The sequence below is a fragment of the Prinia subflava genome, chromosome Z (assembly GCF_021018805.1).
Source record: "Prinia subflava isolate CZ2003 ecotype Zambia chromosome Z, Cam_Psub_1.2, whole genome shotgun sequence".
Lineage (NCBI taxonomy): Eukaryota > Metazoa > Chordata > Aves > Passeriformes > Cisticolidae > Prinia > Prinia subflava.
Genome location: NC_086283.1, coordinates 6,495,946 through 6,622,047, shown reverse-complemented (window position 1 = coordinate 6,622,047; position 126,102 = coordinate 6,495,946). Strand labels below are relative to the sequence as shown.

Genomic DNA, 126,102 nt, shown 5'->3' with positions numbered 1-126,102 from the left:
GCAGTCAGTCACCCGGCCATGGGATTTGAAGGAACAGCAGTGTCTAGCATGGCCAGTTTGTGTGTGACAATACTGACTTCCAGCAGGTCACCAGTAACAGCTTGTAACTACCACATCCAGCTGGGATCCAGCCACCTCCCAGTCCTCTGGGAACTATTCAGCCCAGAATATTCATTCCAGGACCCAGTTCTAAACTACAGAATTGTTGCCTGGCTCTGGCAAGATCCTGCCCCAGGAAGGAGCCTTTAGTCAATGTTCAATGCTGCAGCCTTGAGCTCTTTCAGCCTTACCTATACAGAGCGGTTACATTCAGTAACTCAGAAGCTCGAGACTGCAAGAAAAAAGTATTCCTTTTTGATATTAACCTAGTGGTGGGATTTGTTCACCTACAGACTTTAAAACCAAAACTGAAACATCTACAAATTCACTGGCAAAATGCAGTATGGTTTAGAATAGTAGAAGCCCTTTAGGTGGCCTATTTAAGACCTGACACCTCAAAGTTCCATGCTCAGGTTCTCTCCTTCACTGCCTTTCCAAAAGGCTCAGAGCACACCAGCTTCATTAAAACCTGTGTTTTCCCCCCGACCCCAAAAAACCACTTTAGAAAAGCTTCTACCATAACTGTCATGTCTTTGTCTTCCCCAGTGACACAGACCCCTTGCTTAATTGAATCAGTCTAATGCATTGCATTTTTCTTTTACTGATGAGTGCTCCTACAGCAGAGCTTTCCTGTTTCTCTACAGAATGAGGATTTTATTGTGCAGGCACCCAACTTGAACTCCAAGGTCTCCATCACAGAAGCAAAGGAATCACGGCTGATGACATCCAGCACTGGCCGTAGAAGCATGACCTCTACAACTGCCCGTGTGCAAGGCCACCCTGGGGAGAAGGGCTCCAGCTCCAGGAGAACAGCAGCCAGCTGGCACCATTCCAGCAGGGAATCTCTGCTGCAGTTTGCCTGGCTGCAGCCTGCTGGCCCCATGATGCCAAGCCTCATTGATAACAATGGCAGTATTTCCATATCTAAGATCGATACTAGAGCTTGTCAGAAAAAGCAAAGAAGTGCAAATGGTATCATTTGACCATCATGCAACTTGGGAGAAGAAAGGAAATAAGCAGAGGATGGGGAGGCTTCAAAGATAAACCAGGCATAGCAGTATCACTTAGTCCTATGCAGAAAAGAAACAAAGGCACAAAGTTCCGTGTTTGGTAGGGCAAGAGCCGCACATACTCCGAATCTGCAGTGTCCTCCTCCTCTGATCCCTGTCCTGCAGGGGCTGGGCCAGCCACAGGTGCATCGTTGGCTCCTGCTGGGTTACCAGAGCCATCCACCTGTTCCTGGTTGTTCAGTGGAACATTTCTCCTTTCTTGCCCATACCCTGCAATTTAATTTTCAGAAGTTAGATCTACTTTTCGTTCTCTCCATAGAGCTGCATTTGAAATGAGTTCTAGAAATAGTCACGAATGGTTCCTATTTTAAATGGACTCTATTCAGCTGGGTTAAAAACCATCTTAAACTACTTTCCCTAATACTAAGGCTGAACCCTTCCACACATTGTGACAATTCTGCTACAGACCAACACAAAATATTTGCTCTATTACTCTGTTAAAGCCCTGCCCTTTGCCTTTTGCTAAAGGCAGTTTCAATCCCTGCTGCTTGAGTTTCTTGAAAAATGAAAAAATCTAAAAAATAACAATTACATTTAGGACAATTCCATTAGCAACTGTAAAACATCAACTCACCTGCAGGAAGCTTCCATCATTGCACATGGGAAGGGAGAGAAAAGAAGATACAGTTAGCTTGGTTGAGCCCCCCTGTGCTGCATGCAACCCTCTGCTCAGAAAGCAGTTAAAGCAGAGCAGGTGAAGAAGTGTTGGGTATCACCCTCTCAGTTTGGTTAAGAGCATTCAAAGCAGTAGCACAAAGAGCTGCTGCCCTGGAAACAAAGAAGTGGGAGCTGCTGATTGTGCACTCACTGCTGCAACTGGGTAGAAACAGAGGCAGCTTATGAACCACCTGAACACCCTCCTGCCTCCTCCTCTTTTCCTGTCCCCTATTTGGATTTGACCTGGAGCTGTTTCTGTCTCTCTTTGTCCCCAAAAGAGCAAATTCTGCTGTCATAGTCCTCAACACTTCATGCTGGATGAACAAACCAAGATGTGCATCCTCACCTCAGAGTCCTCATCATCACTGCTAGCAGGACTAGCAGGACCTGCTGGCCATGGACTAGAGAGAACAGAACCAGAAAGAACATGCAGCCATTAATTTCACTATGAACCAAGAGTTACCAGGACACAAACTGTCAGTAATTGCAGCATCCCTTATTCTGATTTTGCAGTATCCCATCCCAACAACACAATCATTCCAAGAACATTTATGTACTGCAAGAATTTCAATTTGTATGGAACCATTCTGATCAATGGCTTTATGAACAGAGGAGAAAGGCTTCTGCTGGATTTTGCAGGTTGGTTTTTTTGTGGTGTTCTTTTTTTGTTCTGTTGTTGTTGTTGTTGTTTTGATTATTCCTTTTCCAGACAGACCACTCTATTCCAGTCCTGGAGTTCTGGCACAGAATCAAGCAGAAGACAAAAGCTTGGCAAAAACTCTTTCTGTTATGTATCAGAAATCCGAGTTTAGAGAGTCAATTTATCTGTCACATACCCATCCAAAACAATTATGAAAAAATCTTCTTCATCATCCCTTGCCAGTGGCTCGGCTGAATTCTCTGATGCACTGGAAACACGTGGCTGCTGGCTCTGCTCCCTGTTCTGTTATGTGGTAGAAATGGAGACAGATTAGGAACCACCTGAACAACCTCTTTCAGATTACTCTTCCACTCGATACAAGTGATACTCAGAGAGAGAGTTGGATGCCAGAACACAGGCCCGGAAGCTCAAGAGAAACTAATTTGACTGCAAGACTGAGAGAAGTGTGCCTGTCACTACTTACCACAGCAGACTCATCACCACTGATAATGACAGGCGCAGCAGATTCGCCTGTGAGATCAATGACATCTTCACCTGGGAGGTCTATGGCTTCATTGCCTGCAAGATCTATGAATTCTGCACCAGCTGAAAAAAGAGAATGTTAGAATCAAGATCAGAGACTGCAGAGAAATGAAATGGGCTGCCACAGTGGAACAGGCTGTGGTTGGATGCACTATGCCCTAGGTCTCTCTGTTTCAGGAATGTGTCCAACATTCCAGTCAAGCTTTGGCCTCAGCCATCCAAAGGGAGCATTGCCAGTCCTGTCGTCTGAAGGGGCAGCACATGAGGAAGAGCAGCTTAACTCCTCACAGATTCTGCTGGATGAACCAGCTTATGGGAGGTTCACATCAATAGATGATTCATCTCACATAGGGGAATGTTTAACACACTGGAGAAAAAAGACCAACCAACACTACAGGGGATCTTAATTTTATAGTACCATGCTGTACATCTTCCCCTGATGGGTGGGCCACAGCTGATGACAAATTTTGCTTCTCTTTGTCCAGTTTGGGACATCCCCAACTCAGCTTGCCACCCTTCACTGTGGCAGCTGCAGTGACTGCCAGCTTATCAGAACACACATTCAGGTGCTTGAGCAGCACTTGAGGACCTTTGCTACACACCTCACCCCCCACTAGCAGCCAGTGTATCCAGCTCAGTAACAAAGCAAAACAGTTGTCACAAGGCTTGTTGTGTAGGGATGCCATACCAGGCTCTCCCTCAAGCCCAGGCTTTCCCTTCCTCCCTGCTAAAGGGCCTGGCAAGTGGCAAGAGCACATGGCCAGCAGGTCCTCACGCCCAGAAGCAGTTTCTGTTCTTACCAGGCTCCAGAGCAGCGGTGCCACTTGGCTCAAGGTCTCTTGGCCGTGTGTGCGAAGTTGCAGCCGCGCTGGAGGGCAGCAGCCTGCTCTGCTTCTGAGCTGGTCCGGAATCAACTGCTCCTCCAGGGCGCTTTCGCTGGCGCTGAGAGAGAGCAAAGCCTTAGCATTTCCTGTGGCAGTAAGATTAACACGGCCCTTGTTCTCTGCAACACCAATGACTTCTGCTCCCCATTCCATTTTCTCATTGCCTTTGGGCCTGCAGCTGTTTCTTTCCCTCTTTCTCCCCCAAACTGGCAAATTCGCTGTGGTATCCAAAACTATTTTGTGTTACATTAACAGTTGCTAAAGAGAGAACCCCAAACCCAAACCCGTTCTTGCATTTGATGGAATTGGAGCTGGGTCATGAAGGCTCTGTTGTAAATTCTGAGGCCTTTCCTTTGCAAAGGCTCAGGAATAATGCTGTCAGGAGGTCCCCTTGATGCTACGCCTGCTGCATATTCTGCTTTGCTTGGCAGCAGTGGCATCCCAAAACTGACGGGATAAACTACACTTTGGGCTGGATGGAGAAGTATTCTTCCAAATTGCAGGGGAAATGGAAAGAAAAAACAGTGACTTTTTAAAGACTTCCTGGAGTAACAAAAATGCAACTACTTTGTACCCCAGTCAGCTGCAGTTGTGATTGGCACCTCAGTGACAGGAGTACCTTGAACTGATGTTGCAGTGAAAACACTTCTTACTGGGGAAGTCAAAGACTTCCTGTCCTCTCCCTTGCTTTTTCTTTACATCACTGAACCAACAACCTCTTTCAGATTACTCTCCACCCCTCTACAAGTGATACTCAGAGAGAGAGTTGGATGCCAGAAGACAGGTCCAGGAGCTCAAGAGAAACTAATTTGACTGCAAGACTGAGAGAAGTGTGCCCGTCACTACTTACCACAGCAGACTCATCATCACTGATAATGATGACCTCAGGCTCAGAAGATTCGCCTGGGAGATTGATGACATCTTCAGATGGGAGATCTATGAATTCTGCACCAGCTGAAAAAAAAGAATGTTAGAATCAAGATCAGAGACTGCAGAGGAATGGAATGGGCTGCCACAGTGGAACAGGCTGTGATTGGATGCACTATGTATAGGTCTCTTTTTTTCAGGAATGTGTCCAGCATTCCAGTCAAGCTTTGGCCTCAGCCATCCAAAGGGAGCATTGCCAGTCCTGTTGTCTGAAGGGGCAGCACATGAGGAAGAGCAGCTTAGCTCCTCACAGATTCTGCTGGATGAACCAGCTTATGGCAGGTTCACATCAATTGATGATTCATCTCACATAGGGGAATGTTTAACACACTGGAGAAAAAAGACCAACCAACACTACAGGGGATCTTAATTTTATAGTACCATGCTGTACATCTTCCCCTGATGGGTGGGCCACAGCTGATGACAAATTTTGCTTCTCTTTGTCCAGCTTGGGACATCCCCAACTCAGCTTGCCACCCTTCACTGTGGCAGCTGCAGTGACTGCCAGCTTATCAGAACACACATTCAGGTGCTTGAGCAGCACTTGAGGACCTTTGCTACACACCTCACCCCCCACTAGCAGCCAGTGTATCCAGCTCAGTAACAAAGCAAAACAGTTGTCACAAGGCTTGTTGTGTAGGGATGCCATACCAGGCTCTCCCTCAAGCCCAGGCTTTCCCTTCCTCCCTGCTAAAGGGCCTGGCAAGTGGCAAGAGCACATGGCCAGCAGGTCCTCACGCCCAGAAGCAGTTTCTGTTCTTACCAGGCTCCAGAGCAGCGGTGCCACTTGGCTCAAGGTCTCTTGGCCGTGTGTGCGAAGTTGCAGCCGCGCTGGAGGGCAGCAGCCTGCTCCGCTTCTGAGCTGGTCCGGAATCAACTGCTCCTCCAGGGCGCTTTCGCTGGCGCTGAGAGAGAGCAAAGCCTTAGCATTTCCTGTGGCAGTAAGATTAACACGGCCCTTGTTCTCTGCAACACCAATGACAGCACACACGCATACAGGAAACACTCCTGCACAGGCTGCAATATGCATCCAATGCTGCTACAGGCCATTCCCACCTGAGCACACGACTGCAGGGAAAAGACATCACCCCTGATCTCTGACAAGCCGCCTCACCAAGAAAGAGCCTGTCCCAGTGGCTTGAGAATCAGGACAGCAGTTCACAATTCTATCAGGTTGTGGCTCACACTGTAGGCATTTTTGGACTACTGCCAACACCCACAGAGATTCAACACCTTCCCTATTCCAGACCATCAAGTTACATGAAGTTTTCCAAGGTTTCTGCTGCTGTGCTTTTGCTATAAACTCTTGAAATCCCTCTAGAATTACGCTGGAAAACATTGCAAGAATCAGATTTGCACTGAGTAGCAAAGTACTTACTGAGCTCATGGTGTTTTGTGATCAAAAACCAGCGCCAAAGTAAGTGGGACAAGCACCAACAAAGGAATGTCAGGGATGTGATCAATCCCTTTGGTTCCTTTAGGTAGCCCACTGCAGATTTACTGGAGATACAGAAAACTGCTCTTCCAAACCTATCAGAAAAGTAGAGCGGAAATTATCTATTTGGAATGCCACTTTTCTTGAACACCCCCATGCCGTAAGGCTCCCCCTCCCAAGCCTCCAGTCCAAAGCTAGAGGGGGAGTCCACGCCTTTGGCACTTGAGCCCCCCTGCAGCCCATGCTGCAGCCCAGCCCAGCCGCTCAGCATCAGAAGCCTTTTCCAGAACAGTCTGCACTCACCTCTGCAGTCAGTCCAGAGTTTGGCTCGCAAGTGTCGCCAAATCGCTCTCTGTTCGCAAGCGGGACGGAGAAGACGGATGCTCCACGTCTGCTGCGCAGCAGAGAACCCGTCAACTGGCTCAGCAGACTCCGTGCCAACAGAACCTTGGGAGCGGGAGTGCCCCTGGCAACCGGGGCCAACATTCCATGCCCAGGGAACAGGTGTCCGCTTTGCTCACCCATGGAGTTCCAGCACGCCACGGAGGCACCTCAACCATCACCCGGTGCTGCTGCCACCCACTAGATCAGGGTGCTCAGGGCCCTGTCCAGCCTGGCCTAGAACCTTCCAGGCACGGGGCACCCACAGCTTCTCTGGGCAGCCTGTTCCAAGGTCTCCCCACCCTCACGGTGCTTCCGAACATCTGGTCCCAATCTCCCCCGTTCTGGTCCCAAGCCCTTCCCCTTCCCCCGTGCCTCTCTGCCCCCTTCAGGCATCGGGAGGCCCCAGGGAGGCCTCCTCGGGCCCTGCTCCCCTCCAGGCTGCTCAGCCCCGGCTCTGCCAGCCTGGCTGCACAGGACAGGGGCTCCAGGCCTCCGCACATCCCCACGGCCCCTCCGGCCCTGCTCCACAGGCACATCCTGCTGCTGCTGGGCACTGCCAGGCACAGCTCTGCACATGGAGCCTCACGGGGCACAGAGGGCCAGAGCTGCACCTCCCGCCGCCTTCAGCCTGAGGAGTCTGAGCGCCACTGGAGCCTTCCTGTGCCTAAAGAAACCCCACCAGAACACTCCTCCCCAAGGATAAAGGAAATTTAAACCCTTCCTTCACCCCCCCGCCCCTCCAGGATGATTTGTCTGCTGCTGTTTTAACTCATAAAAACTCTTAACTCTGTGTTTAACCCTAGTAAAAAGCAATTAAAAGAAAATTAAAGGTTGTTGGTTTTTTCCCAAACTTTTGAAAGTCTAGCAACTTGGGTCCTTATTTCAAGTCTCCAAAGTCTTGGCATTTTCAGGTGTCCAACTACTCCTCTAGCAGGAATTCCCAACACAGGGTTGAGGAGGTTTGCTCTGCTCCTGGGGACAGCACCTTCCTCCTGAGGCCCTGCTCTGCTGTGAAAGTGACACAGCAGAAAAAGCAGCATTAATATTCCCTTTTCCTTCCAGCCAGTCTGCCATGGGGCCTGTGTCCACAGGGATGGTCTGGGGATCCTGAGAGCAGCAGGGAACCTGTCTCAGCCCTGCCACATCCAGGGATGCCCCTCAGGCCCTGTTCCCGTTGGGTGCTCTGCGGTGTCGGCAGAATGGTGGAAATCGATGCGGTGCTGTGGAGAGCACAAGCACATGTTCAGCTCATGCTCTGCATGAGGAGACTCATTTCTTACAGAAATTTCTCTGTTATCACAATTCATCCTTTTGAGTAATTGACAACATATTGAGTGTTGAAGAATGTGTGGGGATTACATTTCCATTTTTTGGAAAAGACCTCAAGGAGATGTAACGCTTTGAATAAAAATACTAAGATGCTAAAGCAATTCCAAATATACATTTAATAGATGAATAATTAAGCACCTTGTATGAGTCCCAAAGCACAGATTATGAGAAATGAACAATGCAAATAAGCTGTTTCTCTGGTCTGGGCTTCGAACGCTCAACTCCAGTTCCTCTATGCCTACAGACCAATGATGGAATGAGCTGAAAATGTGTTTTCCGTCTGCTGACAACTATGCACCAAGACCAAAACCACTGCTTCAACCATTGCTACCTTTTGCTAATCAATGTTTTTCTAGATCCATACTTTTTAATTTATATATATATATATTTATATATATATATATATATACCCATTGAAAGGGTTAATTACTAACCCTAAACCAAAATTTTAAAAGAAAAATGCCACAGCTGATGGTTTTGAGCCAAACTAACTTTGGTTTAAATGTATTATCAAATCAGCTGACTGCCCTTTTGTGGCAGGTTACTGAAGATCAAACTTACCTGACCATAAATGGTTTCTTTAAATGCTCTTCTCATTATTCAGAATACCTGGCATGACATGTCACCTAGGAATACTGCTACTTAAAAAGACATTTCTGCTTAATGTCATTGCATCCACCAAGTATCTATAAGTCTAGCAACAATGAGAAACAGAAAACACTGGTTTTATATTTATGGCCATCCTTTAGTAAATCATTTTAGATGTGTCTGCTGAAGGATTATCTTGGAGTAATTTTGACAACTCAAGTAGTTTTCATTAAAAATGAGAATCAGAAGATCTCTCTATCAGGCTAATACTAATGTTTTTCATTTTATTTATTAAGACTAAGCCACATAAAAATTAGGGGGTACAATGAACCTTTTTTATTACTACCTCTGCCTAAATAGGGCAATTCTAAGACACCTTGAAATATGACTGAGGAAGCAGATAAATAACACAATAAAGAGAAAAAGGAAAAACCAAAATTAAGGATACATATCCACACAGATGGCAAACTTTTAACACACAGAGGACCTCAGCTCAGTTTGCTCATCTGAATTTTCTGTTTCATGGCACAATGAAGTTACTGTTGCATTGTATACCTGAGATCTGCCCTTGCCTCTTTATTACTTTCATAAAACAGAAGTAGTTTTCTTTCCTTTCTTACATCCAGTTATTATAATTCTGGATAATTGCATTTCTTTTCAAGGTAACTTAGGATTATAGTGCCGTAATTGAAGGCACTGGAGCTACCACACAGTTGTACTGCTAACAGCTCCAAGTCAGTAACCAACTCCATCCATTCAAAAGCCTCCAGATTGTAATTCTAATGAAACCTTACAACACTAAATGCAGCAGTTTGTTTATGTGCCAGTTATTCTCAAAGCAAAATGCTTTCTTTGGACGTGTGCACAACCTGCTCCTCTTTCCACCTTCTGAGAAATGGAATCCCGACATTTTCACCAAAGCGTCCACCAGAGTCTGGCCTGAGAAATGGAACCCCTCACACCCCAAGCAGGGCCGGTTTCTTTTTCCCCGTACAACACACGCTGGCCACAAGAACTACAAAGCTTATGGCTTTAGCACCTTTCCCCCAAATCAATGACTACAGTGTGATGAAAAGAATGAGCTGCTGACTGCTCAAACCAAGAGCCTTACTTCCACCTCTCCAACATCTCTGTCTCTCAGCAGAATCCAGCACGGAAGAGCAGACCGACTGTTTTTAAATCAACCAAAACTTTATTTAGAATTGAATTCAGCAAAAAATGAAACTCTATGCAGGAAGAACTATATACCTAAACAAACAAGTCTCTACATTGCCTATTGTCCAAGATCAGTATGAGTGTGCCTGGAGAAGCACTCATAAATAAATGGGAAAATATAGTTCTGGACTGAGTTGCACCCTGCAGGTTGGGCACATGTGAGTAGTCTCCAGGACAATAGGGAGGCATCTACTACAGAAGACATGGCCACAAATGGTTGCCACAAGCTGTCGTCCACGGTGCATAATCTGGAAGAAAGAAAACCACAACATGCATTGGGAGGAAAGAATTTGAGTTTGCTGCTCCATTGGCACCAGGCAAATGAGACTGGGATCAGAATAATGAGCGCCCCACAGCTCTGCCAGTGCCATCTCGGCAAGGGCTTCTCCCTCTACGTTCACCACCAAGAGGTGACTTGGGGAGCTTCCCAGCAAGGGCTGTGCTTCCAGCCAGCTGCCCACAGCATCCCACGTCAGCCAGCTGACTTGTGCAGCTTCCCCTTCTGGCTTCCTCCTCCTCCTCCCACAAGGCAGAAAGGATGACTACAGGTGGATCCTTACCTCTGAGTAAAAATCCCAGCAAATTTGGCACCTAATGACAACTCCTTGCTGTGCACTAGAGGGAAGAGAACCAGAAGGAATGTGCAGCTGTTAGTATCACCACACTTCAATGTTTATTGATACATAAAATCTCACATAATCATGCAACTGCACCGACTAGCCATGACAGTTTTCCTTTGAAGAACACTGCTGTCTTTAACTCTGCGGCATGTAATGAGGAGTTGGGGGGAAGAGTTGTCCTGGTTTTCACCAGAAGAAAGGTGCAGTCAGTCACCCGGCCATGGGATTTGAAGGAACAGCAGTGTCTAGCATGGCCAGTTTGTGTGTGACAATACTGACTTCCAGCAGGTCACCAGTAACAGCTTGTAACTACCACATCCAGCTGGGATCCAGCCACCTCCCAGTCCTCTGGGAACTATTCAGCCCAGAATATTCATTCCAGGACCCAGTTCTAAACTACAGAATTGTTGCCTGGCTCTGGCAAGATCCTGCCCCAGGAAGGAGCCTTTAGTCAATGTTCAATGCTGCAGCCTTGAGCTCTTTCAGCCTTACCTATACAGAGCGGTTACATTCAGTAACTCAGAAGCTCGAGACTGCAAGAAAAAAGTATTCCTTTTTGATATTAACCTAGTGGTGGGATTTGTTCACCTACAGACTTTAAAACCAAAACTGAAACATCTACAAATTCACTGGCAAAATGCAGTATGGTTTAGAATAGTAGAAGCCCTTTAGGTGGCCTATTTAAGACCTGACACCTCAAAGTTCCATGCTCAGGTTCTCTCCTTCACTGCCTTTCCAAAAGGCTCAGAGCACACCAGCTTCATTAAAACCTGTGTTTTCCCCCCGACCCCAAAAAACCACTTTAGAAAAGCTTCTACCATAACTGTCATGTCTTTGTCTTCCCCAGTGACACAGACCCCTTGCTTAATTGAATCAGTCTAATGCATTGCATTTTTCTTTTACTGATGAGTGCTCCTACAGCAGAGCTTTCCTGTTTCTCTACAGAATGAGGATTTTATTGTGCAGGCACCCAACTTGAACTCCAAGGTCTCCATCACAGAAGCAAAGGAATCACGGCTGATGACATCCAGCACTGGCCGTAGAAGCATGACCTCTACAACTGCCCGTGTGCAAGGCCACCCTGGGGAGAAGGGCTCCAGCTCCAGGAGAACAGCAGCCAGCTGGCACCATTCCAGCAGGGAATCTCTGCTGCAGTTTGCCTGGCTGCAGCCTGCTGGCCCCATGATGCCAAGCCTCATTGATAACAATGGCAGTATTTCCATATCTAAGATCGATACTAGAGCTTGTCAGAAAAAGCAAAGAAGTGCAAATGGTATCATTTGACCATCATGCAACTTGGGAGAAGAAAGGAAATAAGCAGAGGATGGGGAGGCTTCAAAGATAAACCAGGCATAGCAGTATCACTTAGTCCTATGCAGAAAAGAAACAAAGGCACAAAGTTCCGTGTTTGGTAGGGCAAGAGCCGCACATACTCCGAATCTGCAGTGTCCTCCTCCTCTGATCCCTGTCCTGCAGGGGCTGGGCCAGCCACAGGTGCATCGTTGGCTCCTGCTGGGTTACCAGAGCCATCCACCTGTTCCTGGTTGTTCAGTGGAACATTTCTCCTTTCTTGCCCATACCCTGCAATTTAATTTTCAGAAGTTAGATCTACTTTTCGTTCTCTCCATAGAGCTGCATTTGAAATGAGTTCTAGAAATAGTCACGAATGGTTCCTATTTTAAATGGACTCTATTCAGCTGGGTTAAAAACCATCTTAAACTACTTTCCCTAATACTAAGGCTGAACCCTTCCACACATTGTGACAATTCTGCTACAGACCAACACAAAATATTTGCTCTATTACTCTGTTAAAGCCCTGCCCTTTGCCTTTTGCTAAAGGCAGTTTCAATCCCTGCTGCTTGAGTTTCTTGAAAAATGAAAAAATCTAAAAAATAACAATTACATTTAGGACAATTCCATTAGCAACTGTAAAACATCAACTCACCTGCAGGAAGCTTCCATCATTGCACATGGGAAGGGAGAGAAAAGAAGATACAGTTAGCTTGGTTGAGCCCCCCTGTGCTGCATGCAACCCTCTGCTCAGAAAGCAGTTAAAGCAGAGCAGGTGAAGAAGTGTTGGGTATCACCCTCTCAGTTTGGTTAAGAGTATTCAAAGCAGTAGCACAAAGAGCTGCTGCCCTGGAAACAAAGAAGTGGGAGCTGCTGATTGTGCACTCACTGCTGCAACTGGGTAGAAACAGAGGCAGCTTATGAACCACCTGAACACCCTCCTGCCTCCTCCTCTTTTCCTGTCCCCTATTTGGATTTGACCTGGAGCTGTTTCTGTCTCTCTTTGTCCCCAAAAGAGCAAATTCTGCTGTCATAGTCCTCAACACTTCATGCTGGATGAACAAACCAAGATGTGCATCCTCACCTCAGAGTCCTCATCATCACTGCTAGCAGGACTAGCAGGACCTGCTGGCCATGGACTAGAGAGAACAGAACCAGAAAGAACATGCAGCCATTAATTTCACTATGAACCAAGAGTTACCAGGACACAAACTGTCAGTAATTGCAGCATCCCTTATTCTGATTTTGCAGTATCCCATCCCAACAACACAATCATTCCAAGAACATTTATGTACTGCAAGAATTTCAATTTGTATGGAGCCATTCTGATCAATGGCTTTATGAACAGAGGAGAAAGGCTTCTGCTGGATTTTGCAGGTTGGTTTTTTTGTGGTGTTCTTTTTTTGTTCTGTTGTTGTTGTTGTTGTTTTGATTATTCCTTTTCCAGACAGACCACTCTATTCCAGTCCTGGAGTTCTGGCACAGAATCAAGCAGAAGACAAAAGCTTGGCAAAAACTCTTTCTGTTATGTATCAGAAATCCGAGTTTAGAGAGTCAATTTATCTGTCACACACTCATTAAAATTTCTCATGTCTTCTTCATCATCCCGTGCCACTTGTTATGTCTGTTAACAGAAGTTTCCTCTGTTGTCACTCCACCTTCCCAGCCATAGGATGTTTTAAAAACTGCTATAAAGCATGCTCACGCTGATGAATTGCAGCAGCATCAGTGATATGGTCTTGGAAGAACCAATTATACAAAACCTCAAAATGCTTTAAAATTACATTTATGCAGCTCCTAGAATTGACCCTTTGCAAAGAAGCAAAACCTTTCTTTGTGGCTCTGATGTCTTGTTTGGTTGTTAAGTTAGATTTCTACACACGGAAAATTAAAACCCCATTAATTATAATGGTTCATTTGTGCAAGCAGGGCCTCAGTGAATAAGAGAAGCTTATGACCTCATTTTTGACTGCTAAAGCCCAGTCCTTGCAGCCAGCCGCCCTACGGGTGCCTTACTGTCCTCAGATTTCATTTATATGTCCCAAAATAAAGCTTTACAACAACTCCTAGCTCCCTCTGGGGTCAGTTATTCTCTGTGCAGAGCCATTACCAAGTCTTCCTTGCTTATTACATTCACCCATTAATGATTTTTTTTTAAAGTTGGTTATTTTCTTTAATGCACAAGCATATATGAGTAGTGATCAAAAAATTAATGTATTTTCAGATATCTCCAGCATGGTTGAAGGTTTGATATAGTTAATTTTAGGTGCTGAGTGAGAAATGAAAGTTCTGCTAAGGTGGTTTCTGCTGTGGAGTAACCCTAGCTGTTGATATCCAGATGTGATTTCCACTGGCTTTGTCTGTCCCTATGCAATGTGTATGTTGTTCTGCTGATTGTAAGTGATTAATTTTCTAAGACTTGTATACACTGATGCATAAGCAGCAGTAAGCATTGTGGGTAGATTCTTCTCAACATCTTACTCTTAATTTTCTTGTACTTGATAGTTTAGATTTGTGGGTTTTTTTTCCTTGCTGTAAATGCAGAATTTTGACTTGAACTGTTTTTCAACCTGTACTTACTCCTCAAATAGAATATTTTCAAATAAGATTCAAGAATGAGAAAGTATGACTTAAGAGATGAGTATTTAGAAAACTATATTTTAGCAACCAAGAGAAAAAGAAGGAGAAAGGTGTGGGACATCCTTAAAGCTGCATCAAGAGAATTGTAGGATGGCCATGGCTCCTGCAATGTCTAAGTGTTGATTGGGATTTCATGAGAACTTTCCCATGCAACTCTCTTTCAGAGCGACCATTTTTTTTCCTGACCATTTCTGCAAATTAAATTTATTATCAGTTTGGCAAAAATTTTAATCACAAGGTTTTTATACTGATGGAAAAATCCAGGAAACTATCTGAGACTTTGGACTCAGGATTCTGCAAGGCAGAGAAATTTATACAAGGGAATGCAGGTTAAATAGGTTACATTTGTGAGTTGCTTACACAGTGAGGAAACAATATGATGTTTAAACTGAGAGGAAATATCCTTCCTTGGGAAAAAACACTTGAGCAATTTGAATTTTTTGGCACACTTTTAAGTGTTTGACTCCCTGTGAGAGAGCAAAGTCTGTATTTGTATGAATTATAGCCCAGCCACAAAGAATCACAAGTTAGCACAGCATAGCTTGTTCAAGTAATCCAAATCTGACAGTGTTTCTCTTACCTTCTTTTTAATGGCTCAAATTTTCCCCTCCTACTCAGGCATGTCCAATATCAGTAGCAAAACTCCAAAACTTCCTGTATGAATAAATAAGTAACTGAGCTTTATTCATTAAGTGAATTTCTTTAACATAGCAAGTTTTCAGTAATGAATAAAGACCATGCATGGTAATTTAATATTGGAATCAATTCTTCAGGTACAGTCGCATGATATCAAAATTGTGATAGTGGTTTATTCCTTTGTCTCCACAATAAATCTCACTGGGAAGTCACAAGATACACCATTATGTTAAAAAAAAATAGACACTAACCTTAAACTTTACCACTTGCTATTGGAAATCCATATAAATTCTGCTGCCATCACTGGTCGAGGATGACCACAGGAAAAATACCAGTTGATTTCTAGAGAGTTACACTTTTTCTATAATTTGCTGTATGTGACAGAATGATTGATTATGCTTTTAATACCATTTTGCCTCATAGCTGATTGAAGATTCCTTTTGGCCTTTTTCTTCAAGTTAAGTACACTTTCTTGGTCAAATATAATCCTCTGGAATAAAACCCATCTGTTCCTGTTTAGAAAATGAACTTTTACAGCTTTATTACTGACCATACAACTTGATAATTGTGAGGTTTAGGTTTCTTAGCAAATACTTTATACAGCTCTACCTTGGAAAAAATAATTGAGGAAAACCCATTATGGGTTGCAATAAAAATCACAGCAGAGCAGGTGTCATGGGTTGGCACTGGCCAGATGTTAATGCACCCATGAATATATGTTTTTTCTCTAACAACTCCTGTGGGATGTGATCAGGAACAGAGCAGAGCAGGCTTAAATCTTGAAAACAAAAAAAAAAAAGCCCACCAAAACTTTATTAATTACATAAGAACAGGGACAGAAGTACTCTTAAACACACACAGAGACAGAAATAAAAACTTCTTAGAACATTTCTTCTCCCAGTTTCTACCTCCCCACCCATCACTTTTCACAGACCAACCTTTGGGTTTTAGATCAAACAATCACCACTCAAAAAAAACTAATCTTCAATTCAGCAAGGGAGAGAGGAGTCTCTCTGGCACCACAGACTGTTCTCCAGAACACACAGGTCTACTCCTTATGTGTTTCCATGTCACCCGTGGCACCGCCCAGAGAAGTCTGCCAGGGTGACTCTCTCTTTTTCCTATGTCCAGCGCTCTCACCGCTGTCTCATAGGCCAAAGCTACATACAGGGCTTTTTTAAGGATGCTGCATGCCGAGCTCTCCCCTTTTTACCCAGGGGCCAGGGTTCCAGGAGCGGGTCTGCCCTGAGGGCAGAGGGCACCACCTCACCCTCCCCCTCTTTTCTCTGCTCGCTCCACTCTTCAAGTGCCAGTCACTGTAGCAAAAGCAAGGGCAGCTGCATCCACCCAAAAATGCAGTTTATGTTCAAAAGAGACTTAAGTTCAGTCCATGGCTGACATTATGCAAGAGAAGTCCAGCTCAGAAGGCTACTCCTCTCATTCTTCCATCGGGTTCCTTCCAATCATGCTTTATCATCTCAGTCTCAGGCCGCTTCCCTCTCTCCGAAACCACCAGTCATGAGAATCAATGTCTAAGAAAAGTTTCTTTCTGCTACACAAGGGTTAACAGTTTTTTTTCTCGGCAGGGTGCTGCAGGCTCAGGCACTCCCAGGCTCCACAACTCCCACGTGGCTGGGCACCTTCTCCCGGAGTTTGGGGGTGGAGGGGGGTGAGCACACACGGAGGGCACTTCCACAGTTTTCCACCCCTCCATCCTGGACGGGGCAGCTCAGTTCCAGTCCTGTCCCTTCTCTTCTCCCCGCCGGGGCTCCGGCTTACCTGAGCCGACCACGTGTTTCCCCTCCCCCACCCAGCCTCGTGGCTGGGCAGGGGAAGGAGGCCTGAGACGTCTCTCTGCTGAAACCGGGATCTAAAAAGAGGCCGAACCCCCTAGACTCCTGCTTTTAACTCTTTGTGTCCTCAGAGGCGTGTCCAAACCTCTGAGTGACCAATCTAGGTGTCAGCAGAAAAGCTGATCACTGATTGGACTGCCCACATCCCCCTGGAAAAAAATTCACCTCCCTTGCAACCATGACAGCAGGCTTGAAAGGCAAGCCAGTAGCTTGCCTGATTCTCTCTGCTCCAGGACAAGAACACCTAACTTTATAAAAATATTGTATTCTATTGTCATACAGTATCTTCAATACTTCCAGTGATGGAAGCACCACACCACAGCCTTGCCTGCAGTACACACTGCAATACTCATCTCCTCTTCCCTTTACCCTACGTCTCACCTTGAGACAGTGTGAGCTATAAATCCTTCACTCAGTCTGTAGATTTTTTGAAATATTATAGATGAGCCCCAAAAGGTCAAGACACATGTTTGTTTTAGAACAAAACTTTCTGACTGACCTTCCTCAAAATGGTCGGTTTGCAAACCAGCAGCACTGAAACTGTGGGGCTTTCTGATTTATGAAGAACCAGGAGTCTGATCAAGAAACATGATTTCATTTTAGCTTATGAGTGTGAGTGGAGAAAAATATCCCCCCAAAAGCCTTTATACATGCCCTGAAATGAATAGCAAAATGGCAGCTTACATATATGTGCATGTTTATGTCTGAAAACAGGATTAGCTTCCTCCAGAGAAGGAGATGCTCAGTGGTTTGCATTTCAGAAAAAGCTCTTTGACTGATATTCCACAAAGTTTTGAAATTACGTGACAGCATGGAACAAGATCTTCTGCTGTGCCAAATCATTTTGACTGAAAGACACTGGAATATTAAAAGTTATTGCTGCCCCTGAAAATTTCTGCATATCCCCAGAACAAGTTTGCAAAGAATTAAAGGAAGTGGATCACTACGAAAAAAAAAATCAAATCTCAGCTGATACATAACTAGTTAATCATATAGAGTTAATATGTAACCGAGGAAGGGCAGCAAATCCCTGATCCCTGTTTGCTGTTTATCACACTGAGTAGTGACTGCATTTGGACAAATGGGAATAACCTTGCCAAGATTTCCTATAAGCTGTTATTGTGGTTTGGTACTCTAAGGGAAAAATTATACCACAGTGAATTAAGAGAAGAGCTCAGGCTGTGTTATGTCTTGGTGTGCTGACAAGGGGTAAAAATAAAATGTGTTGAAAGGATGCAACTGTGAGAATGGCCTACAGTCAAAGTTTTATGTAAAACCAAACAGCTTACATTTGGGCAACTAAAGGCCTGACCACCTTGCAGAAAAGCCCAACCAGCCCCACATCTCAGATGAGGCTTGCAAGTGCTGCTTCAAGGCAGGCATGAGACATCTTCAGCACCTCAAGGTTTTCTGGGCAGAGTGTGCCTAGGGCCAGAAAGTCCCTTCTGACTAAATCCCCCCAGCCTGGCACTGAGAGCAAAGACACTGGAAGAGGAAAAACTGTGAAATACATGCCCAGAATCTGGCTGAGCCAGTGCAGCCCTCCAGAGAGGTGTTGCTGTGTACTGCCTGGCTGGATTAAAATTGAAGCCCCCCCCCACTTTCTACTGCCCCAGATTACCCACCAAACTCCCACACCAGTGTGCTGCAATATCCATCTGCTGGGAGTAACAGCAGGGGAGTGGATAGGCCCAGGAGTCAAATCTTCTCCTCTTTCTCACTCTTTCTCTCTGGATTAAAAGTAAAAGGGTAACGAACCACATCTAATTTGCTGTGTTTTACACATAGGTACAGTAGTTAACGATGTGAATTCAGTTCTGGCTCTTTGATCTTTCTCCATTGACAAGATTTTTACAGTCTAAACTGCAACTGAGTGAATTGTCATAGAATAAGGATCTTTTTGTCAGTTGTTAGCATTGCCATTTAAAGCAATTTTTTGGATCAATAATATAGCACTTTTTCTTTTTTTGAGTGTAGCTGCTGAAAATCCCTGTGGTAGTCAGGCTGTTAGGAAAGATATATTTGCTTCAATATACTTTATGTCAGATTCCTGGAAAATAAGTAACTGCATCATAAGAAATAAAGAGTGGCTTCTATTCCCAAACAAGAGCCTGTCTTGTTGAAACCTCTGAGCATCTACTTTGCTTTGATTGTGCATGTTCATTCTTTCTTTGATCACCTCATTAAAGATGTAGAAATGATTGATTTGCTCTACTTTGTTCTGGCCTTAACAACTTTGCAAGATGTGTGAGACAAAGACTCCTCAGAAAGGAGAAGAAGGAAAATGAGAAGGAGAGAAAATGCTGAAAGGTCTCCTGGATTTGTGAGTCGAAGCAAAAAAAAAATTATTCTGATAGTTCTTCTTGTGGCAAAGCACAGACCTGCAGAAATTAAGTGTTTAACTTCTCAGGAGGTTGGCCTCCTGGCTGATGTATTGCCTAACAGCAATGCAAGCTATTCATGCTGATCCATGTGCTCACCACACTTGTACTGATCCTTTCTGCAGAGGGAAAGATCAAGGATCACTCTCTCAATTCAGAAAAAAATTATTTAATCCTGCTAAAATTCCTTACATCACTGCAAAACTGCTGTCTCTGCTATGGAAAGCAATGGAAACAGGGCACAGCAATTTGTGCTAATTGGTTCCCTGCTGTGAGATGAACTCAGGCTCACTTGGAGGCCAAGTTCTGGTCAGAGGCCCTGTTTGCTCCTCACACTGCTCATCCCCACATTTATTCCAGTCTCAGTGTATCTGTCTTCCTACTGGGCATGCAGGACTACAGTCCTACAGGATTAGATCACTTCTGTCTTCACCATTTCCTAAGCTTTTGGGCTGCTGACTTTCTGGATGGCTCCTTCAAGGACAAGGTTTCACAAGGCCTTATTAACAACCTTGTTAATAATGTAATATTATTATATTGTGTGTAATATTGACTGATGAAATGTTGTGTGTATAGTGTGTAATATTGATTGATGAAATATCAAGAAGTCTTTACAAAAATTTTAAGAGAGAAAATTACACTGGAGCACTTAGTCCTAGTGAGTGGAAAGAAGATTAGCTTTTTGCCTCAGTTGAATTTTCTGAGTCTCCTCAAGGGTGTGCTGCCATCTTTGCCAATTTGCATTGAGTAAGTTGTTCCCCACTACCTTCTGACTGGCCTGTATTATTTATGTGAGCACCTCCTACTCTGTCAAACATCTCCCCAAATCACATAAGCACCACATTTAGTGTAAAGAAAACCCTGGGGCTAGTTCAAGGTTTGTAGGTTTGGTAGACTAACTCAAAAGCATGAGTGACATCTGAAATGTTGTTTTGTGCTTCTGATGAAAGAAAAGAACCACTGGCTTGACCCATCGTGTCAACTGTATGTGCAATCATGCCCTGGTCTGCTTGCTTGGGCCAAAGGACAGATGGAATGAGAAGGGAGCTAGGAGGGAAGGGACAACAGGTGGCAGTGAGGATGTGCATCTAAAATGCACAGGTTTAGTAGGAGTCACTTGACTCTGACACACCTGAGAGTGTTTCACCATGCTGCCAGCTCTAAGCTGATATAGGTTACCTTGGCTTGCAGTTGTCCCTCTGGTGCTCTGAATGCTGCCAAAGAAATCAAAGAGCCATGGCTGTCTCTGGAAAATGGTTTTATCCATCCCCGTATGGGCAAGCAGGCCACACTTTTTTCCATGTCCTACTGCCCTTTTCTTTCATGGGCCAAGGATGCTGGTTGGGGCGGCACCACGGATGCTTCCCACTGCCAGAGCTCTCCAGGGTGATCCAGCTCCTCAAGGGGCATCAGCAGAGAGGAATTCCTGATACTCCCACCTGTCTGGTCCATCTTCAAAGAAAGGCAACACAGGGCTGTTGGTGTGACTGAGCAGGGTGAGAGAATGGCTGTTGGCAGGGCTTTCCCAAAGGTGTGGGAAATGCTGCTTCCACACCCTGCTCTGCTTGATTTATATCAGGATTGATAAGGGAAGGTGTCTCATCACCTGTTCATCAATCAGACAAGGTCTACTAATTGAAGAGAGAGTGAAGGGTTTTCTTCACACCTCTTGCATTCCCTTTTATATACAAAGTATTTTTATGGGGAATGTGAACTATGGCCATTTACACAGAAAAAAACAGATCCACCAGGTTACTGAGGGAGCCTCTCCATTGCAAATTCTTTCTGGTTTTCCTAGAAGCAAGCTAAATTATTCAGCAGGAAGCAGATAGTTAATGTGTGTAAAAGAATGGAAATCAGAAGTGCTTAGGGAAACTCTGGGACAAGTGGCACCAAGCCAGCCCTTACCTGGTTCTGTTCTCTGGATTTGTTATTTTCAGTGCTTGTCACCTTTTACTGTTACATGAGGATCTAGAGAGGGAAATCAGTTTAGTTAACCATTTTTTCCAGCAGAACATCTGTAAACTTGGTTAAAAGAAGTCTTCGACTGCAGGAGGAACACGACATTTTTTTAATTTGAAGGCTGTAAATTTTTATTCAAGGGACTGATGTTTTATTAGGTAGTGAAGCAGACTGATAAGCAAATTCAGGAGTTTTGCACTTGTGGGAAACAAAAACAGAGCAGCTGTCACTTTTCAGACCCACATCATTTTTAGCAGGATCTCTACATGCAGGCTGGTGTCCCACGGACCATCCAAATCACTTTTGTGCTTTCTTTTGCACTTCAGACATGTTGGACATGGCAGCAGGACTGACAGTGCTGCTATAACAGAGCAAGGCTGTGGCTGCACTGCAGCTCAGAGGGGTGCTTCCCACCTTTCTTGGGGAGTGCTTTCAGGTGGCCACCAGGCTGTGTGAGGCAGGAGCCCAGAACTGCAGTGTACATCATCCACTGGTTTTCATTTTTAATTTTCCTGGCGAAGTAAAATGAAGTTTCCTTCTCTCTTGAAATGTCCCCTGTGCTCCTCTTGAGGGCTACCTATGTGCATGATTAAAGAAAGCCCTAGAGACATTCACTTTCTTCCCATGATATATGTCTTGGCACAGATATTTGTTATTCACTCATTTGCAGTCACTTCCTAGTTCCCACCTGATCTCAGCTCTCTTGTGTAGAAAGCAGGAATTTTTGGGAATGGGAGATTTCCCCCCTTGTTAGACCGACTGAGAGGGTTGCCAAACAGGCATGTTTCCCCTAGAAGCTATGCAGCACTAAGCAGTCAGGTACCCTGTCAGTAATTTTCTCTCCCAGTTCTTGCACATACCTTGCAGCAGGCTTTGCTCATGGGTCACAGAGAGCCATGGCTGCATGGTGGACATGTGCTCAGAATTATGTCTCATCCACACCCTCACAGGACAGCTTCATCAAAACACAGGTCTAGTGGAAACTTATTTCTTTACTTTCCTTCAGATTCTATCTAGAAAACTCAGACAGGCTTACATGTCTGTAAGGGACAAAAGGAACATATGAGAGAAAACACCCCTTCTTCCCTGCTGTGTTCCCAGGGAGTATCCATATTTTCTTCCATCAGGGCTGACTTTTCACATGAATATCTTACCCTTTACCTACCTGAAAGCTTGTAAAAATGGAGACATACCACAACCCCTTTCCAGATCCTGAGGAGGTCTTCTTTCCTCCATCCTGTAACTCATTATCCTGAGACAGAATAAAATTCCATCAGGGCAGGCAAGCCAAAGCCCATTTGATGCCTACTCCAGAGGCTTTTGCATGCACTTGCTTGGTCTCCCCTTGAAGGCTGGCCTGCCTAAGCTACTCAATTTCCCTCTCTCTCTGTAAACCCTGCCTTCCTGCCCCCTCCACAGTAACTACCTCCAGAGTTTGGCTGGAGCACTTGCACCCTCTCCTGAGCTGCCATAGCAAAAGCCTAGGCACACTGTGATTCTAGGATTGGTGCTCTCTGCTTTTAGCCTGGGGTTTAGTAGCAAAATGTATTTTTAGGGAGAAAAAGTTGTCTTGGGTTATGCAACCAAAAAAAAAAGTGTATTCTATTTCATCTGTTGAAACCAGTTGTGTTGTAGTTTAAATTTTGGGGGGGGATCCTGGGGAGGGTTCCCCAGGAGCCCCCCAGGCTCTAGGGTTGTGGGTGTTCGCGTGCTGGCAGGCAAAGAGGCTCCAGATGGCTGCTGAGGTGCTGATGAGATGAGGGTTTATTCACTGAGGGAGAGGGGAAGGGAAGGGGGGGGGGGGAGGGAGAAGGGGAGAGGGATTGGGAGAGAGCAGTCTCTGGAGACCACCAGAGCAAAAGAGGAGGAGCCCTCTCCGTTTGCACCCTTAACACAGAGGTTCAAAGTGGGCGCGGTGACATTCTCCAGCCAATAGAGTTACAGATACAGGATACTGCAGGGAGGGTACAGACTTGGGATAAACCATACATTTTCCAGGGGTGAGACAGAGCAAACCATTTCCATAAAATGCAATTACACAGAGTTGAGGAGATTTTTTTTTCTTTATCTCTTGTAACTCCAGAGGAGGGAGATGCCTTCTGATAATAGGCCAGCTGTTAAAACCAGTTGGGGCAGTGTTTCTTATCTCTTTCACCACTGTCCACCCTCTGGGGAGGATATCTCCTCTTAAGGGGCCATTAAGGCTTAGCAGTGACATGACACATTGCATCATCCCACTGTGAGATGCACCACCCACCAGTGAGGGGGAAGCCAGGCATTCCTACCAAGATAAAAACTGAGGTGTAGGAACACCAAGGAGGCTGTTTTCCACTGGATTCTTGGAAGAAGACAGGCCCATCTTGCCAGCACTGAACCGTTTTTTACTACAGGATCACCTCTACTTCACAGAACAACATCTGTTACTCCAGGAGGACTCATTTAAACTGCTTCCAACCCTGACAACAGGGTGTCAGGTTGTATCTCTGACTCTGTCAGGGTTTGCTAGCACTTTTGTTTGTTTTCTTGTTTGTTTTTTTTTGTACTACTGCATTTGTATTTTTAATAATCCCAGTAAAGAACTGTTATTCCTATTCCCATATTTTAGCTTGAAAGCCCCTAATTGCAAAATTATAATAACTTGGAGGGAGAGGGTTTAAACTCTCCATTCCAAGGAGAGCTCCAGCTTTCCCTGACAGATTCCTGTCTTGCCAAACCAAGACAAAAGTACTGTCTGATAAAACCAAGGGCTGCTATTCCAGCCCACAGCCATCCTCATGGCTGTGAGGTGCCCAGCTGCTGCTGCTCCTGCTCTTCCCTACTCAGGGATTCAGTGACACAGGCCCTGCTTGCAGGCAATGGGCCAAGAAGTAAAGCTTTCCAAATGCCAAGGCATGTATTCCTGTAGACCTGCTCATCCATGTGCTGCCAACAGATGATGGAAGGCTGGCACAGAGGTTTTACCTTCATGCTGTGTGGCAAAAAGGAAGCCGAAGCTGGGAAGGGCATGGTCTTTCTCAGTTGGAAAGCAGCTCAGAAAAAAATATATATCTTGGAGGCCAACTTCTTTTACATACTTTGTGTTTGAAGTAAGTCTTTTGTCTACAGATATGTCACCCCTCTGGTTAGCTGATCATCCAGTCATGCTCTCTTTTGCAAGGAAATCCCAAGGGTTACTTGATGATTTCCTTCATGGGAATAAAGTTTGTTCCAAGCAGGAGTAGGGACTGGTTTTCCTTCAACTTTAAAGAAAGATAATTTTTTTCAAAGTTTCCTTTAAATGCTGATGCCTGAAGAAGGGGAAGAAGAGTTACTACAAGAACAAAACTAAGCTTCTCATAAAGTTCAAGCTGAGAAAGTTGAAAACCTACTAGCTTAGGATCTAAGCTTGTGATGAAAGCTGGGAAGTATTTTTCCCAATTCCAGAAATTTTCAAGGTGAAAAAAATGTTTTCCAGGTCCAGCTGGTAGAAGGAAGGTAAATAAGCCCTCATCCCTTAAAATACCATCTCTGGAGAGCAGGAACTTGTGAAGACCAGCAGTCACTGGTCAGCTAGGTGCAGTCCAAGGTAGGATCACAGGCCACTGCAGCACTCACAGTCCTCCTGGCTAAGCATGTGAGCAGGCAGATTGCAACAGACACAGTGCCTTTGACCTTCAAATCCCATCTTTGGGAGAACTAGAAGAAACAGAGAAAGGCGGGTCAGTGGAGGGTCTGTCTGATGGACGGTGCATCTGTGGTAATTTTGTACTGCAGAGCAGAGACTGGTTACATCAGCATGGCCTCTCATAAACCAGGAGAGGCTCTTCGAGGCATTTCTTGTGCACGTCTTCTGACTCCTCTCCAAATGGAGAGCTGTCAGGCTAAGTGAGGGCATTCATATCCACATGAAACATGAATAAAGTAACGAGTGCCAAGAACTTTGTTAAAAGGTGGTTCATTCCGAGAGAGTAGGTCACACAAATCCCATAAATATGTACTATCCTCTAATTATGACATCAAGATTTTCATTTTGTCTCTTTGAAATTGTTTTCAGGGCTCAAGGGTCCTGATGCTATAATTACCCAAAAGCATAGAATTTATAACAGTCCTGCGGGTGAAATATCTAATTTTAAGAAAAACACTGGCTCCCATTCTACCACTGACATCCCCAATGAGAGATTAGCTTTAGCTAAAATACAAAAATATGTTTGTCTAGATCTTTCTTTATATTTGCTTTGGAAGCTTTCCCAGTTAATTATAGCAGTATTCAGCTCAAGCTGTAAATGTGGACTTAAAGAAAGAACTGATGAGTCATTCCCCACTGAATGCTACTTTCTAAAGTTTAAGATCTATAGTTTAACTTGATTTTTTAATTCTAACTATTCCACCCTCTACAGAGCTGTAATCTCTTTAAGGTGTATATTGCTTAACAGCATAAATAGTCTTTGTGAAGAACTATTTGTATTCCTTTGCGCAATTTATGACTATTGCTATGGAATGGCTCAACCAAATAGCAAGCAGGACTGGAAGTTTCACACTTGCTGCTCTTGTAAAGCATTGTGAAAGGTGGTGGATAATATTATCTTGCTTTTTGGAACCAGTGAAAGGCATCTATTTGGAGCATGCCAAGAAAAAAGAGTAAAAAATGATGGAACAAAGAGGTATCTTGTAGATACCTGAGCAGAACTTTGAGGAAAAGTTAAATAAGTAGATTAAGCTCTGGAGACATGTAGAATGACTACTACTGCTTTACCCAGATGGTGTCTGTCTTATCTAGATAATATTAGTAAAAACCAGAAGTTTTTCCTGTCTAGTTAACACTGGTTGTGTTAACTGGGTTCAGTACACTAACAGGACCATCAATGTTGAGAACTCATCAGTAGCTGCACTTAAGCCCGGTGTTATCAGGAGGAGAAATAGAAAGAAAAGTAACACACAAATCAAATCAACAAACATATTGTGGCTAACAGCAGGCTCACAACTGACCAGCCACAAGCACTTACAGGCATCTCATCAAGCAGTCAGTCATTAAGCAATGGATATAAATAATCCTAAATGGAGAATTTGGTAAATTAACTGGTTCGGCACATCACAATCCCACAGTCACATCTCTGTAGGCTACTGTTTTTCCTTGTTGTTATTCTTTGTGCCTCCATTTCACTGGTTTGTTTGAGGATGTGCCTAACAATCACATTTTCTAACTCTTGCAGCAAAGAGTACCCAGCCAGCCTGAGCCTTTGGCAGTCTTGGCACTGATAGCAACCAAGTGACTTTGAGAATCTCCTCAGACATGTGGTAAGTTAAAGTGACTCTTTCACTATTTCACCAGGCATCATTCTGGAAAAATAGTTCATGTCCTTTCCCTCTTTTCTCCTCTTTTAGGCTTTTCTCCTCTTTTAGGTGTATTAGAGATAAACTACACAAGGAGAAAGATTTTCTCAAAGTAATGGACACAAAGTTAAAGGTACCCTGTGTGCTTCACTCCAGAAGGGGATGACGTAGGAACAGATGTGTGCAGAATTACAGCAGGTAAGAATTTACAAAAAAGATCTACAAAAATACATTACAGATCTTAAACCTAGAGTGTCTGCCATGCTGAAGGATTAAGCTTATCAGTATGAGTAAAGAACAGTTTCCTTCAAGCATTATTGCTTAATTTCAAAATTGGAACATGACAGTTGCAGAATTACCAACCTGTTGGTGTCTGATAGACACATTTCACTCTGCACTCTGCAGCTGACCAGCACTGTGGGGTTTTGACTGCTGAGAACTTTCCCACTGAAGAATGAATTCATGAAGGACTAGCAAGTTCATGCTGCATATGGAGTTATAAAAGTTGTTTTTGAAGGCAGAATCAGGGATAAAACTGTATTCTCTAAACTTACTCTATAGTTGGTTGCCATTTCACAGTACTGCCTGTAACAGTGCAAGTTCAAAGTTTGCATGAAATACTTTCATTCAAGCAGTGAGCTGTTATTCATAATGAAAGTGATGTGTTCTTTTAAATCTCCTGATTTTAAGAACACACTCAGTTGCTGCCTTTTAAGAAAATAACTCCAAGAAGTTCTATACATCAAATATTCATCTATGAGACCTTTGCAGTTAAAATATTGGTATTTTATATATATGTATGCCCACATACTTTTGATGATTTTCTTCATCTCTACAGAATTTAAGCAGCAAAGTTAGCTCCTGGTTCCTCTTACTGCCACTATCATACACAAAGGAGTTGGAGAAAACAAAAAAGAAAAGAAAGAAAATAAAAAAGATTCCACACAATTGAGAACAATTGAATTTTCTAGAGACATTTGTATATTACTGAAGCTGTACATGACTGAAGGTCACTCCTTTACATGAGTGGAAAGCTCTCCCTGCCAAGGAGCAGTGCACCTCCACCAGCCCTGGGCAGGCAGAGAGCCCAGAGAGCCTCCCTGGGACTCACGGGTGAGCAGGTGGCTCTGGCTGTGCTGATGTGCCAGAGACAGCAATGTCCTGGTTTGCCAAGCTGTGGCAGAGGCTTTTGGTCAGATGTGCAGTGTCTGCAGTTGTAAAAAAGACAGGCTTGGGAAAGTCTGGCTGGGTAATGATGACAAACAGTTTGCCCTCTTTCAAATACCAGCAACTTTTTCTTTCTGTTTTACATCTGAAGTTAATTTTTTAGAAGATAATTGCTTTTATTTTCCAACATAAGATCCTTAAGCTCATTAGCTCCCTATTGAGGGAGGTGGAATGGAAAGGACCCTTTCTGTTGCCCAATTTTTGCTGTCTCCTTCACTCAATCCTCCCTGTGGTGTTGTATGATTTTAGAAGACAGAGATGTCTTTGTTCCTGAGGCTCCCATGCACTGTTGCCTTGCCAAGCTTGCTCTCTCTGAGCCATGCCATTTTGTGTGGTGGTCTGGAGCCCACACCAGTCCCATGGGCAGCAGGCAGGACCAGCCAGTGGCATTTCTGCTGCCCTCCAGGACAGTACACAGCCTTCACACAGCAGCTACCTTCTCCCCTGCTACAAACAGATCATTTCCTGTGCTGAGAGAAAAATCCCTTGCCTCACTCACTGATGCACAGACTGAGGCCACACCATGGGGTGGCAGAGCAGGGAGTATTTTGTCAAGGCAGTGCAAGAAGTGAGCAGCCCTTGAGTGCCAGAGTGGTGCTGCACGTTGGCCACCACCTTCTACGGCACCAGGGATGGGCAGTTCAGTGAAGGAAGGTCAAAAGTGCTTACAGCTGCATGGAGGAGAACAACCCAGTGCCAAGGCTGTGTAAGTCCATGGTAGTTGTTTATTTGGGTTTCTGCGTGGTTTCCTCACACTAAGCAAGCCAGGTCTTCCCAGCCTGTGGATGCAAATCCGTACAAGCCACCCACATTATACATGCATGCAATGGTCCTGGCCAGCTGCCACGTGTCATTTCTTGTGTTCTTCTTTTGCTTGAAGGAATAGCTGCCCTGATTTAATTAAGTCTGGGATAAAGCAGGGAAAACAGCAGCTCAGAAGTGTTCTCTTGAAGAAACATGTATTGCATAGGAGCAGATATTCTGGAATTTTGTTCACTGGGTGCAGTTCATACTTAAAACTCTTCAACTCAAGCAAATTTTTCTCCTGGCCCACATGGTGTATTGCACTGGATGGTTTTGAACTGACAAGTCTGGCTGCAAAAGCAGAGTGGAAGTTCACAGAGGAACTCAGATAGGACCAAGGCCTTAAACTGGAGTCTTTGAGATTTTTCCCAATTTTCTCTTGAATGTTCCATCAGCTAAAAGCAGCACATGTTTTTCAGAAGCCAAGTTTCCTGTATGTTTTATCCTTCTGTTTTAAATTAGCCATGTGAAGTTATTAGCACTATCCTTGTATGACTTTCTGTACTACGCTCAACATTCCACGAGAATTAACAGCCACACACACTCAGACTGCATCTGCTAGCTCCAGGCACTCTGCGTGGTTGGGCCAAGGTCCTCATCTGCCAACCTAAAACCACGGCTGCCTGGGGCAAGCCAAGGGGCAGAAATCCCACCAAGAGTAGCCCACAGACCACGTCTCATGGTCAGCCCATGGTCCAAGGCTGACTAGGCCTTCTCCAAGATCCCTGGGAGCACTGGCACCCCCTCTGTGGGAGATTTGCTGCCCAGACAGGGCAGGGACCCCCCGAGATGGGTATTTCTCACAACTGCAGGATGCCAGGCCCAGCACACCAGCAGATGCACTCTCCAGCTTCTGTGTGTGGGTACAAGCCCCACGCTTGCATCATGCTGGTTGCCATGTGGGACAAAGGCGTTCATATCTGCTTGGGACTTGTAAAAGCTCCACCTGAAGCAACAGTTTCATAAGATATGCTTGAAGTGATTTAACATCCTTCCAGCCTAAAACTCTATGGACATCAATAGCCATGAATTAAATACTGAAATGGTACAGAGTTGCCATCATGAAATGCATAACCCTCTTAAGAGGTAACAGGCCTGAGCAGCTTTTATCTCCCTGGACAAAGATGCTATTACACACCAGAAAAAACATTCCCAAGCAGACAGCACACCCCCAAATCACTATGATCTTACCTGTTTTGCAGACAGATATCGTTAATGCTTGTCAGCCTCTGTGGGCTCAGTTTATCTTATATGGATAAAGCCATGTTGAAAGAAAAGCTGTAGTGGGAAAGCAGAAGAGGTGAACAGCAAAGCCTTTGTTAACTGTATTTTGCTGTCTGTCTAACAGATACTTAGGAAAAAGGTTTTAAATGCTCTTAGCAGACCTAATGTCACCATTTGTATGCAAGTGCCAGTGTTGCATTGGACAAACCTCAGATTCCTGGCATTTCTAGTGAAATTTTAAAATAAAAAGTACTGACCAAAAAAATCCTTTACATGTGACCTTTAAGGTCTTTTCAGCAAAAGTAAATTATTCTAATGTTCAAAACCCTGCTATTTTCTATTACTGTAGAATAGAAAATTCTTTTTTACTGTAACTTTACCTCCTGCCATTTCTGTGGTTAGATTTTCTTCCTCACCCACCTGTGGAGGTGCCAGCAGTGCTGGGGGCAGCAGCTGAGATGCACTGGTGATGCATGAAGAATAACTACAGTGACCACAGCAGCAGAAAGGATTGGAGCATTGAATTGCAAACTGCAGCTGCCAACAGTGGGATGGGGACTGGAGCAGGTGGACAGAAAAGTCCTCCTCTGTTACATAAAGCAATGGATTTCAGCCTGGGCTGAACAGACAGACAGTCAAAATCCTTGAAGTAGCAGGGCCTGGGGCTGTGTAAAGCAGAGAGAGAATGTGACGAGCAGTGTAGATTAGAGGCAAGGCAGAGCACTGTGCCCCAGCAGAATTCACCTGGCTTCATCTGTCTCCCCTAGATCAGTAATTTAGACAAACAGAGCCACCTCCATTGGCTGTGAAAGTCATTACAAATAACCTCTTTTTAAGCCTTCTCTGGTGAGCTTCTGACAGCAGCAGCGAGGGTTTGCTGGATGACAAGTTCTCAGGCCTCCAAAGGGCTGGAAGGTGGCAGAGCAGGCCAGAACTGACAGAACTGACAGCGTTTACGTGGGGGGTTCTGGCAGACATTTTGTGGGCACACCACTGAGGGAGCACAGAGGTCACCAAGCTACTTGGAGGAGAATAGATGAAGAATGCTTATTCAACATTCTGACATGTGGCAAAGACTCAAGAGACTTCTTGGCCAAGTCCAGCATCACTGTAGAATGTGTTTGCTTGCACGGACTTGATGTGAACTTTGTGAAGAGTTTCAGCTTTGTCTCCAAGGCTGTCGCTGTGCATGAGGGACAAAGCATGGCTGAAGGTGGGGCTGTACCCTACTCCCTGCACAAGCTGGCAGCTTGGGCTCCACAGCTCCCCTCCACTTGGCTGGACTCCTGCAGGCACTCAGCTTAGGAAAATGTTTCTTCTTGCTGGGATGGCAATACACAGAGCACTGCTAGAGCCATGTGGTGATGGACACCTGCCTGTCCACTCAGCGCTGAGGGACAAGCATGGCACAATTTCTTTAATCCTGGTATCATCTTTCTGGGTAAGCTGCAGCCCATATTTAGTGGGATGCCAGGATGACTGATTGTGCTGGAGACTTCTAAGCACAAGCTCACTGCAAGCCACAGCAGCTTGACAGAGGGAACAAGAAAGAAGAGCTGATTTTTTTACTTGGGGGCATAGATAGTGTCACAGGTACCTGTCAGAAGCGTAGAGAGCTGGAGGAAAGAAAATGTAGTTTCTGTCATAAGTCTGAAACAATCCTATATGGCCCACATCCTGGTTTTTTTCTGCCTGGTTATTGAAAAAGTTATTGAGCTGCACCTACCTGGGAAATATCGTTATAGTATTCGGGATAGCTGCAATAATGATATAAAACTCCAATTTCATGGAGGGCTTATAGCAATGTTTATAAAAAAAGCACATCCTTTATTTATACAGTGTTCTGACACAATGAAACATGATTGGTCATTCAGACCAACACCTCTTTAATAAACATCTTTGCAAGCAAACAAGTTGCAAAACAGCAGGTGCTGAGATTAGGAATTGTTTGGAATATCTTCCCACTGTTCCCCCAGAGCAAATGTCTGGGGAAGTCTATCTGACTTGCTTTCTCAGGGGCTCTGCTCCTGCCTGATGCCTAAAAATCTCCCTTTGACCCCTGTCAGCATCCACATGGAAATATCCATCTGCTTTGCTACATTACTTGCTCTTTCACTCTCCCTGTGACAATATTGAAGATGGTAGGCAGTTCTTCCCAGTCCATACCTGCAATTCCCGCTTCTGGCTGTTTCATTTTCAGACAGCTCCTTGGGCTGATTCCCAAGCCAGTCCTCACGAAGGTCACTAGGGTCTCTCACATCCCCATGTGCCCCCACTGTGGGCTTCCCACTCCACTTTACCCTCCTCCCTCTGCCTCCAGCTTCTGCTGTCTTTGCTCAGAAAGCTGTTGTGGGGCTGGAAGCCAGCAGGGGAGTGGTGAGGGTTCAGCACAGTGATGATGCAGCCCAAACATTTTTCACTTTGGATCCTGCCTCAGAATTTGGTTAGTCCTGTGATAGATGCAAGTGCCTTCATTGATTTTTGTATATAGGGCAACAAAGCTTTTTCTTTATAGCCTGCTTTAGCTTAACTCCAAAAGAGTAAGAGCAAAACAAACCGTGAACTGCTCTTGCTGTGCAGTGTGGGGACGGCTGTGTCTATTATCCAGCAGGGGTGCTTGTCTGCACAAGTTGTGCTGCAGGCAGAGAGATAACTGGGATGGTCAAAGAACAATGCACACAGGATTATCCAAAAAATGGCTGGTGCAGAGCAGTCAGTGCCATCGGTATGGCAGCACTGGTAGGGCTCAGTGGCAGATGCTGCTGTCATGGTCTCCCTGCACAGATGGTATCATGATGGACAAGGATTCTGTTTCTACACAGATGCAAAGATTAGGATTTCCAAAACATAAGCATGTACAATCAGAACATTTAAGCACCTCTATGATATGCACTCTCAATCACAGAGATGCATGTGACATACACAAAAATTAAAAAAACCCATGACACTTCTGTGTGGTGTACAAAAATATGAGCTTGGTACAGATCTGCTGGGAAGTGACACGGTAGTCATTCTGTAGTCTCCTATCTGGAGAACCACTTCTCTTTTTCAACAGATGACTTGGTGGCAGTAGAGAGAAAAAATGGATGTTACAGATTAATAAGACATAGAGACGGATTTGATTTTGAACCAAAAGTTAAAATTTATTTGGAATATCAATATAACCCAAAAATAAAAATAAAAACTTCCTTTTATGTAATGAAATAGCCATTTGAAAATGGTAAAATAAAGATATTTCTCATACTATTTTCTAGTTATTGTACACATATTAAGGTTGTTTTTCTTTTTCTGAATATAAATCTAGCTTGAGCTTTAAGGCTCCAAAAAGCCTAAAGCATGTAGTGGCCCTTTTGAGAAAGCAGATAAGTCAATCAGAGCTGCATTTTTTCCAGCCGACAGGCCTGTTTGAAGCTGTCCAGGACTGGACAGAAGGGAGATTTCTCAAGAAGGTCACTGTTTCAGGGAAGTATTATTTTATACCCATTGGGGAATACACTGTAACCCCTCTTCATGCAGCATTTTATATTTTGATGTCCTGGGGAGGGCCCTGGTTCCCTTTATCTGTCAAGTTAATGTGCAGATCCGATCTTACTTGTGTTGATGCAGTTGACTTAATTTAAGAAATCAGATCCTACTGTGTGGTGTTTGCTCTGCTAGAAATTAAGTCAGTAACAAGGCCCTGGTCCTGCCTTTACCCCTGTAAGCAAAAGCCTGTGTATGGTGCACTGGCTGCAGTGGAGTGTTCACGATAGCAGGATCAGGGACACGTCCTTTAGCTTGCTTTAAATAAAATAAATGGAATGGAAAATGTATTGAAATAAAACAGTGGAAACCCACTGACAATTCTGAGTTATAATTCATCCCTTGTAGAGGCTCATTGATGCTAGGATGGAAAATATGACTCAAGACCCACATCAGGGCTGAGTAATGCCCCAGATGGTTCATGTCACCACTAAGCAAAAAGGGAATTTAGGTCTTACATCACCGTCTGCAACTGGGCTTCAGCAGGCTGAAGCAAAGCTACCTGAAGTCATTGGACATCTCACCAACAATCTCACTTTCAGCAGGCATTGGAACAAGTCCTCAATTTATGCACTATGGTCTGAAATTGGTTTTGATTTCTTCCTTGATCAAAGCCATCTTCATTACTTTATGTCTGTGTTTATGGTTTCTATACAAAGATGTTATACTTCTGCTTCTGGTTCTGAAGTGCAGGATAGGCTACAACTACTAGAGATATTACAGCCCTACTGCATTATTTCTGGCACTGCTTACAAAGGCTGCTGTTTCATGGTCATAATAATTGGTCTCTTAAGCTCTTTGTTGTCTGAAACTACCTGAATGTTGCCTGAACCATGAGGCACCATTGTTTTCAACAAAAATGTCCCAAGTTTTTACTTTCAGGGAAAAAAAAAATACACTCAGGACTTGAACAAGTTATCAGACCATGGATGTTCCTCCAAACAAATCCATAGACCCACCATTGCACTCAGGCACTCAGGGTGTGACTGCCTAATTAACTTCTGCAGGAGGGACCCCTACATGGAAGCTTTATTCCTCCAGCCACCCCATCCTGAGCACTGGGCAGCCTACCCTCCTTCCACATTGCCTTTCCCCACCTTGGAACAGAGCAAGTGTTCAGCCTGGAAATACTTTGTGCTGGGATATGGAAAACATCTCCCTCTGTGTCTCTTCTGCAACTTGTGCCCAATATTTTATTCCTGCTAGCTTGCCTGACACTTTTGAGTGATTCCTTTTGCACACTTTGGCCCTTACCTTGCAGGTAAAACTCGTATCATTTTACTGTGAGATGCTGGTGAGAGGTCTCTTTTGGAGCCAGCTGCTCCTAGTAGGGTGTTATCGGTGAGCCCAGACACAAATCATTTGTGACTCCGAGTTACAGAAGGTCTGTAAGAACAAGGGGTTTCCTTCTCATCACAGGCACAGTTTAAAGAGGCTGCAGAATCACCCAAGCTTTTGTTCTTTTACTAACTAGTTTAAAATATATTCCCTAAAGTGTTCACTACACAGAAGTAGTGTTAAGGAAGAGCCAAATTCTGCTGGCAGCTGCCTAAGCATAAATCCATACCAACCTTTCTGGTTTTATTTCAGTACATTGGATTAATGTAACAAAACATAAAACAGAGCCTTTGACCCTGGCAGAGTGACCTCATCACCAGTGGAACCTTCCTGACTTTTAACACTGGATGCCATAACAGCATTTCTAGCATCTCTCACAGCTGTCACAGGCCCTATAATCCTTGGTAAATATATGTAAAGTTTCAGTTCCCCATGGCATGTATGAATGCAACAGAATTACAGATTTCTTTAAAATAATTAGGGAAAAAAGAGTTCTGGCACTGCACAGAAAAAATCTGAAAATATGACTCCAAGACTCAAGCCAGGGGAAATAAATAGGACCCAATTAGCTCTGTTTGTATCTTGTGGCTCAAAGGTTGGAACAGTACTGTTGAGGTGTCATTACATTAGGGTTGGCAAGCTCAGTGTTTAAGTATATGCAAGTGGATTAAATGTGATGTCTAAATATGATGCATGTATGTTTCACGGGAAGAAAAGTAAGAAAAAGTGTCAGCTGTTTTTTGTCTCTTTATCAAATTCTTTAATGCCAGTCACCCCATTTGGCTGCAGTGGAAAACCTCAGAGGAAAAGCCCAATGGTACAGTAGGGCCATAGGACCTGTGTAAATACGTGTGTGATGTTGTGATTTCCTGAAGCAAATGGCAGTGCCACAGCCAGTTCCCAGCGTGACAATAAATGTTCCCTGATTTGTCACTGTACTTTACATGTCTGACCCTGCTGCCACATCCCTACAAGCAAGCTTGTCTGCAGCCCAGTCACCCTCCAGGGTGGCCCCTGCATTTGGAGCTCAGCTTCCCCTGCACACCAGGGGAGCACCTGCACCGCCTGCTGAGGAGGTCCCTCGGGCTGGTGACTGCACTGGAGAGAGACACTTCCCAGGCAGCAGGGAAGCTGCCTGCCCCACACCCTGCCTTGCCTGGGAGGGCAGTGGGCAGGGTGAGAAGCAGGTGCTGGGAACAGTGCAGAGGTACCCATGAGGGCTTTGGGAGATGGGGAAACAGCAGCTGAATTTCTTGCTCTGCTGAAATCAGTGTTGGTATTGTCAGCATTGCAATCCAGAACTTAGAAATGTGGGGGTTTAATCCTATGCGATTAAGGAAAAGAGAGTACAAAACAGGGCAGATTGTTGTTTGCAACCCACCCTGTCTCATGCCTGTGTTAAAGCTGGGCCGCAAGTCCTTGCCATGCTGTGATGTCACTTGCCATCAATAAAGGTTCTCAGTCATGAGCCATAAGCCTCTAATTTGCAGGAGATATGCAGGATTCCTTCCCCTTTGCTCAGATAAAGGCAGTCAGGCACACTGGCTCTGTTCAAAGCACAGCAAAGCCTCCACTGACTTCACAGAGTCCAAGATTTCTGCTCCAGCTTCAGCTCCAGACAGTGGACCACTTCCAGCCCCTCTTGCTTTGTCTGAGAGACTTCAGACACACAGGACTGAGGCTCTAAATGGCACAAAAGTGGGCTTCTATTAATGCTTTATCAGCTAATTGCAGTTAACTTTAATTTTGCCTTTTCTACTCTCTATTGGTCTTAACCTGCTTTTTAGCCAGGGCAAAACTGAACATGAGAAAAAAGGCTTATTCAGCATTATAATTATCTACTCCCAAGCTGTATAACAAAATGGTTTACACATTTAATTGGTTTTGTCTAATATTTCCACGTATACAGTAGTCCTATTAATGAATATCATAGCTTCATTACTGCATATCACATTTTGCTATGTTTTGTACCATAAAATAATGTCAGCACATCAATAACTTAAATAACACAAATGTAAACTCATTTTCTGCTTGTTATAATTACGATTTGAGCCTGAAAAGGCCTTTGATTTGTAAGACCATTCACATAATATGGAATGTAACTTTATTTGTTTTTCTTTTGTATATAATGAGACACCGAAAGCCCTTGTCATCTCTTAACAGGATACTAAAGCAGCTCTGTTTCATGAATGACAGCACAATTAAAGCTAAAAATCATAATTAAAAAAACCCCTTTGTACTGTACAATCTCAAATTAAAGCAAGAAAGATAATGACAATCTTTTGCATTAGCCAGGAAATGTGATTCTCTGCCACTGGGCTGTTTTTTCTTGTTGACAAGTCACAGAATGTGTATATGGGTGTAGTTATAGGTGTGTGTATATTCTATGCAGAACAGCAGTCCCTATTTTGTTGATCTAGTTCTTCTAATTGTTTAGTTAAACTACCTAGCTGTTACAATTTAGAATACTACATTAACACATTTAACATCAAGTGTACATACTTGCGTCTTTGAAATACTAGGAACTTTTACACATTTTATTTGGCTTTGTAAGGACTGGAATATCACAGATAATGCAATCTACTTGTCTTTGAAAGAATATGGCTGTTCTCAACTAACTCTCTAAGGTTCAGAGTGAAATACATTTCTCCTTATATCTGTAGCTGACTTCAGAGAAGGAAGAGTGTCTTCTTAAGCGGTCAGTCTGATGTTACAGTACAGATTCTGCAGAGATCTATTTATTTAATGAAAGATAACTCTCTCTGGACTTTAGAGTCAAGCTGTTGCAGCAAAATTACTTCATTTAGACTAATTTTTTTCTACACAAATCTCAAGAAAAACCTATCCCAAGTATGTTTTGTAGTAGTATCTCCACATGACCAGAGGAGGGCACTTTGAACATCGTTGCACTGCCCAGGAGGCAGATGCAGAAGCACAGTGATACCCAATGTCACACAGTCCTGCCACCTCTCCCAACTCAGGCAGGCGTCTTTGTGTCTGCAAAAACACAGAATGCAGATTGTACCACAGGGCTCTGTTCTGAAAACAGCGGGCAGATAAATCACTCTCTTCTTGCTAACCATGATTTCTCCCGATTTCCCCCATTTAATTCAGAGTTGCTGCAGGCTAAATTAAGAGTAATAGATAATTTCTAAAAATCTCTTGAGGGGAGTTGTCTCCCTCTCCTTCCTGAACATCCCTCTGCTATTAGCCCCTGGTAATTTAGCAAATATTGATTGATTTAACCCTCTATGACTTATCCTGCTGCAGAAATTCCTTGCCTCTAACTGAAAAATGCACTTGGAAAATGCACTCTCTGAGATATGTATTGCAGCAGTGCATCTTTTCACATTAAACTCTTGTAAAAGCACTGCCCCTTTCTGCCTTCTGAGGGAGGTCACTCTATGTCCCAGATCTGCTCTCCTAGCAGAGCACATAGCAGAGAAATCAATCTCTTCTCTTTTCCATACATAACCACAGTGTGGAGTTCAGCCAGTTTCCACGCAGGAAACGTATTTTTGGGCTTCATTTTGGCTAAAGTTATCAACCTTCTATGGAAAAGATTTTAATTCTACAATCTTGTTATTATAAACATTTTTTTTTTGTCGCCTCTGCTTTTTTTTGTTTAATGCAGAGAAATTTTTAGAAAGGATTAAGAAACCTTTTTCCTTTTCTTAAATAGAAGTCTCTCCTCCACCTTGGGAAACACACTGCTTATTTAATGTACTTTTTACTCCCCCCCTTAACATTATTCCATTCATCTTTTCTTCCTTTTTCTTTCCTGTTTTCTTGATTTTTCTCTTCTTTTCTCCTTCTTTTCTAGAGCAGAGAGGTACAAGAAGGAAGTTTTCTTTCATCAGCAGTCCTTTGAGATAGAGTAGAATTCAGTGAGTCCTCACCATGATAGGATCATAAACTTACTGGGTTAAACCATGCTAACTTTCCCTAAGCTGCCAAGTTTTAGCTGCACCATACATATATGTGTTTCCTTGTGCCTTTTTTTTTCCTTATAATTTTGTTTTTCTTGATGACCCTGAGCTATGGCTTCTCCTTTCTACCACTAGTCAACCTTTCTTTCTTTTCTGGTTTTGCCGATATAGGCCTCAAAGAAAAAATGGCAGAAGAGCACGAAGTAGCTGAGGTACATGAGGGAGGACCAGATGATGTTCTGCACGTGGGAATGGCACTGGCCCTGCTGCATCCAGGAGAAGACCAGGTAATTGATCACGCAACCGATCAACATCTGAGTGATCTGCGACAGGGTGATGAACATGGCAAACTTGCGTGAGACCCTGAAGCCCGCGGCCCGCAAGGCATAGTACGAGTACATGACGGCGTGCACTCCGTAGTTCATGGTCATGAACCAGCCACCGCCAGCCACCATGTCCTTGTAGGAGTACCAAGAGTAAAGTAACACAGTAATGTGATGGTACCAGTGCAAGAAGATAAGCTTCTGCTTCCTAAGAATAATGAATATTGTATCACCTGCAACAAAAACGAAACACAGAAAAAGAGAAGAGAGGAGGAAATGAGAAACATCAAACAGTCCCATGATTAATGCAGTGATCTCTTCCCTTTGCTGTTGCTGGCGTGTACGCTACTTTAGAGCACAAAATCCACCTCACCTCTAGATCTGAGAGCCCATCTGAGAGCAAGTTTGGCTCCTAATCTATATGCAATCTTTAGCAAACTACATTTTCCTGTATGGATAACCCCATCTCAAAACTCCACAGGTTTACTTGGTAGCCCTTTGCTGCAAACACTACCCACAGGAGTCTGGGGTGAGGTAGGTGGATGAACTTGTGTCGTCTCTGACTGTGAGACTGCCCATCATATACTGTGACTGGAAGAGAAATGCAGCTTGACAGAGAGCAGAAAACTTAGAGGAAGCAGCACAGTGTCCTCTGATTCAAATGTCTATGTGCAAACTGAACCTAGTTAAAATCAGTAGAGCCTTTTGAGATAATACACAAAAAATGCTTTTGCATATGCAACCTATCATACTGAAAAAGGTGCTTCCAGAAAGAAATTTGTCTTATGTTGAAACACACATCCCTTTTCTGCAAATCCATCTTACTATTGCTGAAAAGTAAATATTATTTCCTCTTTCTTGCTTTTTTTCTTCTGTCTTCTTCTTATGATTGCAATGGGCATCTCAATGAGATATATGGATATATATGTATGCTACTTGTTTTACACTGTTATACATACAGTGTTTCCAACCAGCTCCCTGAGATATGAACCTGGTAACTTAGTCTGATGTATAACTATCCCAGGAAATCTAAATCATGAGTGTAAGTCATGGATGGAAGCAAAACTGCACTGTCTTCACAAGGTCTATAATAAACCATAGTGCTGCTGTTCACTTCATTAACTGCAAGATGTTGACTCATATTTTAGTAAGTAATCATGTGTTCAATTTTTTGTTGCTGTGCAGTTCTAGCCGATGTTCCCCATTTTTAACAACTAAATTTCTGTGGGTTTGCAGCAATTTAAGCAGCAGGAAACCAACGGATTCTGACACAGCAAGGCAAGTGGTGTCTGTCTCATTCTAGTTTTAATGCTGATGAATTGCTGTCCCCTAATTTGCTGAACTAAATTACCTGCTGAAAGGTAAAGTCTTATTTTTGCTGTACACCTAAACACAGTGACACCTGCAGTCTTTTTGGGGCTTAATAAGGGCATCCTCCGAAATGAAAGCTGGAGGGCTGCTCCTTTCCATTTAAACAACCTCTTCTTACACTAATAAGCCACGGATAAGAACAGATGAAGACTGACTTTCAAGTTGGCTTTCACATGTATATCGTAAGTATCCTTATCAAGAAACTGCTGGGGAGCTGTAAGTTTATAAAAATCAGGACTGAAAAAGCTAGGGATATTATGGGAAATTGGTTTCTACTTGGAGGAAGCAGACAGCCACAGCTTTCATAGTCTAGGGAGGAAGCACCGTACTCTTCATAATTGTATGCTAAGATGTGTATTGAAGAACGAAAGCTGCAGAATGGAGGCAGAACTTCTTACTGGCACAGCTGCTATAGCCTACCCTCCACTTCAGTAGCCATGGGTGTGTGACTGCCAATTATGCCACTCCTATTTGCCTACAGGTAGTTCAGAAAGCGGTACGGACCAGATTGCTTTTACTTCTTGACTTCTCTGCTGTGTATAATCACTGCAGTTTATTCCTGGGCTGGGACTGGTCTTATTCAGCTGGACATTGATCTACCTTCAGCCAAGCTGGAGTTGACCTCTAGAGACTAAAACATGTAGTTTTGGGTTGGTTATGCTTAATCAGTTTTCCTGAGACTTAAATGGGATTTTGACAGTGATGAGACCCTTCTTGTGCTTCCTGCATGGACATTTCTTCTCTAAAAATACACAAATGCATGTAAGAGAAAGAGAGAGAGGGTACTCACCTAGTTCAGGTGCTTTGCTTAGCACAAATGCATATGCCCAGAATTTGCTGACAGGTCCAATGTAAAAACTCTGGTCACACACTGACTGCTTCAGGCCTTTGGTCATCAAAATGTACAGCATATAAGCACCAGTTCGAACAGCACCGAATATACTTTAAAACAAAAAGAGAAAATTAGGAAAGGTCAGTGGGCATTCAAAATTTACATGCAATCATTCCAAATCATCATGAGGAAAAGGCCATAACTGTACTGAAATAGTAAGTTTGAGACAGTTTGAAAGCTGAAGAAACTCTGGTGAGTTACTCTAGTAACTCTAGGAAGTTACTTTGAACTCAGACCTGTAAACTGGACTGCAGCCACATCCCCATGTGAAAGTCTGGAATGGTAACATCAGTGTTTTTTGTTACCTTACCACAGGAATGATCCTTCAGTTTTCAGGAGCAAGGAAACATCTATTTCAGCTCAAAACAACATGCAGAGTTTTGATACTCATGGCTGGGCAAGAAATGAGTTGATAAAATGCTGTATTAACAACATAATCAGGACCAATTCACTCTTCTGGTTTCCTCAGAGTTTTCTCTCATCTCTCCCTGTATTTGTTACATCCACAGGAGCTTATTTAAGCACAGCCAAACTCAGGTAGGGCACACAGATTTTGATGAGGAATGGCAGTCAGAGCCAGTGTTTTGGTGCATATGCTTGACTTCATCCATTAACAGGTCATTGCTCACAGAAGAAACAGCTAGTTAAATCAAGCTGTAAACAGCAGATGCACCTTCACCTCATCAAAGTGAGATGCAAGGTAACAGTGTCCTGAAAATGAGAAACTTCAAGAGATTTGTAACAGTATTAATTAGTGCAATTACAGAGAGGATAGGTTGACATCCAGCTCTTATCAGGAACAAAGGCTTCTGTCTCACCAGCAAGGAACTCTGCAGAAGGGGTTTTGTCTCATTGTTTTATGGCAAGAACATGCCTGCCTGTTGTCTGCCACTGTAGCTTCGTGGCCCTATATAAGCTGTGATGAATTCTGGGTGAAGGAAGTAGCTTTCAAAAAGATATCAAGCAAAGACAGACACAAACTATTTTTGGGGTTGAATTTATCTTACTTTATGCCTACATCATACATCCTGATCCCTCTACCCAGCTCCATCTTATCTTCCCTCTAACTTCTTTGTGACCTTGACCTAACCTGGTTCCCCACTCTGCCCCACTGTCTTTTGTGATAATTACACAGCAGGCAAAACAAGCCACCTAAAACTGGTGTATAAACACATGTGGGTAATGCAAGCTACCATTTATGCAGTGTGTGAAAGAAGGAACAGTTCCTCTGAAGTTACAGATTCTCTGTTACTTGTCCTTGTCTTGTGAAGTCAGTACTCTCTACAAAACATATTTTAAAATCATCAAGGCAGCCCTAAAAGCTGAGTTCAATAGCAGGTTTTGTGGTACTTAGACTAGACAGTTCTAGTAAGCCTACTGCATATAAAAACTGCTACCTAACTGATATATAATATGCACAGAGTATTTAGATTTCCAAATCTGCAGCACTGATACAACCAGTCAAATCTGCCTGCTGCTAAGGAACAATGCAGCTTGCTCTCCCCTGTCCACTGCATGGAACATGCAGCCCAGAGGAGTGCCGCAGAGCCTGCTGCTCTTTGGGCTGTCAGTGGCATCACAGATGGGGCTCTACAGCCAGGTCACACCCATGGAGAAGTGCTGCATCCTGGCTCCTGCATCATCACCTTCTGATGCCTGAGGTTTCACTGCGCCATCAGGAAATTCAGACTGCGAGCACTTACGCAGCTACTATTATTATCTGCTATTTGCACAGTGGTATTTGCTCATTGGCTGTAGTGCCAGATAAGTCCTCTTGTGCTATGTGCAAGTAAAAAAAACACCCTGCTGTGGTTTTCAGGTGTGCTGAAGAAGTTTAGCTGAGTCTGTGTTTCCCATTAGCATTGCCCAAAGCAACGCACATATTCCCAGGTTTAGGTAATAGAGCCACTGCAGTCTCTCATGTTCACCCACCCCTGCATGCTGAGGAGACAGTGCAATGCTCTCAGCATCTATGCAGCTCATAGTGCATCCTCTCCATGTAGGGTCGTTTCCTCCCAGAAATGCTCTCTCAGCACACTTTTCTCATATCTTTCAGGCATCAGTCATTTTAACTCAGCAGAGAGTGCCAAAACCTGCAGGAGGAGTTTTGAAATGAGGTGCAACTCATTCTGTGTCTTCTCTTTGGTGTTTAAAACATGCTCCCTTTTTTTCTCAGGAGCTGCATTTCTCATTCCCAAGAAGACAGGAGATCCTGACAGAGATGTGATCTGATGACTTCCTGAGGCAGTGAACTCAGGCTAGCCAGGGCATGCTACTGCCTGCTCCAATGTTTTGGGTGGTTGCAAAACTGGGTGGAGGAAGATCAGGCAGAATACCTAATGATACACTAGTTCTCCCATTAGCAAGTATCTCAGTGCTGACATTAAAATCGGGGCAGAAAAGGAAACTTTAAATAATGAAATCAAATAGCTGCAAGTAATATGTCTTTATAAAGAAGCTGTAATGCTTTTCTACTGCTTCTAATTTTCTACTTTTCTAGTTGTTTGCTGTTTAAGTTTTAAAATCAAAGAGAATTCAGTGCCATGAACACAAATGGTAATGAGAAGAACACTTGTCTGAGCAACAGTCAAACAATGATATAACTGTGATTGGGGTATGGACAGCCAGGGATCTAACCTAGACTGGTAACAGGGCCACAGAGTCTGTGCCTGGTGGGGATTACAGCATGCCTTTACTGTGTTTGAGAATATACTGATGTAATTCTCCCTGTCTGTCCATTTAGCAGCTACTACAGAGCTCTCCTTAGAGCACACACACACTGATTCACACTCACACAGTTTTCTACAATTCCACAGGGCGGTGGCTTCCTCTAGTTCCATGACTCTTGAAGTGACCCCAGTTACAGCTCTACATAGTGTGACTCAGACTAATCTGCATTTTTTTTTAATCAGTAGAAACCAAGTTACATTTTCACATTAATTCACTGTGTAAGGCTTTATGCAAAAGAAGATAGCAAACTCCAAGTAACTGATTCAATTACCTAAATAGACACCATGAGCAGGTAGCTCCTTATGAGAAGGGCTGCATGCCAAAACACTACCTTGCCAACAAGTATGCACCACTTGAGACTGAAAAAGATCTAATACATGCCTGCAAATGTCTTGGAGCCAGAGAACTAAGGCTGCTTTTTGTGCCTCTGCCACTTAATCTTGTTTGTTCTGTAAGGTAAAATCAACTAAGAAATTTCTATCTTACAAAGACATGATGCGCAGCAGAGTGATGACATTGCTTACTCAGTAAATCACTTCTGCTTCATTCTGTCCTCAGCCTGCTCTCTGCTGTAGCTTTTGTAGGTATTGAAATGAACTGCTTACCAAAGCAGTCTGTCTGGTGGGAATCTGCAGGGATTTTCAAAATAAGGTAGCAGTGAATTACTGTACTATTACAGTCTTTTACAACTAGAGAGACTGATCATAAACAAACTGCACCATCTAATGCAGCTTTCTTATCTATTCAGGCTCAAACTGTCCTACATTCTCCTCCCTTCAGGCAGTGACTTCTCTAGTAAGGTGAAAAATGCCCAATTGATATTTTACTGTCCGTTGTATGATCAAAATATATCCACGAGTAAAATACAAACTAGTATTTCCCTCTCAAATTTGTTTTCAAACAGGGGTGACCCTGGCCACACGCCAGGTGCTCACTAAAGCTGCTCTATCAGTCCCCTTCACAACTGGACAGGGGACAGAAAATATATCAAAAGGCTCCTGGGCTGGCATCAAGGCACAGAGAGATCAGACAGATCACTCACCAGTTACCATAAAGGGCAAAACAGAGTCAACTTGTGGAAGTGACTTCATTACCAATCAAATTAGGGTAGCATGATGAGAAGTAAAGGCTAAATCTTAAAAACATTCCCCATCTTCTCTTCTTCCTGGGTTTAACTTTACTCCTGAACTCTCTACGTCCTCTCCCCCAGTGGCGAGGGGAGGAGGGGGATGAGGAATGGTCCTCCTGCTAACAACACCTGGCCACAGAAATCCAGTAATCAGATGCCCTCAAAACATATCCTACGCATGCGTTAGGTGCAGAATTAAGAAGGGCTGGAGAGCTGGCTGATGGGAAGACAAGGCAGGTGTTATTGTGTGAAGCCTATTGCTACTTTGTTGCTACTCTGTTGTCTCCATCCTACCTGCCAGGAGGGAGTGAAGTATTTGTCAAAAGCCCAAGTGAGTAGCAGGTACCTCAGGTCCAGCCCCAGCTGGTGTTGTAGCAGGCCCAGCTCCTTCTCACAATGGAGGTCACTGCCCATTTTTGCTAGGGCTGCTTTCTATGGAGACCCATCCCTGCACTTGGCTCTTGACACCTCTGGACACCCCATTCCAGAATCAACCCTGCCAAAAAGAGCAGGGAATGTGACTGCCAAATAAGAACAAATTTAGGAGTGCCGCACAGAATATAGCAGCATGTCCTAAAGGATAGTCACCCAGGGCAAAGTCTCTGCTCTGGTTTCAAAGAAACTTAATCAAACAAACCATGCAATCTGTATATGCAGTGCCCAGCTGGTTCAACCAGTTTCTGAGGTGTTGGACTACAGTGTGCTGTGGGTGTGCTGGGCTAGTCCAGCAGCGAGTCAGCCAGCCACCCAGACAGAGCTCCCACAGGTCCAGCTCCACTTCCCAGCCTGAGGCCCAGCTGGAAGAGAGAAAAAAATATTGATTCTGCCCCAACCTGCTTACATGGTGACTCACAGGAGTTCTGGCAGGTAAGTCTGTGCCCTGGAGGCACAAGACTATGGCAAAAAGCACAACATCCTCCTTTGTGAAAGCCACATTGAGCAGACAGTGGTCCTGGGAAAACAGCTGAGACAACCACACTGACACAGCCTGCTTGTACCATAACAGCAAGAAAAGAGGGGAAGCAGGTTCTTTAGTTGTTTGTTGACTTTTTTAGTTCTTATTTTAATTTTGTCATGTGAAATATTTACAGAGGGCACACTCTGAAATGTCTAAAGGGCATCAAGTGAAGATATGCAGCTTCCTACACCTTCCTTCATGAGAAATCAAAACATGTTCACCTTCCTGTTCGGGTCAGCAGCAGTACTTTGGCAGTCATTCCAAGCTTCCCTTCTGCTGCTGAAGAGTTATCTCATAACAATAAAATGGCCTTTCTGTGCCCTTCTGATTTAAATCCTACAGTTCTCAGGAAAGAGGAAGGAGTTGCAGTGCTCATGCTGGGTCAGCACAGGAGCGTGGGAAGTACAGCGACCCCTCAGTCTGTCAGTTCCAAAGCAGCAAGGCAGTCCTGAGAGCACACCTAGAGACAGCAGCATCTGTAAAAAGGGGCAGCAGAGTATTTCTGTGTTTAGTCAAGCAACAGAACACAGGCAAACTATGAACTGATACTGGGAAAATGCAGGGAGGAAGCATGTATAGGAAACAACTCTCAGAACTAATTTTCTTGATAAGAAATGCAGCCTCATCAAGCACTGCTGAGCTCCCCAACAGGACAGTTGTCAAAAGAGTAATGAAACTCAGGAGCTCCTGGTATTACCAAGCACCATGTGCCAAGGTGGGTGCACCTCCCTGTCAAAGAACATCACACACTATTCAGTTGTTCTTTTGCTGTGCTTTTTAACTAATTTTTAAAAATAAGTTTGTAAGAAAAGCAATTTTTCAACATGAGTGATAGGCTTGTTTTGCAGTTCTTGGGCAGTATTTAGAGTTTTTCTTCTCCACCTGGTAAAGGCGAGCTTCTTTCGAATCACTCTTTTTTTTTCTGTGGTCTGAGAGTACCAGCCCTTCAAAGATGTGCACCACAAAGATAACACAGCAGAGACAAGGCTAGGTGACAAATTTCTTATGAAGATTCTTAAGACAGATTTTGTTGCTGGAAATTAAGCTGCTTGTAGGAGATTTCTGTCTCCCTAAAGACCCTACTTTGGCTACACAAGAAAAAAAGATAGTTTTGGCTGGCTCAATAGACACTGGGGCACCTCCAGAGCATGCAGGCATTGAAGGAGGCACTTGCCAACCAGCAGAGGAAAGCTGGTTGGCAAGTATTATTTTTTCCTAGACGAGTACAGACAAAGTTGGCAGACCAGTGTTGGGAAATGTCATATTCCAGGGAGAAAGGACATGATGACAGGTCCTATCTAGCAAACAGGGCAGGAGTTCTGGCAGTATGCACTTGTGTGGTGACCACATACTAAATATATATTTACAGCTGTATTGTAGAAAGATAAACCTAAACTATTATCTGTGTAGACAGGTGAGGTAGTCAGATCACAGTGTGCTTGCTGCATTGCTATTGCTGTGGTGTTTCTACTGTCAGCCCAGTGGGAAAGAGGGAAGATTTAATGAACCATTGGCCTGCTCCTACTCTAAAATCAGTCCTTATATTTTGTGGTGGTTTCAGGTCCCCTAGGAGCAGAGTACTCTGTGAAACTGCTAACCTTAATGGCAGAAAGGGAAGATAGTCAAACAAAATTTTAGCAGTTAAATCAGAATGCTTATGGGAGTGTGCCCTCATCATCAGTAAAAAAAAAAAAAAAAACTGTGTTTTTTTTCAGTTCTTCCCAGGATGCAGCTATAGAGGTAATTTCTTTTTAAAGTTGAGCAATACCAAAAAGGAATGTCCAGGTTAAAGCATTTACCTGGGTAATGATAAATGAGGAAAGGATACACTACGATCTGGAGCTTATTCAAAGCTTATTGTTCCAAAAGTTTTTGTGGACAGATGTGCCAGACTGTTTCAAGGCTGGGAAATTAATTAAGACCACAAGAGTAGCCTCCTTAAGAGCCTGTCTGACAGAGACAGCATTCCTTCCTCCATGGAGAGGGGACGGTGAAAAACCTGGTCACACCCCAGCCTTCCAGTGTACTGAAGAAAGGGACAAGTGAGAAATAGATTTCCTGGCCAATTAGGTTTCCTTAAACTTTTGTGTTCACAGGCACATGTTTGCAGGGTATCACTGAGAAAGAATGTGGGTCCTGTGGGCCTCACTTTATGGGGGGCTGACATGTGCAGGAACATGGCAAAGGAGCAGCACAACCCACCAGAATTTGCAATTGTTTCGATCTGATTTCTGATACCCAAGCTGCTCTCCGGTGTTTGTGGATTGGTTAGATCTCATTGCAGCTGTTCCTCCACTTCTTTTTTTTTTTTTTAATGAATCACCTGTTAAGTCTTGTTGTGATGTTTTTTCCACTGATGGACATGTTCATCCACATCTGGTTGTCTCTGCAGGGGGAAGGGAGGAGCAGCACCAAGTTCACTGGGCAGTGTGTAACAATATGCTACGGTGCAGTATTAAAAAACAACAACAAAAAGTTGGATTTTCCAGATGGAACAAATCTTCTAAAAGAGAGAAGGAATCAATTATGCCTATGAAAACCTTAATATATAGTGCCACGAAAAGGTTGTCAGACCACTTAAATGTTATCTCAGATGTGACTCCTGTCTTAGTTTGTTCTTGATGGTATTCAATAAAATCTAAGTTACATAAATTCCATGAATTACCAAAAATCCTGGATCTTTCTGTATTTAAACTGATACATGGTTTCTTTAGAGTTATCTTGGACTGCAAAATCATAGTATTTGTACTGTACGGTGAAAAGCCAATCATTAAGCACAAATGAAATGTGACCAATGACTGAAAGCTATCATTTGACTGTTGTTCCACATAGTGACCTACATGGAATTAATGGCTCTTATTCTGATTTCACAGAGTTAATGAGATCTGTTGTTAAGTCACTGCAAAATAATGAGTCCTTGAAACTCACAGAAAAGTAGCCTGGAAAAGGATCTGGCACCCAACATCCTAAATGGTCAGTGTGACACAAGGGCAACCTACACGAAATAATAATTTGTATTAATAACTGACTAGAAGAACCAGCTTTGCAAGTCTGTGCCTAGTTATTAAAAATATTTTGCTAGGTTTGTGGGAGAGCATTTAACTTTCCAAATGAAATAAATCAGTTTCTTAGTGAAGGATACACAGAGATACAGTACTCACAAAAAAATCTGAAAAAGAATGGTACTGAGTATGGATCTGGTCACTCTTAACTCTAAATGTAGTATTTTTCAGGTGTTTTATAAGCATTTAAAAGACATGACTTCTGAACAGTGAGTTACCTTGAAATCCTAGAGACACTTGTTCAAATCACAACTGATGAACTCAGGCCAACTGTTATTTTGTAAGAAATGGCAAAGAAAATTAATGTAATTAGGCTATTGTTTCATTGTCTTTCAACATTTCCAAAGTGCTTTCAAGCAATGCCAAGGTTAGTGATGAAGAGGGAGCCCTGTTCTTGCAGAAAGATTTGTGTTTTAAGACATTTGTAAAGTATTTCTCTGTTTTACCTCCTAGAACTGATCCAGGTACATCCTCTGAAGGCTGTCTCCTCACTGAATTCACTTTAGATGAAAAAAACATCTCCATTCTCTCCACAGAGCAGACCTTCCTCTGCCATTTCAAAATCTTGGTCTTCTCTGCTTTCCAAAACCCAAGACCTACACCTCCAGCCAGGGCTGTTCCAGAGTTACCAACCTAAATAATATCCAGGCCAGCAACTGCTTTAGGTCAGACATTCCTGTGTGAAGAACTGCTAAGTACAATGCTGTTCATAGTAAGCTAGGGTCTATTCAGGTAACTTCTTTCTGACTTGTGTCTGTGTTGGCATCTCCAAGGTCCGCAACACTGTATGTTTCTGAATTCCTCCAGAACTTCATGGCCTTTACTCATGTGATCGCCTTGTAAGGTGGTTAAGCATAAAACCCATTTCAAAGACAGAGAGGTGAGTCAAACTGAAATTTAATTGTCCTGTCAAAAATCTGTGTCCGAGTTGCGATAAGAAATGATGTGCAACTTCATGAATCCAAGGCTGTGGGTTCAATCTCCATTATGGGTCATTTACTTAAGAGTTAGCCTTGACAATCCTTGTGGGTCCCCCCAGGTCAGTTTATTCTGTGAATCTGTGAGTTCTGGTTCAGTGCCCTTTCCATGAGATCTGTTTGATGCAAGCAGAAAGAGGTCTGAGATCATGCTGTATCATTGAAAACAGTATAGTTGAAAAAACAGTAAACACTCCAGTAGGAGAAATTTTCTTCAGAGTCCTTTGACTTACCGCAGATTTTATTTGCACTTTTTAAAGTTGTCATCTAAACCTTCAAGTTCAAAGCCCTTCATCTTAATTACCTAAGGTCCACCTATATCTTTCAAGATAAATAGTTCATAGACATAAAAGCTATTGGTTCACCTCTTAACAAAAATTCATTGCTTGTACATTTGATATTTTGGCAGCACACTTTCAAGATCTAAAAATACAGAGTGATGTGCAGAGACATACAGCGTAAATTTACAAAGCTGTGCTGTCCTAGAAACACCAACAGCTGAAAACGTTCTGACCTAGACTGAACACCAGATGTGCCTTCCACAGATGCAGTCAGACCCTTGTTTTCCCTCTCTTTTCCCTGAGGAAAATATGTTAGGCAAACACCAGGGTAGATTTGGCCTGACACAGCTGGACAGATGTCACAGAGAATGCAAACCTACAAAGTGAGTTTCAAGACCTCCATGCTTCCACCTCCTCCCCAGTCACACCTGCTGAGTCTGCACAGGACCAGACTGCAGCAACTGACCTTAACTGTAGGAGGAAATACTTGGATTTTCTCCCTAATGGAAATTTTGCAGTTGTTTTAACTACTGTAGTTGTTTTGCATCAGTGAACTCCAGAATAAAATTAGGTATGGATCAGAATCCATGAGGGGGTGCTTTGCTCCTTGTGATATCAGCAGATACAAAAGTGAGGTGGAAATTTTAATGCCAGTATTCTTAAAAATTCCTGTTCTCCTTTACTGATGCCTTCAATTGATAAAACTAAAAAAATGGAGGTTTAATCCTATTCAGCAGCAACAGAGTATGTGGGAAATCTGCTTTTAAAAGGCTTCTATCCAGCCAAGTCTATGAAGGAAAAGCCTGAAGATACAACCAATGTCAACTATGAACATAAAACAGAACCCTAAACTCTCACTGTAGAAAGAAAAAATCTGATTATTTTGAAGTCAATCTTTCAGAGGATGCAATGCTTCTTTTTGTATGTCTGGGATTCAGGATCACCACAACATTACTGAGCACCTAAGCTGAACTCCTTTCCACCCTACATGTGGGAAAAAAACCTCACACTAGCTATAATTTTCTCACAATTTCCTTTAAGAAAAGCAATTTTGGGCACAGATGTGAAAAAATGTTACCAAGTTTTCTCTGGTGCCAATGAACTATGGTAACTATTTACATGCTCATCCTATATCTAGCAATTTTAGTGTAAAACTAAAAACAAAGAAGGAAGTTTTTGCCACCATATTTTCCCCCTTGTTAACTGTGTTTAAACAACCATGTGCTCAGTTACTACAATTCAGTTGCAGAAGATAATAGAAAGCACAGGAACAACTCCCTCATGCCTGTGTCCTCCAAGGCTTAGCCTACAGATAAAATTATTCGGGACTATTATATATTCTCTTACAACAGCCTGGAAAAAGAAACAGAACAGGCTGTGGAACAAGCACCTTGGCTCCATGATACACTTTTTTCTTACGGTAACCGAACAACTTTAAAAGCACTTTTTCAAAAATTAACATAACAGTCATTTAAGAGCACTTATGTTAATCTAATTCTTTAAAAAGAAGACAGAACACATCCTTTTCAGCCCATATGTCTGAAAGGCTGCAAGGTATCTACAAAATGACTAAACCATTGTAATTAAGAGCTCAATTTTCACAAATGTTTCAGACTAGGAAATGTCTGACTTCCTAAACTGCCTGAAAGCTTGTGATGACTAATGCCTTTATTCTCATTTGCAATTTTATCTCTCCAGCTGAGAGAGGGAATGTACTATTAGAAATGTTAGTTTTCTTTCGAGAGGTCAGTGTGATTATTAGCAATGGACATTCTCTGTGGCTCTTCTCTGCTCTAAGCTCCTGTATCCATGCATCCCACAGTGAACTCCAGTCCTCTCCTGGTACAGCTATCCCACCCCTCCACCCGCAATGCCTCCAAGTGCCTTGCTGCCCACCCCTCTGTGCTGCTCTGGCTGGCTCCATGGCTGTGCCATTTACCTGGACTGGTGAATGATGCAGCTAAAATAGTCTCTCCTTCACTTATGACATGATTTCATTGCTCTCATTCATAGTGGGGAAAACGAAGACCAGGAAAGGCAGGAGCCTTTCCAGCCAGCCTTGGCACTAGAGAGTTCCAAACGTGCCGCTGTGCTCTGAGCAGCTACTCTGCTCTAGGAAGCCACCGAAAAGGAATTTAGGACAGTGGTTGGCATCTCTGCTGGGTCTTGTTCCAAATACACTCCTTTACATGGTAGAAGAAAATCCCAGGACTGACTCAAAAGCTCAGAAATACACAGTTAAGAATGCAGCAGGAACTGACCAATGCTGTATTAGGTACATTATGTTTATTACAAACCTATAATCCACAGCTCTTAATAACAGAAAAGGGTCCCTCCAGAACAGGCACAATTGCAAGGGCATGAGAACATCAAGAATTTAACAAGCCCAAACAGTAAAATCTTCCTTCTGATGTTTTGCTGCCCAGCTGCTCCTCAGCCTCTCCTCCTGACCATTTTCTGACTGGGAAGGAGAACACATCGATCCTGCAGTTCACCCACACACTTCTTTACTGGACTTGAAGGTGAAGGAGACTCATTCAGGGTGAAGTCCAAGCCATAGCAATGTTTAAAAAAAAGAGGTAGGGATAGGGGAAAATGAGAAATAACTTTTTTTCAGTATAGTGCTTGCTTATCCTAAAACCTGCTGGTTAGCAGTACTAGAAGTTTTTATAATGAGATTCTCTGGCTCTCAGGACCACGTGTGTGAGGACAGCTTGTGCTGATCTTTGCAGTTATTATCAATCTTTTTGGCAGAATACTTCTTGTTGTATAAACTCACACCTACTTTGAGGTTTGAGCTCAGTCCTATCAAAATCCCAAAGCAAATTTGAAAGAATTCCCCTTCCATTTCTAAAAAAGACCGCTACCACTGTACCAAGCACATAAGCTTTGCTTTTCAGACCTGTCTACTGCGCTGATCCAGATGCCTTTCTAAAAAGCTCTTCAATGCAAATCATTTGAGTTTTCACTTGAGACCAAAACCTGAAGCCAGGCCAGCTCAGACTGATTTAGAAATTGTGCAAATATTTTACATGGCTCCAAGAAATAATACATCATTTGTGCAGCTTTATAGACCCATAACCATATGCACGCATGCCTGAGTGGTGTTAGGATCCCATGTGATAAATTTTGGGGAAGGTAATGAGGTCTATTAAAGTGATGGCTCGCTCTGTGGTTTCCAAGAGAGAGCAGATACTGTGCATCTTGCATCAGCCTTTTTTTTTTTCTTCTTGGCAGTAAATCCCTCAGTGTGGGGCCACTCCCTTCAGCCCTTCCCTCTTGTTGGCAGATTTCTTAGTCACAAATCACCTGGCTCTCCAAGCCACTTCTTTGTCCTTTCTCTTGACAAAACCGTAAGGAAGACCAGACCTAACTTACTTCTTTCCCTCCTTAGGGACCTCATTATGCATACCCAAACAGTGATATCTCTGCAGGGCTCCCGATCAATGGACACTGTCATCTGGAGATTTTAATCACATTAACACCACAGCAGAGGAAAATCCATCTGACTCTCCCTTACTTAAGTGGCAAACTTAACAATTCTGCAAGTTGCTGCATCCACAACTTGTAAGGCTTATTTATTGTATATGTGGATAAAAATCAATCTACCACAAGTACTGCCTTCCACAGAGAAGGAAGTGACTTCCGCTACTACCTCTCCTCACAGAGCCTGAATAAATACAGTTTGATTCTCCAGATCTGCCTTCCTTATGACTGGGAAAAGCTATATTCAGACAATCCTGAGAGCAGAGCACAAAAAGAAATAATAAGTGAAGCTTTGTGTGTTGGTGGAAGAATTTCTGCTGCTTAAAAAGCACAGTAGGAAAAAAATAATGCTGGATCTAAATCCCTACCAGTAGTCTGTGCAACAGAGGGGAAGATAACTGGTGAAAGTGAAAAGAGTTATGCTTGCATGGAGAGCCTTACTCAGGGCACTCAGTAGCTATGAGAGGCCCGCTGGGTTTTGGCAGAGATAAGCAAGGAGCAATGGTCAGGCTGAAGGGCAGCTGCACTAATCATCACCCGAGGAACACCAGAGGGACACTCTTGTACTCACACACTGCTGAAAATCATGTAACTGTTTTCTTACAGAGAATGAAAAATAATTTTCCAGCTCTACCCACACATCCCTGTATCGCCTCTGATTTCCAGAGAGTGAGTTACAAGCTAATCAATAATAAATACTTATCACCTGGTTTTACCCTCTTCAGTGTGCTGCTACCTGACATTGCTTCCTGGTGATTTGGCACATGGAGGGCCAAAACTTGCAGGAACAATATTTCTTGATGGAAGCTGTTACTTCTCCAGCAATACCATCACTAAATAATAACTGGACTTTTTGAGGCAGCTGAAATTCCCTGGCAACCTGTGATGGCTGCAAAACATCAATGAGATGGTTTTTCTTTCAAGAAGTATTTCCTAGTTTTTGGATATTTATTTCAACAAGTTTGGACTGTGGCTCAACTACTAAAAAGAAAACGAAATCAATTTTCAACTTAAGCCTTGTGCTTGGTGCAAAATCTCATAGGAATTAAGGAATCCATCTGAGGATTTCTAAAGTAGCCCACGAGGATTCATAAGCACAGTGTGCCTCTTCAGCAATCCTTAATGAATGCGTCAGGAGCATTTGCACTTGTTCCTGTGTTGTTACTGAAATTATTCTCAGCATCCAACATCATCTCAAGGCAATCTTAGAGTAAGTATAGAATTGCAATGATTTAAATGACAATCCAAAAAAGTGGCATTATCTAGTTCTGCAGGATAAATTAAAGATACTTACAGGATCAAAAGTATCAAGTTGGCAGAGTAACTGTCATGTATAGCACTGAATTGTATGTATTCAGGAGTTTGAAATGATCCTATGCAAATAAAGCCAAACAGTAATAAAGTAAAAGATTTAGCAAAGAATCAAGCCAACGAATGAACCCAGCCACGAGTAAAGCTGTAAAAATGGGAGATAACAAAGTAAGAAAAATCTAAGTTACAGGGAAACACTAGCATTTGACAGAATAAAGGAGGCTTAAAGAAGATGGAACTTATAATACAACTGTAATGAGCTACTCAGATCCATAAATTAAATACCAATTGCTGGCCTGGAGCCACTGATCTTCTTTTCCATTCTGTCCTCAGTGGAGTGATATTCCTGCAAGCACCTAGAGAAGGTCACATCTCAGGGATTTGCCTACAATTGGCAAATAATTTATTTTTCTTTTTTAATTCAGCAACCTAGGGGGAGGATGCTGAATGACACGGGCAGAAGGAGACACGTTTGTTTAGAAACGGTGACTCTGCTAAACCACGGGCCGACACCCGCTCGCAGCCAAGCCCTGCGTGCAAGCACTGCTGGGTCTGGCCGTGCTTATTAACAGCTCGTCTGCAAACCAAGTGTTGGATTTGATAGGTCATACAAGTTAACACCTCCAGTGTTGTATTCCTGCTGTCTCCAACAAGCACAAGCTGTCGGGGACTTACTCAGAAAAAAACACATGGAGACACCAGCTCCCCAGGGAATTTCTGCATGGGCAGGCCCTTTTACCATGCTCACGAACCAAGTATTGAGGCTGAGTAAAATACAGAAGTGCCACACGGGCAGAGAAGAGAGGTTTGATGGATTCCTTATTAATTAATTGTATAGGTTCTCTCTAGTACAGTTCCCTGCTAAAGCCACAGACAGATGTTCTTTATTCTTCAAATGCACACTGGTCCCTGTATAAAATTGAGTTTTCCTCTCAGGGGCTTTGCTTTGGGTATTATTCATGCTGGGTGGTGGGTGACCTGTGAGGGCTCCTCTGGGCTGGGACAGGGTGAGCTCATGAGAAAGGTGTAATTCAATGAGTGTCAACACACTCATTGACTGTAAAAGAGAGGGGAAGGAACAGGGGCAAAATGAGCACAACAACACCTTCCAAATGATGCACTGAATTCACTTTGCTAAGACATTCATTTTCCAGCAATAAAGACAAGCACGCTAAGTCAGAGAAAAAGAAAAGGTTTTAGAGAAAGGAGACCCAGCTTAGCACTGAGAAAAGAGATTTTTACAATAATTTTTAGACAGTCCTATCCATATCTCCTGTAAAGTAGAATCAGCCAGGTATCACAGTGACTCCTTGGTTTACTTTTAGCTAGGCCAGAGTAGGTAAAAACAGTAAAATCACATTACATTCAAAATTACTTTGATGGGCACAGGACTCCCTCCACAGGAGTAACAGCAGAGTGAACAAAGGAGTGAGATTTTAGAAGATGAGTACAGCATTTTGCCACATGGCATCAGTTACAAGTCTGGGAATAAGGATAGTTAGAATAAATAAGGTAGATATTGAAGATACAGCTTCTTAGTCTGTGTATTTTTATCACCTCTACACAATTTTTTAATGCCAGCTAGCATTTGTTTTGCGCTGCATGAATTCACTCTACACGTTACTGTTTGTATTTTCCTACTGGTACTACAATAACTTACAGAAAAGAAACTTTTCTTCTTAAACTGTTAAATCTTATCCAGTGAATTTTTGTCTTCTCTCTAATCATTCTGAATTTCTGCTGTTCACCCAACATTCAACTTTGTTTCCAAAACAGTAATTAAAAAGATGTTTCTTTATCTGTTACGTAAGAAAACCAGGTAAATATGTGAAGATGAACAAGGTCCTATAGAAATAAATTGTTAAGTAGGTGTATATTAAGACTTTTACTGAGAAACATCCTGAGAATATGCATTAATGCTTTACAAATATAGGGAATGCTTCACTTTGAAATAATTTCCTTTTAAATTTATAAGTGAGAAGATTATTAATTCACCTTAAATGCTGCTCATTAATTTTAACGTTATTTGGCAAACATTCCTCTTTTCAGTAATTATTTTTCTCTTTGAATGTACTGTCAGGACCTCATAAAATTTCAGAGTATTCCAAGATTTTGATGGGTTGCCCAGCAACATATGAAATTAAGTTGTGTTTAAATCTCCATGGCAAGTATTAGTGAATAGCAGTTCTTACGATGGGACATAAATCTCAATCATCTTCCACCAATTTTCCTACTTACATGCATGATAACTAGAATGTATTTCAGAGTCACAAATCCAAGCAACTGAAATCTTATCTTTAAAGGTATGTTTTGTATCTTCTGTTTAATTCAGCTAAGAGCTGAGCTCTTCACATGAAGGCATGTCTCGGACTACCTTGTCAGGAGCCCTCTGTGGCTGCAAACCCCTCTACACGTGCTGCTGTGCCTCCCAGTAGCAAATCAGTCAACACCAGTTCTGTAAAGGCAAAGTGAGTCACCTTCCTTTAGTGGGTTTGTCCCTCAAATATAAGACCTGTTGTTGTGGGAATTACTTTGCTGTTGAAGCTCTGGTTAGCTTGGTGGCAAGCAGCTAGGAACCTTTTAGCTACATTTGGTACTATGTCTACTGCTTAGAGAAAGTCCTTAGCAATAAGAAAGGCATTTGGAAACCCTGTACTGGCATCTACTAAGTTCCACCACTGCTACAAAGCATAACTGGGTTTGGATTAGAATCTAAACGATCTCAGGAAATGGTAAGAGCATGGCAGTGGTGTGGCTTGGCTAGATGAAGAGATATTCCTCCTCTCACTGCACCCACCAGCCACAGTCAAGCTTAGCCTCTGTCTACAAATGACTGCATCACATTAGATGTTTTAGCTTCTTTGCCTCCTGCATTGATGTGACAGCGCTCCCTAGGAAAGACAACCTTTTACTATTATTAGTGAGAGCCTTGACCCTGAAACTCCTCTTGTCAGCCCCTTAAGGACGCACAGGAAAATGGTGCCATGCTGCTGTCCTCTGTGAAGACAAGGCAATCGAACATGTTTAAGCTCCTTGAAAGAAAACCTACCCATACACAGATGCCGTGGCCTATAAAAAGAACTACAAAAATCCATCTGAGATATAATGAAAACATGAATTAGTGACTTGGTATCCTTCTGTGAATCCTGGCCTCAGCTTTGCTGCTTTCTAAGGATGCCAGCATGACACCTTCGATAGACTCTAAAAATTCAATGAATGACCCCACTTTATATTTAAAGTGTCACAAATATAAAACTGGCAATTCAGGTTTGATGGGTTTTGTAGACTTTTAACCCAAATAAATATTCAGAAATACAGGACTGACTGTCACTTTGATTGTGTAAGTGAAACAGCAATGCTTTCCTTGGGCTCTTATGGGACTGAAGAAGGACCTTCTGTGTAGCTTCCTAACAGCAGGTTCCTGTTACCACAGAGCAATGTGGGACTGCTCTCCCACGATCTCAGTACATAACCAGTCTGGGTAAACACACTTAATTAAAGTGTAGAAAACAAAACAAAACAAATCTTCAATGACTGAAACAAGTCAACAAACCTGCTAGGGACCAAAAAACCACACCAGCCCAGCAACCCCAGTATCTCAAACTGATTTCTCAGCAAAAGATTTCAGGAGATGACGTTTTCACAGTGGTTTCCAAGTGAAAAGGAAGATTTACTGTCATTGCTCCTACTGAAGTTTTCAGTGACAAAATGTTCAAAACTAGTCAATGCTTTCAGAGGGAAATAAAGCTGCTTTTTTCCTCATAAATCCTGCTGGCTGCCAGAGTTGACACAAAACTCACTCTTGACTGGGCTCCAGAATGCTCAGCAATCTCAGCAGGGTGGTGTAATTGTTTTGTTTACTTATAAGCGTAGCAAGTTTCCTACCATAGCAGCTACCACAATTAAATGATCTTGGCAAATGCCAGGGCATACAGGATACATTCTGAAGAAGGACCATGTGATTGCCTGGCAGGCAATTTCCTTTTCTTTTAAAGCCCAAAACACATCTTTTCAGCCTCTGCTAAGTGTTACTATTTCTGAGGGTATTTGAAGCAGGTAAAATGGTAGGACTGCTAAAAGGGAGATAAACAAGGACTTTAGAAAAGAGCCTCACACTGACCTTGAGGCAGAATACTGAGGGCTCTCCAGGCAGATTTTTCCTCCTCAGTACAACCACTCATGGCAGACAAATATATTACTTATAATTTCTGTACGGTACTGTAGAAGTCAGAGCATTTTAGCATCCCAGAAAGCCAAAGAGGAAGTATTTTGAAATGTAGGAAGCATTTTCCTGGATCCATAGTAAGTCTACAGTCCTCTAAATGTACCTGAATTGACCTTTGAAGAAAGGTGGAATGCCTTTCAGACCAAGCGTATATAAATGCAACACCTAGTTATGATAGGAGCCAGAAAAAAAACCCCCACCCAAATCCAAGTTACTTGAAAAGTTTACAGCATTTCAAGTAGTGCTTGCTGAGACAGTCAGTAAGGCTGTGACCAGTGGCCCCAAAAAGGACATTGGTGCTGAAGCACCAGGTAATGGATGTTCCAATGAACACTTCTGTAAGCCTTTGTCTGACATTTTAATAAATTCTTTGTCACTCCTCCTGCTTTCAAGGAAGTCAAGGGGTTTTGTATGGGATTGCATGTTGCTCTGAAAGCTACAAAGGTTTCATGCTGTGTCTCACTGCAAACATTTAGGGCTGCTTTTCCTCCTTCCCTATTTCACTCTTCTGCACACTACTCAGCACCTCAGGAGAGCAAAGCAAAGTCATATAATTTTCATAATCAACTGATGCCCACGGCAAATCCAGCAGGTTAGATGCACAGTGTTTCTGTGCAGGCCAAACATCTCACACACCCCCTCCACTCTGCTGTCTCTTTCCCTAACACACGGAGGGAGAGCTCTGCAGTGCTTGGGGAACCCTTGTCCCTGAATGGTGCTATTTGAGTTGATGGAGAAAAGCAGATGGAGGAGTTGTGAATCCCTCTCTTAACTGTACCCTTCTGGCCAATGCTTCTCATCTGCACAAGCAGAGCTCTCCTCGAGTGCCTGCCCTGAGGTGGTCTCTGAGGCAGATTCCTCCTGGCAGCCTGTAGCTTCAAAACATTGAGTCCACATTTTTGTATCACCCAGCATCACTCAGCAGCTCATGCTGGCCATGAGTTAGCTATTTCGTATGATTATGATGGGAAACTCCAACCAGCAAGTAAAGAATCTGTTGATTTCAAAGTCCATCTAGGCAGTGTAGTCTAAATCCATGCTATTCATTGATCAGTGCATTGATCACTTGTGAGTTTGGAAGATTAGCTAGTGAAATTGCTTTAAAACCCCACACTGTGAATGTCAGCCACATCTCAAAATAATTTGAGTTTTAAATTCAACCTAGACATCTCATGTAAAGGAGAGCTCCAAAATCATGCTTCCCCACCTCAGACTGAGAATTAAACTAGAAGTGCTTTGTGTAAGCCAGCTGGTTCCTAGTGTCCTAGGAACATTGAATAAGAAAGCACAATCAGAATTGGGATCCCGCTGGCTACAAACAATTTTAGAAACCGATCCAAAAACAAAATGCCATCTAGGAACCAATTCAACAGCTGCTGAGAGTCAGCCATTTCTGGAACAAAGAATGACAATTGCTTACAGAACCTTAAAGCAAAATATGTTGGACACACAGCCAGAAATACAGCACCAAGTGCAATCAAATGAAAATTACAAATTTCCACAGTATTAGAACTTGCTCTCAAAGTTATCCAGACCACTAAAAGTTTTGTCTACTTTGAGATATTCTTTGATGTATTAATGATTAAAACCAAGCCAAATTAAAATTCTTTTGTTAAAATGTCCTAGCTATTAGAAATACAATTTATTTTCCCCTGCCAGAGTTTTGGAACATTTCAAGGTGATACAAATTTGGAGAACAAAAGGAAAAGCCATGAAAAAAGCCAAACTTCTCTATTCCTGCTTTATTTCACTCTCTAGAGTCTCGGCAAAAACTATTTCCATTGTGTGAAAAGTAATGAACCATTCACACTGCTCAGTAGGCAGATATGTTTTATGTAGTTGTGAAGTAATATAATCAGTAATTATTATATTGATATTAGAAGATACAAGTGTATCTTGTATAAAGAGCAGTGTTTGATAACAGTTTGTGGGTAGTCTATATGTTGTTCAGTGAGCTCTAACTTACAGTCCCAGCAGTCCCTGATATGAAGGATAGTCCTCAGGTCACCTGGGTACTATTACTACTAATTTGTTTCAGAAGTCATGTGTTTGTAATGGCTATTTTTATAAGCATTTTTTAATTAATTAGTTTATCTTCAGCCTCATTAAAAATTAACATATTAAGCATATAAAGTGGAGTTCAGGTTGGTCAATTTTACTTCTGATTTCAACAACTACCAACAATCTGAACATGACATTCCCCATACTAAATATGGAGTCAACACAGGACTGAGAGATGTGCATCACTGAAAAACAGCCTTTCCCTGTGGAGCCACCTTTTTGCTACAGTCACAAGCAATTTGTGGCGGAATACTCAGAAGTCAGCTCCTGATATCAGTTACAGTGGTCTAATTTACCTGTCATCAAAACAGTGACTTTTTTTTTTACCTCACTATAATAGAGATCAGAGTCCTGACTAAATATTCCATATATACACACCACATACACATAATACTACTAGTACATGAGAACAAGACTAACATCTTAATGTGTTTATTTCCATTTGTAGCTTGCATGGTGAATGCGTTGCAATGATAAGCACTTTTTGTCATGTCCTCCTTTATTTTCACCTTTGTTGTTCAAGAGGTATATTGACTTCTCCCCTCTTCAAATGCTCTATGACCTGGTAAGTCAAAGGGGATCATTCCAATGTTAAGGAGTGGATCAGGACACAGCCCTGAATAGCAGAAGTAAAGAAATGCCCCTTCTGTGTGAGCCTGTTGTTGCACCAGCAGTGCTGGTGTATGTGAAGAACCCCAAATCTCTTCAGGGCCTGACGTCAAAGGCAGGTGGTGTGAAGAAGTGCCTACCTGAAGACGGCGAGGCTCAAGGACCAGAGCACTAGAGGCTTCCTCAGTTCAAATTTTGCTCGTTTGTTCATTAGGTGCCGACCACCAAATATAAAGGCAGCATACAGAGCTGAAAACAGGAATGATTTCTTCCTGCAAAACAAAACAAAAAAAACACCTGTCAAATGTTTAATTAGTATTAGATACAGAGCAGAGTCATACATGGACATCACTGCTAAGGGTTTGTGTGCTTCCTTGAAAGGAAACTTTTGGAGACGTTTCTGCATCCCAGCTGAGCTTATCATTTCTGTATGAAACTACATGCCTGCACACACTCACGGCTGGGTGCAGGCAAAACTGACCCCGGGGAAGTTCTGGAAAACTTCCAAATGTGGCTCCCATTCTTTGCCAGTTTCATAATATTGAACTTCTGTGAGGAATAGAATAGATATTGCAGAGCCCAGACACACTTCTACAGGCAAAATATGGCTGGTGCTTGAACCAGCTGATCACATTTTGTGCCTCATTCATCTTTTTCATCCAAATTTTTGTTTCCTGCAGGAAACGTGGCAATTTTGTTTCCCATTGTTTACCCTAAAAAGGCAAAGATCATGAGCACTGCAACACACCATGATGAGCCTCACAAGAAGCAGAGAGTCAGCAGGAGAGGTCAATAGCCCCATTACGCAGCAGGACCATGCTAGTTGGCATTGCCCTGTGGCATTGCCCTGCCCGTGAGTGCTGGTTCAGGAAATCCAGTGCATTTGCTGAAAAGTCAAGCAGGGCTCTCTTACAGAACTTCAATTATACTCTCCAAATTGCAAATTTTATTTTTAAAACTGCCTGATAGTAGTCCAGCTCAGCAATAATCACCAAATATTTGAACTCTGCTACTATAACTCATTGTAAATCAGCCATTAGAGGTCAAAAATAGACTCAACCTGAGATTCCTTCCCACACAGCACAGTATTACACTGAACTAAGGCTTAATGATGTACACCATTAATGTTGGCCTAACTGGAAGGGTTTCTATTCAAGAATAGAATTTTCTTTACATAATTTATCATTACATTCACAAATACAGGGTGGACCATGGTTTTGAACCAGGAGGTTCTGGTTCCTATTGTATGCCAAGAAAGAATGGCAAATATGCTCAAGAAAGATAACTACTTCATTAACGTGACAGAAAAGACAGCGGCAGGCTACGAGACCTTTATTTCCTTCTGACACCAGAATCCTGAGGGCCGCAGTGTCAGACAGCCTATGATCAGGGCATGGCACAGTGCCCAGGCTTCCCAGTGGGAAAGAGGCTCACCCATACTGAAGCGTTCGGACTTTTCACAGGATTTTCAGCTGGATGTTTAAATGACAGTATGTTGCTTCACCTCAAGACAAAGACAAGTATGCACTGTGGTGTCACTACTGGTACCAAGCAGATGCCACCTCTGGGCTCTTCCATTGTGACTGGCCAGCTGAGGTTACCCTGTGGCAAGGAATCTGCCCAGCACAGCACAGTCCTGAGGGCCAAGCAGTGTGGCACAGCACAGCACCTGCCTGCTCTCCTCAAGGCCGCTGGTAACGAATGGATCATGAGACCCTTGATGGCCAAGGGTCTTCCTGGAAGGTTCAGAAAAACTAAGAAAAACTGCAGCACATCAGACTGGAAATACAAGGAAAGCACATGCAACCTTCAATCAGGATAAATTAACTGAATTTTATGTAAGTTTGAAAGCTAAGTAGAAACTATCTCCAGAGAGACAGATGCGTATCAGGATGCATTCTGCAGCATGCCATTTTCTGCCCACTGAGAAACTCTGTTTCTACTGATGTAGTTATAGCTCTGTGTTGTAAAATGCAGGTAATTGCATGAAAACACACTTAATACTCTGAGAACTGAGGACCCATTCCCTGTAATCCACCAGGTGAGCTTTAGTATCCATGCTAGCAAAAGCCCCAGGAAGACCAGGATGGCCATAGAGCCAGAACCCTCTCACCTGCATTGACATGGTGTAATTGCCATGGCAATGGTTATCATGACCAGGTTTTGAAAAACACGAAGCCTTGGCCCTTATTCATATAATACAGAAAAAGGCATTTATTTTTACTTCACTGGTCACAGAAGGGACAGACTCACCAATCTGAAAACATGACTGCACTTTAACTTGGCTGGAGATCAGTAAATATTTGTTAACCAGTTTGGGTAATGATGAACCACCTCAAGCTTGCTCATACTGAAACACCTAACTGTTTATACAAGATTTATGGATTAAAAGATAGAAGCAGTCTCTTAGTGTGAGTCTGGACTGCATTCCCATCTCCTCCCTCTGCAGCCTTTTCAGCAGCAGTGTGAAGTGCAGCCCACTGCCACCCTGGGCATGGGTGAGGTCTGTCCTGCACTGATGAATGCATGGATCTCCACAGCAACTGAGAGCAGTGCAGGATGACATCCCAAGTAGTGCATGGGAAAGGTCTGCAACGCCAGCCTGCAATATCCAGCACAGGCTATGCAGGCTGGCACAGGAGGACATCAGGATTCAAGAGCAGTAGCTTGAGATGCTTTGCAGGAAGGCAAGCTAGAAACAGTTCATTTCCAGATCAAATACAGCCAAGATTTCAAAGTAATGGTTCAACTTCAGTTCCAGTTCAAGACAAAAAAAGCAGTCTGAATGAGTTAGCAGTTCAGGTATATGTTCTGTCTGTCTCCACTTCTTGAGCCAGCCAATCTATATATTTACATCAAATAACATTTCATTTTGCATGCTATTACTGAAACTATCTTTTGTGAGTTCGATCAATTTGTTGAGGTCAATAGTTACAGTAATTAGAACAGATAAATTTTAGGTCATTTTAGAGCTTTGAAATGAGTATAGCATTATTTACAATGATGGTAAATGGTACTCCCAGAGTATGCAGCTTTGTATCAGCAGTGGCAGACATGGCAAGGTTTGATTAGACACATGATGTAAACTGCAGAGAACAGCTGTAAGCAGTTTCAGACAAGAAGGGACTCAGTAGTATTATCTCCCATCAGTGGTAAGCATAATACTGAACAATGATTAGGCTGATCTTGAAATCATCCACTGTTTTGATACCTACTACGATTTGCATTCAAAGGACTTGGAATTTGCCCCATTCTTTCAGCCTAACAATGGTTAAAAGAACTGGGCAGGCCAGGTGATAGAGTTACAGGGGAGTTGCAGAGGTATGTACTCTTAAGATAATCTGATAAACTCCATTACACTGGTATTAACCAGTTTTGTTATGATGGATTTTCCCAAAGGTTCATACTACTGTCAGGTCCTGGGCTAATGACACAAAGCAATGGCAATCTGACAGAATTCCATTAGGTCTGGTATGATTTTAGCCAAAGAAGAGTAGTATTGAACAAGCATTCTGAAAGACAGAGGTTTGGAGATGTTCTGGAGCAATGTAACTTTGCAATACTATTACACGAAGAGAAACTAAATAGAGCAGAATGATGACAAAAAAAATTAACCTTGAAACTAAAAAAAAAAAAATAATAAAAAATAATAATAATAAAAAAAATCCCTCAAAGTAATTCCATAACAGACTTGCATCCAATAACTTAAATGTTAGCACACTCATATGTTTGTCTTCAATTTTGTTCTGCATGGTAACACAGTAGACATAAAGACAGGGCTGCCAAATCCTCCACATTTTTTCTGGCATTTCTGTTTCTCACAGTTGTCTCCCACCTTCCTACATTTTCAGATTTCAGGGACTAAGTACTATCTCTACTGAATACAACTCCATGTTCCTATGACAAAAGTTGCCAGCTCTTTCCCCCTTTATACATTTCTACAGAATCTATCAAAAACTACATTTGGGCTTATTACAAGAGAGGGAGGCAAGAAGGACTATGAAGATGTGAGACAGATCTTCCAGGAGATGGCTCTGTCATGAGGCAAAGGGAGAGGAAGAAGATGGGAGACAAGATGGGAGAAAGAGAAGTGAAAGGACGAACAGTAAGCGTGGCAGCAAATGATGGGAGCTGGCAGCCATGAGGTGGACATAGAGGTAGGACAGCATGGAAAGCAAGGAGGCTTGAAGTCCTTTCTGTGCTGGAACCCCTGGAAGGAAGCTTCCTGCATCCATGGACACACCTGTGCAGGTGGAGGAACAGAGGAACAGAGGGCAGGAAAGAAGAAAAGTATGAGAAGAGGGAGGCAGAAACTGAGGATGATAAAGGAAGACAGGAACAAAGCTTCTCCTCATTTCCAGGCAGGGAATCCCATGCAGGAAAGCCCACTCAGACACCATGGAGTGACAAGAAGTCAGCCACCCAAGCCTCAGACAAGAAAACACACAACACTGGGAAGGGGCAGCAAATAATCCAAAGAGGAAAGCAAACATAAACAAATGGCTAAGGATTAAGGAATCCTGACTTCCTCAGATGCACTTATTTATAAAATACTGAAAATATAAGAATTGCTCCAGTATTCTAAAATTAGGGGCCAAAGCCTGAGGGTAAGCCTCATGTGCAGCAGTGTGCAGCAGACACTCCCCCTGTCTCTGATGCAAAGTGAAACAGCCCTGAATATTGCAGTACTGCTGAAGGAGGTGCTTTCGAGCCCAGATGCACTGTTGCCATTTTTCCCCCTGAAAACAGCAGACTGAGTCATTATTGTAGAGTTCTCTGATGTTAATGAGTAAACTGAAACAGCTATATATATGTGTGTGTTACAAAATTGACTATTTCCATAGAAATGCCCAAAGGACAACCTTATCCCAGATAGTTTAACTATCTTTTATCATGTAATACAGGATTATCTGCATAACAGCATTCAGTAGGGGAGTAGTAAAGTGGTGTTAGCCCCCTTTCTAGACTCTATAGTATTTTTTAAGCTTTTTAAAATTGAGACATATTTACTTTGCACATTCAAAGCTCAATTTTAAATTCACTACCACTTCTTCATCTGTTGTAAAGGAAGCACAACAGTTAAAAAAACCCCACTGCAGCTGCCAAAGCAGAGTGTTGCTGGAAAGTAAACAGGCAGTTTCAGGTTCCTGACGTTTTTCTCTTGGTCTTCTTCATCACCATTTCACCGATGTAAAAAAAAACTACATTTACTCAAAAAAAGAAAAAAAAAGAAAAAAAAAAAAAAGAAAAAAAAGAAAAAAAAAAAAAAAAAAAGAATGTTTGGCTTTATGAAATATAAGGGAATTTTCCTACTGCTTTGTCCCTGCTTTTAACAGAAAATAAGAACAAACACTTGTGTTTATAACTGAAACTGCTAACTTGAGAGTCTAGCTCAAATGCTTTAATCTGAATCCATGTGAAACATGTGAATCACACACCATGTCCACACATCAGCCAGCAGGGTTGGTAGCCTTGGCAAAGTTACTTTCTCTCTGCTGCTTATTTAAAAATCACACATTCTGTATAAAAAAGAGTGTGAAAATGCTTCTCATTCTCTCAGTGCTTCTACCTCAGAAATACTGTCAATGCAAACCTTTCTCTCTCTTCACTGATATAATTTTGACAGAACCAGCAAGAAGAGATCCAATGTGTGGATATGCCAGATCTGCGTATGAAAATATAACCTGTACTCCTGGCTTAGATTTGAGTTCCTGCAGCTGCTTCCCATTGACCATAACAGCCTTCATCATAGAGAGAGAAGGATACACAGAAGAGGAAGACCTGTCTGATACATGCATGCCAGCAGAGTCTGATTTATTCCTACAGCTCAATATCCTTTGACATTTATATTTAGCACAGCAATGATGACAGTCACACACACGTAGGTGATTCACTGATGATGGCGTTTGACGTAAAAGCTATCAGACAGTAAACACAGACGATCTCCCACCAACCATCTGATCCCTTGATTTCTAAAGCCTGCGTCTCAAAAGGCCATTCAGCCTCCTCGTGACAGGTACTGTTGGAGGCACAAGTGCTTCCCCCAAGGCTGGAGCAACTCTCCAGGCACCTCTCTTCTGTCTGAGAGCAAGAGAAGAGGAGTCAGGGCCCTGGGAACACATATGGGCCAGGGACTGTTATTCCCCGACATGTGCCTTCTCTCTGGGGTGCTGTTCCCATCACCCAATTCATGTCACTACTGCCCGACAGTACTTGTGTCACTGCCCTGACCCCTTAAGCCACAAGAAGGAAAAAAACATGGGGCTGGGAGGCTGCCAGGAGGCTGCTGGGGGAGCTGTCCCAAGCACAACGTTGCTGTAAAGGATGGAAGGTGAGCAAGACTCGTGTGTGCACTCTTACTCTATGAGTGCTAGTGGCTGAGCTGAGGGGCAGCCTGAAGCCCAGGTCCTCCGCTGCCCAGGTCGGAGTGCCAAAGGTGAGAACTGCAGGTGCAGCAACCTCTGAAGAGCAGAGCAACTACTTTTTGTGGTATATCACCAGCTCACAGACTGCTCTGGTCTAGTGGAGATAGCCCCAGTTCACTACCAGCAAATCTGTATGAGCAGTGTCCCAAGGGAGCAAGAGGCTGTGCCCACCTGAGCCTCTGGCCACACTGCATTCAGTCAGACCCAGGGGCAGGAAACCACTCCTGCACTGGCAGGGCAGCCAACAGCCCTAAAATTACAGAGAGGAGAAACAAGGGCACGGAAGTGTGGGGGCATGGGAGAAGGTGGCTCATGTCCTGCACCTCCCTGATGGTTGCATCTGTTTCATTGAAACATTTGCCAGTAATTTGTAATACTCATGTTTGTAAAACATACATGTTACAGAGTATTAGCCACACACTTAAAATTGTGGGTAGCTAGGGACAAAAAGAGCAGCAAACTTTTCTTGTTTTCTCTGTGAGTGGGAAAATATAAGAAAAGCATAAGGGTGAGAAAGCAAAGTTAAAATTCAGGAACAACTTTGTAGTTGTTGTTGTTGTGGGGTTTTGGGGTTTTTTTGTGGTTTTTTGGGGTTTTTTTTTTTTGTTTGTTTGTTTGTTTTGTTTTGTTTTTTTGTTTGGGTTTTTTTTTTTTCCAGATAGAAGGGGCAAATGCAGCTCTGAAGCTGCATATAGGCTTGATGGAACAAACCTTAAACCTGTAAAAAACTCCTAAGTTAGAATCCCAAATATAACCCATGTCACAAGAGAAAAGAACCTCTCATATAGAAAGCACTTCAGACAAAGATCCCCAAACAAGTTACAAAACTTTGGTTTTGAAACCAAGTTGCCAAAATTAACAGTGAAGGAAAATCAGCTTAATCTCTGGCTCTGCCCCCAGACTTCCTCCACTTACACTTTGAATGGGGACGCACCCAGCGGAGATGGCAGGTGAGTGTGCCTGCCATGACAACAGCCACCCCTGAAGTTTTCACCTGGCACAGACAGCAGCGGAAGTTGCAGCCCAGTGGGCTGCGTGACTGGGGTGTGCCACAGCATGCCCTCCTACCCAGCTGGCATCCCAAGTGACACGGTTCAGCCTGTCAAAGCCTGAGTCACCCGATCCTCAGTGCCACCGCACATCCCAAGGATGGGCCACATCCCAGGGATGGCATCTGATCCCACTGTTAGGGACACTGATCATACGTAACAACCATTTCTGCACAACTCCCTCCAAGATTTACAGTGCCAGTGCTAAGAATTGAATGTAGCCTCACAGGAAACATGATGACCACACCTGTCCCTGTTAAGAGCTTTTACAGAAGCTCAGTATAGTCAGAGAAACTCCTTGACCGGGGAGCCTCTGCTAAATCCACTGATATCACTCTGACAACATATATAGTTCTTAAGACTAAGATTTGGGCTTATAACAGGTGACAAATCAGGGTGACCCAATTCCCCTTGGACCCACCACAGGTTTTTCCAGGCTTTGCTGAGACTTTCAGGCAGTTGGTGGAGAGATGGCAGAAAGGAGAGAAGCTAATGTAGGTCATAGGCACTGCAGTTCTGATGAAAAGCTACAGTACTTTCACTTTTAATTTCATCAATGTAAATGTAAACCTCCGGCCTCCACAGTAAGGAGCTGGAGCTAGTAAACACAACTGCAAGTGAACTTGGGGACTACTAACCTACATCCTTCCCAGCTGAAGTCATTTTGTTTGTTCTTACCTCTCACCTGAAAGCAGTTAATGAAGATGCTAATAGTGGTATGTCATACAGACATAGCATGAAAACAACTAGATCTCCAAACTGCCTTACTCCTTTGATCTGCTTCATCTGATCAAATTAACCAATGGTTATGACATTTCATAATTTTATATTTAAAGGAGTACATCAACGTAAGTCCTTCAGATCCAGGAAGATCTCTGAAGAAACTCAAAATGTTGTTTATATAGGCAAGTGCTGCTTTTAAAAACTGGTTAGCAGATAGATATTTGTTTATTAAACAGGACAAAACACAACTCAAGTAACAGATCAATAAGAATACTTCACTGAAGCTGCCTTTGCCTGTGCACCTGCAGAAAGCCTCAGCACCACAGTGGCAAGCTCAGGTCCCTCTATCACAGCAAAAGCAGTTTGTAAATATTTTGGGAAAGTGTCTGCTAGATCTCAAAACATGTTTAAGTAAAAATAAAAGCAGTCATTCAAGATGAAACACGGAAAATGGCGGGGTTGCAAGCAGTGTGTTGTTTTTCCGTCTAACTGCCCTAAAAGACATTCCAGCAGACATTACGACCTCAGAAAATGATGTTGCTACAACTGCCAGTGGATTGCAAAACACAAACAAATAAAAACTGTTCTGATTTGCCTGAGAGCGCTCTCGGCCAAAACAGGCATGCACGACTTTCCTACAGAGCAGAGTGCAATGTTAGAAACAGGACAGCAAAAAATAATGCACAAATAAGACCTTACAGCCAGGGTTTGTTGGTCACCTTATAGAAGCACCACCACAAAACTTTTTCAGTGCTGGAAAACATAGAATTATCCTGGAGGAAACCAAACTAAGGGGATGCCTGAAAAGCATAATAATTTAAAATACTGTCCTGGGTGGGGTTAATACTGGCCAGGACAGGGTAAATTTTGCAGTAGACAGGAGGGGGCATGGTTAGGACCCAGAGATCTGTACCATCACATTGTCACTGCTGAGGCTGGAGGTTAAGGGGTTAAGGGAGTCTCTTCTGGGGAGAAGGGATTCCTTTTGGTCAAGTGGCATGGAAGGGGGGCTGTCCAGTCCCGTTGCTGCTACTGTTTGTTTTCTCATCCCATTGCTCTTTCCAGTAATCTGTTCTTATCTCAACCCATGGTGCCTCCAATTCTCCTCTGCAGCAGAGGAGTGGCCAGGAGGGGAGTGAGTAAAAGGAGCATGGGTTTTAGTGGGAATTCTAAATTGTAACATACCATTCCTAAACCGCGTCAGATATCCACTTACCTCCTCTTCCCCACCTAAAGACCTAAAACCATATACATGGATGAGAGCAAGCCAGGAATATCATCTGGTGGCCTAGCTTTGATTAAGAGGGGATACTGGTACCAGTGATACTGCAGTAATGGAACTGCATTGTAATGGAAAAGTGGAATAAAATATCTTGCCTACAGACTTTTTGAACGTACAGGCAATCTGTGGAAGAGAAGGGAGCAAATGGAATTTAAAAAAAGGACATTTTGTTGGAGAAGCAAATGAAAGAATATCTTCCAGCATCCCCTACTGAAGAAGAATCAGGTCACCTTGAGAACAACTGCCTGCTCTGACTGGTCCTGACTGCTCTGACTGGTCCCATAGTACTTTCTGATGCATGATGTCAAGGACTGCTGGATGTATCTAATAGAATCTTCAAGGACATGTGACCTTTGTCTATGGGTGAGAGAGCCACTGACAAATGATGCTAATGGACATGCTGCAATGAGTCCAGACCTAACTCTTGACCAACAGGAAACTAGCAAAACCCAGACAAAAAATGGAGAACTAAGAGTTTCTTGCTTTTCATTCCCAGTGGAGGCTTCAATACCCAGAATAATCTGCTAATAAATTTCCAGGCAGTTTCAACCTGTCACAATTCCCATGTGATTGACCGTGACCTATAGCTTCTCCATTAAATTCAGAATTGTTTTACCTGAAATCAGTCAAGGCAGTATCATTAAAACAGACATTTTCATATGCAAAGGTAGAGGCAAACTGGCCTGAATCCAACTGAAAGTCTTTAAGGAGTATATTAAACATGATGAGAAATACTATAAGCAATACAACAGTGGAGGTAATTTTCTAATTACTGTCATAATTTTCAGGATCTGAGGTGGACAAAATTTAAGAAGCAGGATGACATTCCTAAACCTTCAGTGGAATAAATGGGACAGAGGAATGTAGCAAAAGCTGTACAATCACCAACACCCGTTCCTTAACTAAATATCACAGCCCGGCTGTTTAATGGCCATTTCCTGCAGAAATCCCACTTGCAGTCCTGAACAAGTCTGAAACAATAGGCATAAACCAGCAGGAGTGGCACAAAGCAGTACAAAGTACACGGCATTAATGTAGCTAATCTCTGTTCTGTTAGCAATATGGTTGTGACAGCTTGTTCTGGCTTTCCACCTCTGCCTGCAGTGTCATGCTTGGCACACGCCCCTCTGTCTCTCTCAACAGGTGGCAGGACCCACGGGGTCTCCCAAACTAAAGTCTGAGTCTCCTTTTGCTTCCAGCCATGAGGGTTTGACTGCATTCTGCCCTTGGTCACCCCCTCACCTCATTAGATGGGATACTAAACTGCTTAGCTGTATTTCACTTTCCATCGCAGCGTAAGAAGGCCAGGTTACTAAAAGATTAGGAAGTATAACATTAAAGTGTTATATATATAAAGAGAGTTGCCTGTTCTGGTCTCTGCTAAGTCTTGCTCAGAGCAGACCTGTTAAAAGACATAAGATGCCAAACGGAAAGGTATCACAGACAAAAGTTGATGAATCTGGTGGAAGTGGCTGCATATGTGACCCAAGAGAAGGAAAAGGAGCATTACGAGGAGAGAGTAGTGATTGACTGGATTGACATCCAGCTCTTCTGGACAGCAGGCAAATGCAGCAAGCAAGGGCACAAATATGAATTTTTTTTTAAAAAATTCACATACATCAACAGTTAGAATTTAATGGCTGTGGTCACTAAGGGACAAAAAGCAGAACCAGGTCATTGCAAATGAACAGGAGAGCCTGTCAGCACGTCAGATTCTTTTTAAACAGGAAGCAGCCTCCCATGAAGGTAGAGAACTTATTTAAGTTACCTGACCTTGGTTTGTTCTCAAAAATCACATAACCAAACTTTGTTTTACATCTCCTTATTTATTCCATTTGCTGTTCTCTTCTTCACTGGATTGTAAACCACTGTAACTTGTGGATTTTCTCAAATTTCTCTCCATGGCAGGTTTACTAACTTATGGGTGGCCTACAAAGAGGTTAAAAAAAATCTGTTCCATTCAAAAGCCAGGCTAGTCCTACATTAACTTCTGTATCACACAGCTACTACGGTAGAATACTCTCACTCTCATCACCTATGCTTACCACTTTTCTTTTATGGGGCTATTGTAAAGTCAGCAGTGAATCTGCCTCCTGTATCTTCCCAATGTTTCTCTCATGTTATGATCAGATGACACATGAACCTATTTGCACCAGTATCTCATTCAAGGATGCTCTATTCCCTTTGCAAACAGAATACAAGAGTCCCTTGGCCCCTGTGTGCAGGATTTGGTAGGCAAGAGAGGGGGAAGAAAGTGATCTTACCAAAGACATTGTTTTCTCAGAAGATGCCCTGAGGTGTTTCAGTGCTTTGCAACTCCTACACTAGAGACCACCAGCTGAACAAAAGCAACACCTAGGCACTGATCACCCTGACTGCCCCTGCACCTGGTGGCCCCACCATAAAACCCACACACGCAATTGGGAAATAGTTGATGCCTCCTTGCTAAGCCTGCACGATCCAAGCACCTACCACACTCTTCAGAGGTGAGGCACTCCAGTTTCTGGGCATTAGGTGCACATTAATAGTAGTCTGCTTTTATGAGCCCCACCTTGTGAAGGTAAATGCTATCTCTTTGAGGTTGGTAATGATCAACACAACTGCACATTTGCCACCCAGGTAACCTAAGTGCCCAGAGAAGAAGTTGCACAGCTGCATATTCAACAAGCTTTTCCACTTCCATGACAGCCTAGAGCAAATGGCAGTTTGCTAATATTTATAGCATTTGGGTTTGCTTCTGCTGCAGTAGCTTGCTTTGAGACTTATGAATGTAAGCATGCTATAAATGTGTATTAGAGACTTCCACAATTACTCTGCATCTGGACTGACACTTCATCCAGCCTGTTTTCCAACAGGCAGATAGTCTTGGAATTCAAAGCACCAAGGGGAAAGAGTTTACTCACGTTTTAGGGAGCTATGCCAGTGATTCCCCTTCTGCCCCATTGCAAGGGGTTTTCTACTTTATCCAATTTCTCCAGATCCCTGGGACTCCAGCTCACTAAAAACAAAAACATTTTAGAGACCTTGACCTGCACCACCACCACCACAGACATGTGCCCCTGCATTTGCCTGCATCCTGGCCACGGTTCTGCAGTGTTGCAGTCCGCCTGTGCCTGCACTGACAGCCAGCAGCAATGGTCTTGGGCACAAGCTCTGCTTTTTTGAGGCTCCAAGCTGCTATGTCCACATGGTCAGCACAGTGCAGGGGTGCACCAGCTCACATGGACATGTCCAGTGCAACCCTTCATTCTGGTCCTTCCTGTTAGTCTGAATCACTGAGGTGACAGCAAGTATAGAGGGACATGAGAAACCTCTGAAGAAAAATAGTCAAGTCCTCTGTCTTTTGCCAGGAAGGAACAACATTCATGCTCAAAGTTTTGGTTCAGCAGTTTCAGTACCATTGGTAGAACAGGTTGGGTCAAGCAAAAACAAAGTCAGTTTGTGATTCATTGCAAATGTTTTGATTTCAGCCTACAGTTTATGTTTTAGTCCCTCTACCCATCTACTCTTATCAGCAAAAAGAATCAACAACTCCCCGCCTTAGACATTTAGCAATCTCATAGGACTCTGGTGACTTGTTCAAAGATATATCAAGCCCATAGTTGCAGAATTTTGTTCTTTTTGGGGACTGAATTCTCATAAATACAGCTTTGAGCTTCTCATCCACATTTCTGGAAAATGCTGGATCTGTGTTTCAGTTGCAACTCCACCCATCCTACCACACCCTGGTAGCTTTTGCTCTAAATAAACCCAGGATATTAGCATGGTTACAAACCAGATGATGGACATAACTAGGCTCCAGTCACAACTGCACCAGTCGTTATTACTCAAATCAGACTGTGCTTCCTTGTTCTGTTATCTCTGTATTTAAACACTGTGTTGATATACACCGAATTCCCTATTGCACTTTAACACACTTTATTCGTGTCTCACATGTGCTTGTTTGCTTGGATAGTGTGAAAAATAAATCCCACTCCTAACTCCTCCCTCAGTCTGATTAACTAACACTAGCATGATGCATAAAAATGAAATATTACTGATAATACTACTACTGGTAACATGCTAAATGAGACTCTTAAATAATAATTTAAGAAAATGGATTTACTCAAAAAAGAGGTAACTAGTTCAGAATGTGGCATCATGTAATTGAAACTTAACTCTAGCACTACATTTGTATTCATAGAAAGACCATAAACTTTGAGTAAAACTATATTCAAATGATTTGGCTAAATTTGGTGCTCACAGGCTGTGCAAGGCTGACACCCTTCTGAGAAGGCTCATGAGCTGATTCCATTAGACCTTCTAAAACCTACTGATGACAGGATGCGTTAATAAGAATGGTTTGGGAGCTCCTTCACACCAAGAAAAAGCTGGTAATGTGTCTGAGCGAATTTAGTGACTGCACTGATCCAAAAGAGCAGCAGTGCAAAAACATTCTCAAGCAGCTGCTTCTCTCCCTCACCATTGTACACTGAAGCTTTTTAAACCACAGAGTTGTTTAAACTATAGGGGTGGCACATTAAGCACTCTTCCGGCATAACCTTCCTGCAGCCAGAATGAAAATGTGAAAATCCTGGTACAAAGCCTAAGCATCCTGCAGCTAATATAACTGGAAAGTGACAGGATAATGTCTTGATGTCCCCTCATGGCTTATTCTTGTATGCTAATGCACTTTGCAGAGAGTGAGCAGTCCTGGAAAACTCTCTGCATCCAAAGCTCCATGAACCCATCAGGACTAGGGCTCCTTCACAAAAGGAAGGCTCCTTCACTATTTAGTTGGTTTTCCAGCAAACTTTGCGAGCTTCCTGTATGGTGTCTCTGGGGACCGAGTTTTAGACCTAGAGTTGCAGTTCTTTCCTTTCTCTAGTCAAAAGCTCATTATGAGATGTTTCCATGACTTCAGGTCAGCATCCTGCAAGAGCGCTCATCTCAAATGCTCCCACAACCACTGCCTTTAATCTGTCTGGAAAAAATATTTCTGCTTCCCCAAATTAAACATTTTACAGAGAGGTAAAATGGGCTGGGGAAATATTTGCCTATGATGGGTCTGAGGAAGAGGAAGCCAGACAGGCAGCAAGAAGGTTGGGAAATTAAAGTCCCTACAGCTGCCAGCAATGGGCACGCATCACTGCTCCTGTGGCTCCCTGGCTGCAAGTGTGTGTCGTATGAAATCAGTCCACACCTGACAATTCAATTTCTAAACTGTCGTTTTCATGTGGTGCCTGGGGGCAAAATATAGGGCTCTGTCATCCTTCCTGGAGCTGTCAATACTGGACCAAAAAAACTGCAGGAAAAATGTGGAAACAAAAAGCTAAAAGAAACTAAATTCAGGTCATGGCTGTGTGCTGGATCAAGCAGCTACAGAGTGAAGGCAGGTCCTTTTATTTGCTTTCTTTCCCTGCTCAATGCCAGACTTGTTTAACAAGACTCTCCTTAGTGAATTTTCTTTTGTAATTAACAAATGTAAAGGAAACATGCTTCTCTGCATTAAAAGAAAAAACAAACAACCAATGCAGCTGCCTTTTGTAATCCATTTCCATTTTTAATACCAGGAAAAGGTTTTGCTGCCTCTGCTTAAGTACAGTCTTACTATTCAGCCTTCTCTAGTTCAGGAGGGAGAGTGGGAACAAGCAAGCATCTTAAATGACTGAAGATTTCTGCATTCATATTAAATGGTAAACACTAACAAAATAACAATGAGAAACAGTTTCTAGCACGCAGGCTGGGTAAATCTATCACAACAGACACAGTATGTGGCTGATCTCCCAAGGTCTGAAGGATTATCTTGCTCCTCAGCCTGCACTAACCAGACATGCTTTAATTTTTTTCATGATCTTTTGATGCTTTACATAGGCTCACAAAATTCTTCCCTACTTAATGTCTATTAAAAAACCCTGGCAGGCTGAGTTTGCTCTCATGCAAGGGGGAAGGTGAGGAAGGTATATAATCGCTTCAGTTTTCTTGGCAGCAGAACAAACCCACAGACGCCAGCCACCACGAAGTGTAGGCAGGAAAATAATTCTTAGTCATTAGGACATCCAGACTCTGGGAGACACTGCCTTCCAAGCACAAAAAAGTTTGTCTGCTTCAAAGATGGGGCTTGGCAAGTTTGGGGAAAAAAATAATTGAAGACTAGGTGATGGACTGCATGATCCTTCAGGTTCCTTACAAAATTAAACTGGGCTTTGGCACTCCTGCCTGCATCCCATCACTTCCTGTATGACTGTGCTGAAAGCAATCACTGGGCACACAGACCCAGAAGAGGAAAAACTCAGTGGTGCTGGGCACGGCTGGGTGTGATGCATAAAGGTGGCAGACAAGTCTCACCTCTACCCTACAACAGAGTCTTTCTGCAAACAGCATGCAAACCTAGCACCTTTAATTTGCAAAAGCTTCTCCCTTGCCTTCCAGCACTTGCAGTGTCAATGCAAATCCCCAAGCCTGCAAGGCTGGGACTTGTTGAGCAAGATGTACACAGTGAAACTCTGACTGAGACTCCTGCACAGCACAACAGCATAAAAATTATATACAGTCATCCTCTGGGCAGAAAACTTCCTACAGACTGCATACCTAAGAGAGCTGCAGAGTTACCAACAAGGAAGGGAAATCTAGTGAAGGAAAGAAGGAAAGGAAAAGTATGTTTGCAAACATTAAGAGACACAAAGATCTCCCCTTGCACAGCCATACAGTGACTGTCTGTCCAGGCCATTTGCTACATCATCTTCTGTATCCTTGTAGCCCAGGAACAAAGGATGGTCTTTATCTCCAGCGCCCCTGAAGACAAGTGCTGTCTAAACCACTCAGACACAGAGACCAGGACCTGGGATGAGGCTTGAAAAAATCTCACTACTCTGGACCTTCAGATGGGCTGGAGTGGCAGTGGGATCAGCAAGGACATCCCACAGTGGTCCCTGTCATGGTATCAAGTCTGCCTCCAGCGCAGTGCTCTGTAAACCCAGGGGTTTCGGCTGCACCGATAATAGCTGGTAGCTCAGCCCAAAATTAATAAATTAAAAATTAAGATTCCTTTGGGGCTGACATAGCAGAAATGTAGTCTTTTACTGGCCTATGCTTCCCTTTCCCCATGTGCTTGCCTCTCTCACAGCAGAACAGTGAAGAACTACAGTTTGCCAGTGAACACGCTCCCCACACCTTCCCAAGCCAAGCCCAGCTTTGCTCAACATTCCACATCCCTGCAGCTATACAGTTTAAAGGCAGCTCCAGTTTAGAAAGCAACTCAGAGCCAAATGTTTAAACTCCTTACTCAAAAAAACTCACTGAGCACTAGCCATGCACAGATTCCTCCTTCTTTTTTGTTTTGCTGAAATGCTTTGCAGCATCAGTGCTTTGCATTGATCAGGCTGACAACACTTCGTTTCTGGGAACTAAACAGTAAACTATTTGGTAGCCCATTCATAGAAAACATATCACTTGTAATAAGAGAACTTCTTTGTCTGTATTGATTTGGATCAGTGGCATTTGTTATGCATCACCACAGAATAGAAGGAAGATAAAGATTTCAGGGTTTGGCCCTGCAGTGTGTGTGCAGAAAGGAGAGAGAAAGGGAGCCTGGTTCTTAGTGATAACAATATTTATCTGAGCTCAAGACTTGGTAGGACTTGGAAGTTTTTACCAAGTGATGTTGACAAGTCTTTTGTAGTTTCATCCTCATTCCCAAGAGACCTCCTTAAGGACAGCATGGCACTGCACTGACAGCACTTGGCAGCTCAGCCATTGTGGCAGCTGACACCAAGAGGGCTGACAGGGAATTAACTGAGTCACTCTTTCACTTCAGCTCAGGTCAGCCCAGGTCATGGCTGAGGTGATGTAGAGAGACCTGCACTGATCAGCCTGTAAGGGTGGACAAGGGGCTGCCAAGCTGGTGTTTGCTCCCAGTGGTAAATGTGCTTTTCCACATAATTCTCTAGCTGTAACCATGCGTGTATCAAGAAAAAACAGAATCATAGAACCTTTGAGGTCAGAAAAGACCTTTAAAATCATCGAGTCCAACCATTAACCCAGCACTGCCAAGTCCTCCTCTAAACCATGTCCCGAAGTGTGACATGACTTTTAAAACCTCCAAGGACAGTGACTCAACTACCTCCTGGGCAGCCTGCTCCACTGCCTGTCAACTCTTCCTGTGAAGAAATTTTCCCTAATATCCAACCTAAACCTTTCCTGGTGCAAGTTGAGGCCATTTCCTTTTGTCCCATCACCTGTTACTTGGGAAAGATGTACGGAGGATGAAGCCAGACTCCTCTGGCTGGTGCCAAGCACTAGGATGAGAGGCAAGGCAGAAACTGGAACACAGGAAATTCCATCTGAGAAAGAATTTTTTTTACTAAGATGGTAACTTAGCACTGGAACAGGTTGTCCAGAGAGGTTGTAGAGTCTCTTCTCTGGAGACATTCAAAAACCATCTGAACATAGCCCTGAGTAACACGTGCTAAGGGATCCTGCTTGAGCAGGGTAGATAATGTCCAGGGGTCCCTCTTAACGCAAATCATTCTGTGAAAAAAGACCACCCCACAACTCACTGCAACCTCCTTTCACATAGATGTAAAGTGTGATAAGGTCACTCCTGAGCCTCCTTGTCTCTAGGCTACACAACCCCAGCTCCCTCAGCCACTCCTCATGGCACTTACCCTCTAGACCCATCACCAGCTTCACTGCCCTTCTTTGGACACACTACTAAGTTAGTGCAATTTACTGGGCAGGAGGGGTAGGGAACAACCCTTGCTTAGGGCATAAGCTGGCAGAAAGCACCTATTTCTATAGGTGAGAAACACAACTCAGCAACTCCAAGCCAAACATAAATGCTGCAGGCAAAGCTGCTCTACTACCTCTCAAAGAACAAACATATTTGTATCCTGCCCTTTCTATCTGCATAGGCCCAGTGGAAAATAACAGAGGATGCCAAACACTGCCAAAGTATGTGGTGAAACTGCACAGAAGCCAGAAAAGATTTCACCTCTCTGACTGCCAGAGAAACACTTAGGTCTGGTCCCAGCTTAGGGTCATTAATGGAAAATTCCTTAAAATTTCAGAGCGCTTTGAAAAAAAATGCATATTAATTGGCGGACCCTGCTTTTGTCATTTGACATCCCTAAGTCAGACAGCAAAACTCCACAGATTTAACAATCTTATTTTATTTCTTAGTCCCCCAAGTCCCTACCCAATGCTTTTTCTTGATCAAGCAAACTTTCTTTGGAAAGGAAGGATCAGCTTTCAGTAATTTCTCTTTCTGTGTGACTTATTTGCAGGCAGAAGTGTGTTGAACACCTATTCCTCCTCCCTGGGGTTCCTTGCAGTACCTCTGAGGTGTTTTATTCTGCCTCTTCGTGACTGGATTGGCAAGATTACCATTCCCTATATGGGCGTGTTGACTACATCTGACTACTATATTGCTTAGTAAGTGAAAAAGAAACAATTCAAAAAGCTATTCCTCGTCTAAAAAATTCACGCAGCCCAGCTTTCAAGAGTGTGTTAAACAAAGGTATCTCTAGGGTGGAACTACGCATCTGACCACGTCCCTGCTGTGGTCAACCAACTGGAGTCAACTCAAGCCATTTACAGCCTCTGCATCCTTACAACAGGCATTAGCTGGGAGTCAGAAGGGGATAGACATCAATGCAGGCTTGCCTTCCTGCTTCCTTGTGAGACTCCCACTCACTGCATCATCCCTGGTCCCACTACAGCTTAGTTTCTTCGCAAGAAAAACCGGAAGACCCCAAGCTGCCAAAGAATATTCCATGTAAAGTTGCACCCTACTAAAGAAACAACCCCGTTTCTCTCTTTCTATTAATTTTTGGCCTGTACAACCCAGTTGAAGTAATTTCATTGGCATTTGTGGCAGTGCTACAAGATTGTAATTTGCACTGGTGCCAGGTTGTCTGCATTGTGAATCTGCATAGTACAACTCCATTGTACACTTACTCAAGTGCAAGCTTTTCTGGAGTACGTCTGGAGAATAGAAATAAAATCAGAACTTAGCAGGAGCAAAAGTTTCTAAGTAATTGAGTTTCATCTTTGGTTTACAACAGCTGACTGGATGCAGCATGTATGTTGCATTTCAAAGTAACGCTTCATGAACGTCATGTAGGTCACTTGATGTATCTTAGTTTAGTTATCCAGAGTTAAATAAATACGTAATCATATTTTCTATGTCTGCATCACCTTAAAACTTTGGAGATCCCCACCTCCTGCAATGTCCTGGAACACAACTGTTTGCTGGAGCCTACTTACAACACAAAAATCAGAGATAATAAAGCCAAGAGGGAAAACCATCCTTTTCTTCTAGTTTCTTATACCTGTGCAAAATCCCAAAGCATTATGAGACGCATAAAGATATGACAATATGGACAGATTCACAGTAACAACTACACATATACAATACTTTTCCTAACAGTGGACTACTGGTATATGCAGCTGACTTCAGGCCATAATTGCTACATAAAGTGGTTCATCTACTTTAAATGCCTGTGTAACCTCGTTACTGCTCACACTCTTCTTCTACTTTTATACTTCAGTCCAGACAGGCCAGTGCCATTTTACAGACAGATGACTGTGTTATAAAAATAGGCTTGGCCACAGTCTTACCTGTGCTTTTGAGTCCCTTCTGTGGCAGAATGCTGTCCAACAGCAAAACTCAACAGGAACAGATTTAAGACTTCCTCTCTTTTCTCTCTCCTCCCTGACTCACTCTCATTATACTCAGGTCTCTATATATCCAAACTAGTGTTGGTACTGCGGTGCATTTGGTTTTACCCACGTCAGTTATAGCCCTCCTACCCCATAACCTTTATTACCCTGCAGACCTTTTGGTGTCTGTGGGAGGAAATAAAGTACCAATTATTGCCCAAGACCCTGCCTCTGCTCAAGTGCACTTCTGATTATTCACTTCACTAACTGACTGCATTAGGGAACTGCAGCACCAAGCACATCTCATGTAGGACACATCTACATTCTCCTTTTTCATACAGCTTCATGATTTGCAATGTATTGCTCTCATTTAGAAGCACAACAGAATTTCTAACAGAGACTGGACTTATCAGATGCATAGAAGTTAGCTGTCTTTACCACTGACAGATGCACGTCAATGTAATTAGTTTCATGACTATTAATGAAATAACTCATTTGAACTTTTGCCACTAAAATGTTAATGAGTAAGACCAGATAGTGGCTTGGTAATGGGATACAGATCCTTTTACAGTTTGCTAGTTTAGATCTGGCCCATGTCCGTCATGACCAAAGGTCATTACTACCTGAAGACTATTTGATAATCAGCATGAGACAAGCTAGTAGCATTAAGCCCATGCTTAGCAAGAAACAGTCTTATCATTTCCTCTCAGAAATGATAAGAATGAATGAAACTGTGTTTCCTCAGCAGAAACAAAGCTGAGGAAGATCACTGCTACTTTTACACAGCTGTGGTCAGAACATTTCAGACATCAGGACTGTTCACCCAGCATCTTTCACCAGCAATGCATTCAATGAAGGTGAAAGAGAAATAACTGGAGTTGAAAAAGCTTGTGGATTTTTTGTGCAAGACACATTAGCCACTGTGTGACTCACTGTCACAGATTGTTTGCTTTTAGTATACTTGTAACGAGAACAGGAAGAATAAATAAATACTAATCCCATAAAAAGATCATACTGTATCTAAAGTTTAGCTGGTCACTCATTAGGTTCAGAAGTGCATTTAGGGATGTGAACCATGTTAATCCTGGTGTATTATGCCCTCTTGTCAGTCTAGCAAACCATAATATGCACCACTTTCAGCAGTAGCCAACACATCCACTCCTTTAAAAATTTATACTCTTCTGTTTGGTACTGACACAGTTCAGCTGATACATAAGCAAATACCAAAATTAATAAATTCAGCCTGACTGCGTTCCAGTGCAAGCCTTAAAAAATATTGCTACCTCTTCACAGATAGTAAAATGTGACATAGACATGCAACAAAATTTTTTGCTCAGGGACTTAAATGAACTGGGACTTACTACATTCTCATGGGGAACTTTAGGATGGGTAGGCACTAATTACTCACACAGAAATTCTAAGCACTCAGGCTGGCAACCCTTCTCTTATGACTGCACACAGGCTTGACCGAGGTTATGTGTCTCACTGTGATAGGATGATACCTCCAGCATCATGTCCCCTCACCTTGCTGTCTAACTCTTGCTTTTATGTGGAGTCACAACAGACACACAACGAATCCTGAACAAGCACCCTCCTCAAGCACTGATTTTGACAAAATAGGCAATGTATGCAATAAATGCAATTCTCTGGTTAACTCAGCTTTCCTCTTCTTTCATCTCCTAAGAACGGTTTTATTTGGACTGGATTATCTTCTGCAAGAGATTAATGGTGGCAGATCTCACAAACGCTCACCATTGTTTTGGTCATGGAAAATGAAAATAAAACTGCTGAGTGGCAGCCAGTCCGCTATAGATTTGGCACTTCAATCAGAGCACTCTTTCCAATGTAGTTACAGGCTATGGCCTTCCAATGTCCATGCATGCAGATGTAGGATAAACTAAATGCTTGCAGCAGGGCACTGTTACCTCATGAATTTTTAAAGAATAATGATCAATACTTAGCACTTAGTCATATCATATAGGGTAGTAATCCTAGCTTACTTTTTCAAAACGAAAAACGATTGCAGCTTGGGTAAAAACCAGTCACTAATCAAACTGGGAAGCTGTCATATATTTGCATTTACATATTTATGACTGCCACAGCAATCGGCAATAAAAGAAAGAGCCATGAACAACTTTTTGAGCAGTGTTGTCTTAGATGTCGCAGGGGATAGCAACTCTAAACGCTTGTGGCCAAGATCTTGGCAGCCAGCCTGGTTTTCAGAGCAGAGCTGCTCAGTACCTTTTGCAGACTCTCATAAGGTGTTTCTGACTAGGAAACTCTCAGGGAGATATTTTAACCATTACTCACTTTGAAAACCTTGACACACAGTAGATATCCAAGACTAAGCATCTCACTTCATACCCATTTCAAAAGGAAACTTTCACATTACATGGTGCAGCCTCAACTCCATAGCTACTGGCCCACTCAGGCACTCTTTTCCCACCATTTCCAGATTTCACACAAATATTGCAGCAGAGTAATGAGTGTCATGTGTTAAGATTCAAACAAATAATTCTTTAATTAATTAAGAACCCTCCAAATCTGACACCTCATAAACAAACATGGCTTTTGCCTAAATTACGCATGCACCCTTCAGTAATAACCCAGCTGCTCCATGCTTTCACTTGTTCATCTCCAGCCAGGATATGGAGTTGCTCCTGCAGTCCTTGCACAAACGCTTGCAAACAACCTTCCTAGATAAAACCCTCAGCACTAAAAAAGGCTCCAACCAAAAACACCTGTGGCCAAAAACACTACAGTGCCTTGATGAGTGGCTAGTGCTTTACTCTAGGAAGCCACACCATCAGTCAGTGCAGTCATCTCAACTACAGCCACATTCAAATTACTTGCTTTTTGACTTTGACAGTTATTGTAAACAGACTGATGGCAGCTTCCAAAACATATTGATATTACAAGGCAAAGGCAACAGAAGAATTACCTCAGTGTAGCAAAATCAAATCTGTCTGAATTCAGAGACTTGACAGGAAAAACGTGCACTTCTAACAGCACTGCTTGAACACAAAGCTTTGAGTCTCTAGAAATGGGGCACTTCATTCTGTATTTATAATTTTCCTCAAACAGCAAGGTATGGCACTATTGTACTACTGACAGATCTTTTTATTGTTTGCAATGATAATTTCTTTTTTTTTCCAAGTATTTGGGATTCTTCTGAAGTGGGATCTTCTGAATTTCACAGTGACATTCCTGAAATAACTTTGAAGAAGAAATAATGAGCCTCCCTTTACTTTACAGGTTCTCTAATACAACATAAGCAGCTTTACAAGGCTTAGCTAGTCTCTGCTGACCTAACTGCATATTTTACTCCTACAATAAACTAAAATAAGCAGCCTGCTTCCACAACAATTGACTAATTGACATAATGCTTTTGTTGGTTTCTTAATAAAAAACAATCCCAGTCTTTCAAAAATCAGACATAGCAAGTAACAGTGAAGAAGATTACTAGAAAGAGAGAGAGGACAGAGACACACACATCTCTCAATAGGCAGATCTGTGCACTACTATTGTTGTGTGGGGTTTGTTTTTGGTTGCTGGGGGTTTCTTTAATTTCCAGCCTTTTGGGGTGTTTTTTTTCATTGCCTCTGATTCATTTTCTCAAGCGCAGACACTGTTCAAATCCCTGCTGGCTGCCGTGTTCGAGCACTCTCCAATCAGCGCTACGGTGTCTGTACGGGATCTGTCTGCTACTGAGTCACTGTGTCCCTGCAGAGAGCATGAGGTCACTTGCTGCTAGAGCAGAGCACCCGCAGGGACCACCCGGAGCTCAGCTGGGCTGGGGAAACGCCTGTACATAAGAGACAGGCTCCTCTCTGCTGCCCACCACCAACTGTCCTGCCTCTGCTCCAGAAGCAACCAATAATGGGGTTTTCATTAACACAAGCATTTAGGAAAGACAAGCTTGCAAAATCTACTGTCTGGAACATCTATGTCTCTTGCACTGTGCAAAAGCAATACTTACACACATCCTATATGCACACTGTATGCAAACTGATATTGGGATGTACGGGGAGGAGAGAGAATTTAACCAGAACAAACCCCAAAACTGCTTTCTCAGACTCAGCCCATCACACCTGTGATGGCAGACAGCATGCAGATGTGATATCCCAGTCTATTTATTTTGTGTTTGCTCACAAAGGAATCAGCAAACAATGCTTTCGAATTGTTATTAAACTCTCAGAACTAGCGCCTTATGGAAAAAGAAATAGGCAGCATTCAATTCAGTTCAAGCAACGTGGCAGAAAATTACAAGTTGATGCAAACTTAATTCACAAGGGTTTAATAAATTTTTCAAGTATTTAGTTATCTGAAAATCTGAGTTCTGAAACCCAAGTGACAGCTCTGAGCAGCAGTATTTGATCAAAAATTCTGTCATCCCCTGGCTTTACTCACTGCAAACACCTTTTGCTTTCAGAAAAAAGAATGGTTTGCTACCCATACCAAAGCTCAGTGGCATCAGTATTTTTAGTTTTTCCCTCGTTTTAGCTTCACCTTCTGGCTGAATAATTTGGTCACAATATAAGTAAACAAACATGATAATCCAATGGAAAATGAAAAGGAAGGGTATGTCTAAATATTATTACATCCACAGCAATAAATAAATAAATAAAATTTATGTAATAAACTATACAGGTAACAGACTGAACATACATTTAAGTTGATCCTGTGAACAACAGTGAGCAAGAGTAAAGAAAGGGATGCATCCCATCTCTAGCATCTGTTCATGTGGCAACAAGCGATATGTCACCACTGGTAACACACGAAACGGTACAAATGAAGAACTGTGTATGGCAGTTAAAGTAATACAACTTCTGAACCTTGTTTCACTATTGAAATTCCAGAAATTCTACATGAAAGGCTTCTTCCCAGGGACTGATAAGAACTTCTTCTAATGAAGTGCTTACCACAAGAACTGACAGGAAACACTTAAGGAAAGGACAAAATTTTCCTAGGTGCCAAAACATTTTACAATAAGTCTCCTTATGTAGGTTACTAATTTGTTCCAATGTATAATGAGGCTTATTACCAGCCACAAATGCTGTGCATAGGACTTCACATCTCAGGCACAGGCCCTTGTTCATCTGCCCTTTACAAGATGGGAGAACACTTCAGTGCTTAGTAGTTTTTTTCTTTTGTGGTGCTAACACAACAATTTTGGATTAAATGATCACATAAACACTTAAATTTTCCTCAGAGGGGATCTTCTGTGGCCCTTGAATCATTTGAGCACTCTTTCACAACTTTTCCATCTTTGCAATAATAACTGTCAATACATAATATTTTTGTTCAATATCCAAAACAATTTCTGACTTAATTCTATGTTTGTCTCTTTGGACATTGACTTGAGCATTTTCTGTGGTAGCAAAAACCTGTAACAACATATATAACAAAAACATTTATAGCACAACAGCAGCTGATGCACTGGCATATCCTCCAAAAAGGCTGTTTGAAATCAGAGGACCCCCAAGCATACCAGATGTACCATTAAACATGGGCTGTGTGTGCTTAATTTCTCTACAAGGCACTTCACCAAAGATTAAAAACAATCAAGAAAAGCTGGGATTTTCCTCCTTCTTGCTCTAAAAAACAAATACCAAAGCACTCAGAGGCCAAGAGGCACAAGGCTAACTGCAAAATGATTAAGCTACAAATGTTTCACTGGAGGTAATTCTCAGCCCATGGGAAGAAATATGAAAGCAGACAAACTTAGGATGGCCACAGCTAAAAACACCACCTGAGACCTTGTCTTGGGTTGAAAAAGGTAGCCAAAAATGTGTATTCTATTTTCATCTTTTGAAACCCATTGGGAGATAATTGAGAGATTGTTATTCTCTCCTGCTCCATCCATCCTACTCCCGTACCCATCCTCCTCCTCCAAGAGACATCACCTGTGAATGGGCCATTTAAGGCCTCTCACAGGACTGATAACATCACCTCATTGTATTGTGAGATGCTCCACTCAGTGGGAGGAGCCAAAGCCTTTCCACCAGCATAAAACCTGCAATCCCAAACACTAAAGCGGCCAGTTTTTCCACTGAACCCTTGGAGAAAAAACTGGACCCTTTTCTTTTCTCTACAGAACCATCTCTACTCCAAAGAACAAAATTTGTTACTCCAGGAGGACTTATTTGGACTGCTTCCAGCCCAGACAACAGGGTGTCAGGTCATTTTCTAGGACTCTGTCAGGGTTTTCTAGGACTTTTGTTTGTTTGCTTGTTTGTTTTTTGTACTACTGCATTTGTATTTTTAAATATTACTAGTAAACAACTGTATTCCTATTCCCATATTTTTGCCTGAAAGCTCCTAATTTCAAAATTCTAATAATTTGGAGGGAGGGGGTTTTTACATTCTCCATTCTGAGAAAAACTCCAATTTTCCCTGATAGAAAGATAGATACCTGTCTTTCCAAACCAAGACAGACCTTAACCACTGCCTCATCAGTAGTATGCACTACAGCCCAGAAGCGCTCCAAACAAAGTGCAGCTCAGCACCCATTTAACACATGTTCTACATATCTTTCTTGGGGTAAGATGGCTGAAGAATCAAAGGAAATGCTTTGCAAACAACTCACTATGCAATTTTGAGGTGAAATTTTAATTGCACAAAAATAAAGGTCTTTTGCATTATCATTACAAAACTAAGTTTATCATCTTTGTTCTCTTGCCTTGTTTGAATTGCTCTGATTGTGCAAGAGACCAAGTCACCTGGTTGTGCAAGTTCCAGAAAGGTGATATTTATTCAGCAAATAGGTTTGAGAAACTGAACTTCTAAAACACCAGATGCATGAATGTTATTGCTTGTGTAATTATTCTAGGCTATAATTTAAATACCATCCCTCCAAATACAACAGTGTAAAAAGAGTAATTCTGAATCATGTGCATAGAGTCAAAAGGTATTATTTTCTATAGCTATGGATATATTACCAATCCAATCTCGTATTTCGTGTTGGATGATCATAAAATGCTTTTTAATGAAAATTTAGGGGGCAGAAGCCAAATGGCATTTCACACAGAAACTTCTAATCCAACCAGTGATCTTTACGTACACATCTCAATCACACCATGAAAAATCATCTTACCAAAGAGTGCATGTATCACCAGCCAGCCAAACAAACCAACCAACATAAAAGAATTGATTTTGATCATGCATTTATTTTTTATTTACCTTTCTGTGGCTCAAAGCAATTTTTTGGCAGTAATCCTCATACTGTGTCATTTCATTGTTTCTCCATTAAAATTGCCTTTCAAAACTTTACATGTATGCATGCATCCATCCCTACAGCACAGCTACGTATTCTGGATAATCCAGATGAATAATCCAGCAAGTACCACAAAACCCTATAGTTTTTAATTGCAGGTTTACAGGAGAACTTTAAAAACAACTGCCTGCACCTTCCTCTGAATCAGCACTACAGAAACCTGGAAAGATCTTAGTCAATTCTAGAAAATTTTAGTGTATATGCAGCCAAATTCTTCCTTTGGATACTTCAGAACCAATACATTTCTGAAGGCAAATGAAAAAACGACACAACTCTGAGCTCTTCAACAGTGATAAAGTTTACCAGTGGCATCACATCAAGTTTGACAGCAACGAAACCTGCCTCTGGTCTTGCTCCTTCTCAGCCAAGAAAACTGACATACCAAGCAGTTGCCAAAACCAATGTTCAACTGCTGTCCTGCTTTGCTTACTGCTATTAATTATGCACAAATTCCTTGAACTTTCAAGGGGTTATGGATAGCCTGATGTCCCAGTTTCATTTTGCAGGCACTCACTAAACTTTCAAAGGACTTGCCTGCCTCAGATGCTCTCTTCTTCTTCTGATTTGAAGTTATGACTATTACTACAGCAACATGGCAACAAACAGGAAGCCTCAAGGCAAGAAGCACAGCTCAACCCAGAGAGCAAAGAGGATTATATATAGTAATGTTTATTTGTGCAGCACAACTTCATGTGTGACCAAAGGGCAGGAGTGCGTTCCCCAATCACACAGAGTGGCTACCTGCAACCCGTGGAAGCCATAATCATGATGATATTCTCTGGGAATGCCTGAAGGGAAGATGGTGCCAAGCTCACACCATGCTGTCTTCCTCCCACGGCTGGCAAGAGGGTCACAATCTCTCTGCAACTCATCTTGCATAACTGAGGACTGAATTCAGCAAACTGAGCTGAAACACCATTCATTACACAAGGCAATTTGCCCTAATCACTTTCAAGCAGGTATGTGTGTGTAGGCAGGTGTGTGAAGTATAATCAGCCAGAGAACCACAGAATCAGTCAGGCTGGAAAAGACCTTTGGGATCATGAAGTCCAGCCTTTGAACACCACCATGTCAGCTAGACCATGGCATGAAGGACCTCCTGTCCTGTCACTTGTCGCCTGGGAGAAGAGGCCAACTCCCACGAGGTTGTACCCTCTGTTCAGGTAATTGTACAAAAGAGTGAGAAGGTCCCCCTGAGCCTCCTTTTCTCCAGGCTAAATAATCTCATCTCCCTCAGCTGCTCCTCATGGGACTTAACTCCCCAGACCCTTCACCAGCTCCAGTCTTTCTCTGGACTCGCTCTAGCACCTCAATACTTTTCTTGTAGTGAGGGGTCCAGAACTGGACACAGTACTTGAGGATCTCATCACTGCCCTGGCCACACTATTGCTGACACAAGCCAGGATGCCTTTGGCCTTCTTGGCCACTGGGCACATGCTGCCTCATATTCAGCTGGCTGTTGACCGGGATCTCCATTTTCCACAGGGCCACTTTCCAACCTCTCTTGCCCCCAGCCTGTAGCACTGCCCAGGGTTGCAGTGGATGAAATATAGGACCCAGAACTTGGGTCTTGTTGAAGCTCAATCAAGACATCTCGCAAAACCAAGGGTGCAATTAAGGGGAAATTCCCAAATGGCTCAGCCCATAGCATTGCACAAGAAATGCAGCGGAAATAGAGCACTGTATTTCTTCTCCAATTGTTTCCTGTTTACATAGCCCAGCACTGAAGAGACCCTATAAAGACAAACCCCATAATTGCAGAGAATGACCTTTCTTTGTGGTCCTGATTAACCTGGGGAGCTCTTATGCTCCCCAGGTTAATCAGGTCCGCAAAGAAAGGTCCAGACCATGCTTCGTAGGCTGTTCTCTTCTTCTCTTTCTAATTGTCTCCATCCTGGACTGAAATGAAGAGGTTAAAAAATACATAGCCCTTTTCTACTGACCATTAAGCAAATTTAGGTTTAGCCACCTTTACACTTTGAAGCCATAAGGAGTGATCCATAAAGACTGGATAGAATACAGAAAATTCCTTCTGGCCACATAGGAAATGACAGCCCGAAGTTCTTTGCAAATAAGCTAATTTTTTAAGCCTCTGAGATGCTGACCAGGTTTGGATGATTTTTTCTTCCCCCTGGACTCATTCTCCAGTCCTCCTTATTTCCCTGCTATTTTAACTGCCTAACTACACTGAATTGAACTAAATCTAATATAGAATTATGTAATCATTCTAACAACTGAAAAGTACAGGGCTAGCTGATTCATTCATTATGATCTTCTAAAATAACTTCAAAATTTGCCTTCTGTGAAGACCGTGACTGAGCCTAAAAACATTGCAAACCTGTGATTTTTCTCTCCTCACATAGACACTGAAGTGCAGAGAAGAACAGATGGATCTTGGCACAGTTCTGCAAGCATGGGAATGGGGAAAGAGCATGCAGTGTCTACATGAGTTTGCAGTTTGAGCTGTCCATCATTCTTCTACTGTAGTAAGGAACAGTATTATACCTCTAATAGGTAGTAAGGAACAGCATTATTTCATTCTGTATTGGACAGTCTAGTCTAGTCACACCAAACTGTGCAGCACATTTTCTTACTGAAGCATAGCTTATGTAGATGTTAAGATATTATTTTATCACCTTCTGAAAGCTCACCATTTAAACACAGAGTCTGTCTCCACAGTTAACCTCCAATATGAAGTCCCGTGCAGAGCATCCAGATTCCCACACATCACACGTTTAAGTTTCAATGCTCTCAGGAATTTGGCTACCTGATTTTGCCTTATTTGATCTGTTGGAAAACTGGCAAAACTCTACTGTGCCTGCATTTGGTCTGCTATGTCTGTTGTATACTAGGACGGTTATTAAGGTCCCACCTACAGAGAGCAAAAAGAAGGAACACTAAATAACAGAAGAGAGCCTTGATGTCTCAAGCAAAATTATTTTATAACTGAACAGCAATTGTATTAGAGATCAGCTGTTAGTAGAAAAAAATATGACTCTAGAGAATAACCTAAAAACTGCAGTGATCTTTCTCTAGAGTGCTTTTTCTGCAAGATAAGAATATTACATCTCCGTAAAACCTGTGCTTTTTTTGCTTAAACCTTTGTGCTTTTTAATTCTGGAAGTCTGTACTTGATGCTTTATTTCCTACCTACTTGACTTAAAATTTGGTTCTGGACTTAAAATTTATAATACTGAAAACTCTGCTAATATATTCCAGGCCATGTTGCTAAAATGACAGAAGTTTGAGAATTAGGTCTTCTAAATTAACCTCTTATCAGACTTAGTTACCCAAGTAATACGAGAAATGTACTGAACATAACTGAATAAGTACCAAACAGAATTATATACAAATGAACAGTAACAGCATTGTTCTTTATTTCACTTGGGAAAAGTAACCCTAAAAGGTTTTAAACCTTCTCTGAATTCAATGAAATGAACTTATATGAATTTAAAAATGTACAGCATGTTGGAATTTTAGACCTAGTTCACATTCACTATAGAAAATTAGTAAGAATCTAAATCAAAGATTTTAATTTCAAAAAACTCTAATACGGTTGAAACCTAGGCCTGAATCTTTCACTTTCTGCATGGAGATTTGCTGCATCTTCACTGTGAGGTGAACTGGAAGCAGGTCCCAGAGTAAGAGAAAGGGTACCACGTCATGCAGGACCACAGTTCAGGTGGGTACCAAGTAAAATGCAATGATGTAAAACACAAGAGTACACACCATGCATACTGAAATGGAAACAGGGGTTATCCCTATGTGTCAGTGACTGCAGGTGCAGTAAGTCTTTACAAAACAATACTCACTGCATTTGCTTTTGAGCAGTGCCATAAAATTGAGACCCTGCATGATGCTACTCAATGATGCCACTATTTTCTGCTCAAGGGTGATAAAACAATGTCTGACACTACTGTGACTGCAGCCTGCTGGATAACACACTAACCTTTGGTGAGGAGTCCAAATATAGTTATTTGTCTAACCTGGGCTAGAAATAGGATTACCATTTAAATGCATTTCAGTGTCTACTGGGATAAGCTATTTCACTAAACAGTTACCTAATCACAACAGACTCCTCTCTCTACAAAGCCCTTGACACATTACAGAAGTGTTTATTGCTTCTGCTTACAAGCCAAAGATCAAAAGATATCTTGAACAGATCATAACATGAAAAAGTGAGAGGCAAGCCAGAAAAGTCTTACGGACAAAGCACTGACACCAGGAACCAAAGACTACAGCTTTGGTTAGATGGGTTTCTTCATACATGCTTAATCACCGAACTTAACCAGTGCAAGTGCTGTGTAGCCCTTTATGAACTAATAAGCAGCCAGGAAGAATTTAAACAAATACTAATTATGGTGTATTTATGGAAAAGCATAGAATCACAGCATGGTTTATGTTGGAAGAGACCTGAAAGATCATCTATTTCCAACCTCCTTGCTGTGGGCAGGGACATGTTCCACTAGACCACGTTACTCAAAGCCCCCTCCAACCTGGCCTTGAACACTTCCAGGGATGGAGCATCCACAACTTCTCTGGGCAACCTGTGCCAGTGCCTCATCACTCCCACCGTAAAGAATTTCTTCCTTATATCCCACCTAAATCTTCACTCAGTTTAAAGCCATTACCCCTTGTCCTATCCCCATATGACTTTGTAAACTGTCCCTCTCGAGCTCTCATAGCTCCCTTTGGGTACTGGAAAGCTGCTCTAAGGTGTCCCCAGAACCTCCTCTTCTCCAGGAAGAACAAATCAAACTCTCTCAACCTGTTTTCACACGAGAGGTGTTCCAGTCCTCTGATCATCTTTGTGGCCTCATCTGGACTCACTCCAACAGGTCCACGTCATGTACCCCAATCAGCACTCCCACTTGGTAATTTGTCATAATTAAACAAAATTTGTCATGTGCAAGTACCTGCAATATGCCTGCAATACCTCCATATCAACATCCTCACTGCTTAAGACTCAAGCAGATTTAAACAAACACTGAGATTGATACTCATAAACCACTCAAATAAATAAATTCCAGGATTTGCATACATTATCTCAAGTTATTAAACAATGAAGGCTGATCCAAAGAAAATCAGCAGACATGTAGTGCCAACACATATTAAAGAAAACAAGAGAGAGAAAAGCTTGACGAAATATTTAGGAAAGTCACATAGGAATAATCTCTGTATGAGAAATAATAAGTATTTATATGGCCTTGAGGCTCTTCTCTTATTCAGTCGGCATTCTTTTATTCATGGTATAGAAAAAACTTGTCCTATGGCATTAGTGGAAGCTTTGCCTGGGTTTGCTTCCTGAAAGACAACAGCAAAAACATAGAGCCAAAGGTAAAGACTTAAAAACTGCTTTTGTACTTTTCCGGTATCAGCCACAAAAATGAAAGTATTCTTATACAATTCTGAATAAATCAGAAAACCATCAATAGTTCTTATGAAACTGATTCTATTTTTTTTAAGTAAGGTGAACATGTAAATGCATTTAGTTTAAAATCTGACTTAAAACATTGAAACACCTGAATCCTGGAGTACCACCAAATCCTAGCTAGATTACTTTTTAATCACGGGAAATCAGAATAGAAATTGCCAGCTAGTAGAAGGCAGATTAAATGCTAATGTAGTCTAGACACTTTGAAACTTAAAACTGAATTAGTGGAGAAGCACTGTTAAGTCTAAAGAAAATATGTTCAACCAACACAGAAAAAAGTGGTGGTTGATACTTATTCTGTTGTCTTGTAGCCAGCAGGATGTTTCTCCCAGGGAATCTGAAGAGGGCTGAAAGCATCTTGTGCTAGGCTTCACTTCAGTGAACAAGGTTGCATGGTCTGTTGGGCAGCTTCTCAGACCTCTTTGGCTGGTCCAGTATTTTATGCCTCATTTGAACCAAACCAAATCTTTTCCTTTCTCTCTCAATCAGCCTTCCACCCAATGCCTCTGCCTGGAAGACACATATAGGCACCATTTTCAAAATCAGCCAGTGATGCTGCTTACAATGACAGCATCAGGCTCCTTCCTGCAGATGGGTTTAAATTTTAGTCCAAATGCAGATACGAAGTCCATTGTTGGTTAACTGCAGCAGAAAGAAATTCATCCAAGTATCTGGGACATATAGGTACTCTTTCAGAGAGCTGCCAAATCTGAAGCTTTAAAAAATATCAACATACAACCTAGACCAATAAGTATTACTGAAATAAACAGGAATGCTACAGGTCTATTAAAATCATTAAAATTAACAACTTAGACTTAATAATAACCTCTGCTTTAAGATGTCTCAATATGCTTGTAAAATAAGCAGCTGTAAAATCTGATCTAACTATCCATATTACTACTATATGGATATTTCCTTGACTCTGACTGCAGCCTAAAGCACCTTCCAGAGGTACAAACCTCTTTCTTTATCTTACGGAAAAAGCCAAATAGCCAGCTTTGGACTGGGAAAGGCAAATGACAGAAAGCTGAAAGGTCAGCAGTTTGGAGGCCAACCAGGGTGGGAGCAGGCTTAGAGTTTACAGCCTACTGGGAACTTTGGTAAGGCAACAAAGCCTTCTCCTCAACTCTCTAAAAGAGGGGGTTTGAAAGCTGGGTGGCAAAGTCCTGGTTTCCATTTTAAACTCTGCACTGAAGCAGCTTTTCATCCCAGAAGTTCATCATCCAACTGCACAAAGGAACATAAAACATTACTGGGAGCAGGTGCTGCAGTTTGGAGGTGGAGAAGAGTTCATCTGTTCCAGCACCACTGTTCACCATGTCCTGTGAGAGTGTGTCATGCTGAAGAAAAAGCTCACTGCTCACCTTAGGCAATAGAAATGAAGAAATATTTCAGTAGAGCAGACCTCACCAGAATACACACTACCATGAACTGATAAAGATAAGGCATCTTTCTTAGAGCTCTTGTATTATTGTCTGTTCTGGAACTGGCTTCTGTTCACTTAGGCAAAATAAATCTAAATGTATGATTTACAAATAGGTCATGCCAGATGCTCTTTGCCAGTAAGTATAACACAAATTCAGAGGAAGCTGGGATAGAGAAGATGTGCTAATTTAATGTAAAACAAAAGCTCTGCTCATCATTTAGTTCTCACTGTATAGGTTCAAGGTGCCAGGTACTGCTTTTGAGACTCAGTAAAAACAAGTGGCTTTCAGAAGGATTTGGACAATTTTCTTCTGTTTTTCAAAAACTGCTTCTGCTTTATGCCCCACACAATGATATCATCAGTGTACTGCAGGTGTTCCAAAGCTTATTCCACTCTAGTGTAGTCTATGTAAGTCCATGGCAGACAGGAGGGCTGTATTTCTACCACTGGGGCAGGGGATTTCAGGTGTACTGCATGGCCCTCCAAGTGAAAGCAGACTGTAGCCTGCATTCTGCTGTCAAAGGGATTGAGAACAATGCATTAACAAGCATACAAAAGTATGTGTAGAAGCACATGTTGTCCTGATATTGTTGGAATATATACTTGGTCTATTATGTATTCAGAATCAATGACAAAAATGTAAATTTTAAAGTGAGTAAAGCTGTGCGCAAGTCTTTAGCATCGCCACTGAAATGCCTGGAGGGCCTTCAGAGCTTGATTCAAGAAGGTGACCAGTGATTTCCACTATGAAGAAACAGGTAACAGAAGACACCAGAGAAGCTGCATGTTTAACTCTCTCCAGCACTTAGAAAAGTCACAATCAAAAATGCCCAGATTTTTCTGAAGTTTCTGTTTGCAAATGGTAAATATCACTGATCTCACTGAATCTGGAATACTGAAACCTGCAATGAGAAATCCTATAAATACTGTTTAACTTGAGAAAAACAATCATGCCTAAGAAGAATCAAAAAGGCAGCCCTTTCCATGCTTAATTTCCTCAAAGTGTTCAGGCACTCAGAAGCCTGGCTCTGTTCAGCTGCTGATGTGCAGAAGCAGCACAGAGAGGCTGTAGTTTCAACACAGGGAGGGTTTTGAAGGCACCATGGAAGCTGGATTCCACTTGGTGATGTTGGGGACCGCTGTCTGTCTGCACCTAGATGGACACAAAAGTGGTGAGCGGGAAGGAGAAGACAGAGAGGCAAACAGCATGTTTTGTTTACAGCAATGCTGCTGTGAGGTGGTGCTGTGTGGTATGATCTCATGGGAATGCATACATAATGCTTTTTGAACCATGAGGAAGAAGCTGCTAATTAGTTCCCTGGTAATTGGCCATGCAGTATCCTTGCATGAGGACTACTGTGAACACACTGGACATGATCTGATTAGAACAAGAGAAAGGAGCATCATGTGATAGCAACTGAATAAGATGGGCTTAAAACTAGACCTAAACAAGCTGGACAAGAAAAATAAATGGTGGATTATTTAGAAGCCCTTGAGAAGTCAAGATAGTTGCAATCATCTGTGCTACTCATACAAAAAGTTTAGCAGCCTGGGATTTCAAGGTAAAGAACTTGAAGACATAATGTCCTTGCATACTAACCTGCACCCTCAGATATTTTAGGACCATCATTTAGTATCACTGGTATTTGAAAAGCTATGCCAGAAATGAGCTGTACCTCATATGAACATTAGATATCAAGAACAGGCACTCTTTGAACTGGCAAGAGACACGGACACTTAATGGCTCTGGGTGAGAGATCACATCGGGCTGTGAGGATGCAGGGCTGCAGCACAGTTAGTGAGGAGCAGCCAGATGAAGCCTTTCCAGGAGCAACCTACAACCAGGGTGGGTGGTTAGCAGGGCCCCTGATCACCCATACTTCTAGAAAAGCAGGACAGTGGGGACTCAGAAGCTCTGCCAAGGTTCTTGGCATGCCCGTGTACAGCTCCCACGTAGCACTTTCTGACTCAGGCTGCCTCTGTTAAGAGTCTTCTGCAAGTGAAAACACAAAGATGCCTATAGGCCATTCACTGAAGGGTTGGACTTGATGACCCTTGTGGGTCCATTCCAGCTCAGAATATTTTGATTCTGAATTTAAATTCCTTATCCGAAATAGTTTGGGGGAGCAGGGCTTGAAAACACAGCAAGACTGAATGCAGGTGGTGGTGTGAAATGCCAGGCAGTGATGCTGGGGATGGCCCTGCTCCAGAGCAAAGTGTCCCTGCCCTCCTTCCCATTCCAGGGATCTGAAGACCCCTGTATTTCGCTGCTGCTATTCACTTGCAGGTGAATTATATTAACATTTGTATCCAAATGTAAATACCTTCCACCACACAGGAGCCAAACACAAACACGCTGATTATACAGTGTCTGGGGCACAGCCCTAGTAACAGAGATAAAAATCAACACATCCAGGGAACAAGAAAGAAAAGGCAGTGCAAGAGTGAGTCAGCAAATGTAAGCAATATGTTAGTCAGGCAAGCGTTTCTGAATGCACCATGAGGCTGCACACTGCAGACAAAGTCATAGCCCCAAAAAACCTTGAAGACCATCCTGCTGTGACGGCCTCCACCCTTTTGCAGGAGGACCTCTAAATTTTCATACTGGTTTTGGGAAGGCTCTAATGTAGATTTTTTTCCCTTGCCCCTACTCTCCCCCTATCCTTAAACCTGAGAAAGGAAAAAATCTGTGCCATGTTTAGAAAGACAGAGATATGAGCACAGAAATCTGGTAAAGCAGAGGAGGCTGGCTGTGCTGCTGTGTCAGGTGTCACCATAAAGGCCTCATGGCATCACGCAGGTTTCCAGGATTAGCCTGGTCACTTTGCAAGCCATGAATTGCACCACCAAGCCTGTTTAGCCTGTGGTTTGGCTCTTTTCTCCCTCCAGCCTGCAAAAGAAGTGGCTGAATGCCCCAGAGTGCTGCCGTGACTTGGCCCCATCAGTGCTGAACCTGTGCAACAGCCATGGGGAGCAGGGCTGCACCACTCGTCTCTGGGGCCACACACAGCACAACCCACTGCACCGAGTCTAAGGGACACTGCTGCAGAAAGCAGTGAGGGGAAAGAAAAACCAAGGCACAAAGCCAGGAAGTTTCACAGAAGTCACTGGGTTTCACGTCACGAGCAAACTTACTTGATTTTTCTGATCTAAATCCTGTTGTTCCGCCACTTGGAAAATGCAGACTCTAATTAACCCACATGCTTATATACTCTGGCGCCTGAAGGATACTTGCTTTTGTAAATGATATTTATAAAGCAAGAGCTATTTAATACCTGCTTAACATATATCCATAACCTTCAGAATGTCTCCTATGAGTCAACACAGCCTGACTTGAAATGACATCTTTCCCCTTTCTATTCTGTAAGGCTTTCTGCAGTGTACTGCCACTACCCCAGAACACAGCAGAAAGCAGCCTAAGCCACTGCTCATATTAACTCATTCAACACTGCATAGTTTTATTCTGGAAGAGGAGCACTTGCATAGAGAGGATTCCATCTAGGCCCATCTCTGGGAAACAGACCCTTTTCAGTTTAATCTTCATGCTTTCTAGTGTTCTCCCATTCATAGCCATTTATGCCACAGCTAGATCCTGCATTTAAAACTCTTCACTGGTATTTCTGCAGGAAGCCTGTGGGATGGTGGCTTAGTCCACCTTCAGCAGAACTCAAATTTCTGTCTGTACCAAAGCTACAGGTAATGGTACAGCCATCCCATTACTCATCCACAAAAATTTACGTCTTCTTCCCATTCCCATCACAGATATGTCTCCCACTGACTTGGATGAATCCCAAGCCCCAATTTCAATAATGAAGGTCCTTGACAGTCTTTAGGTCTCCAGATGGGTGCCTTACCCACTCTTTGAATGATGCAGGTTGAGCAGGATAATCTAGGGATCACACCACAGGACATCATCACAGCAGACCGTGGGATCCAGTTAGTGAGGGATGTTTTTCCAGTTCACAAGTTAAGTGTTTATCCCCACTCTTGCAGCCATAACGAAACAGCTCAGACTGCATGAGTGCAACATTTTGGGCACATAAGCACCTGAGTATAGATGCCCATCACTAACCCCATGGTTACTACTTAGGAACACATCACCTCCATGCCGTGCTTTCTCCAGGACTGCTTCCAGGACAGCTACACAAGCAGCCTCCAGGTAAGGCAGCTGGAGCAGTGTGATAATTTACTGTCTCTGCTGGTCCCTTCCTCTCTGCCACAGGAGATCACAGTCTCAGGAGGAGTCACGAAAGGCAGCTCAGTTTACCCAGCTATGGCAGTGCTTCCACGTGTGCAGCATGGGGCCAAAGTTCAGCCCTGGGAACCTACTCCAGTGCCAGCAAACCCACAGCAACCCACCCTGAGATCATCCCCTTGTGCAACCTGGCTGACAGGGAGGCTGTCCTGTTGCCTCACAGACTGGCTGACATTCAAGACGGAGCATTTGATCCAGCAGCCAGATAAAACGCATGATGGTACTGAGTTTATGTCTGTACCTGCAATGGGAGACTCTCCAAAGTTTTAAGAACCAAAGTCTTGCTTTCTTTTAATGTCGGAGCTAAGAAGAGAAACCTCAGCTGAAAGTCAGTGGAAATGGTCATTTTCATCTGGGAAGAATTCCAGCTCCAATGGCTTTGGGCAGCTCTCAGACCAGCCCTTGCGGCTGTGCGGATCCACCACTTTCAAGGCATCCTTCCTGTTCTCAGAAATGCTACATTATAGAGCTTTCTGTCATTAAAAAATCTAACTCACCAAGAATGTGACTGGGGGATTCTGTCTTGACCTCAGCAATGGGGAAGAAGGATTCTTAAAATACCGTAACTCCTCATGGTAATGCAGTGAACACAAGTGTCCCTCTTTCAAGATGTACTCCATGGAGTCAAGATTCATTCTTGAAAATTTAAACAAGGTAAGTGGGTTAAAGATGTCTGAAGCCAAATTCATATCCCCTGATATAACACTATCTAGTTTAATGGAAAGGAGTCCAACTCTCTTCCAAGCATAAATATGGATTAGGTCACCAGGACACAGGCTATGAAGACAAAATGCTGGACCACAATCATAAAAGCATAGGCAGGATACCTGTGGTCGGTCAAAAACCTCCCTTAGTCCTATATGTTAATTTATTGGAAGCAATGAAAACTGCTTCCAGTACTTGCAACAGTTCATTGAGCTACAGCAAAGGACCACCCTCAGTGTCTTACACACTTAGCATGCCTACCCCAGGGCCACCAGCATTCATTAGGGAAGATACTCCATGGCACCCCAACAGCTGAAGTCACAAGGACTGCTAAGCCAAGAACATTTGGAAAGCCTGAGGTCAAAATCTGCAAAATCTGCAAAAGTTTGGAACAACTTTAATGCTGACACATGGTAGATGCTAACAGAGCCTGTTTTGTTACCCTCATCCAATTTTCTTCTCCATCAAGGGCATGCCACTCTAGAAAGCAGAGGAAGGAGTTCTGCTTGTTCACCCCACAATAACGAGCTGTGGTAGCTCTTCCAGTTATGATTTCTCTCTAATCTCTGGATTGCCCACTTTATCAGCCTGGTTTATTTTTTTCTAAATGTAGAACTTCTTTTCTCTTCATTTTCTCCAAACATCTTGTCCAATTATTCCATTTACAGTAATGACCATTTCAAAATATGTGAATTGTCATAATTGTTTTACATACCAGATGCTACATTACGTTTAGCGAACACACATAAATTTAGGAACTATTTTACACTGAAGCCAACCGCCGTTTTACTGTGGACTTTATTTAGTATTTTTCCACTCAGTAACTGGGAAGTGGCTTTTAAAAGAGAGGGCCCTTTTATACCAGTGTACAATGGGGCTGTGGAAAGGTACAAGCAAGTACACTTTTTTGGTTATTATTGCAGTATTTCAGAAACCAAGGTCCAAGTGATTTTATCAGAAGATGGCAATGGGACTACCCTGATGCACTGCTTCTTCTGTTCTGCCAGAGACAGCTCAGGGCCAGGCCTGTGCTGCCCAGCTCCACCAGCCCAACACCAAAACACACATCAGCTGTTTCCCACCATGCAGGGTATTCTACAGAAACATTCAGGGCTTTCCCAGCCACCTGTGCTGCTGATTTGACTGCTCCTAAAGGGGAAGAAGATATATAGGAAATGAAGAGGAATGGGAAAAGGGTGATAGAAAGTAAAAACCAAATAGGCATCTGAAAAAAGAAGAAAATGCATTATGGGGAAGAAGAAGGAAGAGGGATCAGGAGAAATAACTGGTCTCTTTGCACCCTGAGTCTCTGCATTTGGTAAGAGAGGGAGCAGTTTTACAATACAACTTCTCTCAGCTGCCCACTTCCTGGTGACTCAGACACCTTACATAGCAGGCATCTGTGGTCAGACAAATGCCATCACCAGAGCCTGCAAGGTGCTCCTAGGACCTGCTTGAGTGAACAGTAATATAAACTGTCTGTAATCACTAAATAATAGACTCTCAGACATTAAACAAAACATCCCGAGCAGGGCCAAAAGACATTGTATGTGGAAAGATGTGGAAAGAGCACCCACTGTAACTACCATCCTTATGCAGGGGCACCATTACACAAGGACCACCTCTCACAAACATCAGGGGACTGGTTTTCGGAATCTTTCTTCCAGCAAAACGTTTTCCTTTGTTTCCTAACAAGTGTAAGCATCCTGGGTACAACAGCCTTGAGACAGTCAAGCTCCAAGTATTCCAATAGGAATAGCTGGTGTTGATCTTATCTTTCAAACAAAATTTTGAAATTTGTCCATGATCTAAGCACTGATATAGAAGAGGAGCTCTTGGAAAAAGCTGGAAAGCTTCACCTAATTTCTTAAAAATTAAGATATGCATTTCAGTCATGGTATTAGAAGTTACTGAACAGGGACACTGAGGATTCCTTTCATTGCTATAACATTAACTTCCCTCATGGTCTTTGGCTATTTAGAGACATTCTCTCTCCAGTAGAACACAAGCAAAACTCCCCACTGGGTCACAGAGATGATGGCAATGTAGCTGCACAGGTTTGGCTCTCATAGTCCAAGCAATAATTTACCTAAACTTTTAAAAAATAGCGAGTTTTGTCTGCTTGGGGTAATAGTCTTAAACTAAACCCCAAGTTAGGGGCAAGACAAGAGTTTTTCATTGCACCCATGGGCAGTGCCTTGCCCAGAAGGAACCTATCCTAGCATGAGACTCCCAAGCAAGATTTAAAAATAATGTATTTAACTCCAAAGTATTTACAGAGCTCTAAAACAACAAATAATGGTGTAACGAAATAATCTGATCATCTGTGTACACTGCCATTGCAAGAGGCAATGTCACTTCCAGACAGTTGTTGTGAGACCAAAAATAGTATTTTCTTTATCAGGGATGTAATCAAAAAAGTATATTTAAGCACACAGGAGCAGTCAGGTCAGGTCAGATCAAAGGTTGAATCAGGCAGTATCTTGTTTCAGACAGTGCCAACAGAAGTATTTTATGAAAAACTATAATGGGAAAATGCCCTCACAAAATAATAAAAGGCAAAATTATGCATCCTGAAATACTTCTACCTGCCAAACAACCTGTTTATCATGAGTCTGAAATGAATGCTGCACACTCTCATCAGCAATTCCACTTAGCACATCCTCACAGCTTCTGCTTTTACCTAGGAAAGGCAGTGAAATCACCCATGGGTTTGGCTGGGTTTGGGCCGGACGCCCACGTGCATGGAAGATGTCATGCACACGTGGAACAGGATGGATCCCTGTCCACAGCTGGGATCTGGGCTGAGGTGCAACAGTGTCCAGGGCAGCCTGCAGCCCAGGAGCTACTGTGCCAGCAGAGCAAAAGTCTTTGTGAAAGTCAGGGTAGACAAGAGCATCTAGACATCCACGTGGTGGACAAAACAGCTTGGAGTTTTCTGTTTTCTGTCCTCACTGCCAAGGCGAGTGAGGAAACAAGAAGGAATTGAAATGTAAGGTGTCTACATCATTTGCTGCTAATAACTAATGTTTCTTTTGCTTGTCACTTGCAAAGACATGGAAAAGCAGTTGGACAGCCAGCTCCTCCAGGGAGAACAAAAAGGAAGAAAAGCCATGGCTTTCAGCTGCCTGGAGATGATGTATGTTGGCAACAACAAAATTCCCATTAATGTTTGCAAAGGACCCGCATCCAGAAGAATCACATCAGGGGACCTAGAGGGTAAATGCACAATTAAAACTAAAAGGAAAATTACATATGGAAAAAGACAGACTTTGTAAACATTTGTTAATAAACCCACTATCTGAATGGCACAGTGCAGCAACTTTGGCATCCCACTTTTGTTTATACCTAGGGGTTTTTACTGCTATCTTAAGTAGCTCTTAATGACTCTAAATAAATTAAAAAAAAAAAAAAGAAAACCGAAACCCAGGAAATTTTATTAGTCAAAAGATAAGACTCCTCCTTTTTTTCAAAAATTAACTTGTCCCATTGTTTCTTCCCCTTAAAACATTAATTGGTACTCCCTGGGATTCCTCTTTCCAGGTGTATTTATACTACTGATGGCTCAAGACATATAGAGCAGACATTAAGCAGGCCTTAACAACACTCTTGGCTGACCTTAAGTTTTATGTCCAGGGCTAACTGAGACCATCAGGTATCAAAATCAGCACATTCAATCTGAAAAGCTCACCACCTCAATGATGTCCAATTCATTTTTACTCAGTTTGCAGACTTCATATACTAAACTAATTATCAACAAATTTAAAAAATTCTATTTAAAATTTATCATCAGACATTGAATAGTCTGAAGTTTTATTGGACTATTTGAAGGAAAGGATTTCCTTTCATAAATTTGCAATTAAAAATGGTCTGAACTATAGCAGTTTAATTCCATGATACCAACACTGAACTGTCTTGCGTCTAATATTACAGCAGCTCTTATCAGTCCTAGGTTACCACAATCACGGAGACAAACTTTGCCTCACATCCTTGGCAAGAATAAAGTATTCTTCACTGCTAGTATAAGTGTAAAGCTGCATAGTAATAGCGTAAGACCATTATGTTTTCTGTACTATTTTACTGTAGTAATATACAGGCCTTACCACTTCAGGATCACCTTTGTGACATGGCAGAAAACCAACTCTGAATATCCCCAGAAAGGAATTGTTCCCTATTTTGCAGCAGAGCAACTGAGGCACAAAGAGACGTTTTCAGAGATGACACAGGTCCTTGATTTTCATCTAAATGATGGGACTCAGTCACCTGACTGATACCCAACTTCTAAAAAGTGGCTATGGCTGCCTTCAGTTTGAAGTCACGCTCCCCACATACTCAGAGACATTATTCCCCTGCATGCCATGCATTGCATAAACCACTGCCTGTGCTCTGCAAGGTCCCAGCTCGCCTGACATGAGGTAAACCACTGACTTGCATCTCCCCCTCTTCTTCCCCACTCTGAATACCAGGTCTTCCCACTGGTCAAGGAGGTCAAAGGCTGCTCAGGAGATGCAAGCTCTGCCCATCATTTCATGCCATGTTTGCTCTGTGGGACCTGGGCCCCTTCTCTAGGCAAACTGAGGTCATGTTGCTCTTGGAGTCCTTCCACCTTGCTCCTAGTATGTAAATAAAATTCACAGCAAAAAAAGTGTGTCCTCACAAAAGTCAACAAGACTCGCAATTGACGGTTTGCAACAGAGCACATAGCACCAAGGCACACCATGAAGGGCAGTATCAGGTACCACTGCTATTTTGGCTCTGAAAGCAATCAAAATATTTGCAAATCTTGCACACGAACTGATAAAATTTTCTCCTTCTGTTAGCCTGGGTCTAGCCACAGCCTCTCTGTTTCCTGTTCTGTTGGCAGCTTGCAAAGCATTAAACTGGATGTCCCTGCAGAGCTCCCCACAGGGCTGCACCAGCCTTCCCCAGCGAACCCAGGAAGCCCCAGGGGATGCAATGCTGTGATGCACACAGGAACAGCACAGCTTGTAGTAGCAGCAGTCTGGGACACTTGAGTCAGTGATGGGGCAGTACAGTACAAGAAAAAACCCTACACTCCAACAGAGAGCACGGCTCAAGTGGGCTGACAAGACTGTTGGCTAGAAAACATTTACTGGGTAGCACTACACAGGTAGTTAAACAAACATCTCACACATTGATATAACTTAAGCCAGTGAAAAAATTATTTTATATTTCAGGCAGTGCTAATTTACAGTTAAAATAATGTTTTAATCTCTGCTCTTTTCCATTAAAATAAAATGCACCTAAATTCTTAACAAAGCTTTCCAAAAAGTGTTTTGGAATGTCCACATTGCCGAATGCCATATTTATTTCTTAAAATGATGGCAAAGTTCCTAAATTACTCCTTGCTCCATACCTATAAGTTTCGTATTCCCAGAAGTACGTGGTGTTTCACAAAGTAGAAGAGGAGTCTTCACTCTCAAGAGGTTTAAAATCATGGAAGCAACAAGATGACAAATGTATTCATACTCTAGGGACAGAGTAAAAAAAGGCCAATGCCTACGTTCCAGTGGTAAGCTGAATCAAGAAGACACTGATGTATTTATCTTCAGGATGACATTTTGGTGTCCACCATGTTTTTTGAAATTTTTTTCCTAAGCCCACACAGACAGAAAACACTGAACCCTGAAATGACATCTGCTGTTATTCCACTAGACTCCATCCTTCTATTTTCAAAGAGCCAAAACCCTGTGATACTCCAAAACATCAGCCTTTGGCTCAGAAAGGCCTGCAGGATGAAAGAAAGGAAAAGAAGTGGGATCCTCTAATCTCTGCTATACACTGTCAGCTTTATGTCCAGCTTGCAGAAGAGAGCAGGAAACAGCCCCTCTGGAGAACAGCATGTGGAAGAGGTAGGTTAAACTTTTGGGCCAACTGCATTCTGCTCGAGTAAAACAGTGTCTCTGTTAAATAGAACCAATTCACATCTTCCCTTTGAGTCCTTGCTGCAGCACAAAGGAAAATACAGGGTGACTGCAGCGTCCCTCTCTACATCCTTCACTTGCCATCTAGCAAGAGTTCTGTGCTGGGGAGAGAAGTAATTTACATCAGTTTTTGGCTGCTACGCACATATGCCTGGAGAGATACGCTCACAGCCTCTCACTCTTGATTTCTGCATGAGGTAAGAGCAGCTTAAGTGGATGAGGAGAGCTTGTTCTGCATTTAGGAAACAAACCTGTCTAGGACGATGGTGCTTGTGTGAATTATTAAAAGGCAAGTACACTTACAAATCCAAATTACCTGACCCTCTGCCCTTCCACATTTATCTCTAGTTCTGACTTGAATGAAAATCACACCAAAGGATAAATTTCTCCCAGCACTGGCTCAATTTTCTGCCTCTGCAACATAAAGGTTTTCATAACAAAAGGTTAAAAATAAACCTAAAAATAACTTCCTGCACAGATTTTTTTTTTCAAATATATAAACATTTATCTTCATCTCAGGTCCACTAAGTTGATTTCAGAATCAAGTTTGAGTTGTCAAATCCCCTTAAAATCAAAAAATTCCCAGCAGTCCTTGTGTAGTCTTTCTCTGTTTACTGAATTGTCACTTCAGTTAATGGTAACAAAGCCACCCAGTTTCTGCAGCAGAGCCCAACAGCATCTGTAGGGAATAACCACTTTCGCTTTCATCCTGCTTGTCCTCCTCCCAGTACTACCTGCGAGCTTGCTGTCGGCTGCCAAGGGTTAAACCTTGGCTTTTTAGGAAGCAAAACAGGAGGGGAATCAGAGACAGAGGACTGAGGACAGCCTGCCCAGGGCAGCAGCTGGCAGGAGGACACAAGGCTGGGGCAGGGACGTCCGGAGCGCTGCAGCAGCCGGCAAAGCAGCAGAGGAAAAGTTTCTGTGATTTTAGGCAAGCCCTGGTGTGACGTCAGCTCTCCCAGATAATCTCCGTGCAGTCAGCACAGGCCTCCTGCCTCCCCATTGGTGAGCCCCTCATCAGCAGACATCTGAAGATAATTATTATTGGCCAGACAATTATAACAGGAACGACTGTCACTTCGTGCAGATGCCCAAACCTGGTGCTCTGCAGCACGATGGAGAGGGACTCCGGCAGTCACCACTCCATCCAGGCATTTCTGTCACTTTGCCTTTCCTGAGGACCAGCCAGTTTTTGCTGCCTCACTCGCTGCAGCTGGGAATCGGGATCTCAGTGCTACAACACTTTTTCCTTCGTGTCTGACAGAACTGTGTATTTTCTCCAAAAGTCTTAATATACTTACCCATAAGAAATAAAGGACTAGAGCTGCATTAATTCTCACGCAGCAGTTTAAAAGAAAAAAAAAAAACAAAACACCACACCTCTGCAGACAATATACTTCACATCACTTCCCTCTTTGAAGAAGTTTGGGAGAAGGTGCTGAGAGAGTTTGATTAGAGAAATCATTTTAAGCAATTATTTTAATAAACATTTGACTTAATCCTGAACTCACACTCACAGGTACTGAAATCACACCTCTGATGGTTTGAGCACAACCTGACAGTATCTTAAAGTGATACTGTATTTTATGTTCAAAGCTACTTTATGGCACTATACTTAACAGCTTTCCCACAAAATAAATTGTAAGGAATTTAGTGAAGTAAATGGACTTTAAGCTCTTTCTTTAACCTCCTGAAATCCTGCCATTATTACTTTAGGTAAGGCAACTAATTGGAAGCTCTCACCATCAGAGACCAGGAGGCTGCAAGTCCACCTTTGCAGCCTCCAACCTTGCTCTGCCACTCCTGCTTCCCTGCATGAGAACCATGTAGTCTGGGGGCTACACCATAAAGGTGCACATAAATATAAAGCCAGGCATTCACACAGGCATGAAACCTGTCAGCTCGTAAGCATGAGGCAACAGACTATTCATTTCTCCTAAAAAACAACACTCTCTTTACAGCACTGCTAACCCAGGCCCAAGCTTTAAAGAGATCTCAGTGCCATGCACGTTGCAGCATGGGGTCCTCCACGTAGTGAAGCAGGAACATCTGGAATGAAGCAAGGTGGACCTCATTCAGTGCCATTGGACCAGTATGCCCTCAGATGGGACATTTGGGGGCAAATGGCAGTAAGAAAACAAGCCTTAGAATGAGGAAGAAAAGACTGGGTGTCAGCTGCTGGTGAGGACAGAGGACATGCACTTGCCCTAGGGAGTGATGGAACATGAAGCAGGTTCAAGGGACCCAGGCAAAGAGGGACAAGCCTTGGCTGAACAGAACCAGACCTTGCACCATGATCCTTCCCAACCAACCATACCAGTACCTAGGGGTGTATCCCACTACCCCTAGGCTTTGCATTCAAGCTTTTCCAGCTTCAGGCTTACAGAGTTTTAATTAAAAGGGCTTGATGGCGCTTTAACCAGCTCAGAACTCAGAGGATATGTAAAAGGATTCACATCCATCCTCAAACTAGGCTATAGCTTCATATGCAACCTAGCCAGACATCTCAAAATGAAAAGTCAGGGTCAACTCCTTAAAGCCAATTCATGCCCCCAAACACCCTACAGCCTTTTTTGTATGTGTGTATGTTGCAAGGTGACAAGACAGTTCTGAGATGAGGTAAAAAAGCAAATGCCACACCTATAGAATTTGTTTACCTTCATGTTAGACATTGTAATAGTACTGCACCCTAATTTAAATAACAATTACAGTAAAAAATCCTTAAGCAGGTCCTTCTAGTCTGTTTTCCTGGTCAAAGAGTGAAGGAACATGTTTACCCCTACATACCACTACGTGACGACCTCATCTTGGATGGCTCTTATGTTAAGGATGTGTACATTAAGGCTACACCTATAAAGTGCAGGAGCCATGTGCTGCCATTGATGTCTGCATACACAAACCTATTGAGTCATCCTGATAGGAAGTAAAAAAACACCTGCTATATTTTACCAGTTCAGCTCCCTGCAAAACTCAAATGCTTGAACAGGACCCGTTTCATTAAGCAAGAGCATTTCTTCAAGATAAAAATGCACAATTTAACCTGAAACTTGGAAGAGTCTTCAGCAGCATTCTCAGGAAAAGCCTGCCACAACAGAGACCTCAGAGGCCACAGCTCTATTTCATTTCCAAAAACATTCCCAGGGCATAGGAAGATCATTCTCCTTCACTTTCTCGAGAATCAAAGACATTAATTCATCAGTTCCCTCAGAGAAGGTGAAACTAGACCAAAAAGCATGTGGACATGTACGATCGTATCTCTTTAGCTGTACAGCAGCAGCATAATACTGACGGTCTCCTCTGAACCTGGAAAGTGGGAGCCCGGCGTTACGGAATCCCAGCTGGCGACCTCTGCAGCACATGAAACTGCCAGAGAGATTTTAATAACACTGCTTAGTATTTATGTAGTACCTGACATCTTCAAAGCACTCGGCAAACATTACCTAAAAGCACCTCATTAGGGCATTTCAGCATTATTATTCCCCACTCCCCTGGTCTGTGTCTGCTGGGGAAACTGAGGCCTAGGAGAGGTTATGTAATGTTCCCAAGGTCACATCATGAAGCACAGCAGACTCAATAAGAAGATGTGGGAGTGCCAGTTGCTAGTTCTTTAAAAGAAACTGTATCTCTCCTGACTTATTTGACTAATACACACTCATGTATCACCCCCTCCATCTCCTTCATCAGCACCTTCTATTCTGAGCCAATTTTCTTCTGGAACATGGACAGAATGGGAAGCATCCAATACTCCCAGCCCAAGAATATCTATGTGGTTTCCTTTCTCTTGAAATGAGTGACACCACGCACCCTTCAAGAGGTGATGAGCTCACCTGCAGAACAGAGGGAGACACACATGCACTTAAATGGTCATTTTAATTATACTGCCCTTAAAATTCCCCACACAAATCACTAAAGGATTCTAGCAAATCTCTGGCTGAGATCCACCAAGGATCCTGGACTTTTCTGCCCTACAAATGTAGACACTAGAGCCTGGGCCCAGAGGTAGTCCTATCCTACCACTGTCACATGAGGGTGGCATGGGGAAGGTGCTCACTCAGCAGCTCAGAAGGGCAGACAGTCGGGCCACGGGAGGGCATGCAGGCAATATGCAAGCTGGGGGCTAGCTGGGGAGAGAAGACCACAGGAGCAGCAGAAAGGGCAAGACTGGGCACTAGGAGAGGGTGGTCAGGGACAGTGCATCAGCAAGGCACAGGCGAGCAGGGGCAGACTGTGAACACAAGGCCCGTGCAGGTGGACAAAGCCAGGACAAGGAGTGGGGCAAGGTGGGCAGGTGTCATAGAGAGAGGGTTCCCGGCCCCGACGATAGCTCAGAGGGCCCCACGGAGGGGGCAAGGGAAGCTGGAGCGCTCTCTCCACTCTTGTCTCCCCGCTGCCGGCCAGGGCCCAGAGATGTCCCCGGGGCATGGCCTGGTGAAGAGCAGCCTCTCGGCACAGCCACTCCCGTTCGGCCAGGCTGTGAGCGTGCGAGTGCTCCTTTGCGGGGCCGTCAGGCTCCGGCTCGCCGCCACCCGGGAAGCCCCGACGGGCCCCTGCGCAGCCCCGGTCCCGCCGGGGCTCGGCTCACCCCGGCTCCCCGGCCGCACGCACACGCCGGAAAAGTTAATAACCGCATGGCTGCAAATGAAGTTTAATACGAGCTGGGGGAGGGGAGGGGCAGGCAGAGGGGCTCCACGAGGAGCGCGGGCAAACGCGCAACTTGCTTGAGTGAGGCTGCAGCGTGGGGAACCGTAGGGTCGGGGAAGGATGGAAGTAAGGGAGGCCGAGGGCAGAGCCGGGGCACGTGTGCGGCTCTGCGCCGCCGGGCCAGCGGGAGGGCCGGGGCGCGGCCGGAGGGGGCGGCGGTGGAGCTCGGGCTCCGCACCGCACAGCACCGGGCCGGCGGCGGGATGCTCCGGCCTTGTGTAACCCGGCGGCGTGGACCCCGCCCGGGCGCGCAGGTAGCGCCGGCGGCAGCGCCCGTGCACGGCGGCGCAGAGCCGAGCCGAGCCGAGCCGGCCGGGCGCAACCCGCGCACCCGGATGGGCTCAGCGCCTCTCCGATCCGGACGGGCGGCGGGGCCCGGGGGCGGCACTCACCAGTTTTCCTGCATCCACTGGATGGCCGCATGCTCGTTGAACTGCTTCTCGAATTCGTATTCCTGCAAAGTCAACACTGACATGTTCATTGGCCCGGTGGCTGCGGAGCCGCTCCCCGCGCCGAGATGCTGCCTGCCGCCGCCTCGGGAGCCGGGCCCCTGCGCGCCCGCCGCCGGAGAGCCTCTGGCCTGGCCCGCCCCGCCTCAGCGGTACCCCGGGTTTAACATAGCTCCGCTCCCCTCCGCGCCTCTCCTCCCGGGCCCGCCGGTCTCCTCCTCTTCTGCGGCCGCCGCGCAGCGCCCGGGGGCGGCGCGGTCTTAGTGCCCGCCCGCCGCCGCCGCCGCCGCCGCCGCCGCCCGGGACACCCGCCCCCCGCCGCCCCTCGCCCTGCCCTGGCGGTCATCGGCGGAGCGCGCTGAGGCTGCGGTCCTGGCGGGGAGGAACACCCCCAGCCCCCTCCTTCCCCCACCCTCAGGCTGTCAAAAATAGCAACAAAAATTAGGAAGCCCCCACCCCTGTGCTGAAACCATGCCGCAGCGCCCTGCGTGGCCTCGCCGGCCAGCCGAGAGCTAAAGAAGCACAAGCTTGGATTTAGCCAGAAGGGCAGACGCATGCATTCCCCCAGAAGAAGCCTGCACATCCCCCGACACGTCCTCTTTTTCATTTAGAGTCCAGTGCACCTGCTGTGGATGCCTCCGTCCCGCGGGAAGAAGCTCTCTGCCCTCCTGCCCGGCGTGTCCAGCTTGCTGCGGGGACAGGAGCTGCAGCTGGGTGACCCCATGCCGGGCTGCCCCGAGCTCCCTGCAGCGCACAGACACGCTTTTGGATGTCACAGTATGGATGGGGCTGGTGGAACATGGGGCAGAGTCCCTAAGTCTCACCATCACCTGCTGAGCTGCTCTCCCCGTTGGGTCACACGGTGATTGCGTGGCCTTAATATTCCTTTCCCTCTCATCTGCCTCTTGCTGATGTTTCCAGCTGAGCTCTTCCGACTCCAGCAGCATCCTAGATGTGCGCTGCAGTACGAACCGAGCTAAAAGAGTGGTCCCAACCCCTCCCCGAACTTGCAGTCTTAAGGCAGGAGGAAAACAGTGCCGAGGAAGCCAGCCTAAGCAAGCAGGTCCAGCAAGATCAGCACACTCTTGACTCTCCTGGACTTCAGTTCTCATTGACATGGAAGTCTTTAGTATCATTAAACCCAAACACTGAGAAAGTGAAAAAAGAGAGCCCTCAAGTATTGAGACATCAACAGCTAACCAGTCTGATGACCCTGCCGCCATTTGGACCACCATGCTCTCCAGAGTAATGTTTTTCAGCACATTAGCTCGAAGGCCTGAAGACCTGCTCCCTTACAGTGGCAGCTAACTAAAGCTGGTGTCAGAGCTGGTGGAGTGCACAGGATGAAGCTGAAGGTTATGAAGTGTTATGACAAGGGCTTCTTTAGGGTTAGGATGGCCATGGGGCTTCAGATGAGGTTAGCTATTACCCCCACAGGGTTTCTATCTCCCTGAGAACTCAAGTGCCAACCAGACTTGCAAAGCATTCAAGTGTGGCATTCAGCCTTCATTAGAGAGTACAAGACATCATGTAGAAGTTAAGTCACAGCAGTACTTGAAAATGTCCTGTAATAGTCTCAGAAAATACATTATCAGCCTAGAAATACTAAACCCTACTGAGATTCATGTGAGTGTCAAAAAGTCACCTGGGACTTTTCCAAGTTTTCTGTTGCCCTCAGGACTTCTGCATGGGTTAAATAATCTGCAGAGAATCTTACTTCCTTTCCTGTCCTGCTCTACCTGAAAATTTCCCCTAGCCCTTTACTATCTATAAGTTAATCCTGAAGCTTGGGTTCACTTGCAAAATCTGTGTGAACAATGGAAGAGCATACAAAACGTTATTGGCCTTCAAGGGTTTGTAAGACCTGCTTCTAGTTGAGTATACTCATCGCAGTCAAGAACAGTAAACAAAACCATATAGTCTATTTTAAAGGAAAATAACTTTTATGTAAATATTTTTGAAGTAATTTAATTAGTTCTCGCATAAAAGTACAAACTTGAAGTGAAAGTTGGAAATGCCTCTCAGGAGAAAGGATGCGGGGAGAGTGATGTGGTCTCAAAAGACAGGGAGTACAACATTAGTCCGTCTGTGCTTGTTCATGTGCATACCTCCATACTGTTGTGGTTTTTTATGGGGTGCTCATCGTGATCAGTAAATGGATAGTTATTGAGCATTACTATTTATTCCCTTTATTTAGCGTGTCTCCTAAGGCTATATAGAAGGCATAGCAGGTAAATGACACATTTTTCTACCAGATATGTTTATGTGGTTTCTGTTTACCCAAGACCCTTTGGTTGAATAATGCAAACAGCTTCATTCAGGATTTACAGATAACTCTCTAATCAGGTTGGGCACCTTACCATTATCATTTCTGCTGCTAAGCAAATACTTTTCTCTCTGTGTCATAGAGTTACCTTATTGCAAAAACCATTAGGCTTCTATTGCTGTAAGAAGTAATTTTGAATAGTTTGTCTTGCTGATGTATAAGCAAGACAAACTATATAAGTCTCAACTAAACTCTTAGCAGCTGTTGGGAAATGTGATGCTATACTGCTGACATGTCAACATAAGGTATAGTAAGTGGCAATGAGAGTTTGCCTTGTGATTTAAGTGTAACATTGATTGCTAAAACACACAAAGACTTGAAGGAGGCCTATGTGCTCAAGAGCTTATTTCCAGCTGTATCAATTAATGTATCAAAGGATTTAATCTCTCTGTCTGTGATTTTGCTATACTTGAAATGAAAGCAACATGTAATAATGGAAGCCATGGAAAACTGGGTTCTTCTATATATCCCATAACCTAGAAACAACTCAGTGATGCTCTTGGCTAAGGTAATGTGAGTTAGTATCAAGAATGAAGATTCTTGAAGATAAAAGAGAAAGATTTCATCAAGTGCCAGACAATGAACAAAATTGGCCAAAGGATGTTTACTCATATTAACAGCCAGTCCAAGGCTACCTGGCAACTCAGGCCTGCAATTTGGTTGTGCCACTGCATTACTCCTGGTCTCACCCATGGGCAGCTGGGAAGCTGCTTAAATGGATGCTAAGTCTAAGCAAACCCTATGAACCAACTGTTGTACACACGAGGTGTTAGTATGTAATAAATTAGTAGTAAACACTATTCTGAATTACATTACAAGGAAATTTAAAACAGGATTACTGTATTATCTTTAAGGTCTGTAAAATAGCCTATGTCTCAATGTACTCCCTTCCGTCATGCTACAGTACCCAGGGACTTCAGCCTGATCACACACTCTGAAAGCACCTAGATCTGAGCTCTTTTGAAAAGTTTTTAGTGCAGCTTATGCCGGTTACCACAGAAAAGATGATAGGCAGCAGCAAGCTGCGGAGTGCATGCTGGGCCCGGGCAGCAGCTCCAGGGTGCAGCCCTTGTAGGTAGCTCAGATGGAAATCTGCCCCTCCTCATTGTCAGGGCTATGGTTTAGATTAGCTCGATAAAAGCTTACTGTTGTAAGTGGGGTAATTTTATCTTTGTCTTCACATGGTTCACCTCCTCAGCCCCTCTCAGTATTTCCTTCACATCCATAAGAACCAGAAGCATTCTTCAGTTTGAGCTGAAGCTCTAGGCTGTGGTTTGTGGCAAGAAGTGGGAAATATCAGTGGGTTTGGATCACATGACATCTTATATATAAAGCACAATCCAACAGCAAGATCTCCCTCCTCACAGCCATTTCCATATAAATCACGGAATTTGTATTCACTATCTTTGCACACTAGTACTAGTAGCAGTTCTCAGCATATCCCAGATGGTACTCATTCATTCATACGCAAAAGGCACGAGTCTTTTTCTGCATTATCTGCCAGTACATCTGCAGACCTGTGGAGTGCTTCATCTGTACAAGCTAGGGAAAGCACAACACCAACAGTGTCCTCCCTTCTCTACGACCTTGGGTAGGATGATACCAGTAAATGAGAGAGAAAATACATTGACTTTCATTGTTCAGAGTTCAACAAAAAGAATCTGTTTTTTAAGGCAAGGAGGCAAGATGCAGAAGCAAAAGGCAAAAAAAATTCAAATATGGGCACATAATTTTGGAGCTGGATGCCTGTGCTGAGCTACTTGTTTGCATGCTGAGATCATGATAAAGGTCTGTGGCAGAGATTGGAATAGGAACTGACTTATGGTATTTGATGTTAATCCATATATTTTCATGACATTCCTATGTACTACTTTTTAATTGAATTAAGTTAAAAATGGAAAATATGGTTGAAGTAATGGGGTCTGTGCAATCACATTCTAAAGAATATTTTAATTTTACATTACAGTACAAAAGAGACAGAAGCAGAAAACCTGGCTTCAGATGCTTAGTGCTGTTATTGCCAGTGTCTGGGTAGATACACATGTATTTTGGGTGAAAAGTGGAAAGTTGTAAACACAGCAACAGGAGTGTGTACTTCAACCTTTACTTTCCATGCTTTTTTATAGTTTGGATTTCTTGAAAGCCTGTTTCTGTATATTTCATCATCTTGGAAAGTGAGCAAAAAGTTGACAGGTGCTTTGATAAAGTGGTTGCAGAGCAAAATACTGGGCACCCTGAAAATCTTGTGGCTGGGTTTTGTTCTTTATGATTTCACCCTCTAGCAGTGAGGTTGCCTGCCAGCTGTGATTGGGAAAGTGTCATCAAACAGGCCTGGACTTTTCACCTGCTTCTGTTCTGTGCAGGTTCAACTGCTTCCAGAGCCAGCAAAACTGATATTGCTGTCACTCCTGAACAAATCAGTTCACTCCCTTCCATAAAAAAAACCCTGATAATGCAACAGTAGCATTGCCAAATGGCTTGCAGGCTCTATCCCAACTGTTTCAGCTTCTAGTACAAACAGATTGCAATTCTGCTGCAGAGTTTTGTATGCTGTATCTTGCAGTGGCTCTGGAAAGACCTGGTGATCTCAACAGGGACTAGATGTGGAGACACACTTGCTGTCTGAAGGTAATGGAGTCAGCAATGGACTTTGGAAATGGTGCCCACTTGCTGCCTATTTGAAGATGAAAATTATCACTTGGGCTCCTTCACGACAGGAACAGGATTAATTCCTGTTAATTATTGCTTAACTCTTAAGGTTATGATTACTTACTACTGTTAATAGCTCAAGTGTGAATGTGCTACACAAGTGTCATGTAGAGATTATTAAAATGAAGGGCAGGATTAAGTCATAGGTATGCTGCAAAATCTTCCTGATGCTGATGAGATCATACAGGTATGCACAAAGGCTCATTGATTAGAAAGAGGGAAGAGAAGGTCTTGCTCTTCTGTGTAATAATAAGACAGTTAATCATACAAATATATTGTATTCACTTTTAGGGAGTTATCAAAAAACAATAAAGGTGCCTCAAATAATGCTTAGGCTCATTCTTCAAGACTGAAAATGGGAAATGATTGCTGAGCTCTTCTCTTGTTCTTTTACTTCATCAGTCATACTGAACCGTGCAGTCAATGAGGAAGGGAGTCCAAAAGAAGAAGAAATCTTTACAGTCACCTCCTTTAAAACTTTTCATTTTCAATAGCAAAGTCACTTGCTCTGTGCCATCTGGAATCTGTGTAAAAATAGTATAGAAAAGAACTTTACTTTGCACTTTAGAGATGCATGCACTTTAAAGTACAAGAAAGAAATGCTTTATAGAAATATTTGCACAGTTGCACGGATAAGCAGTTTTTAAAGAGCTTTTAATTTTTAAACACACCTTTGAACATCTTCTGCACACGTATTTTTTGGCTTCGTAAGTGCTTTTTGTTGGCATAAAATAGTGGTCTATGATAGCATTAAAAGAAATGCTTTCTTATACATGAAGGAAGAAGAACAAATTACGATAATAGAACTACAAGGATTTTTGTAGGAAGTTGGTGGGGTCAAGGATATGTTTTTGTACCCAGCTGTATGTTAAATCTGCTGTCACTATTTCAGAGGTTTAGGGAAGTCTGTGGGCAGGGGCTCTGTCCCTGCTTCTCAAGCCTTGGAGTATCCTATATCCCAGCAGTTTCATCAGTGTAGCTGGAGCTATGCTACATCATGGCTGAAGACCCTTAACGTAAGTTCCTTCAGTCTCAACTCATTTCCAGAGAGATGGGCGTCTGGTACTGCTGTGTGAGATACCCTCCAGTATTCTTCTTGGCCTCTAGCAGCTGTTCCCCTAAATCTCATGTCCTCTGCACCAGCCCCAGAAATGTGGTGAATACCCTAGCCTACATACCCATGGATGCAGTCACCTGCAGTTGGGCACACAGCTGTGCCTGTGTGCATCAAGGTGTTTGCAGTCTAACAGAAGAGCCACAGGAATGACAGTTGTTTGGAGGATGAATGCTATTTGGGGAGTGTTCCAAAATTACAAGTCATCTTGCTCTCTGCACTCTAACCTATTGCCACACTGGAAGAGAGTGCCTGGGTGGAAGGGCTGAGCCAGCCTGCTTGCCCACAGAAGGGGAGTTTCTGCTCCTTGCTCTCCGGTTGGTTGTGCATTCCCCTACTTCTGCGACCCTGGCACTCCCCCCTCCATCAGCTGATGCAGCTCACTACAGTGGGTGGGTGGTTCATCTAAAAAAAGAAAGGTAAATTGCTTGTGCAATGAATTGTGTTGGCTCCTTGAAAGGTTAGGTCTGGCCCATACAAAGGGTGAGTAGTGTACCTGGCGGTGCAGCTGGAATTGGGATGGTCCCTTACACTATCTCAAAGGGACCAAGTGAGCTAGCAAACTCTTGAAGAGGCTGTGGGATGTGTAGGGAAGAAAGACGAGCTGCTAAGTATGGCAAGGGGGCTAAAGTGTGAAGGGTCAGTTCTCTTTGGGTTTTATGTATTACTGAGCAGACAGGTTGTTCCTCAGTTGCAGCTATCTGCTTGTTCTGATCTTGTTTAATCTTGACCACTGCTTCCGTGGCCATCTATCTCCCAATCTGTAAACTGGGAAATGTGTATTGCTACAGCCAAGTGCTGTCCAAGGATGATGCCACAGCACTGCAAGCTTTCAGCAGAAACAGCTTCTCACTCAGAGAAGCAGAGTGCTGGAAATAGATTAGCCCTGGGCCAACTATTCTGATCAGAAAACCGTAGGTTCAGGTTTTCTCAGTTTAGTTAACTTGTTCTCAATGTGGGAGAGGGCTCTGTTTGAAGTTTGGCTCTCAACCGGAAATGAGGGAGTTCTGGTACAGAGTTCAGGTACGAGGGTCATACATAAGTTGTCATATGGACATAAGACAGGACATTATTATATCAGTTTAAGTAATATTGAATATGAAGAAAAGGGTGATAAAATCTGGAACTATGGAGGTTTTCTCCAATATTTTTAAAAGTACAGATATTGGGAAAGATCCTACCAGGGATAAGAATTGCCTTCCCATATGAAGACACCACTGTCTTTGATATCAAGATCCTTTTTCCCGTCATTTCTCTCTCTCTCTTGTCCAGAGCAGTCCAAAGAAGAGAGATGAATTTTCCAGCATGCTTATATAACTATTAGATGAAGGTTTGAATATGCATAGGTCAGATATGAGCACTGATCAGCATGAGTAACCAACCAGAGGAATATTCTTTGCATTTCTACATGGGGCTCTTCACTAGCTTCCTTAGGAAGGACAGCAAATCAATTTATTTCCTATCTGAGCCTCTCATCTGTTCAAATCAAGACAGAAGACAGGAAATTTCATCACTTTCTTCTTATAATTTGTGTCATGGCATGGTCTCTGAAGGTCAAAGTGCTGATTGTTTATTATGGGAATCAACAGGATATTTGTTGGGCTTCAGTCAGGCCCCAGAAGCAGGCATGTGCAAATACAATTTATGGTTACACCCTAAACACCCTAAACCTGTGAACTTTATGGTTTTTATTCCTAATAAGCCTAAATGGGTCAATGGCAGTTTCCAAGATGCTTCTGACAAGTCACTTCTCTGTTTCATTTTCTCTCTAAAGAGCAGAACTCTCCCATCACAGCTGATACAGAAGGCTAAATTCATTACTGAGTTTTAAATGTAGGGAGAGCCTTAGAAGGAAAATGTTAATTTACATACAAAGCATAATTGTTGCATTGCTTAACTGTTACATATGTTGTCCACAGAATTAAAATGTACCCTACTCCTACTGTTCATAGTTTGTCTGATTCAATGCTTGTCTGATTTGTGGTCATCAGTGAAGAAAGACCTAGATGCCGTAGTGCTATAGCTAGGCGTTAGTTACTGTCATGTTGTATTATATGACAATTGCACTTGCCATGATGCTCTACTGGGACAAACAGAAAGCTCAAGTGTGCTTTTAATCATGCCGCAGAGGGAGAGCCCTGACTGGGGAGAACACAGAGCTAAAATGAACATCACAGAAGGCATCACAGAAAGAAGGGGTCCCTAAGCTCTCCCTCACACAAGGAAAGCACATCCCCTGATTTGTAACTCCCTGAAGGACCTTTATTACTTTCTCCTCACATGTTGGCTGGAAAGGAGGAATGCCCTCCCTCTGCTTTGGTAGTTCTGGAAGCCACATTATAAGAAAGACATTGAGCTGTTAGTGTCCAAAGGAGGGCAATGAAAATGGTGAGGGGCCTTCAGAGGAAGCCTTAGAAGAAGAGCCTGAGGTCACTTGGTTTGTTCAGCCTGGAGGAGACTGAGGTGAGACCTTATTGCAATTAAAGCTTCCTCGTGAGAGGAAGAGTGGGGGCAGGCACTGATTTCTTCCCTGTGGTGACCAGTGACAGGACATGAGGGAATGGCCTGAAGTTGTGTCAAGAGAGATTTATGTTGGATGCTAGGAAAACATCCTTCACCCAAAGAAGTGGTCACAGCACCAAGCCTGGCAGAGTTCAAGAAGCATTTGGACAGTGCTGTCAGACACATGGTGTGATTCTTGGGGATGGTCCTGTGCAGGGCTGGGAGTTTGTCTTGATGATCCTTGTCGGTATCTTCCAACTCAGCAGATCCTTTGATCTCTGCTCTCTGGAACATCCTGCTGCTGTTGCTGCCACCTCTGCTGGCCCAGCTCCCCTCTTATGCTGGGTGGCTGTGCCCTCTGCTGGAGCCTATGTTTTGGACACTGCTGGATAACGACCAGACCCAAAACCAGGCTTGGGCAAAAGGGCCAGACAGTGCTAAAATTCAAGTAAGCTCTCCACATCCCCCTTCCCAGCAGCGTGTGCCCCTGAGGGCTTCCCCAGGATGCTGATTCAAGGGATGGGGCCAGTAGCAGTTCTCCCCCTCTGTTTAAGGTCTCATTGGTTCCAATGATGTCACTGTTGGGTTTGGGGTAGAGACTGAATAAACCCTATAGCCAGGCACCTGAGCTCTGGTGTTTTGCTCCCAGGTAAATTTTAGGTGCAGAGCACAAGAACTTTCACTATTGGTTCTCCTCTGCTCCAGTAGAAGTTTAATTAATTTCTGCAGTCCATACAGCAATTTCCAGCCTGTTAGCAGTCTTTCTTCCCCAGTGCCAACTCCATTTCTCTCCACTGAATAGAGGATGGCAAGCATCAGCTTTAGGACTCAGAAACCCTGATAAGTGGATCCAGCTGCTGGACTGGGTTTTAGTGTTGCTTCCTCCTCTATTTGGCAGGGGGAATCAGGACTCTTGCACCAAGAGGTAATTTGGAGTTTGGCTCTGTAAGTTGGTCTGTGAGAGGCTTTTGTCACAGCTTCACTGGATGTTTGAGCTGTGCTGACTTTGTTACTCAGTACCATCTTTTGTACTGTACTGAGTATTTTTAGGTACTTGCAGGTTATTTCCTGCTGTTTCCATGCAGGAAAATACAACTGAATTGTATTGAAATAAGTGAAGCAGATACAACAAATAAGATGCTGTGCTTATGCTACTTATTATTTATAAACCTTAGGGGAATTAACCTAGTGAAACGTATTCTACTGAAGGATGTCTTACTCCAGAAAATATTAGATAGAAGAGGGGCACAAGATGATGAAGGTACTTCAAGAAACTTGTTTGCTAATAAGAGACAAATTTGGAGAAGGACCAGAATTTGGGGCAGATTTTTACCAAGGGTCAACCACTTTAGCTGTGTGGAAGTCTGTGGAGGTAGGGCAGTTGACACCAGCTGGTTCAAATCTACTGTGAATTCCATCACAGCTTTTTCATCTGCCAACAGCAATGTAGAGAAGGACTCTATATAACCTCCACATCTAGTGCAAACATCCCAAATCACATTTTCATTAAATGGTTTTGCAAAGACACCTGAGACATCAAAATGAAAAGTAAAACATGTAACTGACTTACTCTTTCTGAGATGCCTTCATTGACACCTTCATTGGTCTGTTCTTTGGGGACAGTTTCTGTCCTCACATTCAAGAAGGTTGTGGGTTCACCTTGAATTTACCTCTGAATAATTAGGCATTTTGAAGGGAGTCTCCTTGGTAGGGAGGTTGTGCTCCAACAAAGCTAATATTCATGCACACACACAGTTACTATGATCTATGCATAGTGATGGGAGAGATTTTGATCCAATTGCAGAGCAAAACTGGAAAACCTTCCCATATTACTGGCATTTTGGCATCTATAAATGAAAGCTTCCACACTGACTTGCTGTGGACAGGCTAAGGTGTTCCCTCAGGAGCCCTGAAGAAAGTGCTGTATGTGTCCATAACGTGTTTGGGGTCAGACCTTGTCCTGTCCACAACTTATGTAGGTCACAGCCATTATTTTGTTCAGATAAATAGGAAACATAGGCATGTTTTTTCCATATTTGTTCTTCAATGCTCTGATAATAGCAGTCCTTTAGGAGTTTTTCCTGGTGGTTTGCTCCTACAGGCTTTCCAGTTTCATTTCATTTCTCAATTTACTGACCTGAAATGTGTCATCCAAAACTAGTAAGCCTTGATTTTGGAATAGTTGTAGGAATAAGGATGACAAATAGCACTACACGCTGCATAGAATAAATTATTACTCCAAAAATTTAATAAAATAAATAAAACAAATGCCAAACAGAGCAGAAAAAAATCACATCTTTCTACCCATCTGCACACACATGCCCCAAAACCTTTCAACTGAGCTTGGCATTTTGTACTTCTACACCACAGATTTCCCTCAGCATAAATACATCCTTGCTATAAATCCAGTGATATTAATGACTGCCTTTCAATACATTTAACCTCAAAGGCCCAATGCACTTGTTGGGATCAGCCCTGCTCAAAGGAGATCCTCATGATTTTCAGTCTCAGACAAAGTGGTCAGACTGGCTGTGAGACTGTACTTTTGATTTCTATCATCTGGCTGAACCTTGGGAAATTTCCTGTGAAATGCTGCACCTGGGTGTATTCAGAATAAAGACCTGAATTTCCATAAAAAGCTCCTAGACTGTGTGTTCCAGCCCTTACTCTTTTGTTGTGATGGCCGGGAAGACGATCTGAAGTCAAATCAAGTCCCTTTTGAAATCAATGACAAAACTCCTTTCATCTGTTTTCTCTGCAGGGAAGCCATGCTTTGAACTAGAAGAAAAATAGCAGGGACAAAAACTACTGAAGGTCTATGAAAAGCAGAGAGAAAGGAAACTGAAATAGAAGGGGACTTATTTTTGGATGAGTGTTAGATAACTCTACTCATTCAACTTTGTCACCACTGATTTTTGTATGGAAATAATAAAAAATAAATTTTTTTTTATGCCTGTATTTTAAACTACTATGCACCTTTCTTTACCATACACATTATTAAAGGTAAACATTAACCCTCAATGTAAAATAACTCCTAGGTATTCTGTAAAATGCAACGTAACACGCAACAATATAGCATTTTTTGTATTGTAACCGGCTTGTAAGGCTGAAGTGGGACCAGAGATGAGTTCAGAACTGTCTGTGCCGACATGCATCATGACTGACATAGACATACCTTTCATTTTTGACAGCTGAAACAAAGTTTCAGTTTTCCTGCTGCCTTTCCAAAGGCATTCATCTGTAATTTCAGTCTGGAAGGTCACCACCCTCTTTTTGTCTACAAAAAAAGCTGTGTTGTAGCTCAAGCTGCAGGGAAGACTGAGTCAAAGTACAAGCATGATGATGAAAATGCAGGTTTCAGGCTTTAAAAGCACATCTGTAGCCCTTGTCCTCCTGCCGGCCTTAATAATCATCTCCTTGCTCCAACATCTGTTTCTTCACTATCTTCACATTTTCAGAGCCTGGCTGACAAATGTTCACCTCAGTCAGATATTAAGGAACTGATTGATATCCCCTTTATTCAACTAATTCTTAGATACAGGTGACATAAGGACCTTAACTTCAAAAGACATTTTAAGGGCAAATCCTACTCTATAAATTATTAGCATCTCTCACCACCTAGATAAAAAACATTTCATGGATCTTCTGGCAAGATTTGTTTAATTTGTCCAAACCCATGTGTATTTACTGAAATCAAATCTTCAAACATGCTATATGTTATTTCTATAGCACCTTTTCTTCAACATCTACAACTGTTTAGTATCAAAAATAATTTTGAATTAAATAGTAAGAAATAAAAATAAAAACAAGTCCAAATTTATTAGAAATAGCATTACGGCCAGACATTCACATGTGGGAACTATCTAGGTTACAGCATGAGCATAGTTGTACCATGAACTTTAATTATTAAACAAAAAAGAAAAAACAAGACTGGATTAAACTTTGTTAGCAAATGCAGCTCAGTATAATGGAGAATTCAGTCTCAAGTGATCGCATGTGAATTCAGCTGAATTAGGTTGCATCCTATGCTTTCCTCTGCCCCAATAACATATTTTTAAGATAAGCCAAAATTTCTTCTCAATGCCTTTGAAACCTAAAGATTCCAATTTTCATTATGAATTTTTTTAATTGCTTTTTCAGCTTATGAGTAAAATTAAGGCCTCAGTTACCAGAAAACTAGAGAAATATTTATCTGCTTTCCCGTTCTTTAACTGGGGAGGAGGGGGAAGGAAAATGCACACACACACACACACACACACACACACACACACACACACCCCCCAGATGATTATAAATCAGCTTCAAGCTTAATGCTTCTATTCCCAACCTCTCTCTGGCCCTAAAGGTCTGGGCTGGGTTTGCCACCATATCATTGGTGCTCCTTCCCTGCTTTCCCAGTGGCTTGTGCACATCTCAGGCCCTTGCTCTACCCAGGATCTTTCAGCCTGTTCTGTAGATAATACAGTAAAACTGGAAAGCAGTGGCCAGTGTTACTGCAGGTCTCCTTTCTGGTTTTCCTGCTCTCTCTTGTGAAAAGAAGTATTTTTATTTTCTTCCTTTCCACATCAGAGTGCTGGAAATAGGCACTGCCAGAGCCAGCACTGAAATGTCTCAGCCCCCCTGTACACAAAAGAACCTAATTGGGCCCACATACAGGTACAGCTATAATTTGTGAGATGTGCACTGGAGCATGCAGGCAATGATCCCAGCGTCATAGCTGACAAGCAGAACAATAAGGCGTTCTGTGCAGCTTGGACACCAACAGCTTTCTCAGCTCCAGAAAAACAGAAACTCAGCCAGAAAAACAGTACCTCAGATTTTACAAAGCAGGGTTTTACTGCTGAAGATGAGAGGCTTTTAAGAAGTACATGAACACACCTGGGAACTGACAGAGTTGAAGTACTGTTCTACTCCTTCTGCATTATTACAGGGTACTCAGTCTGTAAGGGTTATGTTTACGTGGACTCCGAGAGTTAAATGTATGTGTGGGAAAACACGCTTTTCTATTGCAAGAACCATTCCCCTCCAGCAAGGCAGTGAGGTGTCTCTGAGAGCCTCAGATAGGACTGAAGGCAAGTCATCTGCCTTCAGAAAAGAAATATCAAAAGCATTATGCATGACCATGCTGGCCTCCAGAAGTGGAAATGCAGATCAATTTCCAGCCACATCCCTTCCTTGCAAGTGCAAGTAAAGCCGGTCATGGTGATCTCTGGGACCT

The 126,102-nt window shown here is 43.1% G+C and overlaps 1 protein-coding gene across 1 annotated transcript; it reads right to left on the bottom strand.

The window, feature by feature from the left end:
• Window positions 1-32,835: 32,835 nt before the first annotated feature.
• On the bottom strand, window positions 32,836-112,482 carry ELOVL6 (ELOVL fatty acid elongase 6). Its single transcript, XM_063421962.1, has 4 exons — window positions 112,177-112,482; window positions 62,063-62,194; window positions 40,992-41,143; window positions 32,836-39,063 (listed from the first exon to the last, which is right to left on the bottom strand). The coding sequence occupies exons 1-4, from the start codon at window positions 112,263-112,265 to the stop codon at window positions 38,639-38,641; spliced, it is 798 nt and encodes a 265-aa protein (XP_063278032.1). The 5' UTR covers window positions 112,266-112,482; the 3' UTR covers window positions 32,836-38,638.
• Window positions 112,483-126,102: the final 13,620 nt, after the last annotated feature.

Excerpts from the sequence above, each read along its gene's own strand:
- ELOVL6 (XM_063421962.1), bottom strand. The coding sequence starts at position 112,265 with ATGAACATGTCAGTGTTGACTTTGCAGGAATACGAATTCGAGAAGCAG. Across the intron at positions 41,144-62,062 it reads TTGAGCCTCGCCGTCTTCAG|TATATTCGGTGCTGTTCGAA; the intron begins GTAGGCACTTCT and ends TTTGTTTTAAAG. Across the intron at positions 39,064-40,991 it reads AAGCAAAGCACCTGAACTAG|GTGATACAATATTCATTATT; the intron begins GTGAGTACCCTC and ends TTTTTGTTGCAG.